The sequence below is a fragment of the Astyanax mexicanus genome, chromosome 8 (genome assembly GCF_023375975.1).
Source record: "Astyanax mexicanus isolate ESR-SI-001 chromosome 8, AstMex3_surface, whole genome shotgun sequence".
Classification (NCBI taxonomy): domain Eukaryota; kingdom Metazoa; phylum Chordata; class Actinopteri; order Characiformes; family Acestrorhamphidae; genus Astyanax; species Astyanax mexicanus.
Genome location: NC_064415.1, coordinates 31750244 through 31878010, shown reverse-complemented (window position 1 = coordinate 31878010; position 127767 = coordinate 31750244). Strand labels below are relative to the sequence as shown.

General features: G+C 36.1%; 10 protein-coding genes and 1 long non-coding RNA gene across 11 annotated transcripts; 5 read left to right on the top strand and 6 right to left on the bottom strand.

The window, feature by feature from the left end:
* Positions 1-1453: 1453 nt before the first annotated feature.
* Positions 1454-5627, top strand: LOC111196839 (uncharacterized). Its single transcript, XM_049482817.1, has 4 exons — positions 1454-1484; positions 2848-3093; positions 3190-3537; positions 5415-5627. The coding sequence occupies exons 1-4, from the start codon at positions 1454-1456 to the stop codon at positions 5579-5581; spliced, it is 792 nt and encodes a 263-aa protein (XP_049338774.1). The 3' UTR covers positions 5582-5627.
* An 8695-nt stretch (positions 5628-14322) lies between these two features.
* LOC103024083 (uncharacterized) lies at positions 14323-18331 on the top strand. Its single transcript, XM_022686230.2, has 6 exons — positions 14323-14404; positions 14500-14850; positions 14995-15336; positions 16466-16573; positions 16691-16722; positions 18040-18331. Exons 1-6 carry the CDS (start codon positions 14338-14340, stop codon positions 18163-18165), a joined length of 1026 nt encoding a protein of 341 aa, XP_022541951.2. The 5' UTR covers positions 14323-14337; the 3' UTR covers positions 18166-18331.
* A 3999-nt stretch (positions 18332-22330) lies between these two features.
* On the bottom strand, positions 22331-34636 carry LOC103023763 (uncharacterized). The gene is made up of 5 exons (XM_022686226.2): positions 34609-34636; positions 30436-30783; positions 29998-30348; positions 22887-22915; positions 22331-22462 (listed from the first exon to the last, which is right to left on the bottom strand). The coding sequence occupies exons 1-5, from the start codon at positions 34634-34636 to the stop codon at positions 22331-22333; spliced, it is 888 nt and encodes a 295-aa protein (XP_022541947.2).
* A 1484-nt stretch (positions 34637-36120) lies between these two features.
* On the bottom strand, positions 36121-45155 carry LOC107196810 (uncharacterized). Its single transcript, XM_049482816.1, has 5 exons — positions 45143-45155; positions 38815-39162; positions 38363-38713; positions 37969-38003; positions 36121-36150 (listed from the first exon to the last, which is right to left on the bottom strand). The coding sequence occupies exons 1-5, from the start codon at positions 45153-45155 to the stop codon at positions 36121-36123; spliced, it is 777 nt and encodes a 258-aa protein (XP_049338773.1).
* Positions 45156-45356: 201 nt separating this feature from the next.
* LOC103022511 (immunoglobulin kappa light chain-like) lies at positions 45357-50957 on the top strand. Its single transcript, XM_007237457.3, has 4 exons — positions 45357-45525; positions 45620-45970; positions 46664-47026; positions 50220-50957. The coding sequence occupies exons 1-4, from the start codon at positions 45477-45479 to the stop codon at positions 50420-50422; spliced, it is 966 nt and encodes a 321-aa protein (XP_007237519.3). The 5' UTR covers positions 45357-45476; the 3' UTR covers positions 50423-50957.
* Positions 50958-51012: 55 nt separating this feature from the next.
* On the bottom strand, positions 51013-57425 carry nitr8 (novel immune-type receptor 8). Its single transcript, XM_007237456.4, has 6 exons — positions 57341-57425; positions 56843-57193; positions 53414-53770; positions 52572-52694; positions 52447-52481; positions 51013-51374 (listed from the first exon to the last, which is right to left on the bottom strand). Exons 1-6 carry the CDS (start codon positions 57381-57383, stop codon positions 51240-51242), a joined length of 1044 nt encoding a protein of 347 aa, XP_007237518.3. The 5' UTR covers positions 57384-57425; the 3' UTR covers positions 51013-51239.
* A 797-nt stretch (positions 57426-58222) lies between these two features.
* On the top strand, positions 58223-61608 carry LOC125803990 (uncharacterized). Its single transcript, XR_007440472.1, has 5 exons — positions 58223-58291; positions 59531-59583; positions 59917-60061; positions 60283-60375; positions 60978-61608. It is a non-coding gene; the product is annotated as an uncharacterized LOC125803990 (long non-coding RNA).
* An 8117-nt stretch (positions 61609-69725) lies between these two features.
* LOC103023434 (uncharacterized) lies at positions 69726-77101 on the bottom strand. The gene is made up of 6 exons (XM_049482815.1): positions 77038-77101; positions 76431-76781; positions 73145-73495; positions 71108-71215; positions 70016-70071; positions 69726-69925 (listed from the first exon to the last, which is right to left on the bottom strand). Exons 1-6 carry the CDS (start codon positions 77099-77101, stop codon positions 69800-69802), a joined length of 1056 nt encoding a protein of 351 aa, XP_049338772.1. The 3' UTR covers positions 69726-69799.
* A 22910-nt stretch (positions 77102-100011) lies between these two features.
* LOC103021674 (polymeric immunoglobulin receptor-like) lies at positions 100012-105082 on the bottom strand. The gene is made up of 6 exons (XM_022686232.2): positions 105043-105082; positions 104589-104936; positions 103142-103492; positions 102920-103042; positions 100911-100945; positions 100012-100320 (listed from the first exon to the last, which is right to left on the bottom strand). The coding sequence occupies exons 1-6, from the start codon at positions 105080-105082 to the stop codon at positions 100174-100176; spliced, it is 1044 nt and encodes a 347-aa protein (XP_022541953.2). The 3' UTR covers positions 100012-100173.
* Positions 105083-112895: 7813 nt separating this feature from the next.
* Positions 112896-117083, bottom strand: LOC103023118 (uncharacterized). The gene is made up of 6 exons (XM_049482944.1): positions 116396-117083; positions 115916-116260; positions 115045-115386; positions 114702-114833; positions 114289-114341; positions 112896-113166 (listed from the first exon to the last, which is right to left on the bottom strand). Exons 1-6 carry the CDS (start codon positions 116472-116474, stop codon positions 113020-113022), a joined length of 1098 nt encoding a protein of 365 aa, XP_049338901.1. The 5' UTR covers positions 116475-117083; the 3' UTR covers positions 112896-113019.
* A 2217-nt stretch (positions 117084-119300) lies between these two features.
* Positions 119301-125387, top strand: znf16l (zinc finger protein 16 like). The gene is made up of 3 exons (XM_007237458.4): positions 119301-120146; positions 122425-122622; positions 124443-125387. The coding sequence occupies exons 1-3, from the start codon at positions 119420-119422 to the stop codon at positions 125153-125155; spliced, it is 1638 nt and encodes a 545-aa protein (XP_007237520.3). The 5' UTR covers positions 119301-119419; the 3' UTR covers positions 125156-125387.
* The last annotated feature ends 2380 nt before the right edge of the window (positions 125388-127767 follow it).

Sequence of the window (127767 nt, the reverse complement as noted above, 5' to 3'; positions counted from 1 at the left end):
GACTTATAGTAAAATTAAATATAAAAAACTGCACAAAATAAATACGTTTTATTTATAATACATTAGTCTACCTTATAATATGTACATATGTCTCTTTTTTCCTAGTATAAAAGACAAATATAAAATCAGATGAGCATTCATTTTTTTAATATATATATATATATATTTTTTACAACCTGTCCGCAACCCGTCCAGAACGTGTCCACGACCCACTCCCTCAAACAAGCTTGCAATCTGTCCTGTGTGTGAATTTTTATATTAAAAAACCCCTAAAAAGTTTATGAAATGCAGAAAAAAAAATTACTTTAATGTATTATAATCTGAGCTCAAAATCTACTTAATTTTTCTAAAATAAGAACTGGGGATGATATATGCTAGCTAACCTAGATAACATTAACTATCTAGTCCATAGACTGTATATAGCTGGACAGAGCATCGTCTCTCAAAAGTGAAGCCACCACAGGTCGGGCGCCCCCTGCTGTTCGGCTGCAGAAAGCCGTGTAACTCCACTCATCCCCATAGGTTTCAATGGCAAAACAGACAACTTTCAATCACTTTTTTTTCTAATATACTGTAATTCTACCTCCATTACTTAAGTGTAACAGCTAGTGTAACCTCTGCTTATATTGTCAAATTTTTATATCCCCACAGAATTCGGTTTTTAAAACGTTATTCAGCTCTATTCAAAAAAGGTGTGGTTATTGTAAAAGAGCTGGTTATGGGCGGGACCAATAACAGACCGTCAGCTCCGCTCCGCCCCGCTCTGCAGTCTGTGACCGCGAGGCAGCCCTCAGGGGCGGGGTTATTTAAATGAGTAGGTTGCTATCCACAGTCTTTCTCCCTCCTCTGGTCTCTACTGCGCAGAATCAGGTGGCAGGATCTGCAAAATGGCGGAAGATTTTGGCTTCATTTTCATTGAATGTATGGGAACGGAGACACAGCGTCCATCTTTTTTTTACAGTCTCTGATCTAGTCTAAAGAGTATTTTTAGCAGGCTAAATAGCTAAATGCTATCATGGAGACTCTGTGTGTGAATAAAACCTGGGGATGATATAAACTAGCTAACCTAGATAACACTAACAATCTAGTCTGAAGAGTCATTTTGTAGCAGGCTAAATGCTAGCATGGAGACTCTGTGTGCGGATAAGAACTGGGGTTGATATAAGCTAGCTAACCTAGCTAACACTAACTGTTAAGTCTGAAGAGTCATTATTAGCAAGCTAAAAAAGCTAAATGCTAGCATGGAGACTCTGTATGTAAATAAGAGAGGATGATATAAGCTAGCTAACCTAGATAGCAATAAATATCTAGTCTGAAGAGTCATTTTTCAGCAGGCTAAAAGCTAGCATCGAGACTCTGTGTGAATAAGACCTAGGGATGATATAAGCTAGCTAACCTAGCTAACACTAACTGTCTAGTCTGAAGAGTCATTTTTAGCAGGCTAAATGCTAGCATGGAGACTCTGTGTGCGGATAAGAACTGGGGTTGATATAAGCTAGCTAACCTAGCTAACACTAACTCTTAAGTCTGAAGAGTCATTATTAGCAAGCTAAAAAAAAAGCTAAATGCTAGCATGGAAACTCTGTATGTAAATAACAGAGGATGATATAAGCTAGCTAATCTAGATAACACTAAATATCTAGTCTGAAGAGTATTTTTTAGCATGCTAAATAGCTAAATGCTAGCATTGAGACTCTGTATGTAAATAACAGAGGATTGTATAAGCTAGCTAACCTAGATAACACTAAATATCTAGTCTGAAGAGTCATTTTTCAGCAGGCTAAAAGCTAGCATCAAGACTCTGTGTGAATAAGACCTAGGGATGATATCAGCTAGCTAACCTCGCTAACACTAACTATCTCATGTGAAGAGTTATTTTTTAAAAGGCTAAATAGCTGAATGCTAGCTTGGAGTCTCAGTGTGTGGATAATAACATAATATGTGTTAATAAATGATAAACTGAGTGTAATTAAACTGAAAATTGTATAACCAGGCATTTGTTTTTAGTTAATGACTACTACTGCTGTTAATGTCACTGCTGTATATATTGTTTTTATTTACTAATTAAAATGTTAAACAGCATCAGATATTATTTTTTTAATTGCAGTTTGTCAGTTTGAAGTCATTTGTTTTGGCCAAACCCAGTAATAGTAAGTTAAATGCAAGTCCTATATTTACACCAGGGGTCTGTGTGGTTAAGACCCGTTTCAGCTTCCTGTTGTGCCGTTTTGAGAGCCAATCAGCTGTCAGCACAGAATTATAAATTTGTGCTTGCAAAATCTTCACATACAAAGTAGGGCATGTTACATCAAGCCACATCTAGGAAGACTCCTGGAAGCTTTTTTTCTTTCAGAAAATGTAAGTTCAATGAATTAATTCATATATATATATATATATATATATATATATATATATATATATATATATATATATATATATATATTATGACATAATTGACTGACATTATTTTTTCTTTTTTTCAGAATATACTGAATTTTACTTGAAGTCTTTGGCAATGATTCAATTCTATGTCATTGTTTTGGTCTTATCAGCATTAGGTAATGTTTATATGTATTTTTTAAATTAAATAATATTAGTATTTTTTTTTTACATTTTAACAAAAAGTCCTTACTAATAATAAGTTACTTTTCCTTTTCTGTATTGATGTATGTACTTACATTTTGTATTTAAAAAAATATATATTTATAAAACAATAACATTACAATTTTGTGTTTCCAGGAGGAACATCCAAGACTGGAATTGCCTGCCGAGGTGGATTTAAATTTATTCAGAATGGTAGAAATGTCAGTCTGAATTGTTTGTTTTTATACTCTGAGTCACCAGTAGTTTCATGGTTTAAACAGACTCCAGGAACGAAGCCTGTTCTCATCACTTCGTGTTTTAGATTTAGTTCTGATTCACAATTTCACAACAATTTTAATGAGAGCGGACGCTTTAGTGCATTCAAAGGAAAGGGCACTTTTACTCTGAACATCTCAAATGTAGAAGCATCTGATTCAGCTACGTACTTCTGTGCAGCTGCATATTATACAGATATTGAGTTATCAGACTGCACACTTTTAGTCCTCAAAGGTAGGTACTTATTACACTAATTAATACCTAACTCTTTTTTTTACACCTCAGATCTGTCTCCTATCATCTAATCTTCATCTTTATTCATTTCTCTAGATCCACCTTCAAGTCTCTACACTGTTCTCCAGCCTCCTGTATCAAATCCTGTTAAACTGGGAGGAGATACAACTCTGCAGTGTTCAATACTCACAGATAACTCTGCAGGAGATCACAGTGTGTACTGGTTCAGACACGGATCAGGAGAATCTGATCCAGGAATCATCTTCACTCATGGAAACAGGAGTGATCAGTGTAAGAAAAGCTCTGAGACTGTTTCTCCTACACAGAGCTGTATCTACAAACTCCCCAAGAACAACCTCAGCCTCTCTGATGCTGGAACTTACTACTGTGCTGTAGCTGCATGTGGAGAGATCTTCTTCGGGAACGGAACTGAAGTAAACTTTGGTAGGTAATATTTTGAAATTTTGAAATAAATAAGTAAATAAATAAATGTATATTCGTACATCTTACTGCAAGTTATGGTAAGGTAATACATGTTTTTTGGTTGTTATATTAGTATTTTGTCATAAAATAAATTTGTGATAAACTGCATAATTTTAATTTTATCACTGTTGGTTTATGGTCACAGATAAAAATAAAATGCTATAACAACCTGCAGACTTTCATTTATCAATAATTATAAGACAATGGGTTTGGTCTATAAACATTTTAAAACAGTTTTAAACATTTAATAATAAATATAACAAATAAACAAAATGGGTAAGATAATATTAAGCAAAAAAAAAAATCTGTCAAAAATTCTTAATGATCAATTAAGTGTATGATCAATTAAAAACATAATAATATATATATATATATATATATATATAAAAATGTAATAGCAACGCATACACTTTCTTTTATAAATAATCATCAGACATTACATCTGGACCATAAACATTTACAAAATACATTTAAAAATAAAAATAATAAATATGTATACTTAATAACGTAACATAGTTGTCACATGCCAAACATTAAAACAAAACTTTCAGTCAATCACCAATCATTACGTAATAACAATAATAAAAGTATAACTACTGGTGATGTATTGTGTAATTATTAATTACTCAAGTGCATCTTGATGTGAGTTTTAATTTTACTTTACTTTCTCCTGTCTTGTACATGTCTAAAATGCTCAATGTAATTATACTAAAATGATTTTTTTTAACAAGATGTTAGATGTTTTCAGAATGTAATTTAAAGTGTGTATTTACTTCATTATTACATTAATAAAGTGCCTTGCTTTGCTGTGTGTGCATAGGAACAATTTCCAAATGTGTTTTTTACCTTAAAAAGTGGTTGGTCTCTTCAACCTAAAATAATGGCTTAATTTGGAAACAAACAGCTGAGCTTTTTTTAACTCAAATAAATGCTTTGAATCAAACAGATTTTTTTTGACAAAGATTCAATTTTCTTTCATTGTTTTGGGCTTAAGAGAATTAGGAAATATTTTGGTTTAAGATTGTTTTTTATATTAATTACATTTCTTACCTTTTAAATATATATTTAACAAAAACACTTTCTTTCAATGGTTCCTTCAACACATTGTTCAACAAACAACAGTCAGTCTTATAAACTAATTAAGCCCAGTTCAACTGCTTGTTTCCACACAATTTAGGGTACTTTAAATAATTTAATTTAGGTTAATTAAATAATAAATACTGAAAAAAAATTACGTAATTTAGGTTACTTTAAATTGACCAGTTAAACCACTTTTTACAGTGGCGTGTACTGTACATTGTCACTTAAACAAAATTCCAACTTTAAAACATGTTAAAAATAAGATTTATTTCATAATATAACAATATTGTAAAACTCTCTTTCCTAAGTATAGTGAAATAATAGTTATAAAAAAAAAGCAATACATAAAGTTTAATTACATTCACTTTTTCAGGGTAATTACAATATTCTATTTTAGCATTACAGTAATTATTCACATAAAAACATAGAAATAAATACAAAAAATAAAAATAAATAAAATACATCTAACAAAAGTTACAATATATGTATATTTAGTAAGGTTTGATTATTTACTAAAGTGTATAACATACATTTATAGAGTGATTCTACAGTGATTACATGCCCAGCGGTCAGGTCATTGTAAAATATATTGTTAATGTGTAATTACATGTATTAGACAAAAAATTATATATGATAAACAATAAATTAGAAAATGTAGAATGTAAATAGTTCATATTTGCATTTTCTGCATCATGTTAGTCTGCATCATGAGATTTAGATCAAATATTAAATATCTTCTCTTTTGTTTTCTTTAACAGAGAATCCATTTTTGGTCCCAGTTGTTATATTTTTAGCAACATCAAACATCATATTTATGGTTGTGGTTTTATTTATGTGCCGAAAATTACACAACAGTCATCAGAAAGGTATGTTCATCACATTAATATTTTACTACAACACATTTTACTTGCATTTGAATGACTGACTTCTTATTTGTTGAAGATGCTGCTGAAGGTCAAACACTGCAAGAAAACCAGGTAATTATTTCACATCTGTTTTTTTAACTTTTGTATTTTTTTTTTTTCAATCAAAAATACTTAAACTTGGTTTTGCTTATTTTAACCATAATATGTAACAGTATATAAGCTTTGGGAAATGTATGTATTGCCAGACTCATGTTTATGCTGTTTGCAGGTTTAGGTAAAATATTGGTAGCACATTACAATCAGGGTACATTAATTAACAATACTTATGACGGAATGTCTGAACTAATTAATAATTGACTCAAACATTATTGATCCACACAAATTTGTGGTTATTATTTGCAAAATTCTTAAGACTAAAATGTGGTAATATCTTATAATGACTTAATGTTGATTAATAATCACTTCATTATTTAATTATTAAAGATTGTTTAAATAATTTAATAATTAACATCAGAGATTTAATTTACATTATGCCTCTGCAGAAACTATAATTTCTGCTAATATTTACTCAAAACTCAGGTATAGTTTTAAATGAATGAATCAAATAAATAATAACCATAAGTTCCAAAAATATGTGCAATATATTAAGTAACAGTATGTATGACAGAATGTCTGAACTAACTCTTAATTGACTCTAATTATAAACATTATATTGAGGATAAAGTTAATACTTAATAACTTTAATAATATTGATTAATAATAACTTAATTATTTAATATTTAAGATTATTTGCTATTTGTTAACATTACTGTAAAGTTTAAAAAAAAATAGTTTGGAGAATCATTAAAAATACTTGCAAAAAAATATTTAACCGTCATTCAAACTTACAGTATCAGTCAAAAGTTTGGACATCTTTGATTCAGTGTTTTTTTCCTTATTTAAAAATGTTCCACATTGAAGATAAAAACTCATTTAAATACTACTGTTTGAATAATTTTCTAATCCACATTATGGTCAGAACTACTCAACTAAGTAATAAAAAAAATATTTTAAGAAATGAAGGTCAGTCACAAAGACCATCAAGTACATTATGATGAAACTGGCCCTCATCAGGACCACCCCAGGAAAAGAAGAACCAGAGTTACCACTGTTGCACAGGATAAGTTCATCACAGTTACCAGCCTCAGAAACCACAAGTTAACAACACCACAAATACGATCCACCCAAATGCTGCTTTACAGAGTATTTTGGTTTGTTTAACACTTTTAAGTTATTTCATGATTCCTTATGTGTTCTCTCAGAGTCTTATTCATTTACAATGAAAAAAATATATAAAACATTAAATGTCAATTAACTGTTGACTGATACTGTATATCATGTGTTCTGAAATATGTTTTTGTTTGGTTTGTTTACCATTTTAACATGTTTACCGTTGTGTTTGTTACGATTTGACATCGCCAGACTGAGGAAACTGGAGATCTGAGCTACACAACTCTCAGCTTTACTCAAACATCCTCTTCAAGAAGAAGCAGAACAAAGAACAGCAGTGATCAGCCTGTGTACTCACAAGTGAAGATCCGTCAATAAGATAAAAAAAATTGTGTTTAAAAAATAAAAATCTTGAAAACTGCTGTAATGGTATTTTCTATGTGAACAGCATTCATTGTAGAAATATTAATGTATGGGTTTATAATTATCATATTGTCCCTGCTGTTCTGTGTTTGTTAGTGTCTGTCTGATAATAAAATCTTTTTTTTTAAGTTTCATATTGTTAATATATTTTCAGTGTGTTGTACATTTGTTTTATTTGCATGTTTTGCATTTTTGTTGTTCTGAATCAACATACATACAATGATTTACTACCTTTGCTACAGTGGAATCAGCTTAAAGCTAATATTTTAGGGGATAACGTGGGCTTAGATTAATAGTAACAAATGTGTTTCCTCTCAATCACGGACATAATTTTTCAAAAGTCAGTTTTGTTCATTTGCAGCTTTTACTATTTAAAAACAATGTTACGCTATATTAAATAGAGATGGGTAAAGCACTAAGACCAAGTGGAAAACGCTCCCTTAAGACTGCCCACAAGCTCAATGTTTGGCTATGTTGTATTTTGCTAAGGTATGATTGGCTTTTACAATCCTGGACTGCACACTAGTGTTTAGCTAGTTGGCTAGGAGTCTGTGTTCGTCTGCCACTGTAAGTTGTTAACAGAGGTGGAAAGTAACAAATTACATTTACGCACGCTACTGTAATTGAGTAGATTTTATTAGTAATTTGTAATTTTTAAAGTAATTTTTTGTAATTTTACTTTTACTCAAGTTCATTTTGACACAAGTAATTAACTTTGCTACTTTGGAAAACTCCCTGTTACTGAGTAACAAATGGAATGTTGAGGGTAAAAAAATAATTGTTTTTGAAAAAAAGAAAATGGAGTTTTGTTCTCCATGGCAGCGCAGCTGAACATTTCCATGCAGTGTTTATTACGGTTAGTGCTAGAGACGCTGTGAGAATCAGCTGAATCAGCGGCTCGGGGGGCCGGTGTTCTGTTGAGTTATGCTGCATATCGATATGTGCTTCTTTACGGCACTGCGCCGACCAACATTTTTTTTGTATGTTTTCATTTTTTTATGATAATTCCTTAAGTTTTTATTGGAAACATTAAACAATCTGCTTGGATGTAAAGAAAAAAACAAGCAAATAACAGTTAATGCATAGCAATGGTAAGTTAAATAATAATGAATTGTAAAACTATAACAATACGGTTTATAGTCACCTATATGACCATAACCTTTTAACTTTTTAACAGTAAAGAAAAAATTGATCATATAAACATATGCCACTTGTTCTTGAAAATGTTTTATGGGGTGGTTTGAAAAAATACTGCCTGAAAGGTCCAAATTATTATTTGAAATAATAATTCATTAAAAATATGAAATTTATGATTTGTACCGTTTTTAACACCAAATAAATAAAAGTAACTATGTGACTTTTACTCAAAGTACAGTTTAAATTACTTTTTTACTTTTACTCGAATAGATTTTTAGATGGGTACTTTAACTTTTGTTTGAGTAGAATTTTAGCAAAGTAAAGGTACTTTTACTTAATAAAAAATTTTCAGTACTTTTTCCACCTCTGGCTGTTAACATGTTGGGCGTTTATTCTGCTTGGGTCCCATCATCTAGTGTATTTGGTAATTCGGTGCAGCGAGGTTGACAGATATCAATAAAAAAGTGGGCAAATAAGTTCATTTCCATGTATTCCAGTCTGTGATAATCCATCCATTCATATACCTCTGATTTTAACTATACGCAAAATAATTTAGAATTTCAGCTAATATGTACTCAAAAATGAGGTCGAATTTTATATAAATTAAGCCTCTCGTTTGTTTTCACTGACCCTAATTTTTGCCTGTCTTCTGATATTGCCTTGCTGTATATGACCTATGGACTGTATTTTGTTTTTGGTATGTTTAACCCTTATTGCTGCTGTTTACCGGTATTGACCTTGCTTTGTCTGAACACCCCTTTGTCTTATACTTTATTTGATAAAGTATTCTTTGATTTGCATCTGCACATATCTAAGACCTGCCCAATTATGACACATTCATTTCAAATGTATGTATTAAATTTTGCGAATTTTATGCCACATGCTTTACAAACAGTCACACCACAAAGGAACGGTCACGTTAAAAGTAACTATAGAAAATTAAAAGAACTGAGTGAAATAAAAGAGTTTGAGTTACATCAAAACGTTTAATTTTGCATATTTATGATGTATTTATGACATCACATTCCTCAGTTCAGTACTGTTACACTGCAGTTGTCAGTGCTATTGGTTATCAGTGATATTTGTATGTTATTTATGGTATGTTCTTTTATGTGACTTGCATATACTAGCAATGATGTGTGACTCAATGTGACCCAAATACCAATATGTGTTATTATTTTATTTAATAACTAATAATTATATTATAATAATTTCTTTAATATTATTAAGATATTAAAGAAACATGCATTTAGAAACATGTACAAGTTTAAGCACCACTATATTTTGACAGCAGCTATTATGTTCATCTCTGAATGATCGATTATGTCTATGCTGTAGCGTCTGATCCTGCCTACTATCCAATTTGAGGTATGGAAAATGCATCTGAGGTTCAGCTATGGTTAGCTAACCTTAGATAGCTAGTTTATCACAACCATTAGTAAGAATGGAAAAATTAAAAGTAATTAATTATTTGAATGCACACATTCATACTCACCAAGTGGTCCACATGCAGCTGGGCAATGAAGAAAGCGAGACATTTGAGTTAGGTAAAGTGTTCCAGACTAGTGCTGATTTTGCATACTGTGACAGTGCTCTTGGGAATTGGGGCATGGCCACTGTGACCCGGTAGTCCAGAAGCACAGAGAGACACAGACACAGGGAGTGAAAAAATAACACCCTCTGCCAACACCCAAAACAACTTACATAAATATTGCGATGGCTAATTGGGGCACTAGTTGCAAGTTTTGCCTCAGCCTTCCTTTCACCACCAGCATCTATCTCCCAGTGAAGGCTAAGAGAGGGTTTTTATGTCAGTCCCAGTTGGCTGTTAATCAGTCCAATGAGGGCCAGCTGGCACTGACTGGGGGTCCTCATGCAAAGATTCTGATTAGTTGACATACAGTTATCTTGGAATATTAGGAATATTACTTACTTAATTATAGAGAAATGTAAGTATGTTGAAGATACTGTTATCAATACTGTATGTAAAGTACCAGTCAAACCTTTGGAGACACCTTTTAATTCATTGTTTTTTTTATTTTCTGGACTGTCAATGAATACTTATGACATCAAAACAATTAATGGACACATATGTAATTACTTAGTAAACAAGTAATTACTTGTTTGGCCTCCACAATCCCCGACCTGAACACAAATGAGATGGGTGATTTTAGGTGATTTGGTATGAGCAGCTTCCAACTATTATTCATCACCTCCAGAAACTCCTTTAAGAGCTGAGAAAACTATTCCAGGTGACTCCACCTCACGAATCACTGAGATTAAAATACCAAGAGGGTGCAGCTCTTTCTTCAAAGCTAAATGTGCTACTTAGAAAAATCTAAAGTATAAAACTTGTTTAACACTTATTTGTTTAAAAATAATGAGAAGATGTCTGCCCAAACCTTTGACTGGTACACTATGCTAAGCTAAGATGTTTTCTTATTAAATTGTCATATGTGATACTTTACTGTTTACTAATCTTGAAAATAGGTCAAACTAGGCTGGATGCAGAAAGTTTTGCAAGGATGTAATCTTGCTGTTAAAAAATGTATGTTGCATAAAGTTACATAATTCTATAAATTAAAACCTCTGAAGTTATATAACGTTGAAAAAAATAAATAAATAAATAAATAAATTTGTAATATATATAATATGCTTACTTTTAAAAATTCCACATAAAACAATCCACAGGAGTGGAGATATGTATGGATTAGAACTTTAGAAACACTGAATCATCCAATGGATTGTATTAGTGTTACAACCCCTAGTAGTATTTTACATTTGTGTGTATGCATGGGCTGTTTGTGTGTTTTAGTTTTTTAGGTGCAGGACCTTGATTGGCCACCAGGGGCCTCAACGACCCTAAGCAACGTTGAGGCTCCTTCCCTTTTCTGACCTGGAAGAACATCCTGCTCAGATCAACCCCTCACCTCCATTTTGTTTTTTGTTTGTGCCTTTTTAACTTTTTGTTAGGGTTCTTATATTTCTTTGGGTAAAGAAGTGGATGTGTGCCATTTTGTTTGATTATCTTTTATCCTGTTTTGGTGTAATTCGTTTTCTTTATTTTTAGGTTAAGTTAGTTGTCTTTGTTTGTTAGTTGGTTTTGTTTATTATTTTGGCTCATGCTCACTCCTGAAACCATATTTCCTTTTTTTTGTCAATAAAAAAATAAGTCTGATGTTTTGGTGTCCGGTGTTTAGAGATGGCACAGTCAAGCATAGTTTAGTTCAGCACCTTTTTCAAAAATATGAGCAGAATTGTAAGGGTTAAAGCAACATTATGTAATAATTGTACCTTAAATACAACACGTACCTAATGACAGAATGCATTAAATCAAATTACTACTGCTGTCTGTAAATAAAAACCATAAACTGTATATAAATATGGATAGGACATCCTTATTCACTCTCATTACAGCATTTTGAAGCCAAAATATGGCCGAAATGAAAGCTTTCCTCTTGCGTGCACTTGCGCAGTAGAGGCAAATTGGAGCCAGAACTGTCGAGGCAGAGGTGGGAGACGGGGCTGTGATTGTCGTGAAATATTTTAATACTTGCCCTCGATTATTTTTTGTGTTTCACTGTCATTTTTACCAAACAAGTTACTTAACTTAGCTTACCTGAGGTAACTAACCTAGTTAACTAGTTAGCTAGCATTAAGAACCTAACATTAGGTTAAAACCTAACCTAGATCCTAAAATTAGAACAAAGAACAAAGTATGAATACTAATGAATTGATGGAGGGAAATTATCCACTTTCCGAAAAAAACTGCAGAGAACATTTCCCTAAGGTTCTGTTACAACAGTTAATTGCTCCCTGACTGAGCCACATGTCAAGGCGACATGTCAATCAACTTGCCCTCAGCTGTCAATCACCACATCGCCACACCCCTTTAAATATCACAGAATAACTCCTATAAAACACATTAACTGTTAACACAGGAAGTGGGGTTGCAGAATGTACAGAATGTACCAAACTTCCAAAAATCCTGGATGTGTAATTTTAGATTAAAGATTCCGCCATCTCTTATTCAGTTGAATTGAAATAGACGGGGTTAAAAGTTGACTGGTGCCAGCCACCAGAGGGAGTAAGAGACATAGTGGCTTCACTTTTTAACCTGTTGTTCTGTCCATACTTATAACGCTGGAAAGAATTATCTGCCCTGTCCCCTCCTTCCCAATGCAAAGTTTACGTGGGTTGCCAGATTGAGGACACTTATCCTACACAAATGAGTGATTTTAGCTGACTCAACCCTAATGCTAAAAAAAAATGGGAGGAGAAGCTTCAGAGGGGCACTGGGTGATGTATGGGTTTAGGGGCAGGGCAGAAGGGAGAGCTGATTGGGCTGAGCAGTGTGCCTTTGATTGTGGTGAGACCCAGATGGATGGCCGTCACCAGTGAGGAGGTATTATTGATTAACTGATTTGCATATTGTAAGTGACTGCATACCAAAGTAGGACTGGTATGTTTCACAACTGTACAGGAACACATTTCAGCTATTAATGTAAAAATATGGTTATGGGTTTAGTTCCTCTTTAAGTTTGTTGATCAGGTTATGTAAACGTTTGCAATATTTGTATTGTTTGCATGTTAAAAAATGGTTACTTCCAAGAAAACAAATGCATATGTTGTATAATAATTTAGGATATTGGGATTATGATTTACTCATATACTGCCTACATTAATGTAATAATATATGCAAATGCTTAATTCTTAAAACAAATCTGTGTTTTATTTTGTTAATTTTTTTTTTTATTACAATTTATGTCATAACATCAAATATGTTTTGAAATTAAACTGGTTCATATTAGCTGCAGGACTGCTGACCACAGCTCTTTGAGGTTTACATTCTTGCCCAGTGTGTCGATACTGTGAACTTTACACCACGCCTCGAGAGATTCACCACAGCTCTGAAGTAGAGCTGCGTCATGTTGTGGTGCTTTTTCTCAGCAGGGTCAAGTTAAGTCAGATTTATTTTCTTAGGGAAGAATATAATGTTATTTGTAATAAAGTTTTGTACTACAGCAACAAATTATATCATATTTTCAGTTTGAAAGAAATGATTACGGAGGCTGGTAATGAAAAAAAAAAATCATGAGCCTGTCCAGGAGATGGGCGGGGGTGGAGGTGCTATGTATGTGATTATATAAACAGCTGTATATATACAGTGGTATGAAAAAAGTTTTGGCACATTTTATTTTATAAATTGGTTGTTTGGATCAGCAGTTTCATTAAAATAATAATAAAATAATAAGTAATATTTGAGAAGTGAAATTAAGTATATAGGATTTACAGAAAGTGTGCAATAATTCTTTGCTGTAATAAAAAAAATACTTACTCTGAAAATGCCTTGTTTTTTGCAAGAAAATCAATTAATACATTTATATATATACATTTTTTTTTTACTAACAGCAATGTTTTTTTAATAAGCTTTTCTTTTATAGTGGATTCAATTTCTCCAAGAAGGTCTGCTGCATCATGGCTGCATAAGCCTATTCCAGTGCTGCCATCATGTGCACACAATGAGTGTATAGTAGTACTGTAAAAAAAAAAAAACCTTCAGGTAAAATATCTAAAAATTCTACCTTATCTTAATACTGTGAATTTCTTACATTGCTATGTTAGTCTGTATATCTAAGATATGAATTAAGTTGATTTCATATAGTGTATATATATAATTCATATGAGCAAACCATGTTTGTAACCTAGTTACGGTGAACAGCAAATGATCTTTTAGATTTGTGCCTGTTGACGTGGATGTAGGTGGATCAAATTTGCATCTTCTTGTTATTGGACCAATTGGCTGTCAGCACAGAATGAGAAAGCTGCACTTGCAGAACTCTTGAGGCAGAGCAATGCATGGATTCTCACTTGGTATAAGAAGTTTGAATGTGTCTGATGTCCTTCAGAAACTGTAAGTAAGCTTGATTTCACTTACATACTGTGGTATTGAATTCATTTATTAAAACACACTGGCTTTATAGTGTTTTATTGTATATGTTATATAAATTTTGTTTTAACTTTTTGTCTCTGTAGGTGACACATTATGTTTTGCAATAAGGGATTTGCAATGATTCAACTATATGTGGCTGCCTTACTTCCTATAATATTAGGTACTGTTTAATTTACCAAAAATATATTAATAATATTTTGGCTAAACATACTATTCCTATTTACTTAATAAATGTTTAAACGGTTGTTTTTTTAGGGGTCACATCAAACGAGGACATTGTCTTTCTGGAAAGAATCAAATTCAGTCATGTTGGAGAAAATATTAGTCTAACGTGCAATTTTACATCCCTTGATGCAACAGCTACTGCATGGTTCAAACAGATTCCGGGAGAAAAACCTCTTCGTATCGTTTCTGCCTTTCGTGCTGCATCAGTTGAATTTGATAACGGTTTTGATAAGAGAGGTCGCTTTATTGCTTTAAGAGAAGCAAACAAATTTACTCTGAATATTACAAATGCAGAAACTTCTGATTCTGCTATTTATTACTGTTCAGTTGCAGCTTATGCCAGCATTGGATTGGGAGCCTGCACAGTTTTAGTCCTTGAAGGTACTGTATGTTCTAGAATGTTCTAGAGGCTTTTTGTTTGTTTTTTAATACAAAAAAATGAATACTGCACTTAATAATACACTTAAACTTAAATAAAACACAACATATTGCTTTCATATTTTGTATATACACCTTTTGTTGCAGATCACCCTGGTGTTTTCCAGCCTCCCGTATCAAATCCTATTAAACTGGGAGGAAATACATCTCTAGAGTGCTCAATACTCACAAACAGATGTTCCGAAGATCACAGTGTGTACTGGTTCAGACACGGATCAGGAGAATCTGATCCAGGAATCATCTTCACTCATGGAAACAGGAGTGATCAGTGTAAGAAAAGCTCTGAGACTGTTTCTCCTACACAGAGCTGTATCTACAAACTCCCCAAGAACAACCTCAGCCTCTCTGATGCTGGAACTTACTACTGTGCTGTAGCTGCATGTGGAGAGATACTGTACGGGAATGGAACAAAACTGGACTTTACTGGAGGTAAGATCAGATATTTTAATATTGAAGTCATTGGAGGGCATGAAATATTCTCACACATGTTTATGAATGTTTATAAAAGTAGTATCTTGTAGAGGAAAATGGACATGAATGAAATGTATGTACTCACAGTAAGCCGTATGATGATTACATGTGGTTTAGTGTGGTGTCATACAGCATCCTGTGGTGAATTTTGAGAATGTAGAGTTACAGATGTACTGTAACAAAGTAGCTCTTGGCTTCAGAGCACATTGATTTGCAGCACAACTGATACAAGAATACACATTTTATAATGTAATATATACATATATATACAATACTGTGCATAAACCATTTATCCCAGCAATGAGTGTTACTGCCTGAAACACATCATTATTATTTGAACATATGTAACTTACTTGTAATAAGCATAAATACAGTACAAAGTAAGAAGAATTTCTAATATTTTTTTTTTTAATATTTAACAAACCAGGTGTTGATATGATGATAAATTTAATTATTGCTAGACTCAATACTAGGATAGCTTTTGAGATGCTTGGAGATGAATAGAGTGATTTAAAATAATTACTTCTGTATTTATTCTAATATACATGATTTACTGAACAAACTTGATACTGCCCAGATAAGGAGATTTTAAAAATTGTTCCAAATTTTCACAGATTCACAGACGTAAAACACATATATATGTATATATGTATATTTATATACTATGATAAGAGGAATTTCGTTTTCAACACTTAATAATAATGTCACAATGAAACCAGGATACTGAAAAATATAGTTGTATCAAATTCATTGTTTTAAAAAATATTAGCAAAAAAAAGTTTGGGTAATACTTTTATTACCTTAAACCTTTTAGCATCTTTAGAGAATACCCACATATGATTTTCTTTTTATTAACAAACAAACCTATTTACATTTAATTTAATTTATTTATTATAGAAATTCATTACATTTATTTCATTTTGTTAAAAACAAAAGTCATTTTTTATCACATGGCCATAGTTAGCCCTTTTTAGAGGGCCAAAATGAGTCCCAACACCCCTAAAAGTGAAAGAAAAACGTCTTTTTTCAGAAGATTCTTTACGATAAGTAAAGAAATATATCTGCTTTGTTTTTATCTTTATTATAGAGAACTGCGTTTTGGACCCGAAGACCATTATTTTAGCAGCATCAAATATCATATCCTTGGTGGTGATTTTATTTATGTGCAGAAGACGATGCGAAAATCGTCACAAAGGTAAACTGTACTGATGTTATTTGTTGTCTAATTCATATTTATGCTGTAGCTACATTTTTGTAATTTGTTGAAGTGTTATATTTGCTATGCTTACATAATACTTTTTGTTTGCTGAAGATGCTGAAGGCCACACAGTATATACAAACCAGGTAATTACATATGATTTAAATACATTTTTATTTGGAATTTTAAATTCGATTTTGTAACTGTCAATAAATGCTAGAAAATTATACAGTGGTATGAAAATGTTTGGGCACCCCGGAAACTTTTTCTGTTTTTTCTTTATAAATCATTGGTTGTTCATATCAGCATTTTTAGTTAAATATATCATATAGCAGACGAACACAGTGATAAATGAAGTTTATAGGATTCACAGAAAGTGTGCAATAATTCAAAATTAGGCAGGTGCATAAATTTGGGCCCCCGCAAAAAAATTACATCTATATTTATTAGATACTCCTTTTGCAGAATTAACAGTTTCTAAACGCTTCCTATAGCTTCCAATAAAAGTTTCAATAAGATTTAGGTCTGGGGACTGAGATGATAATTCCAGAACGTTGTTTCTCTACATGCAGTGGCGCAAAAAGGGGGTATGCAGCGTATGCGATGCCGGAAAATTATTTCTAGTCTGCACTTTCTGTAAGAGTTGTTTGTTCATGTATGATAATACACAGGAGCGTCCCCTGACCTGGGCTTCCAAATAAATTTCCAGTAGCCCCGAATCGTTTCGCTCAGCTCAGCTGTATTATTAGTGGGGATAATAATCTCCATTTGCCTTTCAGGAGAAACGTCCAATTAGCTTGCTGGTTTTGCAGAGCACAGTGGGCTAGTAAGGAAGCCCCCGCCCTAGCCCCCACCACCGCCTAGCTGGGGAGGATTTTTGAGGGTTTTAGAGTTCTTGCGGGTTTCAGCGCTGATGTTAAAACATATCTGGATATACAGCGATTTGTCTAAAAGAAAGGTAACTAAACTAACCATGTAAACTGTGATGAGATGTTTCTGATAGCTGGTTAAAAAGATTCGTCTCCTAATCAAAACACACAGATCAAGGTTTAAGAAAATAAAACTATATATGTTTAACTTGCCCTGATGTACCTGATCAGCTAATAACTATTTCATTATTAAATTGTTTTTATTTATTTAGGATTGCAGGATTACTGTAATTAATTAAAATTTATTTAGCTAACCAGTTAGCTAGAAGCTAGATGTTGTGGATAGCCAGAATGTATTACTATACTTAGTATAAATGAGTTTCTTAACCCTGGTCTCTGCCATAAAATTGTATGTTTTCATACATATATATTTTTATATTATACATTTAACCGAAATTTCTGATCCGAACAACCAATGATTTATTAAGGAAAATCATGAAAATTAGGAGAGGTGCCCAAACTTTTTCATACCACTGTATGTAAACTTACCATTTGTTGTAGTTTATATTTATGTTTGGTTTTGGCATCTTTTAGGCTGAAAACACTGATGACGTGAACTACGCAGCTCTCAGCATCGCTCAACCCTCCTTCTCAACAAGAAGCAGAGTAAAGAACAGCAGTGATCAGCCTGTGTACTCAAAGGTCTTTTACCACCAGTAGAAGAAGAAAGTTTTGTCACTTTTTTCATGAAACCTACTATGTAAGCAGTAATAATTATAGTTTTTTTTATGCATAATTACTGTATAATTACTGTCAAAAGTGTCTCTGTCAGTTTTTACTCACAGAAATGTTTTTGGAAATATGGGCAGAGTAACATAAAAATAAAATGCTGGTTTCACATGAATTTTTTACATCTAAACATTAATGTATAGTTTTAATAAATAAATAAATGCTTTTTTTGTTCTTCTTATTTTCTGTTGTACAAAATCAAATTTATTTCCAATCAAACTTCCGCACACAAGGAATGATCTGGCATAGCCACGCCCATAACTTCATTGGCCACTTATACTATTAACATTAAAAGTACCTTTCAGGGCAGTGGTTATGAATGTATGGGCCTTAAGTTTCTATATATTTTTTTATCTTTATTTTTCTTTTCTTTTTTTAATGTACGGAGCCCCTGAAGGGGTGGTGAACACCAGATAATAAGGGGTGAGCACAGCATACTAAGTATGTAGGCTGCTTTTGCAAAGATCTAGCTAGCTAATATAAAGCTAGATAAGTTAGCTTGGCCTTAAAGGCTTGCATTGCTCTGTTAGCTGGCTATTGTTATGTCTGGGCTTAACATGTAGCTACCTAGCTAAAACCTTCAGCACTAAAATAAAGTAGTTATTATTAGCTAACCTAGCTAACATTAGATAAAACATTCCCCACTGAAATAAAGTAATTATTGTTAGTTAACCTAGCTAACATTAGCCAAAACATTCCCCACTGAAATAAAGTAGTTAACATTAGCTAACCTAGCTAACGTTATGTAAAACATTCCCCACTGAAATAAAGTAATTATTGTTAGTTAACCTAGCTAACGTTAGCCAAAACATTCCCCACTGAAATAAAGTAGTTAACATTAGCTAACCTAGCTAACTTTAGCTAAAACATTCCCCACTAAAATAAAGTAATTAACATTAGCTAACTTAGCTAACATTATCTAAAACATTCCCCACTGTAATAAAGTAGTTAACGTTAGCTAACCTAGCTAACATTAGCTAAAACATCCCCACTGTAATAAAGTAGTTAACGTTAGCTAACCTAGCTAACATTAGCTAAAACATTCCCCACTGAAATAAAGTAGTTAACATTAGCTAACCTAGCTAACTTTAGCTAAAACATTCCCCACTAAAATAAAGTAATTAACATTAGCTAACTTAGCTAACATTATCTAAAACATTCCCCACTGTAATAAAGTAGTTAACGTTAGCTAACCTAGCTAACATTAGCTAAAACATCCCCACTGTAATAAAGTAGTTAACGTTAGCTAACCTAGCTAACATTAGCTAAAACATTCCCCACTGTAATAAAGTAGTTAACGTTAGCTAACCTAGCTAACATTAGCTAAAACATCCCCACTGTAATAAAGTAGTTAACATTAGCCAACCTAGCTAACATTAGTTAAAACATCCCCACTGAAATAAAGTAGTTAATATTAGCCAACCTAGCTAACATTAGCTAAAACATCCCCACTGTAATAAAGTAGTTAACGTTAGCTAACCTAGCTAACGTTAGCTAAATTATTCCCCACTGAAATAAAGTAGTTAATATTAGCCAACCTAGCTAACATTAGTTAAATCGTTCCACACTAAAATAAAGTGATTAATATTAGGTAAACTAGCTAACTAGTTAGCTAACAACTTTGCTTTACTGTGGAATATCTGTCAGTTTAAACTACAACTTGCAAGCTACCATTATCTGGTTACCAAAACTTAGTATGACCACCACTTAATATCAAGTGAAATTGCTTAACATTATGCAAGTATCTTTATGATGCAATAAAGAGATAAAGTTGTTATAGCCTTGGGGAGGATATTTTGAAGCATTTGTACAAACATGTAACGTTACTATGGCCATTTTAAAACATACTGCACTTTTTGGCCCTCAAAAATTTCCAAACAAATAACCTAAATTTTTTAAAATGCATTTATTTGTACATCATATTGATATGAGTCCAGACTACACAGAAATCATGTATACAGTTAAATATCTTTAGATTTTTCAATTACATGCATTTGACAGGGTGGAGAAATGAAAATTGGCATTTAATGAAATTGTAGTTGATCTGTTCTGCTGTTCGTGTTCTATCTTCTATAGTTCTATGGTTATCCATAAACGTAGCTAATTTTGAACACAATATGAAAAATCTTGGGTGAAATTAATATTATTAATCGCTGATCATGCAGCAAGTGTCTTTAGTGTCTTCCCTTAAAAATAAAACAGTATAAATGTTACTGTTAAAGGTTATAGGTTAAGGTATATTTTTTAAAGGACTGGTTATCCCAAAAAGATGGACAAGGATTTGTTGAACATAATTAAATAACTTTAGCCTATATTTTAATAAAAAATAGCTAAATGAGTAATAGAAAACAGTTAAGAATTTTAAAAATATATATTTTGTAAAAAAAAACAACAACATTGTAAACAGCCAGAATCGTCTAATCATTAAAGAAAACTGTATAAAATGTAATGTGTTCATTCGTAAATAAAAAATAATAATAATAATAAACATGCAAAAAGGCACATTATATTGATATTGAAGTTACTGCTTGTCTAACTTCATTCAGACACAGAAAAAGCATTTTCTTTTTGTTGTACTAAATGTGGTCAAGACGTATCTTAGATCACCTTCTTATGTGGTGTGAGTGAGCTGATGGTAATCTGATCATAAAGCAGCCTGGGTGTGTTTATACTCTTCTATTCATCTCAGTGCATGATCTAATCACCCAAAATGCATGAAAATCCACAGTAAGAAACATCCAAAACATGCATTAGTATTGTACAGAGATCAGCCACGATCCTTTATTTATTTAACTTCATGTCAAAAAATTTGCTAAGCATATCATATAAGAGATATCTATTTACACAGTAAAGTAGACAAAATAAAATAAAATAAGTACAAAATCAGGAAAAATCAAAACTTGAGTTTATAAAAGATTAAAGCATACAGAGTAAAAACAGGACCCTTAATATCTATAAAAAAGCCTAATACTCTACCAAACCTACCTCATCAGACAAACAGCATTTACTCTTCAACAAACACACTGCTCTTAACACAAAGGACTAACTTACCCTGGACTCCAAATCTGTTCAGATTGACTTGGATGGCATTTAGTTTTAAGAGTGGATATTGAAAGAGTATAAAATTGAGGTTTGTATGTAAGTTTCTGCTCAGAATGTATTTTCTGCTTTTGTTTCTGACATTAAATGAAATGTAATAAAAAATAACCCAGACCCATTTCTAAATAGTGATACCAATTTGAAAATTGAATCAGATAAATCCAGTGAGCAGCCCATTCTTGTTTCTTATTGTGGCACATGACAGTGAATATACTATTTCAGGGTTAAAATCCTGATGTAACACAACAGCAGGTTCATAACTTGTATTTTATCATTTTATTTTATTATTTTAAACCATGACAGAAATAGTTATATAGAACAATATATAACACAAAATAATTATATAGAAAGATTCACAAAAAAAGAGTGTTTACATGGTTGGAACCGACCTGTTGAAACAAATAATACAATAAGTTTTATCTCACAAATTTGCTCTTAGAATGTTTAGTAAACATCAAAATGCATAGGTTGCAGTAAAGGACAGAGTGCTTTAAAGAACTTTACACAGCTATCCTTTTTTGTCCCCAATTTTTAAGGCAATTTGTCCCATCCATTTAGCTGCTAGTCAACTGTATATCCCCCATCACAAGTGATGCCTCAACACAGGAGGGTGGGGAGAAAATGCCATCTACCCACTCAGAGAGAGCAAGGCCAATCAGGCCAATGGCAAGCTGCAGCACCAGGATTTGAAACAGCGGTCTTCCGATCATAGTGGCAGCACTTAACCTGTTGGACCTTTCAGCACCCCATTTTACTAAGCTTTTAAAATGTCTTAAATGGTTCTTGCACCATACTGCAGATTATGTGATTTATATTAAACCAGTAATATTATATGCTTTGGAATCTAAAATTATTATTGTGTTGTAATTTGTTTGATACAGATCATATAAAAAGTATTTTTGTTTTTGCAGAATACATACAAAGCAATGTACAGTACAATATATATATATATAGGATTAAATGTAAATGCAGAAAAAGCGTTTATATTTTTAAGCTTTCATTTTTGCTCCTGTATTTTCACTTCTGCGTACAAACTCTTGTCTTGGTCCATCTTTCCAGTTCTTCTAGAGGACGAGTTTCTGGGTGTGAAACTTATTGATGCGTATTTCATGGTGTCTCTGTCTTCAGCCTAAAATAGCAGGTTGATAAACCGAAACAGAAGGTGATTCAGCACATTTTAAAAATGGATGGGAAAAAATGCTTTTACTTTTTACATTTTCACCTATACTTTAAAATTATTTCCAAATTTACAGTCTGGCATGTTTCTTATAAGCAATCTGAATCAGACATTAATCACACAAGTCTTAGTTAGTTTACTACTAAATCAGTAATGTTTTATCTAAATGTAATAGATTGGAGCAATACCATAAAAAGTAATTCCAATTCCTTTAGTTTTTTGCTTTTTTTGCTGTGTTACTCTACATTGGAAATGTAGTATTATCAAAATTATATTTTTACAAAATTGCAAAATTGTAAATAAATAAACAAACAAATAAAACATGGTTAAAAAAAAGATCCACAGCTGTACATTTACACCGACTTACTGCTTTTACCTCATTCAGCTGAGTGGCATCAATGTCACCTTTAAAAAAAAAAGAAAAAATAAGTACTTGTGTCACTGGTGCCCAAACACAAAACAGATAAGAGCGGATACCAAACACACAATTTATCAAATCGGGCATTGAACTTATAAGAATAGTCAGGATCAGTAACCAAAGGGCAAAATAAACAAACAACACACCAGAGTGAGCAGACAAGGAGGTCATACACAGGAAATCCAATAAACAAGCAAAAGGGCAAGACAAAATAGTAGTCAAAGTACAAAACAGGTCAGCAAAGAGAAGGCTATAAAAAAAGTAGAAAAAGTAGAAAAATGATACCCCAGAAATTGTTTTAAAATAGACTTTTATTTTGACGGCGTGTTTCGCAAGTGAGTTTTGGACCTTTTTTTTGGACTGGACATTTTTTTTGGAGCTGGTAACCCTGAGTAAAGCTGCTGACTGCAGGACATTACTGAACAGGCATATGAACTCAAGCCTAAACATAGTGAAAGACCACATAACAACCAGAGCCAGTTTCTAACAACAAACAGTTGTCCCTTCAGAAGCTTAAACTAGCCCAAAATATATGAATGTCACACTTTTGAAGTAAATTGCAAAACACCTGCGTGTACGACTTAGTATTTTGTTTATAAGGGATTTATCATCACTATTGCTATTTGCCTTTAACTCATTAGTTCATTTTATTGTAACATTAGTGTATTATTAGTTCTTTTCCTAGGAAGATTTTAGTCTGGACTTCTACAAGTTTGCCTGCCATTTTCATGTAACATTCAAGGCAACACCCACATTTTTAAATTTTTAATTATTTTTATTTTTTTTGCAGCTGCAGTCATTTCTAAAATTAGTACAAAAAAACGCACCCGCCAACTTAGAATTTTCACCCGCGACTGGATTTTCAAACAAGCCCAATTTGGCGGGAAAACTACGAACTTGTGGTGGCTTCACTTTTGAGAGACGATGCTCTGTCCAGCTATACACAGTCTATGGTCGGGACTTTCTTGCAGCTTCACACGAAGTCAGTGATGAGAGCAATACATCACAACAATGACAATATACTGCAGTAAAAATGACTTTTGGATAATATATTGTTATGTTAACAGACTAGGAGGGTTTGGGTTATCAAACGTTTGCCAAAAATCTTTATGAAACAAATAAAGTAAATAAAATAACATTCTTTTTCATAGAAGGACTCCATCGTAAGAAGTGCTCTCAGTAGTGCACTGTGTTCCATCATTTCAGTTCAGAATTATGCCACCAAAGAAAAAAAAAAAAAAAACACATAACACAACGCTACTGAGTTTTGTTTTTTTTTAAGAGTGGAGCAATAATAATAATATTTACCAAACCTGTTTATTGTTTTAAATATTAGGCGATAAAAATATATATATATTTATATATATATATATATATATATATATATATATATATATATATATATATCAGACAGTGCACACATATATATAATAAACAGAAGTACAGAAAAATATATATATATTTTTGTGATTAACTGTAATTCCACAAATGTTGTTCTAAGTCATTAAGTCAAGGGTGGGCTTTGATTCATATTAGCAAATGTGCCCCATGTCAAATCCACTCCTACTGTCACGCCTGGCCCTGTTTCCTGTCTGTCCTCGTGCCTGTGTTGTCCCACGTGACCCGTGCCCCTGTGTTCTGCCTGTGATTTTCCATTACCTCATGTCTCATTTGTAGCTCCACCCCTTCCCCAGGTGTTTCCACTCCCAGTGTGTTTCCTGTTATGTTTAAAAGACTTCCTCTGTTACTTGTCCTCGGTCGGTCTTTGCACTGTCCCCCGTTGTCTGTCTCTCTGCGTTTCTCTGTCTCTCTCTGTGTTTCATAGCCTTAGCCCGAGTCCCTTGTTCTTTGTTTATCTTCTTGTGTAATTCTTGTTTTGTTCAGTTCTGTTTTGTTTGTCTAGCTTTAGTTATTAGTTTACTTCTGTGTTCCCTAGTCACCTAGTGTTTAGTCTTTTAGTAGTTTATTCCCTTGCCCTGTTTTAGTTTATCCTGCCTAGTTTTATAGTCTCCCCGTTTGTTTATCTTTAGTATCTCTTGTTTGTTTGTTAGTTTTAGCTCGCCTCTGTTTCTTGTTTTTCTTTGTTTCTTGTTTACTTGTTTATTTGTTTATTTATCATTAGTCTCTCTCTCTTGTTTATTCCTAGTTTATTTTCCAGCGTTTGTTTAGTTATATGTTCTCTAGCCTCCCTCGTTTGTTTAGTTATTTTGTTGTTACGTGTTTACTTGTCTCTTTGTTTAATAAATTCTCACCCTACCTGTGTTTACATCCGCCTCCTCGTCTCTCTGCCTGGGTTTAATCCTGACAAAAAGACCGACCGCAATGGATGTAGCAGACTGGCACGCTGCAAGGAAGGCGGACCTGGAGTTTCTCCGTCTCCTGGCCGAGCAAATCCGGGGAGATGACCCGCTCCCAGCGCCTTTCCGCGGGTTGGAGCCCGTCAGCCCAGCTTCAGCGGTGCCCACCGAGACTCATAAGAAAAAAAAGTCTCGGAGGAAACAGGCCCGAAAAGCCCGCAAGGCGCGGGAGGACTCCCTCCGGAGCGGGGAAAATTTTGGGGGGGCGCTGGGGGTGTGTGCTGTCAGCCTCGGTCCTCGCCCCGAGGAGGAAGGGGGTGACTCGGATGCAGGCTGTGAGGAGTCCTTTCTCTGGGACTACTCCGATCTCCTCACACCTGCGTCCAGCGAGGAGGAAGAGGACTATCCTCCAGCACCAGCCCTCCTGCCGCTACTTCCTTCCACGGTGGCAGTGGAACCGCGCTTCGAGACCCCCTGCGCGGCGAGCCAGCCGCGGTCAATGACTTTCCCCGCGCTCCTCACGCCGGACTCTGCACGAAAGAGTAGGAATCCAGTCCGGGTTTTTACTTCACCCGCAGCTTCGGGCTCCAGTGCTGCAGCGGATCTCTTCATGCCACGCCCCGTGAAGCACGCGTCTGAGGCGCTGCACCCCATGATACGAGCGGCGGCCGCGCCGCTCTCCGAGATTTCAGCGGCGGCCGCGCCGCTCTTCGAGACTTTAGCGGCGGCCACGCCGCTCTCCGAGATTTCAGCGGCGGCCGCGCCGCTCTTCGAGACTTTAGCGGCGGCCACGCCGCTCTCCCAGACTGCAGCGGCGGCAGCGCCGCCCTCCGAGATTTCAGCGGCGGCCGCGCCGCTCTCCGAGATTTCAGCGGCGGCTGCGCCGCTCTTCGAGACTTTAGCGGCGGCCACGCCGCTCTCCGAGATTTCAGCGGCGGCCGCGCCGCTCTTCGAGACTTTAGCGGCGGCCGCGCCGCTCTCCGGGACTTCAGCGGCGGCCGCGCCGCTCTCCGAGATTTCAGCGGCGGCCGCGCCGCGCTCACAGACTGCAGCGGCGGCGGCGCCGCTCTCCGAGATTTCTGCGGCGGCCACGCCGCTCTCTCAAGCACCAGCAGTCCCAGCTGCTCCAACTCAAGCACCAGCAGTCCCAGCTGCTCCAACTCAAGCACCAGCAGTCCCAGCTGCTCCAACTCAAGCACCAGCAGTCCCAGCTGCTCCAGCTCCGGCACCAGCAGTCCCAGCTGCTCCAGCTCAGGCACCAGCAGTCCCAGCTGCTCCAGCTCCGGCCCCAGCAGTCCCAGCTGCTCCAGCTCCGGCCCCAGCAGTCCCAGCTGCTCCAGCTCCGGCCCCAGCAGTCCCAGCTGCTCCAGCTCCGGCACCAGCAGTCCCAGCTGCTCCAGCTCCGGCACCAGCAATCCCAGCTGCTCCAGCTCCGGCACCAGCAGCTCCCAGAACTATGTTTGGGCCCAGGCCCCGTATTTCCAGGCCTGCTCCTAGGCCTCCTGACTTTGCCCCCAGTTATGTGCCCAGGCTATCCCCACAGACTTTTGCCGGTCCTGGGCACCCACCTGTGTTTTTGGTTCCCCTGTCTCTCCCTGTCCTGGTCCCTGTATCTGTGTTCGTGCCTGTTCCTGTCCCCTGTGGTTTTACTGTTCCTGTCCCAGTCACCGTGTTTGTGTCCGTCCCCGTCAATGTTCTCGTCCCTGTTCCCATGTCCGGTCCCGTCCAGTCTCAGTCACCTGTCCAGTTCCCCGTCCAGTCTCAGTCACCTGTCCAGTTCCCCGTCCAGTCTCAGTCACCTGTCCAGTTCCCCGTCCAGTCTCAGTCACCTGTCCAGTTCCCCGTCCAGTCTCAGTCTCCTGTCCGGTTCCCCGTCCAGTCTCAGTCACCTGTCCAGTTCCCCGTCCAGTCTCAGTCACCTGTCCAGTTCCCCGTCCAGTCTCAGTCACCTGTCCAGTTCCCTGTCCAGTCTCCCGTTTGGTCTCCTGTTTTCCCCGGCCTCTCCCTGCCGCCAGCCCCCGGGGTTTGTTTTTACGCGCCTCGGGCGCTGCGCGTTTAGGGGGAGGTTTCTGTCACGCCTGGCCCTGTTTCCTGTCTGTCCTCGTGCCTGTGTTGTCCCACGTGACCCGTGCCCCTGTGTTCTGCCTGTGATTTTCCATTACCTCATGTCTCATTTGTAGCTCCACCCCTTCCCCAGGTGTTTCCACTCCCAGTGTGTTTCCTGTTATGTTTAAAAGACTTCCTCTGTTACTTGTCCTCTGTCGGTCTTTGCACTGTCCCCCGTTGTCTGTCTCTCTGCGTTTCTCTGTCTCTCTCTGTGTTTCATAGCCTTAGCCCGAGTCCCTTGTTCTTTGTTTATCTTCTTGTGTAATTCTTGTTTTGTTCAGTTGTGTTTTGTTTGTCTAGCTTTAGTTATTAGTTTACTTCTGTGTTCCCTAGTCACCTAGTGTTTAGTCTTTTAGTAGTTTATTCCCTAAATTTATACAGCTCTGCCTTGTTTAGTTTTGTATTTATTCAGTTCCTCGTTTGCTTTTGTCAGCCTCCCTATTTGTTTGTAGTTTATATTTATCTTCCTGTTTATTCTGTTATTTTCTAGTTCCCTGTGTTTTCCCTAGTTTATTCCCTTGCCCTGTTTTAGTTTATCCTGCCTAGTTTTATAGTCTCCCCGTTTGTTTATCTTTAGTATCTCTTGTTTGTTTGTTAGTTTTAGCTCGCCTCTGTTTCTTGTTTTTCTTTGTTTCTTGTTTACTTGTTTATTTGTTTATTTATCATTAGTCTCTCTCTCTTGTTTATTCCTAGTTTATTTTCCAGCGTTTGTTTAGTTTTATGTTCTCTAGCCTCCCTCGTTTGTTTAGTTATTTTGTTGTTACGTGTTTACTTGTCTCTTTGTTTAATAAATTCTCACCCTACCTGTGTTTACATCCGCCTCCTCGTCTCTCTGCCTGGGTCAACCCTGACACCTACACTTTTGGTGGTTGGAACTAACAAAAAAAATAAGCATTGCTAAATAGCTACGGGAATAGATTCAATACCAGGCCATGAGGGAATAAAAGCAGTAGTTATTTATAAAGGGGAAAACACATGAACTAATCAGAAGGTCGCCGAGGCGTCATGTATTCAGGATTATCAGGGAGGTTAAATGCCGGAGCATCCTGGGAAATGTGGTCTTTTGTGTGAGCACTAGAGTCCGTGGCAGGCAGACAGACAGTGACAGGACTGACAACATGTTGTGACTTCAGCAAACAAGCATGTCAGACAACAGTGTCTTGCTGTTCTGTTTGTTAGAAGGAAAAATATTAGTTAAAAACTTACGTTTTTGTTGACTCCTGCATAACAGTCCTCCCATGATTATGATCACAAACACACAAATTACATTTGAAGATGTCAAAGCAAGAACAGCTGGACTCCAAAATGTACAGCAGTCTGTTAAAAAAAAAAACCATAAGAAAGAATAGCCTTGATTAAAGTTAAAACTTGATTAAAGAAGTTAATCATTATTTATATGCTTCAAAAAAAAAAGTGGGACCAAAACAGAAATGGGGTGATGCCACTCATGTCACCATCTTGCAAGTATATGAGTTTTCGGTAGATTTAGTTAATGGATATACAGTATTTGTAGTTGCTATATAACTTTGAGTGTATGCTTTTTCCTGTGTACCTTTGTACATGAACTTAAATGTACTTTGATCATTCTCAAAATCTAACCTAAAATCTAACATTTTCCAGTTTTCCAAACAAATAAACAAGTTTTTTTATTCATTTTTTTTCACTTTATCTATTTCTAATTTTTATAAGAGATCAGACTATGCACATTTCTTGCTTAATTTCTTTAAGGATGATTTATTTGGTAAAATTGCCATTTAACAAAACTGTGAATAAAAACCAGGGTTATTCCACCAAATATTGATTTCTGAACTCTTAAAACTTTATGAATATGAACTTATTTTCTTTGCATTATTTGAGCTCTGAAAGCTCTGAATCTTTTTTGTTATTGCAGCCATTTTTCATTTTCTGCAAATAAATGCGCTAAATGACAATATTTGTAATTGGAATTTGGGAGAAATGTTGTCTTTAGTTTATAGAATAAAACAACAATGTTCATTTTACTAAAACATAAACCTATAAATAGCAAAATCAGAAAAACTGATTCAGAAACTGAAGTGGTATCTGAAGTGTATTTAAGTATATTTTTAAAAATATACTTAATATGGGAGTAAAATTAAAATATGTACTAAAGTACATACTACATGTACTATTTTAAACTTAAGCAAACTTTAAATATTATTTTTAATACACTTTTGCATATTGATGCACATATTGTATATACCTTAATGACACTGGAACAATAAAATACACTAAAAAGCACTTTAGTAGCTTTAAGCATTATTAAATGTCACTAAATATATTTTGTATGAACACGTCATATAATTTAAAGCACATTGCTTAAAAATACCTTTTATGGAAATACAGATAAAGTATATTTAATGTGCATTTTCATAAAGTGTATTAAACTGAAAATATACTTTTAGTATTCTTTACCTAATTTAAACATACTTTCAATTCTCTTAAATATACTTTCTTTTAACAAGGGTCAGATTAAATGATGTTTGATTTTGACCCACCTGTACAGTACCGTTTCTTTCCTCACACAGTGTACAATAGAAAAAAGAAGCATTGTAATAAACTAAATATATGTGTTTTTACATGTTTATAAAAAAAACCTGTAAACATTACTTTACTGAACTCGCTTCTCTGTAAAATGCTTTTTGTACCTTCTGGATGCAGTTTAGTTCCATTTCCAAACAGTATCTCTCCACATGCAGCTACAGCACAGTAGTAAGTTCCAGCATCAGAGAGGCTGAGGTTGTTCTTGGGGAGTTTGTAGATACAGCTCTGTGTAGGAGAAACAGTCTCAGAGCTTTTCTTACACTGATCACTCCTGTTTCCATGAGTGAAGATGATTCCTGGATCAGATTCTCCTGATCTGTGTCTGAACCAGTACACACTATGATCTTCTGAACAGTCCTGGGTTTTGACTGTACACTGCAGTGTTGCAGAATCTCCTGGATGTTCTGGATTCATCACAGGCTGCTGGAGAACTTTGTGCTTTGTCAGTGATGCACCTCAAGAAAGAAAATATAGCATGTCTGTATCTACAATATTAAAATTTCTTAATATTGAAATAAAAAGGTTTGGAATATTTGTCATACCTTTAACAAGAAGATAGGTGCCATTTCCAAAGCTGATCTCATATATAAATAAGGAGGCACAGTAATATGTTGCGGAGTCTGATGGTTCTATATTGGAGATGCTCAAATTAAAATGCTCAGCTGCTATCAGCATTTTAAAGCGACCATCCTTATCAAAGTCATTATAAAATGCTGCGGGTTGACGCTGGTATGATGTAGCAATTAGCAGAGGTTTCTCTCCAAGCTTTTGTTTCATCCATGCGATGGTGCTTCTACTCGCTTTTGAAGTGAAACAAGACAGATTAACACTGCCTCCAACTTCAGAGATCTTCAAATGATCCTGCTGATTTATATCAGTATAAGCAGCACCTAAAAAAAACAATTACTTTATATAGTTCTATAATGATTTGTTTGCATAAATTAGGTTTTTACTTCTATTATTTTAAGAAATTACACAGTAAATTGGCCAGTGCTGAATTGGTATTAAATTTCAACAACTCATTTAACCAGTAATGTCAGTAATGCGATACTTAGTAACATGTTACGAGTAATTTAATGTGTAATCAAATACTATTTCCAGCCCAGTAATCAGATTAAAGTTACTTAAAGATTAAAGTCACTGTGCTTTTTTTTTTGTAATTTTCCGTATTCATTTCATTGTAGCATCCGGCTGGACCTGTTGAAAGGGTGGAGCAGCACGTTAAATTCTCTTTCTCGCACGTTTTTGTTGTTTTAGCATGACCACCTTTTTTATTTCCAAGTCATGACCAAGCAGGCTACAATAAATGCCCATTACTTCCCTTTAACCCCTTAACAGGCCAATATTTTTGTTCATTTTCTGTCTGATATTACTCCCCTAAATATTGAGGATTCATTTTCAAGCATAACATAAAAATGTTTCATATTTGATAAAGAATGTTACTTAAAACATAAATAATTGTAATTGTAATAGAAAGTATGGAAAAATAGTCAAGTAAATCTGCAACTGTCAAAATATATTGAATAAAATCATAAAATTATCTCTTTTCTGAACTTCATTTTGAAATCAACACAAATCCTGAATACAAAACAAGCAGTTCATAACCTCCAAACGTTTAGTTTTGTTATGTTTGTCTAGTTTTTACGTCTATTTTTAACCCTTGGGTGGTGTTATATTTTTGTTACTCGTTTACTTTGTTACTTGTATTTAATTCAGCAAAATTAAGCAATTTTACATTAAAATGCTTTACACATGCTTGCTTCACCTAAATAGCAAGCAATATAAACAGCTTACATGGTTAATATTTGCCCTTTACCTTTCTTATGTTACATTTCTTTCAAAAAGTGCTACTCTTTTTGTATTAGTTTTTTAATAAAATGTAAAAGAAAATGAATTAAACTTAAGATATGAGTAGAAAATTTGTTTAGTTTCAAATTTACAAATGAAGCAATGTTTATTAGCCCTTGGCCAAACATACTGTATGTAATATAAATGTGTGTGGGGGGAGGGGGGTGTACAGTGTGTGTTTATCGAAAATGTGTTTTGATATATGTTTTTCACAAAAAATGAGCCAATGCCAATGAGTTTGAGTTAGAAAAAATATTTTTTTAGTATTGTTTGATGAAAAATGAAAACGGGTCCCACAGACCCGAACACCACACAAGGGTTAAACCAGCAGAATTTGGGTTGATTCCTGTTACTGATCTGGAATTATTAAGTGAAGTAGAGGGTAAAAAAGCAGCTTCTCCAAGTGTTAGGATATTTTAAAGTCCTCAAATTTTCAGAATGTATGTAAGTTATTTAACTGCAGAGAAAAGGGTTTTTGTATCACCTACACCACCATCACCTATACCTGTAGCATATACAGTATATGGGTCAGGGCAAGTTAATAGGTTAACCCAGTTTCTGCTCATCTTTCCACTGGAAAAGAACCGAAGTTTGTTCTCGTTCTGACTCGCAGAGCTACGGTGGAAACTAGCTCCCTTGAGCATCATGACCACAGTCAAGAGGCAGTAATCAGGATAAAGAAACACAGTCGTCGCTTTATTGCTGGAACGTATAATGGTTGCTGTTGGCCGCAATCATGCCAAAATAACAATAGGCAAGTGAGCTTTCAAGCTAACAGGCTAAAAACTAGCAATTGGGCTCTGTCCTCCTCACACACACACAGATAGATGTTCTCTATAGCTGAAAATAAAAGCACTATTTTGAGTTTGTATGAGCTAAAGATATCAAGGTTGGTTGTTCAGTCTGTGCTGGAGACAAAGCGCTACACTTCACTGTAAACCTGTAAGTTGTTTGAACTCAAATGATTTAAGTCTGTTTTACATAAAATTGGATATTTCTAAACAATACTCAACTATTTTAAGTTAGTTGAACTGATTTGTGGGCACATATAAACATTTAAACTGAGATCTTAGTTTATTCTGTTGCCATTAAAAGCTTCTTTTCCATTGGCTTCTGTTACAATCTGTTTGCATATACTGGGTGTGTCTAACAGTTTCTGACTGACACTCACCATCAGTGTGTAGTGATTCCCCCTGGGCTACCTTAGAAATAAATTAACTTCCTGTTTAGTTGTAATATTATTGATGTTTTAAATTATGCTAACACAAGTTTTTATTGCCCATTACTTATTTTTTTTTTTAAGACAACCAGTTTCCTCAAATTATTTAGGCAAATGTAACTTCAAAAATTGAGCAAACCGGCTGCTTTTTTAAAAGTTGAGTAAACTCACCTTATCTGGTCTTATAGCATAACAAAAATTTAAAATGTTAAATCATCTTCCACTTTAGTTGTAATAACTTGATGTTCTAAGCTATGTTAACTTGAGTTTTCATTACCCATTACTTAACTTTTTTTAAGGCAACCGGTTTCCTCAATTTTTTAAAGTAAATTCAACTTATCCGGGTTTACAGTGTAACAGAACAAGTCCCCAAAAAGTGAAGCTTTCAGTAAAGTGAAGTTTTGATAAAACTATTTTTGTCGTAGCAGCAGGGGCGTATTAATTATACTAATAAAGTAACTAATAAAAAAAATAAATTGAAAGTAACTTAGTTACTTTTAAAATCAAGTAATCCATAAAGTAGCAATAGGTGATCTGTAATCAGATTACGTTTTTAAGTAACTATGCCATCACTAGATTTAACACTGGCAATTTATTGAGTTTTCAAATTAGAAGAACTAGAAAACAATCACCTTGCATCAGTGATAAACAAAAAGTATACTTAAATTATGATTAAAAAAAAGGTTTGTACTTAAATCAAATTATTTTGAAACAACTAATTTGCACTTTTACTACTCTAATTGCTACATGTTTGTAATTAAAATTATATACATTTGCACTAAAAATGTATACTGAGTATACTAGTCATAATATTATTTTCACCATTTAATACAATTTAAGTATATTTGTGTAAGCTGTCCAACTGATCATCAAAAACATATTAAAGTTATTAAAGTAAGTGATTAAAGTACAGATCATAGATTTAACATCACTATCATTTGGAAGAATGAATATAAACTGGTAAAAACAAAAGCAAGATAGCTCATTGCAAGCATTAGCTGTTATTTTTTCCTACACTAAACTAACTAAAGTTAACTTTTAAAATATAATTTTAAAACGTAAAAGGTTTATTAGCACAGTTTTAATTTGTATGAGCAACACAAAATTAATGCTTTGCTATCAAATTTTACTTAAGTACAGTTTAATTGCAGAAATATGCAATAAATAATATAAAAGTACATTTTATATAGTTTATATAGTAAAAGTATAGTTTTATCATAAAAAACGGAGGTTTGTAAAATAATACTAAGTATATATTTTTATTAAGTACATCACCAGAACAAAATTAACACAAGAAAATAAAATATACTTTTTCAATGCATACTAAAATATAGATTAAGTAGATAAAACATTTAGAGAAAAGTATTTAAAAGGTAGTTTAAATACACTATTATTATATTATTATTATATTTAAATATACAATTTTTTCACAAGTGTACATTTTGTCACTATTATTACAGTAAAAAAAGCATAAGCACATAATAAATAACTGTTATAAATGTATACTTACACACTCGGGGCAAGAGAATGGAAATGAAAATCAAAATATTTCTACTCATTTTTTTAAAGGCAAAAAAACCCAAATATGAACCATCAGATAGGTGTGATTTGAAACTCTTGATGCTGTATCTGTCTTAGGTTAACTGACTTTTCTCACACGGAGAGTTCTGGGACATGCTGCTGTCAGGTGGGTGGCTGACAGTGCATTAAAATAGGTCAGAACTGGTAAAGCAAGAGGGCATGTACAGCAGGGGGTGATATGCTAGTATGAGGTTAGAGAATATTGTTGCTGAAATAGATATTATCAGTTTGGTTTCTTTCAAACAAAAGTTAAAGATAGGGTCTCTATCTTGTGTGTGGTTTAAGTGGTTTACGTAAAAGAAATTTGACATCAATATTTACAGACATCCTTGGAATATAGACTTTTTTTTGTCTGAATGCAAAAAAAAAAAAACTTTCCATTTTTTCCCATATTGGAACATGATTTCTGGAACATGTAGACATTTTGGAATTAAGACGTTGTAATAAAATACCTGGGAATATGCGGCAATGCGATTACATGTTTTCAACTTTGACTGACAGGGTTTGCAGCAGGATGTGGAGGTGGACGCAAATGCGACAAACACTGATCTTTAAAATTATCAAATTTATATATATATATATGTTACATTGCATGCTTGTATAAAAATAAACTATTTTGTTAAAAAATGGGTATAATTTAATATAGGTTTTATTTATTAATGTGTTTTGTGCTTTAGCAGGTATCCCAAATGTAATTCAAATGTATTGTAAATTAGAAATTTCAGTTATGCTTTACAATGGGTCACAAATTACAGTAATTACTTTACACTGCATTATTAAACATTACTAAATAAATACTAATGAATTGAGACATTGGTTACAAATTCAGAATGATTAACAATGTCTTAAAGGAATAATCAATAATAAATGCGTGTGTGAAATGATTACAGGAGTCCAGTTTCCAAACACTTTATTGTCTGCCCCATCCGCTTGTCCTCAGACAAGAAGCTCATGCTGGTTGCCAGATCGACACACAGTGGCAAACGACAATAGGTCTTACACCGTAGCTGATCAATATATATACGGTGTAACACCTATATATATATGTATATATATGTGCTGAAGTCATAACTTGGTAGAATCCAGTAAACCAATAACTAAACAAGAACAAAACCAAAGACAGAGTCAACCATGAAATAGAGAGTCCTCCATGATATACAGTACCAGCAAATATAATCACAGGTCAATCCCAAAAAGTTTTAGAACAAAAGCATTATATGAAACTGACTCTCAGAGTTACCAGCCAACTTCAGTATCAATTTACATAGTAGAAAAAAAAACATTGAATGAAAAGGTGTGTCCAAACGTTTGGTTTATACTGTAAACAAGACAGATAAAAAGACCAAACAATATGCAATAACAGGGTTGGCAATACTTTGCAAATTTACACAGAGTTTACAGTATATACACTTGATAAACCATCAATTTTTATGTTAAGCAGAGAAGAATCTGTTTGATCAGGGGCATCATGAAAATCAATTAGCAAACATTACATTTACACTAAAGCAGAGAGAGTTCTTTAAGTTTCCATTAGTTCAGCTTTGCTGATGATATTTGGCCTGGGAGTACTCCTCAGTGTCTACAGGTTTCCATTGTCATCTAGCAAGTCCTTTGAAAAGAAAGAAAGAAAAAAAACAGCAGATGAATGAGCTTTGAGTGTGAACTAAAAAAAAGTAGGCCAAACTAAGACCGTTAACACAGTTCAAAATATACAGAAAAAAATAAACACGAGAAAAATAATGGCTGCAATACTATCTTTTTATTCAGAGCCTGCTTGATTGTCTGCATTGTTTTTTTTTTATAATTTAATTTCAAATCTTCCATTTTTCTGCCAATTTAGCCAGGCCAATTGTCCCACTGAGCAACTGCCCTTCAAGATTCCTGTGCACGTCCCTGTGGAACACTGATGTAGATGTGATTGTTTTTTAGGTGCTGCTTATACTGATATAAATCAGCAGGATCATCTGAAGATGATCAACATCACCCTAGGAGTCTATATACCCACCCAGAGAGAGCAAGGCCAACTGTGGCTCTCAGGGCTCTGGCAGCACTTTAGACTGCTTGGACCACTCTGCGCCCTAAAAATTACATTCATTTCTCTGTCTGAAAAAAAAAATTCTCAGTGTATTGCTGTTAATTACAGAGCCCATTAGGTGACTTCATTAAAATAAATGTGTGGACACAACTTATTAAAGCATTGGAATGAGATAATCAATTCATGAGAATAACTTATTAAGCTGTGAAATTGAGATAATTAAACTGTGGGAAAGACTTATATGGCCAGGACTTAATTATTTCAACTCATGCAATAACAGAGTTGGCAATACTTTGCAAATGTACATGGTATATATATATATAGACTGGAGAATCCATCACAGGTTAGTTTAATCAGTATTTAGGTGAAGCGGAGAAGAATCTACTTGATCATTGGGTTAATGGGAATTATAGTTTAAAATGACATATATGGCCAGGACTTTTTTGTTCCCACACCTTAAAACATTTTGTCTCATTCCTACACAAGTTGTGGCCATTGTTTATTATTTTTTACCATGATGAAACCTTAGGGGCTGTGCAGTTAATACATATAGAAATATAGAGAAAATATTAAATAAACATAGAAATAGGCCACCTTCTGATTGTTTCTGTTTTTTGCACTGCAGAACAACAAACAGGATGACTGCCAATAAAAAGAAGACGTTTGATAGAATCAGTACAAGCGGAATGCTACGGACAGTCTTTGGGGCACCATCACCTGTAAAAATATAAAATATCGTAAGCATACATAGCCATTTATTGTAAAAACCTAGTTAAGAAAACACCAGTTACATTTAGAACAATGCAGGGTTCACTGAATCTCCTTGACCAAATGCTGACAAGAAACAAAACTCATCATAAAACCCACTGATGCTGATGTTCATATTTGTTCGATTTACAAAATTAATAGGACCCATCACTATATTTGCATAGCTGTAAAAAAATAAGTGGTTTAAAAACACATAATAAATCTGAGGCAGACTATGGACCCTAAACCATGCACAAGGTGCGTTGCGATGCTTGCTGCTATCTTACACCCCATCAACTGTCTATTTTTACTCCTTGCCTCTTTGAGATTAGGATTATATCTACACTGATGGGTGTGGTGGTCTGAAAGTGAGGTGTGTTCAGGTAAAAATCAGGCATATTTCTATCTTAGCAGCGCCACTGACTGATTAAAACCCTGACAACAGTCAACAGTCAGCCTCCAAATCCTATCTTAGCCATGCAGAATTTGCCGCGTGCATTGCATGCACTCAGTGCGTGTACACCCCCACTACTTACACACACAAATAAACCAACTGCACTGCACAAAATCCAGCTTTACATCAACAATTAACAGGAAAAAGAATAAAATAATATTGCTGATACTTTAAATGAGCTGCTGGTGTACCTTCACAGCATTAATGTGCATCCCAGTGTCCTCTGCTGAGATGCGCAAGTGCGAGTTTCACACTGTTAAGATATCAACATGCTAAAGTCAAAATGCACCTGCATTTTAATGGGAATGGCAACTAACACACTGATTAATTTATTTCATGTTACGCCCAAAACACACCTATGAATAAATAAGAGAATTACTACATGCCGTTTTTGAGCTGCGCAAGGTGTATTTTTTGTGTCTTTAGGATGTCAAAAGCGCACCAACACACCCTAAAACACCAGGAGTATGATGCGTAATTTAGCACTATAGATTGCTAAAACAGGGCCCTACATGTAAAGGATCATTCTAAGCAAAAACAAATCTTATTAAGTTTTGCTTTAACATAGTAGCAAATATTTTTTACCTGTGAAATCCATTTTAGTTCCATTTCCAAACAGTATCTCTCCACATGCAGCTACAGCACAGTAGTAAGTTCCAGCATCAGAGAGGCTGAGGTTGTTCTTGGGGAGTTTGTAGATACAGCTCTGTGTAGGAGAAACAGTCTCAGAACTCCTCGTACACTGACTGCTGGAGTCTCCATGAGTGAAGATGATTCCTGGATCAGATTCTCCTGATCCGTGTCTGAACCAGTACACACTGTGATCTTCTGAACAGCTCTGAGTGTTGACTGTACACTGCAGTGTTGCAGAATCTCCTGGATGTTCTGGATTCATCACAGGCTGCTGGAGAACTTTGTGCTTTGTCTGTGATGCACCTCAAGAAAGAAAATATTGCATTCTCTATATTTTTCGTCTGTATCTACAATATTTACATTTCTCAATATTGAAAGAAAAAGGTTTGGAATATTTGTCATACCTTTAACAAGAAGATAGGTGCCATTTCCAAAGCTGATCTCATATATAAATACGGAGGCGCAGTAATATGTTGCGGAGTCTGATGGTTCTATATTGGAGATGCTCAAATTAAAATGCTCAGCTGCTATCAGTATTTCAAAGCGACCATCCTTATCAAAGTCATTATAAAATGCTGTGGGTTGATGCTGGTATGATGTAGCAATTAGCAGAGGTTTCTCTCCAAGCTTTTGTTTCATCCATGCGATGGTGCTTCTACTCGCTTTTGAAGTGACACAAGACAGATTAACACTGCCTCCAACTTCAGAGATCTTCAGATGATCCTGCTGATTTATATCAGTATAAGCAGCACCTAAAAAACAATCACATCTACATCAGTGTTCCACAGGGACGTGCACAGGAATCTTGAAGGGCAGTTGCTCATTTAACACAGCGCCTTTAAGTCAACAGTGTCTTAACTGTTAATAAGCTGGGGTTATAGCGACTCATTAGCCATTTACAAAGACTTTAAAAAAGACGTAACTTTAAGAACGAAAATTTACACCTGTTTCCCAAAATTCTTTTTAGTCTCCAAAGTTACAAACAAGTGGCTCCATCTCTGCAGCTCCAAAAGAAAGACACCACCAATTAAAAACTGGACCATAATTTTTTTTACATACAATTTACATATGTATCATATCCGATGTTTATTATAAAGACAAATGACAGATACAGATATATACAAGGTATTCTTGTTTTTTGCACCAGGAGTGGCATAAAATTATCCAAAAGCAGTGTGTAAGACTGGTGGAGGAGAACATGGCAAGATGTATGAAAACTGTGATTAAAAACCAGGGTTATTTCACCAAATATTGATTTCTGAACTCTTAAATCTTTATGAATATGAACTTGTTTTCTTTGCATTATTTTTGGTCAGAAAGTTCTGCATTTTTTTTTTTTTTTGTTATTTCAGCCATTTCTCATTTTCTGCAAATAAATGTTTTAAATGACAATATTTTTATTTGGAATTTGGGAGAAATGTTGTTTGTAGTTTATAGAATAAAACAACATGTTAATTTTACTCAATCATCAATGTTTGGACACTATCTTCATAATTTGGGCTCTGCATGCAAAATGATAAAATTCATTTGTCCAATTACTTTTGAGCCTCTGAAATGAGGAGGCTTTGTAGAACAATGGCTGGAATTCCGAAACACTTACACACATAGTATATTTTTGCTTAACTCCTTAAGTCAACCCTAAAAGTCTACACTTCAATTATATAATTTAAAATGTATAATAATCTGACGCTTCAATCAAGATAAATCACTATTTTAAGTGAATTAAATTATTTAATGCATTATTTAAGCCCATTATATAAACAATTTACAGACATGTTTTATATTCAATCGTTTTTTTTCTGTAAATTTTCCATAACATAAGAAACATAATAAATATATATTTTAAATATATATATATATTTTCGCAAGAATAAAATAAGTAATATCTTAAAGTACATGTTAATGCTCAAATGGCTAGCCATCTAAATGCCTCGAACTAATAGATTTTAATAATTGGTCATAATATAATATCTCTGCTATCCTGTTTGATTTAGTTAATCTTGATGTTGTTCATGTTTTATTTGGTTGATTTTTTTAATTCTATGACTATAATTACTAAAAAATAATGAAAAACTTACAAATTACTTATGCTCATAATTAAAAAAATGTGTTTAAATACAAGGTTACAAAGTACTTAGTCTTAAGAATGTTTTGAGAAACACACCCCCGATTATTTGGATCAGTTGTTTTGGGAGCTAGAAACCATGAAATAAAGTGCAGGACAGAATACTACCAGAATCAGGGTTAATAAATCTATATTATCTATATTATACAATATATTTTTTCTCCATTACTTAAGTTTAAACATACAGTAAGAATATATTGCTTATATTTACTTACATACATGAGAGATGACAAATAGAACCACCATATATCCACACATTTTCCGATGGTGAAGCTGAATAGAGTGACCTGTTTGGGAAAAAAACACTGTTACACTATAACAAATAAACAGGAAAATAATAAAGGCATATTTGTTCACCAGTAAAAATGAGTAGTGCACTACCTCTCTTGGGTACTTTAATTTAATATCATTATACTCACTCAACTGTGCAGTCCTTAGGAGTCTTAGGAGTCTACCTGGTCTTAGACAAGTTCAATATAATATCTTGAAACTAGCGTGCACACAAAGCCCTGAGCATTAGCTCTTTATATACATGTACCCAGGCAGGGAGATTTATACCCCCCCTTAACACTGTATTACGCAACTCTTGCTCAACCCAATATTCCCCTTTGCCTTTTTTTTATAAACTTCATTTAGAGAAAAATATTTTTACAATTACAGATTTCAAACAACAAACAATATTACATGCTAAAATTTAGAACAGTAACAGTTTTACATTTATAAATTCACAAAGTCCCGTCTTTTATTTTTTGTTGTTTCTTTTGGTCCACAATCCTTCTCCTCTTCAGTTCTCTTACAATATGACTAAAAACGGTAGTGCTTGGTACAAACATTTGATCAATTGTCATCTTTGTTCTCGTTTTCCATAACTGATTTTTGCAATGCATATAATTAAAACATATAAATATATTGTTCGTATTTTTGTATTGATGAATTGACTTGAATCATTAAGCTATTGTTTTAATTTTTATTTGTATATTACTATTTATATCTTGAATTTTTCCCAGGTTTCTTTTGACCTATAACATTTTAATAGAGAGTGTTCAAGGGTTTCATCTTGGTTACAGTGGTGCATTGGGCATTTAATTGTTTTGAAATAACAAGTCCATTTAACTACTGTTCTCACGGGTAATCTTATTACAGAAATTAGCCATGATATATCGCTAAAATTTCCAGATGAAATTTTACTATTTATATTATTACATGCTAATTTATTTAGCTCTAATTGTAAATCTTTGTATGAAACAATATTACCATATATATATATATATATATATATATATATATATATATATATATATATATATATATATATATCATTACGTATTGCTTCTTTTTTTATCATTAATCCAGTCTGTGTTAGTACGTATATATTTTGTTATGAATTCTGAGTACATAATTTTAAAATAGGGAAAATTTGACCTTTGTGGTTTTCCTATTTTCTCCCCTTTGCCACTAACACTTAGATCTACCCCTTAATTTTGTGCACTGATTTATGTGGTGATAAAGAGATGAAGTGGAGAGTGAAGTGTTAGGACTACATGGCTGACCTAGCCAAGATTTTTCAAAATGTAATGAGAAATTACTGTTACGATTGCTGCACATGCAGGACTGTTACAAATTATTACAGGCCGCGAGCAAAATATATGTTTTATATATATGTTCCCCTTATTCTGTTAATATAACTTATAGTGCATAGCCTTATTATTTTTAAAGAAAATATTATTTTAAAGATTTATTTCTAATTATATACATTTAGCTGCTAGTAAGCTGTATATCCCCATCACCAGGGATGCCACTAGTAGTAGGGTGAAGACTAGTATATACCTCCTCCGATACATGCGAAGTCAGCCACCGCCTCGTTTTAAACTGGCTCGCTACATTGCCTCGTTCTCAGTGAAAAAGTCAGGGGAAAGCGTAGCTGTTGTATCGGTTCTTGTATTGTTGTATCAGCTAACAGACGCCTTGTCCTGACCGACATCACCCTTTTGAATGATGAGAGGAAAGAGCACCATCTATCCACCCAGAGAGAGCAAGCCTTTCCTAATTGTGCTCTTTCAGAGCTCCAGCAGCTGATGGCAAGCTGCATGACCAGGATTCGAACCAGCGATCTCCTGATCATAGTAGCAGCACTTAACCTGCTGGACCACTTGGCGCCACCTATATCAGTTTGTTTTTAAAAAAATCAGGTTCTTGAAGATTGTCCCATTTTTATTATGAGGAAGATTATAATATTTTCCAATTTTAACTCAGCTTCAAGGGAAAGGGTGACACTAGAAAACAAGTTACAAGTGGTACAAATGAAAAAATGGGATTGGAACTAAGTGCTTCACACTAATAGGTTCTTAATGTGGGCTTCCCACTAAATACTCTACCATTGAAAAAATCAGAAACACCTATTTATCTTCTTATCTGGTAATCATGTTCACAGTGGGTGTGGAGTCCACACAGGGTCATTGTGCTCAAGGCAAGAATACTCATTGGACAGGATGCCCATCTGTTGAAAGGTAATACACACACACACACACACAGTTAAAATATCATTTTAAGCTTTTGAAATCACATTTGAGGCTTTTTTTAAACTTATCATAATTTCTTGTAATTATGCTGCTTTATTCATTTGTTTTATAAGCCTCTGCACTTCTGATTCTAGGTGGTTGTTACTTACACCCCCACACCTCCTTCAAATCTCAATGAGGTCAGGTTGTGGTCTATTTGAACCATCAAACTCTGCTATTTGTATACAGGTCAACCACCAGCTGGAACAATTAATGGCAGGTTTGCATGAGAGGTTTACTTTCAAAAATTCCAGTAAAATACTGTTGCTGCGGGCACAAAAAAGCACAAGCACACCTCAGGTGATTCTGTTTGTGGCGTGCTTGCAGAAATGGCTTCTTTCGCATTACTCTCCCATACAGCTTCTCCTTGTGCAAAGTGCGCTTTATTGTAGACCGATGAACAGTGACACCATCTGCAGCAAGATGATGCTGCAGCTCTTTGGAGGTGGTCTGTGGATTGTCCTTGACTGTTCTCACCATTCTTCTTCTCTGCCTTTCTGATATTTTTCTTGGCCTGCCACTTCTGGGCTTAACAAGAACTGTCCCTGTGGTCTTCCATTTCCTTACTATGTTCCTCACAGTGGAAACTGACAGGTTAAATCTCTGAGACGACTTTTTGTATCCTTCCCCTGAACAACTATGTTGAACAATCTTTGTTTTTAAATCATTTGAGAGTTGTTTTGATGAGCCCATGATGCCACTCTTCAGAGGAGATTCAAATAGGAGAACAACTTGCAATTGGCCACCTTAAATACCTTTTCTCGTGATTGGATACACCTGGCTTTGAAGTTCAAAGCTCAATGAGGTTACCAAACCAATTTTGTGCTTCAGTAAGTCAGTAAAAAGTAGTTAGGAGTATTCAAATCAATAAAATGATAAGGGTGCCCATACTTTTGCACCAGGTTTAATGCATATTGCACATTTTCTGATAGTACAATGAACCTCATTTCATTCCTGAAATATTACTGTCCATCAGTTATTAGATATATCAAACTGAAATGGCTGTTGCAAACACCCAAATATTTAGAACTAAAAATGATTAAGATTAATAGGGGTGCCCAAACTTTTTCATATGACTGTAATTGCACAGGTCAAATGTAGACAGCCTTATTTAGTATATATTGTACAGTCTCTAATTAGGTTTTTAAGCAGAAGCCTGAAAGAAGAAAATGTACTAATTTTCCAAACAGGAAATATATATAAAATTAACACTGATACATATAATGAATGCTGATAAATTTATAATAGAAGCTGAGGACCGTCCGCGGCCTGGGGAAAGCAGCTCGCTGGCCTGCTTGCCACCTTCGCCCCCCTGACACTAAGAAGCCACTCCGAGCCCGGTCGCGCCGCACCACCGCGTAGGAAATGCGCCCGCGCTGCAAATCATGTTTAACCAAATCATTTTTTGCATTTCTTTCAGTTATCCCGTAATTCATTTATTAAAATCTGCCCTTAAAACCATATTATTAAACATAATATAAGTTCTATCTTAAATTTCATTGTAATCAAATATGAGTGACATTTAGTACAAAATTGGCTTGTGCCATGATAAACATTTTATTCTCTCTAACTTATAGAGCATTATAGTGATTTTTAAACAGTAATTACAGCTCATATCAAGACGTTAAATGTGTATGTGCTTGGCTGTGTGCTGCTGTGAGTCTGATTGAAAGTGAAACTGAGATTGCGATTTCTTTGTGAAACGTTCAATAAAAAGCAACAGAAAAGAATCGCAACAGGCAGATCTTTGCACGCACGTTGCACGTCGCAACGTTAGGGAAACCAGCCCCAGGAGTGTCTGTGGTTTGTTTCTTTCTAAGGTGTGAAAAAAACAGCAGTATTGCGTATTGAATTCAAGTAAACAAGTTTTGGTTGGCACATTTAAGACATATTTTGTAGTATTCATTGTTTTGTATCATTTTTATTGATCTCATTTGGCAAGATAATTGACGTGAGTTTGATTTAAACGCTCTTAACCCTTCATTTGTTGTTGTTAGCATGTACAAACCTATTTCACACATTCGTGAACACATGGTCATAGCCCTGCACCTGTGATGTACATTGCGTACATGTGATACAGTTACTTGGAACTGAAGAAGGTCAAGTCATTACACACATCTGGCAAGACCAAACCACAGTCATCACACTTTCGCCAGATGAGAGAGGAACCCGTCCTCATTTTATATAAGTCAGAGATTCATATCTGCATGGTCAGCTGTTTCTGTTGGCCTCAAAGGTTTTGTAACTTGCAAAAAAATCATGTTTCGAACTTGTCGTACTTCCTCTAAACACTTCTTTTCAACCATTCGCGCGTTCCTTCTTGAAAGGCAGTCTTGTGCCTCTGAGAGTCTTCCAAACTATAAAGATACAAACAAAAACGAAGATGAAAACGCTGACCACTGGATTTATTTTCTTACTTTTATTTACAATTCGTAAGTTCTAACGTTTGAGTTCCATTCTTATTTAAAGCTAATACCAGATAAATTTGATGGTTTATCAGTTTTGTGTCTTTGTTTTTGTTCTCAGGTGTTGTCAGAACAGACGCAGAGCGAGATGGCACTCTGATGTTTGCTCAGGAAGGACAGAATGTGACAGTGACTTGTCATTACCACAGTGAAATGGCCATGCACTTCTCCTGGTACAAGCACAAACTCGGCCGGAAGCCTGAACTCGTCTCTACCATGTACAAATACGAAAGCAAACCCACGTTTTATTCTGAATTCAAGGATAAGTCTCGGTTTGCAATGGATAATGGGAAAGGTGTAACCCATCTGATGATCAAAGAGTTACAGCGCTCGGACTCGGCCACCTATTACTGTGGAAGTGCTCATTCCAACATCGTGGAGTTTGGGGAGGGAACGGAGCTGATAGTGAGAGGTGACCTACTAATATATTAATCAGATTATTCATATATTTTATTTATATTGTTTATAACTATTTCCTGCATTGTATTTTTTTTACGTTTTTAATTTTAAGTTCATATTTCATATTTTTTGTGGTTATAGTTTGGTTTTGAGAGGTTTGGGTTTGGATTAAGGTTAGAATAAAGACTGGGTCCAGAGTTTGGGGGTATTATTAGGGTCAGGATCAGGGATCAGGGCTAGGATTAGTTTTTGGGTTGAGTTTGAGGTTAAGATTAGATGTAGAGTAAGGGTTTTGTTTTGGGTTAGGCCAGTTGTTAGGATTAGATCCAGAGTTAATAATGTTTGGGTTGAGCTTAAGGCTAGGATTACGCCCATGGTTAGGGTTCAATTTTGGGTTTAGATTAAGAGTAGAATAAGTATAAGGTCCAGGGTTAATTTTATAGTTGACACAAGGTTAGTATAGGTCAGGGTTAGCCTTGAGATTATGGTCCAAGATTGGGGTTAGGGTGAAGAATAAGGTTTAGATTAAGGGTATATTTAGGGCCAGAGATTTGTTTTTTGGGTTTAAGTATGGGTTAGTATTTGTGTTAAAACTAAGGGAATAATTAGGTCCAGGGTTAGGGGAAGGTTCTGCATTTAGATACATTTTATCCTTTTATCTTTTTAAAAATCATCATTGCTTTATGTGACCACAATGTTCCCTCAGCTCCACAGATCCGTCGCTTCTCTGTTTTCCACCAGCCTACAGTATTACATCCAGTTCAGCCAGGAGATTCTGTGACTCTGGAGTGTACCATCTTCACTGAGCACTGTGGAGAAGATCACAGTGTGTACTGGTTCAGACATGCAGCCGGAGAATCTCGTCCAGGAATCATCTTCACTCATGGAGACTCCAGCAGTCAGTGTACGAGGAGTTCTGAGACTGTTTCTCCTACACAGAGCTGTATCTACAAACTCCCCAAGAACAACCTCAGCCTCTCTGATGCTGGAACTTACTACTGTGCTGTAGCTGCATGTGGAGAGATACTGTATGGGAACGGATCCAGACTGGATATTATGAACAATAGAGGTGAGGTCCATCATTTTAAATGTACAATTGCAAGAAAAAGTATCTGAATCCTTTGGGATTACTTGGATTTCTGCATAAATTGGTCATAAAATGTGTTCTGATCTTCATCTAAGTCACAACAATAGACAAACACAGTCTTCTTAAACAAATACCACACAAAAAATGTATATGTTTGCATGGTTTTATTGAACACAACATCTTAAAATTCAAAGGGGAAAGTATGTGAAACCCTAGGCTAACCCTACGGTCAAGAATTGTTGACTTGCATGAAGCTGGAAAGGGTTACAAAACTATCTCTAAATGCCTTGATGTTCATATGTCCTCGGTAATACAGACGGTCTACAAATGGAGAAAGTTCAGCACTGTTGCTACTCTCCTTAGGCGTGGGCATCCTGTAAAGAGCACAGCACAGAATGATCAATGAGGTGAGGAAGAATCCTAGAGTGTCAGCTTAAGACTTACAGAAATCTCTGGCACATGCTAACATTTTTGTTGACAAATCTACAATTAGGAAAACATTAAACAAGAATGGAGTTCGTAGGAGGACACCATGGAGGAAGCCACTGCTGGCTTAAAAAACATTGCTGCATGTTTGCAAAAGAGCACCTGGATGTTCCACAGCAAAACTGGCTAAATATACTGTGGACAGATGAAACCATTATTTAATTGTTTGGAAGGATAAAAGGCACAGCACACCATCATTAAAAACTCATCCTAACTGTGAAATATGGTGGAGGGTGCATCATGTTTTGGGGCTGCTTTGCTGCCTCAGGGCCTGTATGGAACGCCATCATCAATGGAAAGATGAATTCCCAAGTTTACCAAGACATTTTGCAGAATAACTTAAGACCATCTGTCCTCCAACTGAGGCTCAACAGAGGATGGATGATGCAACAGGACAACGACCCGAAACAGAGAAGTAAATCAACAAACGAATGGCTTCAACAGAAGAAAATACGCCTTCTGGAGTGGCCCAGAGTCCTGACCTCAATCTAATTGAGATGCTGTGGCATGACCTCAAGAGAGCGATTCACACCAGATATCCAAGAATATTGCTGAACTGAAACAGTTTTATGAAGAGGAATGATTCAAAATTCCTCCTGACCGTTCTGCAGGTCTGGGGTGGGTTTCCCGAAAACGATAAATCTTAGCGAATAACGAACGAACTAACGAATGACGTGTGTAAAGAACGAGCCAGTTCTGCGAGTGTTTCCCAAAGAGCTTCGCAACATGAAAATTAACGAACGAGGTTAAAGAACATCTTTGTTGACTCCTCCCCCGAAACAGCGCGCTCAATCGATCCACAAATATCGATTCAACACTGCAATATGCAGTATTTATTCACTATTACACCCTAAAAACGTAGAAATGTGTTGTAATTAACAACATTATACTCCTAAAGATACATATGACTAAATAAATACTCGAAAATCTAATCTATTTTAAAACATTAAACTTATTTTTTACATTTTTAAAACTATTATTAATTTTGTTAATATATATTATATTAATAGATATTATACTAATATTATTAACAGTAATATTGATAGTAATATTAATTTATTATTCTAATTTTTAATATTATAAAAATAATATAATAATACATATGTTCCTGTGTGTGTATATATATATATTACATTTTAAACCAACAGAAATATGTTTTGTACTTTATACTGTGAAGCTCCAGCTCAACCTAAATCACCATCTCAGTTGGGTTAATGTCAGGGGATTGTCAAAGCCATGCACCTTTTTGTCTACTAATTCCATTTGCGTCAATTAGTTTTCATGGTTTTAATATTAATCGACAATGTAAAAAAAAAAAAAAAACATGGAATGAGACGTGTCCAACTTTTGACTGATATTTGCGAGCTGACACACCCCAGAGTTTGCCCAGATGAACTTGGTGACTTTGCAGCTTTGCTTAGACCGTGAGCATCATCTGCAGGAATTGACTGATTGCATTTCTTGCAGCATTAATGTCAAGACTTCTATCATCGCTAATCTGGATTTAAATAATTTACTCGTGGGTTTGATTGCCCAGTTAGACTACAAGCCACAGTTGGCATTGTAATATAATATAATATAATATAATATAATATAATATAATATAACTTATTCACTCATGTACTCACTCGTCAACCGCTTTATCTGTTAAGGGGCGCGGGGGGGGGGGCGGGGTCGATGCTTGGTGGCTGGAGTCTATACCAGCTGGCATCGGGCTGAAGGCAGTATACCCCCTGGACAGGATGCCGATCCATCACAGGGCAGACAGACACAGACAGACACACAGACACATTCACTCACACCTAAGGGGCAATTTTTATCCGACATATAATTAGCCTGAACTAATTTCTTTGGACTGTGGGAGGAAACCGGAGCACCCGCAGACACGGGAAATAATATAATATAATATAATATAATATAATATAATATAATATAATATAATAATTATATAATATAATAATAATTATATAGTAATATAATTGATTATAATTAATAGTAATATAATATAATATAATAATATTAATAATTATATAGTAATATAATTGATTATAATTAATAGTAATGTAATATAATTGCTTCAAACACGGAAATTATCATTTTTCTTCCTCAAAATTGGCGGTCCCTGGTGTTTAAGGTGCTGAACTGCAAGTCGAGATCCCCTAAAGAAGCTCGTTAAAAATAACGACTGGGTGAGAGCACTCGTTAATCTGCGATCGAGTTTACGTAGTACTTTAGTTACGCACGGGTTTGGGAAACACTCTTTAATTAACGATCAATCTTAAGTACGAGTTAACGAAGTTCTTAGCGTTACGAAGCTTTCGGGAAACCCACCCCTGATCTGCAACTACAGGAAACGTTTGGTTGAGGTTTTTGCTGCCAAAGGAGGGTCAACCAGTTATTAAATGCAAAGGTTCACATACTTATTCCACCCTGAACTGTGAATGTTAACATGTTTTGTTCAATAAAACCATGCAAACATATAATTTTTGTGTGGTTTTAGTTCAAGCAGACTGTGTTTGTCTATTGTTGTGTCTTAGATGAAGATCAGAACACATTTAATAACCAATTTATGCAGAAATTCACATACTTTCAATATACATTTTCTTTCAATTGCATTTACAGTTGTTTGATTTGCACATGTTATAGACACTAATAAAGTAATACTCATTTTCCTGTCTTGTGCTTTCAGGTGGTGACTGCTCCGAGCACATGCACGTCTTGATCCTTCTTTCTATCGTGCGCAGTGCAGTTCTCTTGTGTGGTGCTGCTGTGATTATTATCTATTTTTGTACCAATCAAAGAGCTAGTATGATAAGATCATCTCCATCATTGCATTCTAGAAAATCTACAGAGAAAATTCCAAGTCATTCTGTAGAAAAGACTCATTTGTAAGTTTAGTTTGTTCAAGGTGTGGCTTATTTTTACTTTGTTTCTTGTGTTACTGTGTCTTACTGTTTCTGTTCTGGAGTGTAGCCAGTGTAAGTCTCAATAAAATCCAGGAAAACTGAAACATCTTATTTTTCTCTCATTTTATTCTCTAGCTTTATATTGAGAAACACTGAAGCGTATTTATCAAATTGATACAGTGGTATGAAAAAGTTTGATCACCCCAGATAATTTTTATGACTTTCCTTTATAAATCTTTGGTTGTTTGGATCAGCATTTTCAGGTTACCGGCTGATAATGGCACTCGTAGAACGCCTCTCAGCCAATCAAAATGCAGGGTCGGAACTAACTGTGCTATAATGATACTTCAGTTAGCACCACTAATATAAATATAATTGCATTTTACATTTCTTACATGATTTTTTTTTTCATTTAAATATCCACTATAAAAAAAATTGAGTCTTAAGAAGAACAAGTGCGAGTAATCGCAGTTAATTGGATTATTTTTTTTATCGATTTACACCACTTAAATAAGTAATAATGAATTTATTAAGAGTAAATCTTAAAATCTTTTATTCATACCCAGAGTTTTTTTTTTGTTAATACACTATTAATAATGGACCCACACATGCATAAAGACAACACGTACACTGAACTGTGAATTTATTTTTATTAATTTATAATTTTTCTTTACAGATTAAAAAACAGCAATGATCTTCATAAGTGTTAAAATACTGCAGTAATAAAAATGCACAGGATTTGCAGAGATTTGGGAGTTTTGATCAGCTAGAAGATGGAGGGGGTTCTATAAGCTGTGGAAGGCTCAGTATTGTTCATATTTGACCTGGGAGTAAACCTCAGTCTTCTGCAGTATCTGTTGTCTTCTAGTGCCTCTGGAGGACGGTGGTTTACTGGTGAAACTCAGGGCTGCGTAGTTCAAAGCTTCATCACATGCCGCCTACAGAAAAAGACCTTCTGAGTTTAATAGGTCAACTCAACTTAACTCAACTTTACTAAACCCAAGTTTGTTTTCAAAGGAATACAATAGGAGAAATATTTTATTGCTTAAAGAATCTGTACGGTTGGTTGTTTAAATAGCCAGGTTTGTGAAAGGGATGTGTAAAGAGTTTAATTTTCCACTTAAGTAAAAAAGTTAGTCCAGGACTAGGTGCATTCCCTGTCCAAGTCCAAGAGTTTAATACATAAATAAAAAATCTTTGTATATGTCATTAAAAAAAATGTTATTTAAAAAAATTATAATAATCTGTATCTGTAAAATCAATGAATTATCTTTTTTTGGTCAAAAGTGACCTGGGTGAGTTTTAATTTTCTATATCTTTGCAATAAATTCATTTAATAATTCAATATTTAATTTATCCCTCAATTAAATATTCTTTAATTAATTAGTTTTTTGATTACAGTACATCCTTATTTTATTTTTACTCTTCTTACTTTTTGAATAAAAACCTTTTTATCACTACCCCTCTGATGCTCAATTTGGGTCAAAAATGACCTGCATTCATTTTCTATGTATGGCTGAGGGTTTCTATGATAAATCTTAGCAATAAATCAATTACTTAATTAATAAAATTAATAAAATGATGATAAAAAAATATTTGTGCTAAAGAAACCCTCAGCAATACATAAATTAACATAAGAAATGAATGCAGGTCATTTTCTGTCCCATGTTGCGCATTAGAGGAGGTGTGCATATGCTGCACATCAAAAACTGTATTATCAGAAAAAGAGACACTATACATTTTTTAAAAAACACATATAACCTAATATTTAGGTCCAATTATATATGTTCAATTAGTCATAATAAATAATACAGGATTCCTACATTTATTTTACCAGTGTAATGGTGTTTTTCTTTAGCTTAACTTCATAAAATGAAAATATTTGAAAATTCTGTAAGAAAAGAAATAAAACTAACACTATTAAAGTTATTAAAGTTGCAGTTACATTGCATTTCATGCAATTACAATTAGCATGAAATGAAACATTTTTTGGCTGCAAAATCAACTTACCTGATTATCCGAAGCTGTATCACAATGTGAAGAACCTTAAAACAACAAGCATTAAAAACCATGAATTTCATAAAAACTAATAATAATAAGTCAAATAAAATGGCAACAATACTGTAAGATCTTACCAACTGAAAGTGTCTGTTTTTTACATCGAAAAACAATAATGATGATCATCACCAACACTGAAACTATGTTTGACGAGACGAGTATGAGGAAGGTTGGTCTGACACTCGCTGGAAGGTTAATATCTGTAAGGAAAATACAATCATTTACAGAACTATTATTGTTGTTAGTTTAATCATTACAATATGCAACAACCTACACTGTACAAAAAAAGTTTTTATTTTTTATATATATTTTTTTTACAGTGTAAGGTTATCTTAAACCAAAGCTTATATTTATAATTTAACCCTTTAAGACCTAAATTATCTCCAGCAATGGGAAAAAATGTAAGAATGCTGTTTTCTGTCTGTAATGGGCAGAAAAAAAGACTCTAATTGTAATTCTCTAATTCTAATACTATTATAAAATTTATAAAATATTTTATAGTCTTTTTATTTCCTTTGCATTGAAATCATGTGTGTAATACTTTATATTTCATACTAACCCTTATATTTCATAAACCATCCCTTAAAAGTAAAGAAAACCTGTCTCTAAACTACATTAATTAAATTACTAAAAAAATGCTATTACTTTCCCTCAGTGGCTCTAGTACTACTGTTTTTCCAGTGTTTTTCCAGTGCAGTGGGCGGGGCCAAGCTACTGTTTTATTGCTTTATAAACTTGTTCATTAGCTGGTTCACGGTCTGTTCGGATGAGGAAACAGCTCTCAAATAGTGTACAATAATGTACAATAAAACATTTAAAAATATAGAAAATACATGATGACCATTGTAATAGATACAGTGTCTGAAAGGGTTGTGATTTCTGATACAACTCGTTAAGAATAAAACATATGAAACATTACCTATTATATTTAATTTAGTTCCATTCCCGTACAGTATCTCTCCACATGCAGCTACAGCACAGTAGTAAGTTCCAGCATCAGAGAGGCTGAGGTTGTTCTTGGGGAGTTTGTAGATACAGCTCTGTGTAGGAGAAACAGTCTCAGAGCTTTTCTTACACTGATCACTCCTGTTTCCATGAGTGAAGATGATTCCTGGATCAGATTCTCCTGATGCATTTTTGTACCAGGAAACACTGTGATCTCCTGCACAATTTAGCTCTACAAACTCGACAGTGCAGTTTAGAGTTACGTTATCTCCAGGGAAGAGTAGATCTACGGCTGGATCTTGGTGGATTTGGTGATGGTTGAGCTGAAGTCCTTAAATATATAAACATGAAAAAACACTTTTTAAAAAACATTAATTAAAGCAATGATATGAAAAACTAAATACATTGGATAATAGCACTATATAATATCCCATTTATGGGTCAAAAAATTCAGCCCGACTCAGCCCAAGCCTGTGCATGTTCTGCCCAAGCTTGACCCAAGCTGACCCGCCCCATAAACTGCTATTATGAGCCAGAGCCCGATTTAAACCCAACGTGTTTTAATAAGTAGAGCGTTAAATCATTTTCGGGCTGTTTGAATGAGCAAAATCTGTTTAGAATAATGTTAATTAACATTGCAACACTGAAGAAGCATAGACCTATTATTTAAGAACAATGTTTATAAACCCTTTAACAGACCAGCATTTTCTCCATATTCTACATCATATTACATGTCTATATATTTCATATTTCTATTAAAGCATTATATACAAATGTTTAATTTTTTTATAAGAAATTATACTGAAAATCTGAATTGTAACTGTAATATAAAATATTTAACAATATTGAAGCGAATCCGCAACTGTCCAAATATAATTCATAAAAATCATAAAATTGGTGATTTCCTAAATTTTTAACATTTTAAATTTATATTTTATTGAAACAAACCTAACAGTTTTCCAATCCTTTCATTTGGCTAGTTTTTGTGTTTATTTTCAAACATTTTGAATTTTTTCCTCTAAAAACAGATCCTAAATTATTACGTGTATTAAGAGTAGAGAGTGACAAGTAAATAGCTTCTCCATTTTTAAACCCTTAGAGTTTTCAGAATTTAAATAGCTTATTTTACTGCAGATAAAAAAAGGGTTTTGTATTGCCTTCACCTGTAGCCCATATACAGATCAAGGCCTGTTAAGGGGTTAAGAACAGCTGCACACAGTGATGCAAGTCAAGTGCATAATGCGAATAAGTGGAGGAGCTTAAGTGTGCGCTCAGAGATGCACAATTATAACATTATAGCATCTAACTAGTGCAACTTTTTCATAAAACACAGTTTGATTTGTTACCTTGCGATATTGTGATTATTACACCTTAGCTATATATAAAATAAAAATAGCATTAAAAAATATTTGCCTACATCACAGATCATTTTCCTGAGCCCAACCCGACCCCGGGGATTTTTTTAATGGTAAATGTACTACTTTATTCAAGTCAAGTCAAGTCAATTTATTTATAAAGCACATTTAAAAGACAAAAAAAAGAGATAATTAGCAAACTGTTTGGTACCACTTTAAAATAAGATTAGTTATGAATGGTTTATAAATTAGATAAATAACAGTTATTAATTAGATTGCAAATACTTTTGCAAAAAAAAAACATTTATAAGCAGTTAATAAATATATAACAACACATAAATAGAAATGGGAACAGTATGCTCACAATTATTACTCATTTATACTCTTAAACCTCAGATCTTTCTAGATACTGATCTTACTTTGTGTTTTCCAACAATTAGAATTAAACCTGTCATATTAATATATGTATATGTTTAACTATCTACTCTAATTTAAATGACTAAGTTGAATTAAATGACTAAGAAAACAACGAATTCCTGTTGCTATTTCTATTGATGTAACTGCATATTAATTTTTTTGGGGCATTTACCACCTAATCAATAGTAACTAATAGTCTAATTTATAAACCATTTATAAACCCTTTAGTCTTTTTTTTTAAGTGGTAACAACTTTCTTACTTTCTCAGTCAAATACGCATAGGCAAAATCCATATTGTCCTGTTTAATAGGAAATGTCCATTTAAAATGCTGTGCAATGCAAGACTGGTCTTTCATTTCTATCTAAAAAAAACTGTCTGCTGGGTTTAATGTGATTCTGATCTCTTTTGTGACTGGTAACATTTGTGTGTATTTTATAAATAAAATTGAATAAATATAAGAAAATGTGAAAAAGTGCCTATGATATTTTCTGTGCTCATAGATGCTTTATGTTCATATTCTTTAAGATAATCTAAAGAATAAAGATTAATTTTACATTTCTTCTGGACACCCTGGCTCACCTCACTTCATCAACCCTTAAATCATCAAGCTTAATCATTAGGTTTCCAAACCAGCTGTCAGTATGATGATAACATTAAATACAACTTCACTTTCATTAGGAGAGCTTAGGAGAGGTTTTACTAAACACAGTAATGTAAAATTACTACATTTGTTATGGATTTTTTTTTTCGTATTTCTTTGCTGTCTAAAACACATTACTCCAAAACAGCAACTTTACAGGAGAGAGAAGAGACTTTCTAAACTTTTAATGGAAGTCAATGTAAAAATAGTTTATTTTAAATCATTTTTAAGTCTTTCTATAGGTTTGTTCATCAAGACATTTTGGCACAGTGTAAGGAACAGTTATGGAGATACTTATTTTGGTCCCACTTTAAAATAAGACTACCTTTATAAAGGGTTTATGAATGGTTTATAAAGTAGATTATTAGTGGTTATTAATTAAGCTGCAAATACTTTAAAACTCATTAATAAGCAGTTAATAAATAAATAACAACATGGATAGAAATGACAACAGTGAGTTAAAAAATGGCAAAGTACTGATTCCACACTCATTTCTACTGTCAAACCTCAGACTCTTTCTAGATACTGATCTTACTTTGTGTTTTCCATCAATCTGCATTAAACTTGTCATATTAATATATTTGTAAGTATGTTTAACTATTTACTATAAATTAAATGACTCGGTTGAGTTAAATGACTAAGCAAACAACGGATCACTATTGCCTTTTCAATTAATGCTTATCAATGGTTTCAAGGCATTTACAACCTAATCAACAATATTTAATAATCTAATTTATAAACCATTTATAAACACTTTATAATGGTAGTCTTACTTTAAAGTGGTACCCTTATTGTTTTCATTGGACAGCAACAATTTATTCTAATACTAGAATGCTTGAAAATTAAACAGAAAATTAGCTGTAATTTTCAGATGTACTTTTGCACAGTGCTGTATCTAAGCTTAAAAATCAAAGTACACAAATTCAAGCAGTTACTCTGAAACTCTACACTCAATGCTTCTACTATAATCTAAAATACAATGTTTCTTACCTTCAATGATCAAAAGCGTTCCCGATCCGAACCGTAACTCATTCAGGGCTATCACACCGCAGAAGTAAGTAGCTGCATCTTCGTTTCTTGTAGGTGAAATTGATAAGTGAAAAATGTCTTCGTCTGTTGTGACATTAAAGCGGCTATCTTTAAACCCGTCCAAATATGTGACTTGTTTCAGGCGGTTGTAGCATTTTGCCACAGGTTGAGGCATCCTGCCCAGCTCCTGCTTGTACCACAGCATGCTGTTGAAGTCTTTCTTGGGCAGGTAGCATTCTAATGTGACAGAATCTCCAAGCTGGACTCCTTGAAGAGCCTTTGGTTGGTTTATAAATGAAGCACTGACTCCACCTATGTGTAAAACAAATAGAAAACTTCTGAATGGACCAAAATCGAGATATATGAAATCCAAATAGATACTCTACTATAAAAAATAAAATAAATATAGCAAAATATAATAGCAATAAAAATAAAACCAATCAATTAAAATGTGCTTACCAATGAAACAGAAAATCACTGAAAATGGAAGTGAGAAGATCATGCTGCTGTGTGCTGAGGTGTTGTTTAATAGCTTGAAAAAGAAGTATGAAAAAGAGAATCATTGTTTCTCTCAGGAAACAACATGATGCTGAACGTGATTGGTGCAGAACCACATGCTACGGAACACATGATCTGATTGGCTGTGGGGAAAAAAAAACAAAGAGACCAAACACCTGAGGCTTTAAGAAGTTATTTTGAGAAGCTTGTAAGTTATCTTGTAAAGTTTCCAACCTGGTGGTCAAGTTAAACACATGCAACAAAGCATGACTTTCTCTGGTGATGAAGATTAAATGATATTTCTGTGAAATAGTACCGTTCTTTGCTTGATTTAAACATGAACAGAATGAATGGCTCACCATATTGCATTACATGCTCTACATGCTTACATTTTTGACAATGTATGCTACAATACATGTGTCCTTCCAAAATTTTGGGTATACTGTAAAAAAAAATAACCTAATAATAATATGTTGGATTTACTGTACTCTATGCTTTACACTCACTTTTTAAAGTAGATTCAACATGGATGATTTGAAAGTAATTTAAACCTAACAACATTTGGAACCCTATCTTAAACCTTTTGCAGGGCACATTGCGATGCTCATTACTACAAGCATGTCATTTGTTTAAAGTGTTTTTTTTTATTTTTACTTAATAAAAAAATATGATTTCTCATTTAAACGTATTTTGTTCAGTTTGACCAAAAGCAAAAACAACTACCAAGAAAAAAACTTAACAGAAATAATTTTGCTTAAATCATTTTTTTTTTACTTTAAGTCAGATAGTTTAATGTCACGTGACCTTGTGACGTCACGACAAGTACCTTCTCCTTGAGTTTTTCTGTCAACCATTTTACTTCGCGCCGACTGCTAAGTTCATCTGACCCACAGGACAACTGGTTTAATTAAGGTAGGAATTCTAAAGTCTCTTTTAAGGAGAATAATTGTTTAGGAGTGTGTAGGAAGGTAGAAAATGTCAGGATTGACCGCTAATTGTTACTTTTCAGCCTATTTTATGTGTTTTGCTTGTGAGTTTGCTAGCCAGCTTTAACTAGCTAGGTAACATTAGCTTAGTTAGCTAATGCTGGATAAACGTGTTTTTAAGCTAAATACCTAACTATTTAGTGTTAATTAAGTATATAATGCTGGATAAATGTGGTGTTTAGCTTCACATCTAGATATTTAGTGTTAATTAAGTATATAACACTGAATAAGCGTGTTTTAGCTTAACCTAGATATTTTGTGTTAATTAAGTAACGTTATATAACGCTGGATTAATGTGTTATTTTAGCTTAAAACCTAGATATTTTGTGTTAGTTAAGTATATAACGCTGGATAAATGTGTTATTTTAGCTTAAAACCTAGATATTTAGTCTTAATTAAGTATATAACGCTGGATAAATGTGTTATTTTAGCTTAAAACCTAGATATTTAGTGTTAATTAAGTATATAACGCTGGATTAATGTGTTATTTTAGCTTAAAACCTAGATATTTAGTCTTAATTAAGCAACGTTATATAACGCTGGATTAATGTGTTATTTTAGCTTAAAACCTAGATATTTTGTGTTAGTTAAGTATATAACGCTGGATAAATGTGTTATTTTAGCTTAAAACCTAGATATTTAGTCTTAATTAAGTATATAACGCTGGATAAATGTGTTATTTTAGCTTAAAACCTAGATATTTAGTGTTAATTAAGTATATAACGCTGGATTAATGTGTTATTTTAGCTTAAAACCTAGATATTTAGTCTTAATTAAGCAACGTTATATAACGCTGGATTAATGTTTTATTTTAGCTTAAAATCTAGATATTTAGTGTTAGTCAAGTATATAACACTGGATAAATGTGTTATTTTAGCTTAAAACCTAGATATTTAGTGTTAATTAAGTATATAACGCTGGATTAATGTTTTATTTTAGCTTAAAACCTAGATATTTAATGTTAATTAAGTATATAACGCTGGATAAATGTGTTCTTTTAGCTTAATACCTAACTATTTAGCGTTAATTAAGTTTATAAAGCTGGATAAACATGTTTAAGCTTAATACCTAACTAACTAGTGTTAATTTGCTATATAATGCTGGATAAATGTGTTTGTTTAACAGTCATTTACTGTGTTAAATCTCTCTTTTTATCTTTGTACAGGTTTGATCTTGAGCTCTTTTGCTGAAAATTTACATCCATCTCTTCTAAATTTGGTGAGTCTCAAAATAAACAAATGAAAATTGCATGTATGGTTAAATAGTGATCAACCAAAAATATAGCAGCAGAATAGGTATGAACTTATCGCTGATATTTACTATGTATACATTGCTTAGATATTCACTGGTTCTTTTTGCATCTAAATTCTTTACTAATACCTTTATTAAGCAGTGGCAATAGGCCAGTTGTAACCTGTAGAGAAAATTCTCATGTTGAACAGAACACGTTGAAAGATATTAAGCGAGACCAAATTAAAATGCATGTCAGATCTGTCAAACTGATTTCATACCGCAGTGTGTAATTACATTTGCATGTGTTTATTTTTAAAGATCAATCATGAATTCCTGAGAATTACAACTGTTCCACTTCAACCACAGTTCCTGGCTTGGACAAGCACCACAGCAAGCTGATTGAGCTATTCAGAAAGAAGGGAGGAGAGAGAAGACACACAACGTCCTGAAAGTTCTGGATCAGGTTGGTACTTTTTCGGTACATATGAGTGCTTGTTTTACATCTAGTGCTGGGCAAGGTGACCCCAAATTCTGGTCACAGTTAATTTAGCAAAGGATGAGGATTAACAGAATAAAAAATGTTAATTGTGATAGTTCTGAATGTTGTGATGTTAGATCACACTTTGGAAGAGATGCTACATTATTTTGAGTTATTTTGCATTGTATGTTTGGGTTTTTATCTAGAGCCTCGAGGTGAGTCTGAAAAGAGAATGTCTGCTAAAGTGCCTCATCGATTACCTGGGGGAAGACGTGGACAGTCTTATCAAGGAATACTTGGTAAGTAGTTATGCATGTAAACATGTTAAGCTTTATGTAAGATAAAACAATGAATATTTTAATTTGACTGTTTACATAAATTACCTCAGGTCCAAAAAATTAAACCTTTCCTACATTCCTGTTACATTTCATGTGATTAGCATTCACTGTACCCTGGTCATTATTTACCAGGATAGTTTATTATGTGTAATACAACTAAGATATCTGTGCTGGTGTTTGTTTAAAGTTTGTATATAGACTGACATGCAAAATTCATAGGATAGCATTATGTAATTTCTTCATGTAGTCTTAGAGATTGGCTTGGAACATTGGCCAGTGTGGTTAAGTCAACGCAGTTGTTTATCAAATATTGTCTATTTTTACTTATAATGAGATGAGTCCCATCATATCTTCTCAGACAAAGACCACTGCAGATGTACTTCATTACTTGTGCAACATTCTGGTCTAATCTTGATTTTTTTTATTTTAGAAACAAATAGTGTAACATGGGTCAGACAAAAGTGTAAAGGCTTAACTAGCTGTGCCTTCTCAGACTCTTGGCCTTGGTTGGCTAAAGCGTAATCGGACAGTCAATCAAAATATATTTATATTTTTTTTATCAGGTTTCTCAGAAGAAGGAAGCTGAGAAGGAGCTGAAGGAATCTACAGTAGCAGTGTTTGTCATCAGGGAGGATGAAGACCCTCTCCAATCGCCACATGAAATTGGGATTGTACTTGAAGGTGTGGATGTTCTTCATGAGTTGCCATCAGTAGCACATTCATTTACAATGCTGTTTGGCCTCATCACTGCTGTGAACTATCCTGTGAGTTATCCAAGTAAGCTGAAATACACCTTTTGTAAATATTCATGGACATGGAACCAAAGAAAATGACACACAAAGTGTGCAGTCTTAGTGTGCAGCTTTAAATATTCTCTCTCACTCTTTCGCTCTCTATGTTCAAAAGGTGTACAGTATTTTTGCACTTCTAAATGTTTGAATACTGAAGAAGAAATGTATAAACCATTTTTGTTAAACCACCTTGCTTCTACATTTTTTTAGGGAATCTATACAGTAAAAAGGCCATAATGCACTACCTTTTATGTGAATGTTTAACATAAATACAGCCATATTGGCCTTTTGTTAGAAAGGCAGTATATTTTTTGTTTTTGATTATTTTATTTGTTTTCAGGCTTACTGTAATGCTGGTGCATATTTTAAAAAGTCACTACAATAAACATGGTCTTTTACTATCTATTTCTGTCTGTTTGTTGTAACTACATCTTTGAAAGAAATGTCAATTTGGTAATGGAAGAAATTAAGTTGAAAAAAAGGAAAAACGTATGTGTTATTTTCTTTGTAAGTTTTATGCTTGTGACTAAAGAAAGAGTATTGATTAGGGTGTGATTAATATTTTTAATTTGTACTGAATCAGAAAATTAACTTGAAGTTAATAAAATTGACTGTAACAAAATTAGTATTTTTATTAGTTTAGTCTAAAGTAAAAAACATACTTGAATTTAATATTAAATATTAGTTTTCTCCAAAATAAAAAAATAAGTTGTAACAAAGTAAAATAGCAATATGTGGTCTTTGGAATAAAGGATCTTTTTAATTTGTTGGGAAGTAATTTTTCGCTTTGGATAAAGATATTTTTTTTATTGAATTTGAATTAAAATATGAAATTTCAACCAAATTATAAATATAATTTGAGAAAAATTAATACATTTAGCTGTAACAAATTAGAGTAATTTTTTTAAGTTGGTCCAAAGTATAATTTTTTTCAGTGTACCTTACACCCTGCGACCAGTCCATTCTCACTCCTTGTGTCTGCGTTGGACTCTAGATGATGGGAGTTGTGGTCTGGAATAAGGTGTGTCGAGTATTGGTGTACTGGTGTATTGCTATTTTGGCAATGGAAAACACTGTAGCACCACTGACTCAATACAACCTAGACAGATGTCAACAGTCAGTTTATTTCTTGCTCAGTAGACACACACATGCAAAAATAAACAATAAACAGAATACAGATGAAAATGATGACATTGCTGTTCCTGTAAAAGGACTACTCATGCACCTTCACAGCGTAAACGAGCAGGTCTGCGCCGTACAAATACCAATCCACCAAAGTCGGAGAGCACCTGGCTGTTAAAGGTAATTAAAGGCCCAAAACCCACCCATGTGTAATTAAGAAAACTAGTATATGCCTTTTCCTGTTGTTACGATAGCAAAGACACACTGAAATGCCCTAAATCAAGCTGCATGTTGCACGGTTGATAGCTCGCCTATGGATTGCAAAAAAGGGCCCAATATTCTCTTACTTGAGTTTAGAGATTGAAGAGATGAAATAGTATTAACCAATAAGTAATGAATAATGGGTAACCAAGAGTCCCAAAGAATACATGAAGTGACTCTTCCAAATCCATCCAAATACTGCTGCATTTCTCATCTGCATACAAAGGGTCCTTTTGTCTGGAAATGTTGATGATGTTCCAGCTGAGCTTTGGAATGCAGCTTACATATTTTCACTGCAAATCTGAATGGTGAAGTACTAGGACTGAAACTATAGTTATCATATAATACCATAGAAGTTCTTGGAATGTTTATAATTAACTACACAATAACCAAAGCTGTTATGACCTATAATAGTGAAACCATTAACTTTTATTTCAATGTATAAAACCTCTACACCAGAAAATGTGGAAAAAAATGATTTGAAGTGTTTTTAGGCTTACTTCCCAAATCCAAAAAGTGCTGTTGTAATGGATGCGGTATGTGGCTTAGCATTATCTTTCTAAAATATGCAAGACCTTCCTTGAAATAGACCCTGTATTCTTCACACTAAGAAAAATAAGTACAGATTTGTACTTAGAAGTGTATACAGCTTGTCGCTGGGGCTGTACCTTATATTGAGTTACAAAATGTACCTTTCAGTGAAAGTCCTTTTTTGTACCCATGTTTTTTTAGTGCCAGTAAAGATTATAAAGATTACAAACATTATTATCAACTGAATATGTGTCAAGAACTTGATGATCCAAAACTGTCTGGCTTTTAAATTAAAAATGTTGCATTAAAATATATATTGTTTATTGGTACAGTGATACAGAATACGGAATGTACCTTTTGGCTTGTTAAATGGTACAAATCTGTACTTTTTGCTGTTAGGAATGACTTTGTACCTTAGACGGAACACATTTGACCCTGTAAAGACCAATATTGTACCTTTGATGGTAGAATCATAAAGAGTGTACCTTTAAGTACAAAAAAGTACTCGTATCGTACCTCTGTTTTTTAGAGTGTTGTCTGGATGTAAGAAAATGTTCTTCTAAAACCTCTATTTGACCTCTGTTATATATTTCAGCATAGATCGAGCCTTTCCAGATGAGTAAGCTGCTCACACAATCACTTGCATTTACGCAAGAGATTTGAACTGTATGCTGATAACAAGATATATGGTCCCTTTCCTCTTTTATCCACACGATACAGGTTTTATGCTTGTTTGTTTTTTAAGTCAGATTTTTGATTAATCTGATCACAAAACACTTTTCCATTTTGCCTCAGTTCATTTTAAATAAGCTTTGGTCCAGAGAATACAGCAGTTTTTCTGCATAGTGTTGTAGGCTTCTTCTTTGCATGATACAACTTTAACTTTCATTTGAGCATTGCACTGCAAACGGTGTTTACACAATTATATCTGGAAGTTTTTTAAGCCAATACAATGATTTTTTAGCATAGAATCATACCTGTTTTTAAGTCTTCACAATTTTATCTCTGCTCATTTTTGCTTCTGAGGGACTCTGACTCTCTAAAATGTCCTTTTTATACCCTGTCATGTGAGTAAGTTGTAAATTGCTGCTTTAACTTTTACTTTTGAATAGAAAAAATACGTTTTTCACCCCAATGTTGCACTGTCCCTAATTCTTGAGACACGCTGATGCCATCAAATTCTAAGCAAGTTATGTTTTTTTTTCCGAAATGGTACAATGTCTCACTTTAAAAATCTGCTTTTTTTTGTTATGTTGTTTTAAATCTGTATTTGTAACATCTTACACAGGCTGGTGAGGAAAGCTGGTTCTGTGCTGGGATTAGAGCTGGAGTTCAGTTAACACCACTGGCAGAGAGGAGAGCCCTCAGCAAGCTGCTGAACATCATGGACAATGTTCACCACCCTCTGCACAGCACCATCACCAGGCAGAGGAGCTCATTCAGCTGCAGACTGCTGTCCCAGTCCTGCTCCACAGACAGACTGAGGAGGTCTTTTGTCCCTCAGGCCATAAGACTGTTCAACTCCTCTCAGCACAGCAAACTGAAGACTCTGTGACACTTTTTCAACCATGCAAACATATACATTTTTGTGTGGTATTAGTTTAAGCAGACTGTGTTTGTCTATTGTTGTGATTTAGATGAACATCAGAACACATTTAATGACCAATTTAGGCAGAAATCCGAGTAATCCCAAAGGGTTCAGATACGTTTTCTTGGAACTGTACATATACCTGCTACTGGATCTGGGGTGGGTTTCTCGAAAGCTTCGTAAGACTAAGAACTTTGTTAACTCGTACTTAAGATTGATCGTTAATTAAAGAGTGTTTCCCAAACCTTAGTGCGTAACTAAAGTACTACGGAAACTCGCTCGCCGATTAACGAGTAACCCGACCCAGTCATTAATCTTAAAGTATTACTTAAAGAGGATTTTGCATGCAGTTCACCACCTAAAACATTAACATTTATTTCTGTGGTTGAATCTATATTATATTATATTATATTATATTATATTATATTATATTATATTATAATGCCAACTTTGTCTGTAGCTTGTAGTCTAACTGGGCATATTTAAATCAAACCCACAAATTAATCATTAAATCCAGGTAGAGCATTCTGTAACCAGGCTGTTGCTGTGCATACACTCACCTATACACAGGCCGGGAATTACAGCACAACACAATACATTTCCATGCTATTGGGAAAATCCCTGGTACTGTAGGTCCGGTGCAGGGGACGCCTGCGGTGTCTTTAATCACACCTACATGTATTGTAAAGGGCATCGGTGAATGTGCAGGTAATATTTAATATTATTCCTTAATCAGGTGCTTCTAACCAACATTGTGGCCGTTCATCTGGGCAAACTCTGGGGTGTGTCAGCTCACAAATAGATAAGTACCAGTCAAAAGTTTTAAAAGTTTAAAAGTTTAATGTGCAATATTTTTCTATATTTTTTATGTAATTTATTTTCTACATTGTAGATTAATATTAAAAACATGAAAACTATTAATTGACGCATATGTAATTATCTAGTAAACAAAAAGATTCATGGCCTTCACAATCCCCTGACCTAAACCCAACTGAGATGATGATTTAGGATGAGGTGGAGCTTCACAGCTAAGAACAGCAACTATTGTTCAGCACCTCCAGGAACTCCTTCAAGACGCTGAGAAAACTATTCCAGGTGACTCTACCTCATGAAGATACTGAGATTAAAATACCAAGAGTGTGCAGATCTGTCCTCAAAGATAAATGTATAAAGTATAAAACATATTCTAGTTTATAAAATCTTGTGTTCCTGTAAATAATTTATATATATATATATATATATATATATATATATATATATATATATATATATATATACATTCTACATAATATATATATATATAAACAAAAATCTGTCTGTCTGTCTGTCTGTCTATCTGTCTGTCTATCTATCTATCTATCTATCTATCTATCTATCTATCTATCTATCTATCTATCTATCTATCTATCTATCTATCTATCTATCACAATCAGTAGCTAATAAAACACCTGATATCAGGGTAAAGTACTAAATTTTTGTTCATTTTCTGCCTGATATTACACGCCTAAATCTTGAGGATTTCTATTCAAGCATTACATAAAAAGCTTTCATGTTTGATAAGGAACATTACTGAAAATCATAACTGTATTTTTAATAGGAATTATTTTAAAAATTAAGTAAATCTGCAACGTTAAAATATAATGAATAAAATCATAAAATTGTCACTTTCCTAAACTTCATTTTTAAATGAATGTTTTCCTGAATACAAACATTTTATGTCCTCCAAACCTTTAGTTTCATAACAGTTGTCTAGTTTTAACTTCTATTTTTAAACCTGCAGAATTTGTGTTGATTCCTGTTACTGATCTGGAATTATTAAGTGGAGTAGAGAGGGAACAGGCAGCTTTTCTGAGTGTCCAGTAGGAGATTTCAAAGCCAGAGGCGTAGCGCAAAATTCTGGGGCCCCACCGCAAGGAGACAATGAGGAGGCCCGTGCGTGAGCTAAAAATCTCTCTTGGCATGCTACGTAACGGAAGATAGCACTTTTTGTCAGTAATCTGCAGCGATCTGTATTCAAGCCTACTAACAGATACAATGCAATAAAACGCTCTTACCTTTAACAATGCCCAAAACGTCCTCTCCTCCTGACATTTTTCTGTGCAAATTCCTTTACGATTTCTGTCAGATCCATCCGACGAGCGCGCTGGCTTTCGATGCTAAGCATAGCAAGTCCGGAAAGTCTGTCCTGAGACATTGTGCTTCTCAGATAGTTTTTGATCATTTTTAGTTTTGAAAAGGACCTTTCTGCACTAGCCACAGTGACGGGGATAGTTAAAAACAGCTTAAGAGCAGTAGCCACGTCTGTCACACTAGACAGAATTGAAGAATGCCTCAGGAGCAAAAGCTCGAAAAGACCTTTAACTGTACTTACAGTTTTTATCTCTGACCCGAGAGCATTTCGAAACGAAAGTAACTGTGATGAGAATTCAGATGAAAGATCCTCATTGTAAATAGCAGCTAATGTCTGTGCAGATTCATTTAGCGCTTCATCGCTGGCACGTAAGAGTTCCGTTGGACACAGAAACTGAAATTTCCTTGTGACTGAATCCATGCCATGAAATCGCGTTCTGACCTGGGAAACAACTGTGTCAATGCACATATAGAACACGTTTACTTTGAAAATCTCCTCTGGATTTGTTAGGCGCTGATCCTCAGTAAGTTCATCAAAATGTCTTTTTATCCGGCGTGTGCGTTTGTGCCTGAAGTTACACCGAATGCCCCACGAAGATGCAAGTCCTTGCGCCGTACATTTGAGATTGTCAAACTGGTCCCGAAGCTGTGCTAATGTACATGTTGCATTCCCCAGTAAACTTGCTGCTTGAAGGAGATCCACATCTTTCTCCTGCAATACCTGTGACACTATATTGATGGTCTCCAAAATTTTTTCCTGGATCACAGTCATCATTACAAACTCAAACGCTTCCATTGCTTTCAGGAGTCCCATGGCTTCTGTACGTTCGTCTGATTTTTTGGACCGCAGAGTGATTTTGGTCAGTGCTTGTAAAATATCAGCATAGCGAAATCTAAGTGCGTAAAGCGCATCTCGCCTGGACGCCCACCGTGTTGGGCAAAGCCGTTTAAGTGTTGGCTTAGATTTAAGGTGGTTCTCCAGAAGCTCCCACCGTTTAATACTTTGGCTAAAGAAAACATAAAGCCTTTGCAAAATGTCGTAATACTCTTTAATTTCTGTAATGTGCTGACAAGCATCATTTAGCACTAAATTTAAATTATGTGCTGCACAATGTACGTATACAGCATTGGGCTCTTTGTCAAGAATTCGCTTTTGCACACCAGAATAAATGCCACTCATTGTGCTAGCTCCGTCGTATCCCTGTCCTCTACACTTGTGAAGCGGTAGTCCCTTGCTCTGAATAAGTTCAGTGATTTTTGTTTCCAGTCCCTGTGCAGTTTGGTCTGAAATGTTTTGAAAGCCTAAAAAGCTCTCGTTAATATCAACAGCAATTGCGTTGTCAGCTTCGTCCTTTCGAACAGTCACATACCTAAATACCTGACTGAGCTGATCCACCTTACTTAAATCCTGAGTAGTGTCCATAATTACAGAGTAAAACTCTGCTTCTTTTATTTCAGACACTATCTCATCGTGTACTCTTTGTGACAACAGCGCAATCAATTCATTCTGAATCGAAGGGCTCAGATAATTTACGTTGCTCTTTTTATCAAGGAGCTCTCGTAAAACAGGATCGTACCTTGCCAACAGGTCAATTACTGAAAGGAAGTTTCCGCTGTTTAGTTCACCTACTTTTTCACGGTGCCCCCTGAAAGCTAGGTTGCATGAAGCCAAAGTCAATGTCACGTCTGTGATTCTCATAAGCACGTCTGTCCAAAATCTCACCTGACTTTTGTACTCAGAGTCCAGTTGTGCATCCACAGTGAGGTCGTTCTTCCACGTATCAAATACTACACATGCTGCTAAATGTGCACGAGATGATTCGTGTTTTTTTATTTTAGCAGAAAGCCCTTGCCAATCATTAATTCCCACTGTCCAGGAGGGATGATGGGATAAGCACATCCTATCCGAAAAAAGCCAGCACGGCTCACAATAAACACGGTCCATCTTTGGCGAGTAACACAGCCATTTTCGAGGGATTTTGCAACCCATTTTAGACGTTTTGCAGTAAAAATGACTTGAAAAGCATCTTCCATTTTTGTCTCTGGGAAAAGGCCCTTTGGGTTTACACGAACCTTGAGAAATGATGGTCCTTTTCGTATTGGAATCAGTAATGTCAACCGGAAAGTTGGCTCTGTCGGTTGGATATTCCTGGTTTTTCTCAATTTCACTATTAGCTTCATGATCAGGGCTAGAGGTAGCCGGAAAGTCACCGTCGGCAGGATTGGGTTGCACGGGCGAGGTGCTAATGCTAGCTGCTGCAGACGCTGCCTCGTGTGTCTCTGTGCTAACAGTGTCAGCTTCTGCACCCTCAGCCTCATTGCTAACACTCACACCTTGTATGTTGATAAAAGACGAAATTTTTGGCAGCTTGGCATTAAATTCTTCTTTTCTATGTTGACTCTGTCTTTTCTGAGCACCACTTTTGTATTTTCTTTTGCTCATCTTTAATGTCTTTACTCACTCCAACACGATTAGCGTTTTAGCGTCCTCACATCACCCAGGAGGATGACTGTAAACAACAAATGCTTATTAAGGCGGGGCCCACCTGTGCTCGGGGCCCCCCCGCAGTGCGTGCCCTGCGTGCCCCTCCCCTACGCCAGTGTTCAAAGCGCTCAATTTTTTAGAATGTGAATAACCTATTTTACTGCAGAGAAAAAGGGTTTTGTATGACCTACACCTGTAGCAAGTATACGGGTTATTATCTACTGTAAAACTTCTGCCTTACTAGTCACTTCTGATACCCTGATATTAACTTAACTTGATAACTTGACCCAACCTGTCATAACCCGAAAACACAAAAAACGTTAAACAAAAGATACACATTACAGACAAGAAAGAAAGAAAAAAATGTTTATTTTATTTTTATGTCAAAAATATATTCAGGCAGGTTTTTGTAATGAGTTTTATTTGTTTTTCATGGTAAACATTGGTAGGAAATATCATTTACAGTATGGAAGGTCTTCACTTGTAGCTTTGACGTGCCACTCCAGAGTACACAGTCTCCTCATGGTTTCTCCCTCTCTTCATCTTCGTGGTTTTGGTGTTGAATTTCAAGGCAGCGTAGTTCATCTCATTACTTACACTGTACTGTAAAATATAAACAGTATTAAAAATCTGAAATCTGATCACACTCATACAAAATTCATACTTATGTGATGCAGTATTTTAGTGTCAAACCTGTACTGTTGAAACAGCATCATCAGAGGTTGTGACGGACTGTTGTGATGTACTCTCTGTTGTTAAAAAGGACAATAATAAACTATGTAAACTATCGACAGCACTTATGACACTTATGACTTAATAACTTTATTAAATGGTAAATTTACACTAATTAAGACATTATTCGTGTATTAATAAATTATAACAGTTTTTGTATTATATGTTGTAATTAACAGGTTTCATACATTTTTTAACCAGTAAATTTAATTTTTTTCATTACTTTTACATGCATTCAAAGCTAATTTTCATGACCATACGATTTGAAAATATCAGTGCAGACATAGACAATAAAACACAAAATCAACTGAAATTATAATCAAAATCGATTAAAGTAGGTCTAAAATGAATCTGACACACAATTTTTTATAATAAAGATCCTGAGAGCTCCATTGTGTAGGCTTAAATTACTGAATTAACTCTGAGCTGACGTATTTGTTAGCTCAAAATAGATTTTCTCCATCGACAAAAAGGAAACACAAAGATTTGTAGTACAAATTTCCATTACTTTTCCAAAACATTCTGGATATTTTTAACTTTTAAAAACTTATCCAGGCCTGGAAATTGCTATTTTCAAATTCTGTGACTTTTCCAGGCTTTTCATGACTGTACGAACCCTAATTAATAATGAAAATAAAAATTTGTTTATTATTTTGTAATGATTAACCAATGGAAGAAATTATTCAGTCATATTTTTACCAAAGGTCAAATCTTGATTTGCTGTTTTGTTAAATGCATTTGTTGTTTGTTTCTGTTCATTATCTCTGAAATGTAAAAACAACAGGCGTGTGCATGCAGTGTGGTTTACTGTTCATTTTGTTTGTTGTTTTTGTGTCCCTTTTTAAAATGTCAAATGGCCTTTTAAATGTTTAAAATGTGTAGTAAAATATGTGCATCTCAGAAGTAAGACTTGACTACTGATTACATTGTAAAAAATCGAACAGTTAAATGTTGATTTTTTAAGTACTTTTGAATTTTGTATGCTCCTTAAATATTTTACTGGCTTTCTATTGTTTGTTGTACAAAAAAATATATATATATGTAAGCACTGACCATTTTGCCTGCATATTGAACACAAAAGAATATTGATGGTGATGCTTATAAACAGCAGCACTGCCAGACAAATCATCACAATGTATGTGCTCCCTCCTCCAGGTTCATCTAAAAATCAAAAAGAATCAAAACATAATTTTATTTATTGTTTAACTTTCATTTCATTTTAAAAAGACATCTCAGAAAAAAAAATGTCACACAAGCTTAAACTAATCATCATAATTTTAAGTTTAAATGCAATTTAAATACTTGAAAATGTAAGGTAAAGAAACTGAGCTGGGTTTCCAAAAGGTTCTTAGCACTGAATACTCTTTCGCTCCTAAAGCTAAAATGCTTTTGGGAAACTGGGGCCTGATTGTTGCTTGGATATTAGATGTACTGCATGAGTTTGCTTTATTGGGAAGTTCATGAACCGTATCAGCTGCTTTTCCTTACATTTTTAATCGATTTTACGCAAATGTTTAAACAGTTTACTTGTTTTCAATTGTAGCCGTGGGAATTGTCAGTATACAATTGAGAGTGAGAATTTCCGCTGACGTAATAATTGAAAATGTTGCGAAAGTATATTAATAATGCCTAAAAGTTCTTCAGCTTTTGTAAAGTAGGTTTGGGATGCTGACAAAGAGAATTCTTTTTAAGCAACTGCATTTCAGGTTTTACTAAGAGTAAAACCTGAAATATCCAAGAAAAGCAACCCAGTCTCATTTCCCAATGTGTACGAATACGTGCACGGCCGAGAGAGAGAAAGAGAGAGAGAGAGAGAGAGAGAGAGAGAGCGAGAGAGAGAGCCTGTAACATATCAAGAGAGAGATGAATTAAACAGTGATTAAACACTTTCAACTTATGCAGGTGTTGCTGTGATGCATTAGTTTTCACGGTCCGGTAAACATTTTTATTGTAATTAAATACAAAGAGCAAGATATTATTTGTCTGTTTTAATAAGCACAAATTTAAATTACCTAATACAAATAGGAGTGAATAATAATAATAATAATAATAATAATAATAATAATAATAATATATTTATTTTTATATTATTTACTCATTCTTATATTTAAAATACCTAACACAGATAAGAGCAAATAAATAATGCATATATATTAAATATAACATACAATAAATATATCACTATACAATATATATTATTATTATTATTATTATTATTATTATTATTATTATTATTATTATTATTATATAAACCGACAAATAATATCTTGCTTTTTGTATTTAATTACAATAAAAATGTTTACCGGACCGTGAAAACAAATGCATCACAGAGCTGTTCTAGGGTGCCTCTCTTCTAGGGCCCTACATCTGTTACATCCTTGCTTTATGACACATCCGGAAACAGAAACATAGCATGATTTTTACTCCACCAGGTGAGTGAGCCTGAGTGGACACCGGAATAAGTTGAAACTGTTTAATCACTGTTTAATTCATCTCTCTCTCGCTATGTTACAGGCTCTCTCTCTCTCTCTCTCTCTCTCTCTTTACATATACTTAATAGCAGCGTAGCATGTGTACGCAGCACTATGCGTGTACGCATGCCGGTGTTTAGTTTTGCGTACCATTTCTCAAAAAAGAAATTCTCAAACATCAAGAAACTCAAGCTCAGTTTTTGGAGATGTCATGAAAGCCAACAATTCAGAGCAAAAGTAAGACATTAGAAAGGTAAGAAATTGGACATCTAAAGATCACTATGTGGAGTGGAGAATGTGATCCGGCCTCGATCCAACCCAACTTTCAAACGTCCTCCTCAGGTTTGAGCTAACGTGCTGTTCAGGTGCAGTTTAATCTGATTAATTACCCAGATAATTATCACAAATATGAACAAATGCAGTATCTGCTGCTGCTCCATTTTGAGCTGTTTTCATGTGTGTGAAACACACTACTATTATTCCTTTTAAAATAATTACTTTTATTGCAATGATTCTGCTCCACTTCGATTTGTACCACTTCTGTTGAACCACTAATTTATTTTTGCTACCAAGCAATAACAGCTTTTTTGAAAACGCTGAATGAGCTTTAAATTCTTACCTTTAACATTGAGTTTAGTTCCATTCCCATACAGTATCTCTCCACATGCAGCTACAGCACAGTAGTAAGTTCCAGCATCAGAGAGGCTGAGGTTGTTCTTGGGGAGTTTGTAGATACAGCTCTGTGTAGGAGAAACAGTCTCAGAGCTTTTCTTACACTGATCACTCCTGTTTCCATGAGTGAAGATGATTCCTGGATCAGATTCTCCTGATCCGTGTCTGAACCAGTACACACTGTGATCTCCTGCGCATATATTAGTGATCACTGAGCACTGTAGAGTCACTGAGTCTTTGGGGTAAAGAAGGTGTGGTACAGGGAGCTGCTGAACAGTGTACTTGTTGGAATGGTGCCCTATAGAAACATCAGATAATTCATGAACTATTTATTTTATATTGGTTGACATGCTTGCATAAAACTTGAAAGATAAATGTGGATAAAAGTATAAAAGCATTTTATTTTTTAGCGTTAATATAGTCATCAAAATTAAATTTCCAAAGTAAAAAAAATAATAAGAAGAAAGAAAACACTTATTATTTAAATACAATTTTAATATGATATTTAACTGGTGCATGTTATGTCAATACACACACACATATATATATATATATATTAGTCGACTACGACTATATGTATATACATGTTACAAGAACTGGAATAAGTTATTCATAAATATTGAAGTATTGCTCTGTTAAGGCGTTATTCAATGCTTATGAATGGGTTTTGGCACCCTTATGAAGGTACCCTTCAAAGGATACCACTGTATTCATAACACATACACAAAGATGGAATAATGTATTTCTAAAGCAGTAGTTACATATTTATAAATAGCTTATGCCAGTAATAATGCATTGAGAATGAGAGTTTTTGAATGTATTGTTAATTAAACACCATACACACATTTTCCCCTCATGTAAACCACATATATGACATAAGTAATTTTTATGAATGTTTTATTCATAATACCTGCACTGAACAGAATGAATTCAACAGATACACATTAGTTATGTTTTTTTTGCCATGTGTCATAGTGTATTTTTTTGTTTTAAACTATATATATTATTTTGTATTTCAAATTCAATAGTCATGCATATTATAAAAGTTATATCAATACAATCTCATTTATGTCCTAAAGTGTCTTATCTTGACTACTTTTGACTACTACATGAGCAAAAATATTAAAGTACTGCTCTGTAAATACATCATTCAATGTTTATGAATGCGTTATGGCATCCTTATAAAGGTATCCTTTGTTTGAACGCTAATTACATAGAGGATGCATAACACATACACAAAACGATTGAATAATGTATTCATAAAGCAGTAGTTGCATATTTATAAATAGCTTATGCCAGTAATTACATCATTTATAATAGTTATATATATATATATATATATATATATATATATATATATATATATATATATATATATATATATATATATATATATATATATAATCAATTTTAGTTAAATATTTGTAAATACATTTATACACAAATGTCCCCTTTTTTTAACCACATCTATGACATATTGATCACATTAATCAATTTCAATAAAGTTTTTTTATGAAGCTTTATGAAGGAACTTAAAGCCCTTATATTAAAACTATTATATGAAACTGATATACTTCAATTATAATTCTGTAATGAAGCTAATTTCGATAGAATGTGTCATTTATAAGACAGACACCTATTTATATACAATATAAAACATTTTCTTAATGATTTTTTAATGTTTTTTAATGATTAGTAACTAAGTACACATACTTTATCTTACTCAAAATATAAATTTACTGGAGTAAATAAGACACATTTACTTCACACAGTTATCTGAACTTTCTACTCTTTTTTTTCTACTTTTTAAAAATATCCTCGTTACTCCTATTTCATTTCTGCTTGATTTTTAATTCTGACCTCGCATTGTTTAAAAACAAACAAAAAAAAAACTCTATCCATATAAATCTCTCCACACAGATTGGGGAGAGTGAAGTTTATCAAGCCTAGTGCATCCCACAACTTTCCACATTAACATTTTATTATAAGATTGTACTCACTATGGCTTTTAGAAAAAAAGTGTTTTTTTTTTTTTTGGAGGGGTTGGGGTTGGTGAGTGTTGTGCACTATAGGCTCCTGTGGTGCGGACTAAGGACTTTTGTATTTAAGGAAACCCCCCCCCCCCCCCCCTTTATTACATTTGTTTTACTTTTATACTTTAAGCCGTTTTAAAAGCAGTACTTTTACACTTTTACTTGGGTAAAAAGCTTGAGTTGATACTTCAACTTCTACAGAAGTATTTTAAACCCTAATATCTATACTTCTACTTGACTTGTTTCACATTATTTTAAAATTTCCATTCATAAAACATTTACTGAGTAGAGTGAATATAATCTATAGAAATGACATGTATTAGGAATGCTCTTCTATACCTTATATATTTTTTTTCAGTTTAAATTTAAATACTTATGCATGCTATATTAGTAAAATCTCATGTCCTAAAATGTCTTGTGTCTTGTTGCGAGCACTGCATTAGCTATTCACAAATACATCATAAATCCTTTATCCTATTGATTTAGTTTTACACAGGCATAAACCTAAATGCACCAAAATGTGCACCAATAAACCACGCGAGCATGTTGTCTCCTCTGATTGGTTAAAGCTGTCTGGTGCAGGAGCAGGAAAGTAAATATTGCAAGAAGATTCTGTGTTCCAGCACGTGTCCACAGAACACTGAAAATGTGCTGCTGCGCTTTTAAACACAGTGCTTTTAAATCACAATGGAATGAGCAGCGCAGATTTATTAAATGGAGTTGAAAGGCTGTGAGCAGTAAATGCTGCACATACTGCGCATGTAAACACCTTGGAGCAACAGAGACCGCGTTTGTTCATGGCAGTATTTTATCTGGCTAATATATCAGAGTAAACTGCGCCTAAGCAGCAGTTTATCTCAATTAAAAAGAAGTATATTTAATAGCTGTGTCGGATTAAGACAGTGAGGGAAAGACAGCACGGAAGTTGGGGTCAAGTTTGGTGAAAAGATAAATAAATAAAAAATAATATCGCGCTACTGATTCCAAATTAATTGTATATGTTAAAGCTTTAACAATGACAGCCCTAGAATAAATGTATGTTTTCTTTTGTGTTTGTGTATATGTTAAGTCTTGTTGCGAGCACTGCATTAGCTATTCACAAATACATTATAAATCCTTTATGTACGTACCCTTCAAATGAAGTGTTACCACACTATGGACTGACTGTAATGTAAATTAAAGAAATAATACCCTGCTTACCTTTTAACAATAAAACTGTGCCAGCGCCGAAGCTGACAACGTTGGAGAAAGCCACAGCGCAGTAGTACACAGCTGAATCCGATTGTTGAATGCTGGTGATGGAAAGGTTGGAGCTCCCATCAGCTCTTAATAAATCAAAGCGTTTTGGCATATCGAAGTCGTTATAGAATTTAAAGGGTTGAGTTCTGTAATATGAAGAGGCGAGTAGTACAGGCTTCTGTCCAGTCAGCTGTTTGTACCACAACACATTATTTATTTGTTCTTTGGGATGAAAGCAAGGTAAAATCACATCATCTCCTTCTTCAGCAGAAACCACAGGATCCAGCTGCAAGATTTCAGCTTGAAGATTTCCTGCTAAACCAAATCATCACAGTCAGAGCAGGAGAAATGTATCCATACATCAAATATCTAGAGAGGAAAGCTTAGAAAAAAAAGAAATAGAAAAAAGAAATTGAAGCTTTGACCTTACACATGACAGAGATGAGCAAGGGTATGAGATAAAGCCTGATGGAGGTCTTACTACAGACTCTTCGCTGTAGCTGCATCAGTGTGTTGTTAAGCATGCTGTTTGCTGGTCTCACCTCTGCAACAGTATTGTCAGGCAAACCTAACACAGGTCTTTTATACTCCTGTGAGCTGCCTGGGCGTTCACAATCACTGCCTCTTTCCATTCCATTTATATAGACTCACTATTTATGTAATAAAACTGGGGGCTTAAATATACTAACTTTATTATTTGTAATCAATCTGTAATAATAAATACATAATAAATCAGTAGTTACACTGTTATTATACAGATTGTTAACATGTAACTACACAGTTATTACATACACTTATTATAAGGTGGGCCAGTTTTTATTTTTTATTTACTTATTTTGCAACAAAATTAACTCATATGATAACATTGGCCATAAATAAATCTGTAATAACCTGCTTAGAGGCTACATATAAAAAAAAAACATTAGTTAACTGTGGTTCATTTATACAAAAAAACAATTAATAAACAAAACTTTAATTAAAGGACACTGCCTTTGTCAAATAAATGATTTTTTTTTTTTTTAATTTTTGAAATCACTATTTACGTAATAAAACCAAGCACTTAAGCATATTAATTAAGCAACAAACAGAAGCAAACTAATGCTTCAGTCAATCTTTAAAATAAGTGCATAAAATAACTGTGTAGTTACACATTAACAATCATGTCATAACAGTATAACTACAGGTAAGGTACACACTGATATAGATTTATTACAGTTCAGGTCATAGTACAAGTTAAGTAATTGCACAAATCAATCAATGTTAATGTCAATTTTGACTTTTACATGGTAAACCGTGTATGTGTGTGTAATAATTAGTGTATAAATTAGTCAATTGATAAATAAAGTAATACGAATAATCACAACAATATGTTGTGATTAACTGTGATTAATCACACTTGATCTTCTTAATACGGAAGTTTTTTATAGTGGATGTTTAAATGTTAATAAAAAACAAATGTAGGAAATGTAAAATGCAATTATATTTATATTAGTGGTGTCAATCAAAATACTAGTACATACTTTTTATGTTTGAGGGGAGATAAAGCCAACATGGGGCACTGGAATAAAGAATGCATGACAAATTGGATAAAGGATTTTTTTTTTTTTACTTTATTGTAAACATCTCAGCCTGGTTGTAGGAATTTCTGAATTAGAACTTAATTTGATGAGTATAAAAGGCCATAAATTAGCCTGAGTCAGTTGATACATTTGTTTACTTTGAACATTTTTTCGCTCTGTTTGATTTGGTTTCACACAGGCACAAACCTAAGCGCACCAAAATGCTCACCAATAAACCACTTGAGCACATTGTCTCCTCTGATAAAAGTTGTACTGATATTGTACTGATATTGTACAGATTGTTAACATGTAACTACACAGTTATTACAGAGACTATTGATTTATTTTGCTGCAAAATTGATTGGCATGATGACATTGGGCATAAATAAGTTTTATTAAGTTATTTCCTGCTCAGATGCTACATATAAAAGTAGTAAAGTCTGTTAGTTAACTGTGGTTCATTTATACAAAAAAAGGAAAACTATACTTAAATAAATAACTTAATAAATTTTTTTTTAAACTACTCTCCTAGACAACAAAATAACACACTTCAAAATTCTATACATTCTTGCATATGATTGAGTGTGTGATCTGATTAAACACTGGGTCTTGCCACAAGAGAGCATAAAACTGCTTCCCCCAACTGCTCTAAAAAAAAAAAAAGCATCTCAGAGGTTTAATTATGGTAGTGTACCTCTTGGTGAGAGATCACTGACTGCTACACATTTTTCTATAAAACTGACTCCATCATCTAGGTGTCATGGTAACAGATTTTTTCTAGACCAGCCCACTACAATCACACTACAATTTTCACTACTATTTGACCCCCATCAGTCTCCTTATATGCATGTTTAGTTACATGCAAGTAACACAATTTAATTGTCTGAATATGTCACATTTTCTTGTTTTCTATATCTTCTTTTAGTATTTTATTTTCATTGTACGCCATTTCAGCTCAGCCTTTGTGCCTTTTGGATGTTTTCGCTTTTTTGCACTCATTACTCATTACTGTGTTTTTTAAGCATTGGGGGAGGCGGCATATATGTGATTGACTAATGACCAAGCACTTTTGGGCTCTATAAACTAATACACAACTCAACAATAGTATACTTAAATCATGTCCTTTTTTTTGCCTTTCTAGTGACCCACACACAGACTGGACCACAGGGAATTGTCTTGGTCCTCCCTATGGTCAGTCCATACCTGCTGGTTTCCAGATTTATTGGCAATCAAGTATTCACGGGACCAGCTTCAACTGAAAGGAGGCCCTTTGAGACGTTTTGGGCTGCTTCTAGCCTGGATACAGGATGAGACATTATTGCAGGATCTACAGACGCAGCTGCAATAATATATTTCAGGTTTACAGGCTATAGGCAGCACAACAGGAAACTAGAACCTCCTTTTAATTGTACAGTTTTACACATTAAGCTTCCATCCTTTTGCTTTACATTGCTTTTAATTTTAATTCCCCAAAATTTGGTGCTTTTAACAATAGCAATAGCCATACTACATAATACATGCAATACATACAACATAAGTTTTTCAGTAAAATAGCTGTAATATGCTGGAAAATTCTAGTTTAAAATCTAGGCCAGGTTCACACAGGGTGCTGAGTTGGCAAATGCTTTGAACCAGCCACAATTGGCACAAGACAGTACCACCTACTTGCATGAAGAAATATACAGTGGTGTGAAAAAGTGCTTGTCCCCTTCATGATTTCTTATGTTTTTGCATGTTTGTCACTCTTACATGTTTCATATAACCAAACAAATATAAATATCTTTTAAAGACAACACAATTAAACACTAAATGCAATTATGAAATGAAGGGTTTTTTTATTAAGGGAAAAAAATCCAAACCCTTTTTTGCTGCCAAGACTTGGTGTGATAAATGGAGATTCTCCAGCCAGCTTATCGTGACTTCAAGCTGAAACAAACTTGAATACTGCAGCAGGACAATGACCCAAAAAATGGAAGATTGGATTTTTTTCTCCCTTAATAATAAATCCCCATCAGACGGCCTGTGAAAGGCTCCTTGCGATCTTACATTCCGCCAACAGTCTATTTTCACATTTTACGCACAAGTCGTTAAAATAGCGTTGGAGTTTAGGGGTATATTAAGGCTGATGGGCGTGGTGGTCTGGAAGTGACGTGTGTTTAGCTAAATTTCTGGCGTTTCTATCTTGGAGGCAGGAAACACAGGTGTACTATCCACTAAAATGAACCCAGACAACAGTCAACAGTCAGCCGTGCAACCATGACTGGATCACCATGCGCACCCCATGCAAAAGACCACATGCCATCACTTCTTTACCACAGCAAAAAACACTCACCCAGAGCCTTCAGCAATCAACAATAAAAAAAATATACCTAAAAATCTGCACAGTAACTATAAGTTATTATTAAGATGACATATTTATATATATATATATATATATATATATATATATATATATATATATATATATATATATATATATATATATATATATATATATATATATTTAGTACACAGAATTAATAATTGCAGCTTAATATAGTAGATGTAGACATTCTGCTGTTTGAGAATTTGACAGATGCTCATTCTCACTCACTCACTCTCTCAAATCCTATTTTGGAAATAAAAAATAAAACGAGAAAAGCACTTTAACTAAACATAAACATTTGAGTATAAGTACACGCCTTTTGCGTGTACCTAGAGACAGTAGACACAGGACACGCCCCTAAATCAATATCCACACAGCACAACTAACCAGTGCACTATAGATCGCTATAATAGAGCCCAATCCAGAAGGGATCAGTTTCTCAGGGGGTCCTGGGGTAATTGTCTCTTTTTTTTAGGGGGACCTCTGTGATTTTATTCCTGTCTGGAACGACCATGTATGTGTTTTTCTCAGACGTCTTTGGATAAAATTACATGCTGAATTTCCTACTGTTTTTCACTGAACTCCGTGAACATCCAGTAATTTTATTCCTGTCTGGATCCACATCTATGAGTTTCATCACCTCACATTTAATAAAACAGCTATTTTGTCCACTGCCATGCACCATAATTATGTTCTAGGTACACATTTCCATAGAGATCCATGTAAACACAACAGCGAATGGTAATGGAGGAGCTACTGAACTTGATGTCATGTGACTGAGAAAACAAAAAAAACTCACTGGTCCTCCTGTTTTTTTCATTTGCAGTCTGGATGCAAAAGTTTTATCACTGACTAGAAGTGTGAAATATATTTTACAGATGTCCCCCTGAGAAACATTTAGAGGTGACAAACATTCAAAAATGATGAAATTATGAAGGGTGCAAACACTTTTTCACACCACTGTACATCTCATTTCCGTTATATCTGCATTTCCACATTTTATTTAGTAAACAAATGCATGAAGGTTTTGGGTACATAATGAAAACGTGTTAATGATTAATAAATACAATGATATATTTATTCACAATCAGTAAAGCATGCTGTTTTAATAGGATGCTTTCTTTCAAACTTTGGACCCCAACATATACATTATCACAGGCCTTGTGCTGTCTTGCTGCTAAAGCTGGCAGTCTAAAGATGTGTTTTTGCCCAAAAGGAAATTAGTACACAACTGTGGTATTGAGTAAAACTAAATTACGATGTTTCAGAACAAACAAAAGTAATATATAGTTTAATGGCATATTTGAAAGGCAAAGTTTGTATCTAATCTATGTATCAGTCGGATTTCATTCAGACAATGACCATGAATTTTTATTTAGAGTGTTTGTGGTGGAGTGTTTTTACGTAATATATCAGTTTAACCCCTCTCCATGGTGCTGAATGGTAAATCTACCACTGTAGAAACATACATATATATCAGTGGCTCATACATAAAATTGCCGTGCTTAATGTTGCACCGTTCTTAAAGTTCTTCACTATGGGGAAATGCACCCCAGATCATTTATTTTTATAGAGTTAGCAGTTTCATTCGGAGAAAAGGTAGATATAGCTTATGAAAGGAAGTTGATATGTATGCAGATTAAGTGGCTGAGTTGAGAGAGTGTAGGCGGCAGGAATATGTTAGATCAGTGGAGATTAGAGGGGTTAGGGGTTTTGTAGCTAAGTCGGTCACGTCTTTGTTGGTTGACTTTGGGTTCCATTGTTGTGCGCTAAAGGTAACCATGAAAGAGCCATCAGACGGAGCTGAACATCCAGTATGAGGAGTCTAGTATGTTGGTACACACTGTAAGCCTGGATAAGCTGAATTTAACTAGTAATGTTTACTGAAAACATGAGTTTAAAACTAGATATTATGCATAAATGGATGTTTTGTGCTATAGCACTTGCTTTGCACAATACTTCTACATTGGACTTAGGTTCAAAGAAAATATATAAAAGAGTTAAAGATAAAGAGTTAGCAGTATAGCATACAGCCAACACAGAGTTAACAGTTCAAAGAAATGATGCTTGCTCATACAGCCTACAACATAGGGTCCAGAGAGTTAATCATGATAAATGATCTACAAGTTTACCTAAGCTTGGGGAGGAATCACTACACACTGATGGTAAGTGTCAGAAACTGGGGGACACATCCAGTATGCAAATAGACTGTGTCAAAAACTAATAGAAAAGAAGCTGCCAATGGCAACAGACTAAACTCAGTTATTATACGTTAAAGTTTAGTCAGGGTGACTTTATATGTGGCTACAAATTATCAAATAACTCAAAGTAGTTGAGTAATATTGTGGAATATTAAATGTTACATTAAATAGGCTTAATTTATGTTCAAACAAATCGTGTTACTGAGTTTGTGAGTAAAATCTTGTGAAATCCCTTGAAGTGTGATTGGTGGGAGATGCCAGACTGATAAATGGTGGTACCTACCTGATGACCCCTATTGCCTTATAAAATCTTTATGAAGTGTTTTAAAGCCACATTATTTCTTATAAAAACGCATTTATGTTTATCCTTAACATTAAATATCTGTTTTTGTTACTGATTCAAAAATCAATCTGGGTTGAAGTTCTGGATAATATAAATAATCCTCATAATTTCCCTATTAATATAACCCATATGGCCAGCAGGTGTGTGTGTACAGTAATTCTATATGTAATGCATATGGTCAACTTTAACATTGCTTGAAAACTATTAAATATTTAAACAAATTGTCCAGATTATTTATAATTTACACTGTAAAAAGTGTAGCCCTGCTCAAATTAAAAAAATTGATGTCCATTTGTTGCATCTAAACTATTTGACTTCACTCAATCTAAATAAAGTCAATTGTTACAACCTGATTATTTTATTTTGACATAAACCATATTACTTTACTCGACCCAATATTAATTATTCACCTTGATCCAAGTTAAATTCTTTACATTTCAGTTTCGGAACCAAACTAATACATTTAAATTGAACCGAACTTAAAAAAAAAATCATGGCAGCATATTCAGAAGTTCCAGAAGTTACTGTGGCATGGAAGAGGACGGATTACCAGCGAGATTCGTTTCAGTGCTCTCTTGCTCTTTTTATTTTTGCTCTGAGGAGGACACTAAGAGCTGGATTTACATGGGATTCCACTTGTTACACCTTAGCCCATGTCTGTGTTATGTTTCTCCCTCATTTGTTCCCTAGTGCTCCTGCCCCTCTGTTTTCCTGTCATGTGTTCACAGCCACGTGTTTCTGTTATGTATGTCACGTCTTAGCCCTGCCCTAACCATCAGTGTTCTCACCTGTGTCTTATCTGTAGCCCTGCCCCCTCATCAGCCCTGCCCAGGTGTTCCTCCTGTATTTAAGCCCCTCTGTTTGTACATGCTGTGTCGAGTCTTTTGTATTTCCTAGCCTGTATATCTGACCTTGTTTCCTGTTTGTAGTGTTTAGCCTTCGTAGCCTAGCCTTGTATCTTAGTGTTTGTATCCCTTAATCTTAGCCTTTGTTTATGTATTCCGTTTTCGTTTCTGTGTTTGTTTTGTTTATTTAATAAATAGTTATCTTTGCACTTACGTCCTCCTCCTCCTTCACACCCCTCCGTCTCCCGTAACATAAGACTCGACCGAACTATGGACGTAGCAAAGTGGAATGCCACGAGGAAGGCGGACCTGGCGTATCTCCGGTTCCTCGCGGAGCTAATTCGGGGGGATGAACCGCTCCCGGCGCCTCTCCGTGGGGTGGAGAGTGTCGGCCCAGCTCCAGCTAAGCTAACTAGCATGTTAGCTCCACCGCACTCTCCAGCCCGGCCGACTTCCAGCACTCCAGCTCGGCCGGCTTCCAGCTCTCCAGCGCGGCCGACTTCCAGCTCTCCAGCGCGGCCGACTTTCAGCACTCCAGCTCGGCCGGCGTCCAGCTCTCCAGCTCGGCCGACTTCCAGCACTCCAGCGCGGCCGACTTCCAGCACTCAAGCCCGGCCGCCTTCCAGCTCTCAAGCCCGGCCGACTCCCAGCTCTCAAGCTCGGCCGGATCCCAGCTGTACAGCCCGGCTGGATTCCGGGTTTTCGACTCCTGCTCCGGAAGCAAGCTCCGGTCCGGTGTTTTCAGCCACGCCCACTGCTGAGTCTGCGGTTCCAGTCCGGATCCTGGCGGCAGCCGCACTCTCGGCTCCCGCTGAAGCGGCTTCTTCGCCAGCAGGACCCACCGCCTCTGTTTCAGCGCTGCTCGCGGCTCCGGCCGCCTCTGGATCAGCGCTGCTCGCGGCTCCGGCCGTCTCTGACTTTGTACCCGCGGTGCCTGCCGCGCTCACGCCAGCAGGACCCACCGCCTCTGTTTCAGCGCTGCTCGCGGCTCCGGCCGCCTCTGGATCAGCGCTGCTCGCGGCTCCGGCCGCCTCTGACCCAGTTCCCGCGGCCCCGGCCGCCTCTGACCCAGTTCCCGCGGCCCCGGCCGCCTTTGACCCAGTTCCCGCGGCCCCGGCCGCCTCTGACTCTGTGCCCGCTGTTACCCCAGTTCATGTGCATGGGGGTCCAGCCTCTGCTCCTGTGCCTACTCCCAGGTCACGAGCTCCTAGACCCGCCGCGCCTGCTCAAGCTGCACCCGCCGCGCCTGCTCAAGCTGCACCCGCCGCGCCTGCTCAAGCTGCACCCGCCGCGCCTGCTCAAGCTGCACCCGCCGCGCCTGCTCAAGCTGCACCCGCCGCGCCTGCTCAAGCTGCACCCGCCGCGCCTGCTCAAGCTGCACCCGCCGCGCCTGCTCAAGCTGCACCCGCCGCGCCTGCTCAAGCTGCACCCGCCGCGCCTGCTCAAGCTGCACCCGCCGCGCCTGCTCAAGCAGCTCCCGCTGCTCCAGCCTCAGCTCCAGCACCAGCAGCTCCCGCTGCTCCAGCCTCAGCTCCAGCACCAGCAGCTCCCGCTGCTCCAGCCTCAGCTCCAGCACCAGCAGCTCCCGCTGCTCCAGCCTCAGCTCCAGCACCAGCAGCTCCCGCTGCTACAGCCTCAGCTCCAGCACCAGCAGCTCCCGCTGCTACAGCCTCAGCTCCAGCACCAGCAGCTCCCGCTGCTACAGCCTCAGCTCCAGCACCAGCAGCTCCCGCTGCTACAGCCTCAGCTCCAGCACCAGCAGCTCCCGCTGCTACAGCCTCAGCTCCAGCACCAGCAGCTCCCGCTGCTACAGCCTCAGCTCCAGCACCAGCACCTGCTGCTACAGCTCCAGCTCCAGCACCTGCTGCCACAGCTCCAGCTCCAGCACCTGCTGCCACAGCTCCAGCACCAGCAGCTCCCGCTGCTACAGCCTCAGCTCCAGCACCAGCAGCTCCCGCTGCTACAGCCTCAGCTCCAGCACCAGCAGCTCCCGCTGCTACAGCCTCAGCACCAGCAGCTCCCGCTGCTACAGCCTCAGCTCCTGTGTCTGCAGTGCCTGCCGCTCATGTGGTACCCACTGTGGTGACCCTGTGCCCGCGGCTCCGGCCGCCTCTGACCCTGTGCCCGCGGCTCCGGCCGCCTCTGACCCTGTGCCCGCGGCTCCGGCCGCCTCTGACCCTGTGCCCGCGGCTCCGGCCGCCTCTGACCCTGTGCCCGCGGCTCCGGCCGCCTCTGACCCTGTGCCCGCGGCTCCGGCCGCCTCTGACCCTGTGCCCACTCCCAGAACTTTGTATGCCCCCAGGCCTATCCCCAGGCCTGCTCCCAGGTCACGGGCTTCTAGGCCCGCCCCAAGGCCCCCGGACCTCTGCCCAAGAACTGTGCCCAGGCTGGCCCCTCTAACTACCCCACAGACTTTAGCCAGTCCTGGGCATCCCCAAGTTGTGTTTGTGCCCATGTCTCTCCCTGTCCTGGTCCCCGTGTCTGTGTTTGTTCCCGTTCCTGTCCCCGGTGGTTTTCCTGTTCCCGTCCCTGTCACTGTGTTTGTGTCCGTCCCTGTCCATGTATTTGTTCCAGTTCCCCTGTCCAGTTTTGTCCAGCCCCCTGTCCAGTCTCAGCCCCGTGTCCAGCCCCCTGTCCAGTCTCAGCCCCGTGTCCAGCCCCCTGTCCAGTCTCAGCCCCGTGTCCAGCCTCCTGTCCAGTCTCAGCCCCGTGTCCAGCCTCCTGTCCAGTCTCAGCCCCGTGTCCAGCCTCCTGTCCAGCCCTGTGTCCTGTCCCCTGTCCAGTCCCAGTCTCCGTTCCCTGTCCAGTCTCCGTCTCCTGTTCGGTTCCCTGTCCAGTCCTCTGTCCAGTCTCCGTTCGTGTCCCCTGTCCAGTCCCTGTTCCCTCTCTCTCGGCGCCTCTGGAAGTGGCGCCGTTGAGGGGGGGTTATGTTACACCTTAGCCCATGTCTGTGTTATGTTTCTCCCTCATTTGTTCCCTAGTGCTCCTGCCCCTCTGTTTTCCTGTCATGTGTTCACAGCCACGTGTTTCTGTTATGTATGTCACGTCTTAGCCCTGCCCTAACCATCAGTGTTCTCACCTGTGTCTTATCTGTAGCCCTGCCCCCTCATCAGCCCTGCCCAGGTGTTCCTCCTGTATTTAAGCCCCTCTGTTTGTACATGCTGTGTCGAGTCTTTTGTATTTCCTAGCCTGTATATCTGACCTTGTTTCCTGTTTGTAGTGTTTAGCCTTCGTAGCCTAGCCTTGTATCTTAGTGTTTGTATCCCTTAATCTTAGCCTTTGTTTATGTATTCCGTTTTCGTTTCTGTGTTTGTTTTGTTTATTTAATAAATAGTTATCTTTGCACTTACGTCCTCCTCCTCCTTCACACCCCTCCGTCTCCCGTAACACCACTATTGAAAGTAAAACTAACTACAGCTCCAACGCAGCTAACCCCACTCCCACACACAGAAAACACACAAAGGGTGAGGCACAAAACAACCACATAACTGATAACTACATGAATAATACTAGAACAGTGATAATAAAACATGACATGAAACTCTGGGATAAACAGTAACATAAACACGCAGAAAAACACCCACTTCCCCCAACAGGGTGAGCTCATATAATTCCTTCCGCCCCCCCTCCAGTCCCGATGCCACAATACCATAAGCATCTCGCGAGCGCGTTCAGGCACTTTCTCCCTCTCTCATTCTCTCTCTCACGAGCGCGTTCAGGCACTTTCTCCCTCTCTCATTCTCTCTCTCGCGAGCGCGTTCAGGCACTTTCTCCCTCTCTCCCTCAGTGCTCTGAAGCACTTCTCTACAACTTCTCCCGTGCTCCACAGTGCGCATGCGCAATTCATGTTTGATTCAAATTAAAAATATTACATCCTTATCTCTTTTCTTCGAGTATGATTTCAGTGGAACCAAAACATTTGGTTTATTTCCTTCAGAATTGTAATTAATTTAGTCTAAATCAAAATTGACACATCAAAATTCAAAAAGGTTGAGTTTCACAATAAAGTCAATAATTGTACTATGTGTTCAATCATATTTATTAGCTTGAATGAACAGCTCCATGCTTCACTTTTTACAGTGTATGTGTGAGTTTTTTGTGACACCACATTCCAGGTAAGGTTGCTAAAATACAGACTAATGTCAATCTCTTTTAATTTATATGGCCAAATATAGCTGCAATCAGTATGGCAAGTGCTGCAGTGAGACGAGAAGGAGACACAATAGCGAGTTATATGAATTAATAAACAAAAAAGTAAATAAATCAGGACTACAGCAACAAGGAAACGTGGAGTACACTTTAGACTGAAAAAATAAAGAAAAATACAACCTTACTGACGTAAAACACACACAAGAACCATCAAGGGAACACAGAAAGAAATCGACTATATGTATACGGAAGAAGACAGGAAACAAGGAACACCTGGGGACAGGTAACGAGGGGGCAGAGCTACAAAAGAGCACAGATGAAAACAATAAGGCGGAGACATGGTAGGAAGGCGGAGACACGGGGAGCACATGGGGAAGGACAGATAGGGGAGACACAGAACAGGATACAGTATTTTACAATTTTTGACAAACCAACAACTTACTGTTCAATTCTGTTCAATATTTTGATAATATAATGTGGAAACTGTTTATGTAGAAAGATCTACCAGCAAGTTTAGTTTCAGCTTGCAATTTAGTAGAAATATCAGTTGTTTCTAACAGTGATAACTGCAGTTCACTGCTGTAAATTGCAGCTCAGAACCAGCTTTAGCAGGTAGCTGGTTTCAGATGGTCTAAGCTGGTCTATTTCATGGTCAGTGTGTGAAAAGATGGTCATTCTCTGTGCTAGTAAGCTATGTGGTGAACCTCTTGACCAGCAAAGTGTGTGTTACATTAGATTACATTGGTTAGATCGTTGATGGTCATGCTTGATGCTGTTCAACCATCGTGGTCAGATTGGTTGACCAGCTTGGTTTGCTGGTCACTTGGCCAGCCAGCATGGTCAAGCTTGGTCATACTTTACTTTGCCGACTGTTGCTCTGAATGTCCTGTGTGTGTGATTGCAGAGAGCTCAGGTAGAGTGGCAGCAGGGCATGGTGCTTCCTTCCAATGAGCTAGAACAGCAGGTTATAATGTTATGTAATGTTCTGCATCTAATAAGAGTGTGTTGTAGTTGGTTATATTCACTGTTTGCTTGTTTGTTAAGTGCAATAGGTCTGTGATGAGCTTAATAAAGAGCTTTCTTTAAAGAACCATGCTGCTTTATGTGGATCTTTCGTCTCTTACACCACAATATCTTTTAACCAGCATGTTCAGGTTTTATCTTTCTTGCAGAGCACCTAAAGAATCAAACATACTCTGATCAGAATCTAAACTGGTCAATCATCTTAACAAGCTTAACCAGATTGAGGGGGCCATGATGTTTTGTTTAGCAGGTTTAAGGTAGGAGAGACTTCGCTAAAATATTAATAATAATATCATCTGTTAGTTCTTTCTTCTATACAAAAGGACTCACTCGTTAATTTCTCCAGTTTCTCAGAAATTATGGGTATAGTAAGGAATTTCTCATTCCACGGCTGCAGCCTTGGCTTTGAGAAAATAATTAATTTAGGTGTTGGAGGACATTTCATCACAAAGCTTTTTCACAATGTTCTTAAACATGTCAAGCAATCATAAAGTGATCATAACCCTTTTTTAGCAATCTATAGAGCACCAGTCAATTGCAGATCACACAGGCATAAAACTCCTAAAAGGCATGAACTAATTATTTTAATTCATTATGGATGTGTTTTGGGTATAATATGAAAAAAATCAATTAGTGTGTCACTTCCCATTCCCCTTAAGAGCCAGGTGCGCATTCATATTTTAACAGTGCGGTGCTTTTGTGCTTCTCAGCAGAGGATACTGACCTGCGTGTTCCTAATGGAAAGGTATGCCAACAGCTCATTTACACCAGGGGTGTCCAAACTACGGCCCGCGGGCTATTTGCGGCCCGTTTCCTTTTTTGGAGCGGCCCGCGATGTATTTTAGTATTTTAGAATGGCCCGCTGTTAAGCAGGTTTTTATTATGTGAGATTTAAAGTTTGAACGCTGGGTCTCAGAAACGGGCCAAAGAGTCTAAAAGCGGAGAGAGTGCGCTTTTTTAGCACAGAAAAACAGACCAAAGAGTCTAAAAGTTGCCGTAATTAAGGAGTTTAATATTAAGAGACATCATGAAATTAAACATCAATTTGAAAAATCTTAGTTTACACAACACTGTAAAAGATAAAGATAGTAAGTCAAGTAAAATGGTGTGTAAATTAAAGTAATTAGGAAAATGTATTATTTAAAGTGGTATATTTCATTATTTGTTTTATTATAGAGTTTGTGGCCCGTGACTTCAAATATATTTCTCCTTCTGGCCCCCAACAAAAAAAGTTTGGACACCCCTGATTTACACAAACAAGAATGTTATTTTATTCTTTATTCTGTTTATTGTTGAGGTACAAGTCAAGTTTTTGCTCTGCAGGACTATAAGGCCCTTTATCTCCATTTTGCTTGTTTAATTTTGTGCTTTTTTATATTTATTTTTTATATTATAAATATATTATATTATCTTATAAGTGACAAAAATGTGATCACAAGAAAAATGGAATGACTATTTCATGTTAAATGTCAAAAATAAGTGGGACTAGAACATCTCATATTGAACAGGTGGTGTAAATCAATAAAAAAATTGTATTAATCATAACTAATCATGATTAATCACACTTTCTCTTCTCGTTAAAACTAAAAGCTTTAAAAATAAGCATTTTAACGTAAATAATTGGCTAAAGAACTATTGAATTAATCACAACATTAGAGAGAGCATACATTTAAGCATAAATAAATAGAAATTTGGTGTTTTAGGTGAAATTCTCTCATACTGGCCACTGGATACTCAACATGGCACTTCATAGCAAGACAATTCTCTGAGAATGTGAGAAACAGAATACTGTTCTGTACATACACTTACCTATAGGTTTAAGTCTCTAACTTATTCTTGCCTTTTTCTAAACAGAAATCACAACTTGCACAGCACAGGATCTGCCATGTTTTTTACATCCAGTTTGTGAGAAGCTCATACCTGCTCCTGCCGTGTAAATTGTGCTGTTGGCGTGTCTAGTTGTACAGATGCAAGGAGCAATCAGAGAATTTCTAAAAAGAGAAAAATACTTACTTCAGAATCTGTTCTGAGTTTCTCCGGCCACCAGAGGTCGCTGAGTCTAAAATGAATTTGTTTATGTGGCTCAACCTTTAGATCAGGGGTGTCCAAACTTTTTTTGTTGGGGGCCAGAAGGAGAAATATATTATAAAAGTCATGGGCCACAGACTCTGTAATAAAACAAAAAATGAAATATACCACTTTAAATAATACTTTTTTTCCTGATTACTTTCATTTACACATCATTTTACTTGACTAACTGTCTTTATCTTTGACAGTGTTGTGTAAACTAAGATTTTTCAAATAGATGTTTCATTTCATGATGTCTCTTTGGCCCGTTTTTCTGCTCTACAACTGCGCACTCTCTCCGCTTTTAGACTCTTTGGCCTGTTTTTCTCCGCTGCAACTGTGCAATTTCTCCGCTTTTAGACTCTTTGGCCTGCTTTTCTGCGCTACAACTGCGCACTTTCTCCGCTTTTAGACTCTTTGGCCCGTTTTTCTGCTCTACAACTGCGCACTCTCTCCGCTTTTAGACTCTTTGGCCCGTTTTTCTGCTCTACAACTGCGCACTCTCTCCGCTTTTAGACTCTTTGGCCTGTTTTTCTGCTCTATAACTGCGCGCCCTCTCCAATTTTAGACTCTTTGGCCTGTTTTTCTGCGCTAGAAATGCGCACTCTCTCCGCTTTTAGACTCTTTGGCCGTTTCTGACACCTAGCGTTCAAACTTTGAATCTCACATTATAAAAACCTGCTTAACAGCGGGCCAACTTTCATTCTATTTCTAAAATACCTCGCGAGCCGCACCAAAAAAAGAAACGGGCCATAGTTTGGACACCCCTGCTTTAGATAAATGCACTGCAGGTCAGGTAAATGAACTGAGCCCTCATAATACCAAAGAAACACCGACAGTCATTTAGCTCCATTTACCTCCATTCACTGAGGACTTGGGGGCTCCCTCTAGGGGTTTGTAGTCACAGGGAAATAGGAAGTAACTTGTCCTCAGTTCCACTAAAACTGGTGCAAATATGGGCTTGACCACTGAAAAGACCACTGAAAAGTTCTTATCAATTTTTTGTTGGCCTCCAGTGTTAAATCCGTTAATAACCTACAGTGGTGTGAAAAAGTATTTGCCCCTCCATGCCCCTCCATTCTTATCATCAACGAAATTTAAATATTAGTGTTTTTCGCCTTGGCACTTTACCATGTAGGCCGTGTTGACCAGTTTCCTTCTTATGGTGGAGTTATGAGCGCTGACCTTAACTGAAACCTGCAGCTCTTTGGATGTTTTTGTGGGGTCTTTTTTTGTGACCTTTTGGATGAGTCGTCGCTGCGCTCTCGGGGTAATTTTGATTGGCCAGCCACTCCTAGGAAGGTTCACCACTGTTCCACGTTTTCGCCATTGGTGGATAATGCCTCTCACTATGGTTCACTGGAGTCCCAAAACTTAGAAACTAGAAATGGCTTTATAATCTTTTCCAGATTGATAGATCTCAATTACTTTGAGGTCCTATTTAAGTGATTTGTTGACTGAGAACAAGTGTGTCAGTAATCAGGCCTGTGTGTGGCTACAGAAATTTAACTCAGGTGTGAAAAAACACAGTTAAGTTATGTATGTTTGTGTTAATTAGTGTTGCCTTTGATTAATATTTAAATTTGTTTGTGTCAGGGGAGTGCAGGCAGGAAGACGTGGAGGTGGATGCATACGCAGGTAAAGGAATATATTTAATAAATAAATAACAAATAAACAAAGAAACAAGGAACAAGTAAACACGTAACAAAGAAATAAACCAAAACAAAGAGGGGATAACGATAACATAAAACAGGGAGGCTAAACAAAATACTAACAAACAAGGAACTAAAACAAGACTGGATAAACTAAACTGGGCAAGGGAGTAAACAAGGAAAATAAACAAGGAACTAGAAGCAAAATGAGATAAACACTGAACTAGGAAACGGGCAAACGAGACAAAACCACATAAGTAGGTGCAAAGACCGACGAACACAGACTGGAACACTAGGGCTATATAACACACACGGGAAGTAGAAACACCTGGGGCAAGGCTAGGGGGCAGAGCTACAAATTGACACAGGTGGAAAACTACTGAGATAGAACACAGGGGCACAGGTCACGTGGGACACACACAGGCAAGAGTACAGACAGGGAACAGGGCCAGGACGTGACAGTTTGGCAAATACATACACACATATATTTTATTTGATTAAACCTAAACTAAAATTATTTGACTAAAACTAAACTAAAACTAGTCTAAAGCTAATAATAATTAAATGATGAATGTGTGACTAAAACAGAGTACAAATTTTAGTTAAAACACTAAGACTAAGACTAAAACTATATCAAAATTACCTGTCAAAATTAACACTGTGGGCCTCATCCTATTCAGAACACCTTACTCGCTCATGGTTCAGCTCCATCTACAGTAGGCCTCTTTGTGCAGTGTGTAGCCCAGATGGGGCCAGTGTTTAACCATTTCTGCTCCCGTAACTGACCCTAAAGGGGAGCCCACATGGACCTCATGGACAAAATGTACTGGTCTCAGTTGGGCTACTCATACAGGCCTCACATGGGCATGTTATCTAGGCAGCTTGGCTTGGTTGTGATGACTGCAGACTTAATTTGCACACTATAAAAGGTCATTATTTGTTTAAAACATATAAACATATAAAAAAGAGGTGGAGCAGTCTTCAAAGGCTCTCCACAGGAATCGGTTACCATATTTAGCCTGAGCTGAAGCATGGCTTAAGAGTGGCTGAATTCTTGTAAATGGTCACGTAACCAGCACAGGGGAAAATAAGAAGCGGGTCAGCTTGCCACGCTGAGAAACATCCTGTGATGGAAACCACATGCGGTGAAAGAGGTGTGAAGGTCTGCTTGCTCTTGCATGCAGAGATCAGAGATCAGTGAGAGAGGCTGATGCAGGGGTGCACAGCGCCGTACCCACAACAAAACAGTAGCTTTGCACTTTGAGTGAGTGGACTGTGGTGTCAAACAAACAGGAAACTGAGACAAAGCACAACCATAAAAATAGATTCTGCCATGAATCTTTATGCAGGCTGCTTTAATATGTTTAATTTAATAAAAAACTGTTTTGAGACGATTCTGCAGTTTAAAATGCACATCATGAATCGATTTAATCAAATTTAAGACATTTTTTTAGGAAGATATTGGTGAATGAGCCTGTTGTCTCTTTCTTTGTATTATTTTTATTATTATTATTAGTTCAGATTTGATCTAATGACCTGTTTTCAGTTCGTGTTCTGCTGCAAGGTGAAGGATAGTATCTCTATTAGTATCTCTATGGCTCTATTGTTAATCAAACATGTATTTTTAAACCCTTTGTGCATTCACTTCAATTGCAATGTGGTTTAATTTAAAGCTCAGTACACCAGTTTTTTTTTTTTCTAAGCTGGTATTACATTTGATCCATAGATTAGTCAGTTAAGCTTTCCCAGTGACTTTTATAATTTATTAAAGGGCAGTTATTTTAAGATCTAATCACATATAATAGACAAGGCCTGGTGTCTCATTTTGAGTAATCATAATAATCCTTTATGTATTTGTGGTAAAAGAAAGAAAACCGAAAACAAACGTTGGGTCCATCATATAGAAAGGTTGGTGTAGAATGACTCATTTTTGTGCTTGGGGCTTTTCAGGTTAAGGGGGAAACACAGTTTAATGAGTTTGGCTGCATCAAATCAGATAACAGATTAAATCTACAGGCAACCCAGTCAGTGCGTCTTTGCTGTCGTAACGACGGGAAAAGTATGCAGCGTCCCGCTCAAAATATGCAGAAAACTTGGATGAACTAATTCTTCTTAATTAATCATGGGTGTGTTTGGGGCGTAACATAAATAATCCAACTAGCGTGTCACTTGAAATTAACTTTAATATTCAGGCGTGCTCTGACCTTGGCAGATTGCTATTTTAGGGGTGCAGCTATGTGGACGTGTCCAATGCTTCTCAGCAGAGGAATCTAGCCTGCTCTTTCATGCTTGTTCCTTCTGTTTATTCTTAACGTAAAAGTTTGCATAGGTGACAACAGGCAAGCTCTATGGGTTTCTGCATTGCTGCATGTCCATGTGTGCACGCCTGTGTTCACAATTTACTACCAAAATAGCAATGAACATCTGACTGTTGATTGTTATCTGTCTAGGTTAATTTTAGTCAGTGGCGCACCTGTGTTTTCCATTGCCAAGAAAGCGATACTCCAGAAATGTACCCGAACACAGCTCATTCATTTTGAGACCACCACACTTATTTCTGTAGATATTCACAAACACTGTTGCTATTTAAATAATGCAGGCAGTGTGCATGAAAATAGACTGGTGGGCGGGTGTAAGATAGCAAGGATCATCGTAATGTCTCTTTTGCAGGGTGGAGGACCGATCAAAACACATGCATGGGGGTAAATTCCATTTTATTGGTAGCACTTTACAATGAGAGTACAATAATTTAACATTAGAAAAAAATAAAAAAGTTATTCATTAGCAGTAGCTTACACATTATTCATCATAACTTTTTTAAACTAATGTTTTAGTTTATTATTATCATTTTTTAAGCATTTAAATTCAGTACTGTTTATTACGAAACAACTACTGTCAATAAATAATTAGTTGAGACATCACTTAACCATGTAACAATATTTATTACTTTTGTATGCACTGTTATTTGTGATCCTTATTATAAAGTGTTACCAAGCAAATATTTTGAGACAAAACTGCCACAGTTATATATAGTTGTGCAGACAGAGGTGCGAACAAAAGGGAGGGAGGGAGAGAGAGAGAGAGAGAGAGAGAGAGAGAGAGAGAGAGAGAGAGAGAGAGGTGTCTGTGCTGTAGTAGGTGGGGTCTGAAGTTCACGTGTAAGCACATTTGAGTGGCGTTCTATTCTGCCTGTAAGAAAAAACAACGAAAACCATGAGGATTAATAACATTTTTTACCAAAAAAATATATTGAGACACAAGTGCCCCATTTATTTATAGTTCAGAAGTTCAGAAACAAATGATCTAAACATAAAAAGAAGCAGACAAGAGAGAGAGAGAGAGAGAGATACAGAGACTAAAAGAGAGAGAGTGTCTGTATTGTAGTAGGTGGGGCCTGAAGTTCACATGTAAGCACATTTGAGTGACATTTTATTCTGCCTGTAAAAAAACAACGAAAACCATGAGGATTAATAACATTTTTTACCAAAAAAAAAAATACTGAGACACAAGTTCAGAAACAAATGATCTAAACATAAAAAGAAGCAGACAAGAGAGAGAGAGAGAGAGAGAGAGAGAGAGAGAGATACAGAGACTAAGAGAGGGAGAGAAAGAGAGAGAGAGAGATACAGAGAGAGAGACACAGAGATTAAGAGAGAGAGAGAGTCTGTATTGGAGTAGGTGGAGCCTGAAGTTCACATGTAAGCACATTTGAATGACATTTTATTCTGTCCGTAAAAAACTAAGAAAACCATAAGTAGTAATAACAAACACATGCAGTGTGAATATATAACTAAGTATATATTTATAAATGATACATTTTAATGTCAGATATATCAAATGTCAGATATATATTGTATATTGTTGAGTGTGTTTGGTTTGTATGAAGTATTATGATTTTATTGTAGAGCTCAATGAGGAAGGGTTTTATTTTATTTTTTTTACAAAACGTATCTAATATATTAGCCATGTGGCTCCATAAGCTGGTCAGCTCAGCTTTGAATTGCATTCACTTTAATGTAGCTGGTTAAATAATCCGATATACTGAGCAGGGCCTGCTGACCTCTTCTATTCTAAGAAATCCTGTTCTCATTTTTAAGCGACATTGTGCCCTCTGCTGCCCAGATGTGGGAAAAGAAAACAACTTGAGCTGAAGAGCAAATGTTTCATATTAAAAAGGCACTAAACCCTAAACCATATTTTTCATTAACATCTGAAATGTGTTCCTCTAAAGTAATGAAACATACCAGTCCTGTTAAATGTTTTATAAACATTTCCTAACATTTAAAAAACACTTTTACTGTGGTAATTTCTGCCAGGTTCAACTGAGCTATAGGCGACAGTATGCAAATCAGTCAATCAATAATACCAACCCCATGTGACATCCAACCATCTGCGTCTCACCGGTTTAGAAATCACACTGCTCAGCCTAATCAACTCTACCTTCTTCCCCACGTCTAAACCCATACATCACCAAGTGCCCCTCCCAAACTAATACTCACATTTTTTTTTTGCATTTTTTAAAATTTGAGCTGAGGGTGGAGTCAAAATCCCCCAATATCAGGGGGATGTTTACCCTTTGAGCAGTAGCTGTATTACTAATTAACCTTAATAACTGCTCCAATTTTAATGCACACTTGGTCTAAAATAATATTGACAGATATCTTTGCAGAACATTATACCACAGTTAGTTCTGACCCTGTGATGCGATTGGCTAAGAGGCATTGTATGAGTGACATTATCAGCTGGTAATGCACTATAACCGAAGCTCTCCATGTATTACTCTGCCACATACAGGTAACCTAGCAACGATGCAGCGCTTACAAACCAAATACAAACCAAATGCGATATCATTATACAATACTGGGGGCGGTGGATCCCAGAGGCCCAGTGAAGAAATGCCATGTCAAGTCAAGAGGCTTTTATTGTCATTACATCTGAGTACAGGTACACAGTGTAATGAAATTACGTTCCTCCGGAACCATGGTGCAACATAGAACAACAAGCAATAGACAACATAAAGTGCAGGAGTCTCCAATAGGCGGCGCGGTTCCAAAAATAAATAAGCCCAGTGATTCAAAAATATGCATTATTACACACATTATCAGCCACAAATATCAGATTAAGAGTTGTTTTTATTCAAATAAAAGCTTAAGTGTATATATTTTACAGTTAATATAGGGTATTTTAAGCTGAATGTAAGGTGGCCTCTTGTAATTCCGCAGGTCTTGCCGCTGGGGGCGCTGAAGTAAACAAAACTTTAATTCTTTAAAAACACATTTTTTTCAGTCAAACAAGCACTGGACTTTAATCTACACAGATTTCTCTCCTAAAAACGTTTATTTGGGTGAGTAAAGATTTCCAAAATTGTGATTGAAATGGACGATAATGCAGAGCTTACAGCGCAGCTACAAGCAGAGCAGTAATGGAACTATTTTAACTCGTGGAGTGTTTATGACCAAACAAATCATATTTCCTCATCCTGTTTAACTCAGAATCTTTTAATAAACATCAATAATAGAACTGTGGTATAATCACAATAATACACTTGAGGTTTGTGCTATAACAAGTCATATTGGCACTGCTGTGCTGATCTTCTTGCTGATATTACATGTTATAGCACTCCCTCTCATGTATTATTGCTTAACTATGAAGCCTGTTTGTAGGACTCCCCCTATCCCTGTCAGCCACGGCCTCTTCTGTAACTGAAGCATTTCTAGGCACTAAATGCTACCAGATCCCCAGCTCTGATACAGCAGCTAACAATCAACAATCAACAGTGATGAGGGGAGAGCTGATAATGTACCATCTTTTTAGCAATATAAGGTGCTCTTAAAATCCTTTACTATTCCTGAAAAATCATCAGTGCGCCTTATAATCTAGTGTGCCTTATGTATGACTTATGTGTTTAACCAGTCAGGTTGTAAGGACCAGTAAAGCCACTCTGCTGTGTGTTAGCATTAGCTGCTAACCACGCTAAGCGCTAGCACTTTCACTGTTCAGAGGTAAGTATTATCGGCCTGTAGCCTGCTGCTAACCCCGGCTAGCACTACTGAAACAGCATTAGCATCAGCTGCTTACTGTACTAAGTGCTAGCTCATTTTCCATTCAGAGGTGAGTGTTATTGGCTTGTAGTCTGCGTGTTTACCGTGTTACAACAAGCTATGTGGAACAAACTGCTAGCTGATAACACCCTGGCTTACTTAAACCTAAGCTCACTGTAAATAAATGAAAGCACTTTGCTAATCCAAATAAACAGTCTGTGTAGATTAACATCCAGCGCTCGTTTGACTTTAAAAATATATATATATATATATTTTTTTAGAATTACAGTTTTGTTTACTGTGTTAACTTAGATTAGCTTTACAGGTCTCACTAGCGGAATGAAAATAGACCAGAAAATAGATGTTTATTGATAGTGCGCATTATAATCTGGTGCGCCTTATAGTGCGAAAAAGACGGCATAAAGTATTGGAGACCCAAACATGAGTAAAAGTACCAAAGTATCAAAAAGTGACTTGAGTAGACCAGAAGTAGAACTGTAGAAAAGTTGAAGTTTTCTTAATTTTTTTGTATTTAAGTATTGCAAGTAGTTTACCTGGATTTGTAAATCATTATTAATGTTTAACTTTTGAATTATGCTCTTAATCATTATCTTAAATATATTCTCCCATTTTGTGATTGGTCCATTCTAGCTGGCTAAACCCTGACATTAGCCTTTAATCAGCCTGATGTTAAACATAGAACCTCAGAATTATTTGTCTTCCCATTTTTTCTGTCAAGTTTAGAAAAGTTATTATTATTATTTTTTTCATACACCATGCGCTTTCCCAGTTGTTTGTCCATGACCTTCCATGTGTGTTGACCTCCACCTGCCTTGACCATTAACTGTCTGCATGTGTCCTGCACTCCGCATCTCATTATTATTCCACATTATTACACATAATCATACAGTTTCTTATTGGATGTCATGGTTGGGGGTCACTGTTTCTTAAATCTGTCACAGTATCTTAGATCTGACTTTGTATAACGTATGAAGAAATCTGATAGGCCCATGTAAAACCAAGTCCCACCCTTTCCCTCTAGTACATTCGGACATGCTAAAACCAGTTGCAGAGTGTAAGTAAGTTGTGTATGTATGGAGCATGTATCAAAAGGGCAAATTTGAGAAAATAAATCTTTTAAATTATTTTTTTAATTTATTCAAATGCATGTCCAGATTTAGAAGTACAGTAAGTAAAGTCAAAGACAAAACAGAATAAAAATTCTAACATTTGAAACATAAAACAAATGTTAACTTTAACATACTATTTCTTTAACGATCAAGAAGCTCACAATTAAATACATGTAGCTGTTTTAAAACAAATTTTTATTTACAATTTTTTTTTTTTGCAGTAGTAGATACCTTTATCTTTTATAGAAAGCAGGAAAAGGGATTATTTACAGAAATCCACAATTTTAAGAGTATAGATTCTGCTTTAGAGAGAAGTTTCACTCTTTTATTTAGTCTTTTGGGTTGGAAGAGACTTCAGAGTACACAGATTTATCTTCACATGCAGTTCTTCTTGCTTTTCTTGATGCAGAATGGTTTGGGGTGAAATTCATGGCAGCATAATTCAGATCTTCCGAGTACACCACAGAACTGAGAGTCTAGAATTGGAAAATAAACAAAATTAATAACCTTATTGCTAACGCTAATATCTGTATTGTTTATTCATTCATCTTTTCTCTTTCTTGCTGTGTAAACGCAGGTGGCTAGTCTCATTTTGTATAAAAATAATGATCCTTCATGCATTTGTGGTAAAATAAAGAAAATAGAAAGCAAATGTTGGGTCTATCATAGGTTTGGCTGGTTATGCTCAATTATTCTGTTTAGTTTTAATGTAAAGTTTGCATCTATTGCTCTATAGGTTTGTGCACTGCATCAAAAGGGCAAATATGAGAAAATAAATCTTGTAAAAAAAAAAAAAAAAAAAAAATATATATATATATATATATATATATATATATATATATATATATATATATATATATATATATATATATATAATATATATATTTTTTTTTCATTTATACAAATGCATGTGCATGTTTAGAGGTTCATGGTCATGTTTGACCTGCTATTTAAGGGGTTATAATTAGTAGCATTAGTACACATTGTAAATTATATTTTAAATAAATGTTTAAATTCCACTAGTATTGGAGAAATGCAAATATCAAATGCAAATATGAATATTTACCTGTTGATGCTGGTCGGTCAAGTTATTGGTAGAACCTTAAAGAAAACAAAAGTTCAGTTTGTGCTTGCATACATTAACACATTGTGGCTGTCATGCAAATATGTACTAAACCATTAGTGGAAGTAAATGTAAAATATTTAATTCCAAATAAATTCTGTGCATTTCTATTGGTCCATTCATCATTATATCCCGACACAGAATAAAAAAACAATTATCAGGGTTTTGTATGGCAGCAAAGATATTTGTCTCATGCCACTTATTTTTAATGGTGAGCACATGAACACATGTGGCATATGGGCAACATCCTGCAACCACTAATGACGGACTAAAGGATGACCAACCCAAACTGTGCACCAACAGATGAGCTTCAGTCTCAGACTTTCCATCTACAAGGTGGAGTAGCTCTGGAATGAGTAGGTATGGTATAGGTAGGTATGAGTGTCTAATAGGTGACCCACCATCCAAACAATAGCTGTTTTGTGGTGGTCTCTCCTGTGGGGTCCTAACCATTAAGGAACCGAGTGAAATGAGGATAATAAAGTATGCAAAGAAACAGATACAGGACTATAGTCTACAATTATACAACTACATTGACATCGAAAGCGAATGTAGAAAGGAGGTGGTCATAATGTTATGCTTGATTAGAGTATTTGACCATCAGCATGGTTGTTAATTAACAGAATTTTCATTTAGGACAATCAAAGCTGGATCTCATCCACAATCTCATTTTGCAATCTTTTTGAACTAGAGTATATTGAACAGTGTTAAATATATATATATAAAAAAATAATAATATCAGTGAAAAGTTACTTTATTTCAGTAATTCATTTTAAAATGTGAAACTCATATATTATATAGATGTATTACACACAGTTTGAGCTATTTCAAGTGTTTATGTATTTAATTGTTGATAATTATGTCCTACAGCCAATAAAAGTCATAAAAATCAGTGTCTCAGAAAATTACAATATTATATAAGGTACAATCGGTTTTTGACAGTGTGGGCAGTGTGCCAAGTCCTGCTGGACAATGAAATCTGCAACTCCATAAAAGTTGTCAGCAAAGTGAAGCATTAAGTGCTGTAAGATTTTGTGGGAAAACAAAACTGCACTGACTTTGGACTTGATATAACAGTGGATCAAAACCAGCAGATGACATGTCTCTCCAAACCATCACTGATTGTGGAAACTTCACTCCAGACCTCAAGCAGTTTGGACTGTGTGTCTCTCCACTCTTCCTCCAGACTCTGCTCCCTTGATTTACAAATGAAATGTAAAATTTACTGATGATCAGTGATGGTTTGGAGAGACATGTCATCTGCTGGTGTTGATCCACTGTGTTATTTCAAGTCAGCGAAGCTTCTACCAAGAGATTTTACAGCACATTATGCTACCCTCTGCTGACAACGGATTTCATTTTTCAGCAGGACTTGGCACACTGCCCACACTGCCAAAAGTTCTAATTGGTCTTATATAATATTGTAATTTTCTGAAACACTGATTTTGGGGGTTTTATTGGCTGTAAGCCATAATCATCAACAATGAAAGAAATACATGCTTAATATAGATTACTCTGTATGTGTAATACATCTATATACTATTTTTTCTTTATATGCACCTCAAAATAGATTCAGATTTAAAGGAGTTCTAGAGGTGCTGAGCTCTTTTCTGCTGCTCTTCTTTCACTCTGCTCTGATCAAACTCGTCCTAAACCACCTGTGTTGTTTTTTAATGTCAGGTATTATTATCAGGTGAAGGTTAAACACGTTTTTTTTTTTTTTAATCTAATATCTAATAGCATATGTGTTCATAGTCACATTTTAAGTATTTAGTATTAATCTACAATGTAGTGAATAATAAAAATAAAGAACAAATATTAATACTGAAAAATAGTACTGTAAATTTCCACTTTCCTGTAAACTTTTAAATATAATGTAAAAATAAAAACTGATTTGATTTACAGTAAATTGGCTGGATTAAAGTTTTGTAAATTGTAATAAGGGATCCTACCTTTTCTCCTTTTTCTTCTGTTGTTCCACAGATCAAATACCAGAGCAATGATTACAGTAACAGTAAGGGCGTTTGTAAAAGCAAAGGCAAAAACTATACGATCCCAAACATCACTTTCAGTATCTAGGACAGATCAGACACAGTAATTATCACATTGGTTGCACTAGTTTTGTAGTGTTGCTACAATTAACACGGTAGTTAATGATGTAATACAGTATTTACCCATTAACTTCAATGCAGTTCCGTTCCCAAACAGTATCTCTCCACATGCAGCTACAGCACAGTAGTAAGTTCCAGCATCAGAGAGGCTGAGGTTGTTCTTGGGGAGTTTGTAGATACAGCTCTGTGTAGGAGAAACAGTCTCAGAACTCCTCGTACACTGACTGCTGGAGTCTCCATGAGTGAAGATGATTCCTGGATGAGATTCTCCTGCTGCATGTCTGAACCAGTACACACTGTGATCTTCTGAACAGGTCTTGGTAAAGACTGTACACTCCAGACTGATGGAATGTCCTGCATGAACCAACTCCAACACCGGCTGCTGTACAAAATTTCTTGTTTTTGTTACAATCCCTTGGAGAAACAGCATATAGATAATTATTAGGATTTGATTAAATATCCAGAGAAGTCAAAATAGAACAGAAACTGTGCTCATTTGAATGTCTGGGTACAAGTGATTTTTGTTTGTTGCAAAAACGAACAAAAACGAGATATTGAGACAAAGTGTTTAATTAATTTTCCCCCCTTTTCTGCCTTTTTTTACATTAAACAGCCTAAATGAACTAAACTACAATTTAAAAGTTTGTCTCAATCCCATTATATACCTTTTTCTTAAACCAACAAAGCACAATGCATTTACCTCAGCAGTGCTATGCTAATCATAAATTTACGTTAGCAGTAGCAATCCAACCACATATCTCAGTAATGCTACTCAAGTCACACGTGAGTGATACAGTATTTAGATAGAAAAATAATTAATTGTCATTTAGGGCATTTATTTGCAGAAAATGAAAAATGGCTGAAATAACAAAAAAAGAAGGTTTAAGAGTTCTGAAATCAATATTTGGTGGAATAACCCTGTTTTATAATCACAGTTTTCATGTATCTTGGCATGTTCTCCTCCACCAGTCTTACACACTGCTTTTGAATAACTTTATGCCACCAGTAAATGAAAAAAGGTTAAGCAGTTCAGCTTGGTTTGATGACTTGTGATCATCCATCTTCCTCTTGATTATATTCCAGAGGTTTTCAATTTCATAAAATCAATTAAACTTTTAAGTGGTCTCTTATTTTTTCCAGCGCTGTATATTTATTATTTTTGAAATGCAACTTAATTAGTTAATGATTTTAGTAAAATTACACATTTTGCTAAATAATACTTGAGCATAGAAACAAAGTAATGTGTTTTCCAGCTGTGAAAACATTCTATTGTTGCTGTCCAAGGAAAAGTATGTATCACAAAAATACTACATTTACAGTAAAATGAAACAACTATCTATGAAAATCAATGTAAAGCAATTTTACTACAAGTCATTGAAATAAACTGTCACTCAGTGTGAGGGACAATTGTTGTTTTTAAATGATGTATTGCATATACATGTTTTTCCTTGGAAAATTAGTGACGATATGCTTTAACTCACATGATAACAAAATAACAGTGAATTTTTACCTGCTGGCATCAGAAATGTCCAGGAAACAAACTGCAGTTCGTTTAAGAAGACTATTCCACAGTAGTAAGCACCAGTGTCCTCCTGACCTACAGCAGCAATATTTAGATGAAATGATCCTTTCTCTGGATATACGTTAAATCTGCCATTTTGAAACTCATCCTCAAATTTGGTTTCACGCACGTAATTGTAGACCATTGCCAATGGCCTGGGATTCTGGCCAACGCTCTGCTTATACCACACCATAGTGGTGATCCTTTTCTGTGGCAGATGGCACTGAATTGTTACACTATCTCCAAGATTTACAACTTGAATAGGAGCTGGTTTAGCATCTTTAAGTTGAACCACACCTACAGCAAACACAAAAGAAGAAGAAAACACATAGAAATATAGATGAGTACAGATAATGACAAACTTATTTGTGAAGAATAAACCAAAAAAATAGCTGTTACTCACCAGTTCTGAGGACAAAAATGATCATCCAGTGTGTAATCATCTCTGCAGATGCTGAACCCTGTGAGGATGCTCTTGAACAGACTCTTTCTTAGCGATCAGAAGATGTCAGGCAATGTGAAACTGCTTCTGATTGGCTTCTGAGGGTCAAACAGATGGCAGCTATAGTTCACTTGCTCAGTTAATCAAAAATGATGTAAAAAAAAAAAAAGTTTAGGTCAGAAAAAAATAGTGCCAAAGACAAATCAACTGAAGGAGAAAAGGATGAGTTCAGCTATAGTAAAATAGAATCAACAAGCTTTGTGCTGTTTTTTTTTTTGCTCTATGACTGACAAAAGCCAATCAAATGTAACCACACAAACCTTTGTGTTCATGTAACTCAATGCATTTGAGTGGTTCAGACGTACATTGGCATTGTGATTCACCACTGCAGAGACCAAAGCATGAATTTTTGAGTTAAGTTCTATAGGACACTGTTTTACAATAATTAACCAAAAGCTTATAAAAAAAACAGAACCAAAAGCTTATGAAAACAGAAAAAAAAATTAAATCCCTAATACTGTAGTGTAAAAATGTTATTTGCCCCTTACAGATTTCTTTCTTTTTTTTTCTTTTTTTTAAACTTAGATTTTTTTTTAAATCAACAAACCTTATTATCAGGTAAATATAAACCAAGTAAATATATATTTTTAAAAAATGTCATTGATGATTTCATTGTTTAAGAGAAAACCTTAATCACACTTTTTGGAAAGCTGAGTTTAATTGTACTATCCACAACCAGGCCAGATTACTGCCAGACCTGTAGAATTAAGAAATCACTTAAATAGAACTTTTCTGACAAGATAAAGCAGGATAAAAAGCAACAAAAAGGTCTTAAACAGCAACAACATCATTGACATCTGTCCATCATTTCTAAAGCTTCAGGACTCCAGCAGACCAGAGTGAGAGCTATTATTCACAAATGGAGAAAACTTAAAACACTGGTGAACCTTCCCAGAAGTGGGTGGCTGACAAAAATTACTCCAAAAGAGCAAGGACAGCTCATCCAGGAGGTCAAATTGCTGTAACAGATGTAAACTGGAATTCGCTGTTTACCAGACAATTCTAAAGGAGAATATATGGCCATCTGTGTGTGACCTCAAGCTCAGGCGTACTTGGGTTCTGCAGCAGGACAATGATCCAAAGCACACACACAAGTTCACCTCCAAATTACTTGAAATAAAAAAACTAAACAAAGGTTTTGGATTGGCCTAGTGAAAGTCTGATTGTGAAAGATGATGTGGAATGATCTTAAACAGGACGTTTATGCTCCAAAACCCTCCAATGTGGCTGAATTAAAATGATTCTGTAAAGAAGAGTAAAACAAAATTCCTCCACAGAGGTGTGAAAGACTCGTTGCCAGTTATTGGTAAAGCTTGATTGCAGTTGTTACCGCCAAGCATGACACAGCCAAGGTATTAGGTTTATGGGGCAAATACTTTTTCACACAGCGCTGGATTGGTTTGCATATTTACGCAGGTTATCTTTGTCTGTTTTTAAAGTTTGTTTGATAATCTGAAAAATATTAGAATGACAAAAAATGCAAAAAAAAAAAATCTTACCACTGTATTAGCAGGACAATTATTTCACTTGTCGGTAATATTTACATAAGAATGGTCTTTCTTCCACATTGTTTTTTTTGTGTGTACAACTAATAATATGCCAGTGCTGTAAGGCTTTTAGATTTTCTTTATGGTAACTGTGAGCCCAGACTATTGAGAGACTTATATGTGGGAAAAAGTAATTTAATGGGTATGGTGTCAAAAGTAGCACTGAGATCTAATAGTATGGAGCATAGTAGTGCTGCCTCTTTCAAGTTCTCTATTTACATCGCAGGTCCTCTGGCCGAGACTCTTATCCACACTCCACCCCAAACTCAGTAGAGTGAATAATGCTCTGCCAGCCAAACTGCAGCAACAAAAACCCTAACACATATAAGCACATGAGCAACCACCGAGTATGCCAAAACTAAAACATAGAATAGTGATAAACCTTCCCAGGACTGACAGACATAAAAAAGAAAGAGACTGAGCAAAAATGTTATCCATGGGATAGTTCCAAAAAAAAACATCTTCTGACCAAACAGAACAGAAGCAAATCAAACGTAACCACACAAAACCTTGTGTTGGTGATTGGAAATGTAGCCATTAATTTTGCTACTTTTTCCCCCATTGAATAAATGGTTAAATAGCCTTAATATATTTTTGCCATGCTTTTCAAAGAAAATGCAAGTACAAAATAAAAATGTAAGAATATTTATTTTATTATCCTAGTATACAAACCAAAAACACAATACATTTACCTTAGCAGTGCTACTCTAATCATACATTTCTCTCAGCAGTGCTACTCAAGTCACACAGAAAAATGTAGTTTCTTCTTTGGTAGGCAAATGCTAAACAAATGTTTTCTTAGCTAGTCTTAGCAGATTTATCGTAAATTTTAGGTACATACCTAAAACAAAGCACAAAAAGGTGCTCTTTGACATTAAAATTACACTTCTTTGCTATGTGCCATTGGTGGCTTGTGAGTTTGGCAATCTGCAGACTCTTATCCACCCTCCACCCCAAACTTAGTAGGGTGAATAACGCGAATAACACATATGGACACATGGGTGACTGCCGAGTTGGACTCACAAATGGAATAAATACGAACCAGTGGTTAACCTTCCCAGGAGAAGAAAGAGAATTAACAAAAATGGTATGCATGGGAGTGTTTTTTTTAAAGAATTATTTCTAATCTCCTTACATTTTTTTCTCCTTAATTTAGCTCAGCTGATTGTCTTACCCATTCAGATGTTAGTCAGCTGTATATTTTCATTAATATTATCATTAATAATCACCACAACACAAGGTGGGAGAGGACTAGCATATTATCCTCTGACACATGTGAAGTCAGCCACCGCCTTTTTTTAAATGCTGCCTTTTTTCGGTGGAAAGCGCAGCGACTTGGTTCTGATACATCAGTTCACAGCTGCCTTGTGCTGATCGACATCACCCTTTGGAGTGAAAAGGGGAAAGAGTGGCATCTACCCACCCAGGAGAGAAAAAGACCAATTGTGCCCTTTTGGGGGTCCAGCAGCTGATGGCAAGCTGCATGACTGGGATTGAAGCGATCTCCTAATCAAAGTGGCAGCACTCAGCCAACCAAGTTATTAGTGCATGTAGGTTTGGATATCTTTTTTCCTATTAGATTGTCATTTTAAAGCAAATCAAGCAAAACAAAATGACAATCTCCAGTCCATCAGTTTCTTTAACGGTGAGGACGCCACAGGACCACCACAGAGCATGTATTTTTTATCGTGGTGGGTTAATTTCAGAACTGCAGTGACTCTGACATGCTGATGGTGTGTTACTGTGTGTTGTGCTGTAGTTAGTAGATCAGACACAGCAGTGCTTGCAGTTCTCATTTTACACTGGTGTGTCAGTACAGAGCCGAATTATTTGTGCCTGTGTTTTTTGTTTTGCATTAACTCCTAGGTACTGGACATACAGAACAGATTTTCTTGTAAATTGTTACATATACTAAAAAAAGGTAAATACTTAACACTCATATGCATGTTTTTTAACAGTTACAAGCACTGTCTATTTTTTTAAATAATTTTATTTCTAATTTTGATCGCACTTTCTTCCAGTTTACGTGGCCAAATAACCAATCCACTCACTAGGACTCCCCCTATCACTAGTAATGCCCTAACACGAGAAGGGTGAAGACTAGCACATGCTTCCTCCGATACATGTGAAGTCAGCCACCGCCTCTTTTTGAGCTGCTGCTGATGCAGCATTGCCGAGTAGTCATCACGCTCTGAGGAAAGTGCAGCAACCCGGTTCGGATACATCAGCTCACAGATGCCTTATGCTGCGGAACCATAAACCACTTCAGACATTGTTAAGTGTTTTGGTGGAATTTTAAAAGGTGTCAAAAGTATTCACATTCATTACTCAGGTAGAAGTGTAGATACTAGTGTTTAAAAATACAAAAATACTTCTGTAGAAGTTGAAGGCCCTATTTTAGCGATCTATAGCTTATCTGTCAGGTGTGCATTGTGCAGATTTAGGGTCATTGTATCTTTGTTATCGCAGGAATGCAAGAAATACACCTTGCATGGCTTGAAAACGTGCAAAAGGCATGTCATAATTCCCTAATTAATCATGGGTGTGTTTTGGGCATAGCATGAAATTAACCAATCAGTGTGCCAGTTGTCATTCTCCTTAAGATCCAGGTGAGCTCTGACTTTGGCGCATTGATATCTTAACAGCACATCGCTTTTGCATGACTTAGCAGAGGATACTGGCCTGTGCATTCGCGCTATGAAAATACATTTATTTGTTTAGCTGGATTAGGGTGTCCATGTGTGTGTGTGTAAGGAGGGGGGATGTACACGTGGAACGTGCACGGCACTCCTTTGTGACTAATATAGGATTGGGTGGCTGACTGTTAACTGTTGTCGGGGTTTTAATCAGTCAGTGGCGCACCACCAAGATAGAAACTTGCCAGAAATGTACCTGAACACTCCTCACTTTTACACCACCACACCCATCGGTAAAAGTACAAAAAGTACTGGTTTCAAAACTACTTAATGTATAAAAGTAAAAGTAATGTAAGGGGGAAAGAGCAATTGAGCACAAAAGCTTAGGCCACATTACAGAAGCATAATTGTTTTAACTCTTGCTTTTTTTCTTGGTGAGGACATTAAAGGGAGAACTTGTGAGATCAGACCAACATACTGACAGAGAAAATGTGTTAAGCACACTCAGCCCAGCTTCCCACAGCCTGTTTGTTTTCACACACAGCATTCACCACAGGGTGTGTATAGAGTTCACCTCAGTCTAAGCCCAAACACCTTCTATCTGTTCTTCTGTTCTTTTCATTTTGTTTGCTTTCCAAATGTTATTATTTTACAATCTATGCAAAATAAAAGCACTTTTAAACTCAAACGTGTGTATCAAATAAAAGTCAGACTATATAATCACACATACATTTGTTTGTATAATGTATGTTGTACATCCAGTGTAATTGGGACTTGTGGTGTGTGGATTACCCAAAATCAATGAAATGGAAAATGAGCCCAAAGTAAGAAGCACTGCTTTATTAAATTGTAATTAACGTACATTCAGTGTTGTGCTTTACTCTCTAAGATCATAGACATTAACAATAACAGCATCACTGTGTGAAAAAAAGAAATAAAAAAAGAGCGTGCAACAAACAAAGAGAGAGATCGAGAGAATGATAGAACAACTCTGTGAAAGCGTACCATGACCACAGACCCATCACCCTCAGTGCGAATGGTTGAAACAGATAGTGTGCAGCTAACCACAGCCCGTCTCCGAGCTCTTTGCTAGCGTAAAGCGTGGGTGGCTGGCTGTTTGTGGTTATAAGGGCCGAGGTTTGAAGAAGGGAAAATCACCTCTGTATAAATAGCTTTGTTTTTTTCCATAAATAAAACCTCTCTCTCTATGTGTGATTCTATAAAGCCTTGACCACACTTTCTCACGTCAGACTAACAGACAAGACAAAAAAAAAAGGAAACAAAAACATATATGTCAAATTTTAAATCTCATTAATTGATTTTTTTCCAATATGAAATAAAAGGAATCATTTTCATGGTGTTTCTAATGTTATTTAGTTTTCCCGCCCAGCACCAGACGTCATACGCATGTTGTGTTTTCGGGCTAAATGTGGTCAGCCCAAAAATAGTCGTTGAAACTTGGGCTGGTTCAAATTTAGGCCAGGGTGGATGTCTTTTTCTGATTACATTTAGCCTTAAAATAAAGATATTTAAAAAGGACTGTCTACTTAATCTTGCATTTTTATTCTAACCAGATCTCAAGTCCAAAAATGAAATGACTCATAGGTAAAAAACCCTTAGTCATTCATCAACATGGGGAATATCATAGACTACACAAGCTAAATGAGACAAAAGGTTGTAGACCACAAATGCATTGGTGTTACAAACAGGGGGAACAAAGGCAATCCTAGCTTTACAGGGCCTTATATATAGATATTGACACAACTGTAATTAATTTAGTACTCACAGAAACAATGTATAGCATAATAGTATAGCTATTCCTCATTCCCTAAATCTAAATAATGATTTTTTTTTTCATTCACCGTCTTACCTGCTATTATAAAACAGTCATAACACTGTTCTGGGGGCACAAGTGGCCCAAACCTAAAAGTATTTACCTCATTAAAATGACAATAACCACTAGCTATATTACCATAGTTTAATGCAATGTTTTAATGTTTTATGGCCCTTGCCTTCATAACAAGCATACAAAAATCACTAGTAGTACTTTTTGGTGTATACCTAGCTAGCTAGCTAGCTCAGTTTCCTGTTGCACCTTAAATGGCGCAACTGACAGCAGAGGCTGCATCATTAAAGGTGGAATGGAAAAATAAAATAAAAGCTATTGAGAGCTTATTTCAGCTCCCTGTAACAGGGTAATTAAGCGTTTCACAATAATAGTATGTATTGGTGCAATACCTGCACCCTTTTTGAAAGTAGAAATATTTAGTGCTCCAATGCTATCACACCAGCCCGGCATGGTTGCCTACTACAAGTTCTTAAAGGGTTCTCACAGTTCATAGGGGATGATTTCACTCCCTTTAGAAAAATAAAGGGAAGAGGTACAAATTAGAAATGGCATCGGATGCACTGTGATGCACCTCCTTGGATCCGAATATAAGTGATTTTTTCCACCTCCACACACAAGACAATGCATGAAAATTCACAAGGGGCCTTTAAAAGTGAGGAGAAATGGGTTTTCTAGTACAAAATATACCCATAAATGTATGTTTTGGCTTAAAATACTGACATTCTGTAGAAATATGGTGGTGTATTTGTGGTGTAATTGTTACAACCACTTGAATTGCACAAATCCTCTCAATCGTGTTACTATACTTATAAAAAAATAAATTTGTACTGGCCACAGAATCCGCTGTGGTCATCACAATGGTCCATTGCGACATTACATCCCACTGGAAACGTGGTAGATATACAGATTAGAGTCCAAAACTAAGTGAATTTTGAAGGATCTAGAAATATTTTTGATGCATGGAGAAATCTTGCCAAATAATGGTCACATTTTAAATCAATCTGATTAATAACAGCAGTAACAGAGATCTTTCTTCACAGTGGCCCATGAAAAAAATGCCCTCATGAGCTGTTTTACTCTGTACTCTGCTGCTCTCTACTGCTGATGAACTGAATTACCTTTATTATGCAGAATCAGCCCCAAGAATGTTCCCTGTTCTTTATTTTAGAACAAAGACCTCATCTTCTGTTGATCAAGGACACAATTCAATACAAAGTAGAAAGAATTGTGTTGAACAAACAGAAAACAGTACAGAACTGAGAAACCCAGCCACTCTATCTGGAGTGTAAGTGATGATGGAAGGAGTTGGAGTTTCAATACAGAATAGATAGCAGAATCAATTTAGGAACCAGAAAATGTCCTCTATTGCTTAAAATAGTTTGTTAAATCAATGCAGTTACATTAATCAGAGTATCTATTTAATAAAGTCTGTTTAAATGTTTTTGCAATTTGACAAACAACTAGTTTTATTTCTATATTCAAAAATAAAGTATAACTTCAAGAATGAAGTTCTACCACTGATCTATGAAAATTAATCAACTTTTTGGGTGTGTATTTTACTATGCATCTCCACTGTTAAATTATATTATATTATATTATAATAAATTCTATTAGAATATTTATCGTTTCTTTATTTGTGTATTTTGTTCTTTCAATGCCAAAAGGCAAAAAAAAAAAAATATTAATATATTAATATTTTAATGAAAGGTTTTAAAGCTCTCTGTCAAATGACAATTTTAATACCAAATATAAAATATCATATATAACACATCCAAAGATGCAATAAACAACAAAACAATAACATATGCAAAAATACACTGTTTCTTCACATAAAAGGCAATTAGGGTCAGTTAGGGTTTTGGTATCTAACCGAAGAATAAACAACTACAGACGTCTCCTCATGTTTCCTCTGTTTTTTGCCTTTAGCTTCTTTCTTCTTCACAAAATTCAGGGATGCGTATTGTGGTGTGTATGCGCCCTCTTCGCGATCCCCCTAAATATAACATAATTATGAGAGTCAGTCAAAATCAGTGGATTTAATAGATTTTACACTGTTTTTTTTTTGCTATAGACAATATGTGAGAAATTGATGAACACTTTACACAGTAAGTTGGGAAAACAATAGACAAAAGCCCTATCCAGACGGGATTAGTTTCTCAGGGTGACATCTGTGAAAAATATTTCACACTTTATTTTAGTGATAAAACTTTTATATCTGGACTGCAATTGAAAAAACAGGAGGACCAGTCATTTTTTGGCTTTCTCGGTCACATGACATCAGCATCTCCTGTATTTCGCTGTTGTGTTTACGTGGATCTTCGTGGAAACACATGCCCAAAGTGTAATTATGGTGTGTAGCAGTGAACAAATAGCTATTTTATTAAACGCGAGGAGACGAAACCAGACGAAACCAGACTAAAATTGCCAGAGGACCACAGAGTTAAGCGAAAAACACTAGATAATTAAGCCTGTAATTTTCTCAGAGGACGTCTGAGAAAACACGTACATGTTCGTTCCGGATGGGAATAAAATCACGGAGGACCCCCCATAAAAGAAACAATTACCCCAGTAACTAATCCCGTCTGAATAGGGCTGAAGAGAAGGGCAAGCATATTTATCATTTGTGTTGGAAACAAATGAAATTTAACCTATTCAAGCCATGAACACAAACACAGTAGTGAGCATGCACACGGGTCTGTAATATGGGATATTGATGACAGGGTTGTGGGTTCAATACCCACTCCAGTAGATTTCAAGCTCATCACTTTAACCCAGGGATGTCCAATCTTATCTGAAAAATGTCAATGTGTCAGTAGCTTAAATATTGACCAACTGATTAAAAACCTGAAGCCCCACCAACCCTTTGTAGATAAGATTGGACATCCGTGCCTTAAGCAATGGGCCATGACTACTAGTCCATTACAGAAAACACAAAAAAATTATAATAAAAAATAAGACTGTTTTGCTGTGTAATACAGATACATTTAAATAAAAATAAATGTAAAATGTTCAGTAATTCTGAGGAACAGACAGAAGGGTGAATCAAGAGTAAGCACATTGCACAAACATGCATTACATATTACATTTTATATGACATGACATTAAAGTCACATACCTGTACATCATCCTGTGAAACTGAGGGCTTATTATCTGGCTGAGATGATAATTCTAGAAAAGAAAAATGTGGTTAAAAAAATGTGGTTGAACTGGTAATTAATATCGAATACATACTTAATAGTAAACCTAACAATATTAAATAATAATAATAATAATAATAATAATAATAATAATAATAATAATACCCAATTATACCTAGCACATATCAACACATCAGAAAATGAATTTAATTTTTATTCTTATTAAGTTATTTTAGGGCCTTAATGAATAAAAGTCGAAATAAAGATATATATATTGTTTGTATGTAAAAAATAAAATGTTTATGTCTACATTTAAATGACAAAAGAAAGAACAACTGATTTTTTTATTTATCTATTATTAATTAAGTAACAGTTATTTTAAAAAAGTTACCTCTGCAGTTTTGGCAACATATATTTTTCCGCTTGTTAACAGGAATGACAAGAAGTACCACAGATAAAATGATGAAGAACGCTAGTGTTGCTACAAGTGAGTAGATAAGTAGCTCATTCTCTTTATGATGCTCTATAAGAACAGAATACGAGAAAGAGGTTTGGACATTCATTAGATTGTCTAGGGCAGATATGTATTAGGATCACAACTAGTCAATACAATTTAAAAAAATAGTCCAACAATTTAAGAATTTACGTATTTCTAATATTTTTAGTATTTCTAGTGTTTAAAATTTTTTAAATGTACTTTCTAAGTGGTTCAAAAAAAAAAAGCCAAGCAATACCTTTCACTTTTAGATCTGTTCCGTCCCCAAACAATATCTCTCCACATGTAGCTACAGCACAGTAGTAAGTTCCAGCATCAGAGAGGCTGAGGTTGTTCTTGGGGAGTTTGTAGATACAGCTCTGTGTAGGAGAAACAGTCTCAGAGCTTTTCTTACACTGATCACTCCTGTTTCCATGAGTGTAGATGATTCCTGGATCAGATCCGTGTCTGAACCAGTACACAGTGTGATTTCCATTAGATACATTGGCATGGACTGCGCACTGAAAATCTACACTCTCTCCTTGATGAACGTGTGCGCTTATGGGTTTTTGGAGAATGGCATGGTTGCTGGTTTGAGCACCTTTGAAAAAAAAGTGATGCAAAAATGTAAGAAATGAATTTAAGCATGCTGAAAGTTTAGTTTTTTTTAGTATTTTTTTAAAAAGTCAATTTTTCAATGGAAGTTCATGTAATACAATGAAATACCAAGTAAATCTGGGAGATTTTAATTGGTCAATAGCTCAAGATATTTTGTCAAACATAAAGATATAGGAGAGATACACCGTTATATTGCATGATATCATACATTGTGTAGACTTTTTTTTAACATATGCTTAGATTTCACAGCTATAATAATGTTTACGTGCAAAAAGTTACATTTTAAGACAGATTTATTGTTTGGAAAAAAATATATACACTGATGTCAACATTGATGTCAAGTTCAAAACTTGACTGCCATATCAGTACTGACTGAGAGGAATTTGCTACAGTGAAACTCAAACACTTCACAATCACACACATCCGCAAAGAGTACAGATATGCAGTTATGATAATAAAAATGAGTTTAGCATTCTAATAGACCAGGGCTACATACTGTTAAGGGTACATACCTGATACAATCAGCAGACTTCCTTCTGCAAAGTGCATAATGCCAGCAGTGTAATGTGTACAATAGTACACAGCAGTGTCTGATGGCACAATATTAGAGATGCCAAGTCTGAACATATTAGATGTTCTTGACACATTGTATCGTAGATTGTTTTTAAATTCTTCTCCGAAATCCAAAAAATCAAATTTACTGGCGGTGACCATATTTATAGGTTTCATCCCAATGGGCTGTTTGTACCAATAGAGCAGAGATGCTTTCCCTGTGAAAGAACACTGAAGTGTAACAGAAGTTCCAACCTCAGAAGAGATGATTTGGTGCAAACTCCGAATTTCTGCTTCCTTTGTTACTGAAAAATGAAATAATAAAACACTACAAGTGAGTGTCAAACATGGTAACATTATGGTAAATTTAGGATGTTTTCTTATTTTAATTGTTGGAAAATTGCAAAAAAAAAAAAATTAATAATAAAATTTACACTTACAGATAAAGAATCCACACAAGACAATCAGGGAGATGTGCAGCCACATCGTGATGTTAGTCCTTCTGTGCCTTGAGCTCATCTGTTGACTGTTGAAAGTTCTCAACAGAAGCAAAGAGGGTCCATCCCCCTCCAGCAAAAAGCATCACCATGGTTGGGTATAGTAGCATTTAACATTTTCTATATAAGGAATGGCTTGACATAATTGGCTCTAAGAACAGAATGTGTTAAATATTCACCGTAACTGCGGTTGTTGGTGCAGTCAGTCAGATGTCCTGGGTGATGCAACTGTTTAAATGTTTGCCCTGTTAAGCAAATCTCCCATCTATTCGGCTATAGTAAATCCAAGATGGTCACCAGTCTAGTCCTTTGTTTTTGTGCCTGCATTCAGCAAAATAGCTGAATTATTTAAAATCTCAGACAAAACTAAGGCTTATCTTAGGTCCTGGGTGGGGTGACTGTTTAAGCATTTGCCCTGTCATCAGATGCCTATTATTTAGAGGTTATTCAACTTCCAAATTTAAAGTTATGTTGATGAATTAAATTATACCTTAAAATTTGGATCTGGAGTTGCTCATTCAAACCAACCGAAACCATATTTTATTTGTTAAAATTCTATAAATGAAGGACTAATTTAATTTAATAACTGAAGAAAATGCTGAAGAATGTACAAAAGAAGCACATTACAATTTGTTTTGAGCAAGATAATTAGGTCTATAAAGTTCACTTTAGTTCCGTAAGCAAAGAAATAACAAGTAAAAAGTAATTTGAACATCAACAAAAAATCACACCTCCTTGTTGTTTTAAAACTAAAAAGAGAAAAGTCAGAATTTAGTAGGGTTAAATCCAAATGAACACTTTTGGCCACGAATAAACAAAATATTTGGGCAAAGGCTGAAAACTAAATGCCTATTTTAACAGGGTTTGATTAATTTTGCCACTGTTTTCACTATTGCATGAATTAAATAGGATAAGTGTATTTTTGTCATGCTTTTTAAAGAAAACGTAATTACAAAATTACAGTATTGTAGGGTACGCTACTATACCCTGAACATTTTAACCCATTCTCTATCCCATCTGATTAAAAATACTTTTAGGCCTAATAATTTCAGTTGCCAAATATTTGGTGCATTCCTTCAATTAACTCTCAATCTGCTACAGCAGTAGTAACTTCATATGCTTTTGTTAAAGGCGTATTTGAGTTTTTGCTCAAAAAACTTCCAAAGATTGTAGAGCTGTCGAATGTTGGTGTTCTTTACATCTCTATCAAGCACATCTTTATCGTCAATCTCCACAGGGTTGAGGATTACTCACTGATGCTCACTGGTACTCTTAAATTAAGTTGAGAAGTTTACCGTCCTTCTGTGTTCGACATCATTTCATAGAGACGGCGATTTTGTTTCACCAATAATATCCAATATTATATTAGTACATTCCCCTCTGGTGGCACTGTATCTGTGATCGCATTCCATACATTTTGTTTCATTACACTTGTCATTGCACTTCCCTGACCTGAGGGGCTAAATGTGCCCATTACAGTCAGATGATTCATAAACGTACCTTCCAGTAGGACATTTGTCTCAGTTAGAAAGAAATTAGTTCCCTTTGGCTTAGTTTGTGTTGTGTTGTGCAATATGTTCTATTTATGAATGACTCTGACACAACTGCATTCAGGTGTGTAATTATGTGGAACTCATTATCACTCTTTGAATATTTAAATATATAAGAAGGTCTCATTCTTTTGCAATTACAGTCATTGTGTGCTGTCTCAAATGACAAAAGAAAATAAATAAACTCAACAAATCTCAACAAATGTTTTTTATCTACTGGAAGATTTCGCATATGATTTGGCAGGGAACATAATACATTTCATAAAAATGTATACATATACAAAGCATCACCATATTCTCTTTTTAGGCCCTCTGCAGTTTTATATAAGTTGAGCTTATCAAGCATTGTTAATTATAAATTTCAACACTTTCAACTTTTTTAATGCTTTTTTTTTTTTTTTAAAAAACCTTCTTTCAGCCACAATAATCATCCCAAAAGAGCCCAAAGGTGATGTGTATGTCACAGACCATTTTTAACTTTTTTGGCTGTGTAAAGTTCCTTACAACACTTCATCTATCATTTTAACTTATTATTCAGTATTAATAAGGTCTATATGCTGAACATCCTGAGAGCATCACAGGCAGGTTTTATGTTCCATATAGGTAGTTCTGTTTTGATTTCCAGACTGAAATGTTTAAAGTATGTATTACAAAAATGTTGCATCATGTTTGTTACAACAGGGTTTTAACCTTAAAATACACTGCCTGGCCAAAAAAGGTTGCCACCTGGATTTAACTTGTGCTGAAAGAATGAGGTTATCTGACTACCTGAATATGCTGAATATAGACCAGGTTATTCCGTCAATGGATTTTTTTTTTTCCCTGATGGCACGGGCATATTCCAAGATGACAATGCCAGGATTCATCTTGCTGGAATTGTGAAAGAGTGCAGGGTTCAGGGAGCATGAGATCATAATTTTCCCACATGGATTGTTCACCACAGAGTCCAGACCTTAACCACATTGAGAATCTTTGGGAAAAATTAAAAATTAATTTGCATTGAAATAAATATTGTGACATTGCAGAAGGTTATCCAAACAATGCTACAGGGAATGCATGCCACAATGAAAGCTAAAGACTTTTTTTTTGGCCAGGCAGTTTATTTACAAGTTTGTGCCTGTAAAATATAAAATATAAATAAGCTTCATTTTTTAATCAATATGAAGTAATATTCAAAAAAGTCTGAGCTCTTATTGGTTAATATATTGAAAACAGGTTTCTGGGTGTCAGGAATAATATTATCACATTTGTTTTGTTTTGTTTTGTCACATACACAGGGGGCGCCATTTTTGTACCTCCACTTCCTGTGAGGACGGAAGTTGTGGCTGAACTCTACGGTGCTTGTGCACCTAACGGCGTCTGTTGGCGAGAAGCATCCACAACAGAGCGAAATCCGCCCGAAACCGAGAGTTTAAACATGAGCCGTAAACGGAACCACGGCTACATCGAGGCGGGCCAGTCCTCCGAGTGTCCGCCGGCGCTGCTGGACGGGGGCGGGGGCGGGAGCGGCGGCTCGGCGGCGGCGGGTCGCTGTGAGGAGGAGCTGTGTGAGCTGGAGTCCGATGAGGAGCTGCTGTGCTCGGTGGGAGAGATCAGCGAGCACCTGGGCAGGAACATCACCGTGGTGCTGGAGGCGGCGCTGTCCGAGATCCGTAAGATCGTCAGCGTGAGGATCCGGGTCCTGAAGATGGAGCTGCGGGAGAAGAGCGACGAGATCGAGCTGCTGAAGGCGAGGCTGGAGTGTGTGGAGAGGGACAGCCGGGAGGCGGGCATGGACCCCGCCGCCGCTTACCCCCGGAGAGCCGAGCTGCTGGGGCAGAAATACGGCTCAGATCAGAAGAAGCTGAAGGCTGGAGCTCCTGTGGTGAAGAAGGAGAACATCAACGCCATCTGTGACTATCTGATGAAGGACAAGAACTCCAGAGGCAGCGGAGCCGAGGGGGAGGGGGAGCAGCTCGGCCCGGGGGCAGGAGACCCCGAGAGGAGCCTGTGGACTGACAGCGGGATGAGCCACGGAGGCCCCGGGGAGCCCGGCAGCGACCCCGGGGCAGAGGACATCTTCAGCATGCTGCCCTCGGGCAGTAAACGCCTGTACGACTATGAGTGGATGGCAGGAGTGGAGCTCAACTCAACTGACTTCAAAGGTAAAAAGGCTTTTGTAGAGGTGGGTAGAGAAAGTAGGTTTAACGGGCTGGGGGTCTTCTGGTGAAAATGAAAAAAGCACAGCATGGCTTGGTCAAGCTGGTTAAATTTTTTGACCAGTATAGAGGGTGTTCATTTGTTTGGGTTTGATGGGTTAGCTGGTCCACAAGCAGCTATATCAACCTGACCAATCTAGACAACTAGTTTGACTAAGATTGTAATAGTTGACCAGCATGACTGGCAAAATTAAGCTGTTTTATTAGTTGAATACTCAACTATTATATCTGCCGTGCTGTCACTTTAAATTAAAGGAAGCAGCTGAATATGAGATGCTAAAAAAAACAAAGCATGGCCTGGTCAATCTGGTTAAGTTCTTTGACCTGCTTAGATTTTGACTAGTATAGGATGATCTTTTGTTTTGATTTGATGGTTTAGTTATGGTCTACAAGCAGCTGTATATACCTGATCAGGCTAGACAACCAGTATGACTAAGCTCGACTGTGCTGGTTGACCAGCATGACCATCAAGACCAAGCTGGTTAACCAGCATGACCATCAAGACCAAGCTGTTAACCAGCATGACCATCAAGACCAAGCTGTTACCAGCATGACTATCAAGACCAAGCTGTTAACCAGCATGAACATCAAGACCAAGCTGTTACCAGCATGACTATCAAGACCAAGCTGGTTAACCAGCATGACCATCAAGACCAAGCTGTTAACCAGCATGACCATCAAGACCAAGCTGTTAACCAGCATGACTATCAAGACCAAGCTGTTAACCAGCATGACTATCAAGACCAAGCTGTTAACCAGCATGACTATCAAGACCAAGCTGTTAACCAGCATGACTATCAAGACCAAGCTGGTTAACCAGCATGACCATCAAGACCAAGCTGTTAACCAGCATGACCATCAAGACCAAGCTGTTAACCAGCATGACTATCAAGACCAAGCTGGTTAACCAGCATGACCATCAAGACCAAGCTGTTAACCAGCATGACCATCAAGACCAAGCTGTTAACCAGCATGACCATCAAGACCAAGCTGTTAACCAGCATGACCATCAAGACCAAGCTGTTAACCAGCATGACTATCAAGACCAAGCTGTTAACCAGCATGACCATCAAGACCAAGCTGTTAACCAGCATGACCATCAATACCAAGCTGTTAACCAGCATGACCATCAATACCAAGCTGTTAACCAGCATGACTATCAAGACCAAGCTGTTAACCAGCATGAACATCAATACCAAGCTGTTAACCAGCATGAACATCAATACCAAGCTGTTAACCAGCATGACTATCAATACCAAGCTGTTAACCAACATGACTATCAAGACCAAGCTGTTTTTTTATAAGTCAAATAGTCAATGACATGTCATCTCTTTAAAATAAGAGAAACAATTCATATTGAACATGAGATTCTGAAAAAAAAAAAACAGCATGGCTTGGTCAAGATTGTTAATTTGCAGACCTGCTTAGTGTGTTCTTTTGTTTGGATTTGATGGTTAAGCTGTTCTTCAAGCAGCTGTATAAACCTGATTGGGCTAGACAACCAGTGTGACCAAGCTTGATTGTGCTGGTTCACCAGCATGACCATCAAAACCAAGCTGGTTAACCAGCTTGACCACTGAACATAAGATTTAAATGACCTTTCAGTTCTCGGAACATGTATGAATGTGGAAAATACTTATATTTAGTGAGTAATTATTTAATTTGTTGTGTAAGGGCTCTTGCAGAGACAGAGTTGAGTGTAAACTGTGTGAGTAAGCCTATCACCCCTCTGCCATTGTGTATATGTAGTGCAGTGCTGTTACACATGAAAGTGTAGGGCCAACTTGGCCAAAACTATTTGCTATGTTTCACTGACTAAGTAAACAGCCAGTGCACTTGATTATGATGTTTAGAATGGTAAATAAAGTCGTCAGGTATGTTTCTACACAAGACTTTATGTCATCCCTCCGGAAAGCAAACAATGTCAACACAAATGATCCATGTACAATATTTACTTGGAATTAAATCACACACAGATGATAATTGTGTTGCAGAAGTGATCTTACCATATAAACAGTTCTTTATTGTATCTGACATTGTATCAGAATATCTTGATCTAGTTAAACAGTAGAAATTATGCTCTTTTATGCTCATTATATGTTCTGAAAAGCATATTCAAACATATTCTGGTGTATCTTGTCATAACCATTAGGAAATCTTCACTCAGCGTGTTTCAAAACTGTAATGTGTAATGACTCACTTGCTGTGTTGTTTTTTTCCCCAGGTGAGTCAGAGACAAAATGTGAGAATATCTCTTCAGGAAGAGAGGCTGAGGAAGAGGAAAGAGGATCAGAAGAAGGGAGAGGAGAGTTGGGGCTGGTCTCTGACGCACCCTCTGCTTCATTTCCTCTGGACAGTCATGCTTCCTCAGGGGAGGAAAGGAGCAGCCCTGTGGGGGACAGTATGGACAGATTAGACCCAGGTAAGTGCTGTACAGATTGCTATCTCTGAAATTTTCAAGCATGAAGTCAGTTAGGTACTAAATGTTTTATGAAGGACAGTCTCATATTTCTAAACAAAAAAAAAATCATGCAGTTATTTGTCATGGATTACTGTCATTTTGCTCTAAGACTTCCCCAATCTCTGATTGGACCAACACTCTATTGTTTCCAGCACAATCAAAACCAAACGAAATATGCTGATGCAATCATGTCATAGAAAGCCAAATCACAGCATGTTTACAACACTATATGATTGTTGCTTTCTGTTAACTATGCATGAGAAATAACTGTCACAAAAAGTGACAGTTTAGAATGTGCTCCATTATGCACACATCAAGTGATTTCAATGTAGTGCTTTAAAGTAAGAGCTGAATGTCCAGGGAGGTCAGTCAGACTTTAGAGATTGAGCACACTTTTAAATAGACATTTAAAAATAGTTGGTGACCAAACAAAATTGATCAGTCCAAAATGACATTTAAATAAACTATTTAACAAAAAGAAAGTGGTTTTAGTTCATTGTTAACCCCTTTAACAGGCAGATATTGCAGATTTCTATTCAGTCATTACATAAAAAGTTTTAATTTTTATAATAAACATTTACTGAAAATACTAATTGTAAATTGTAATAGAACATATGTATATTTTGAATTAAGTAAATCTTCAACTGTTAAAATGAATAAAAATTCATGTAAATTAATAAAAATCATTAAATTGGTGTTTTCCTAAACTTTTATTTTAAAGTCAGAATTTTCCTGAATACAAATCAAACATTTTATGTCCTCCAAACCTTTTGTTTTGTTACGGTTGTCTAGTTTTTATGTCTCTTTTTAAACATGCAGAATTTTGGTTGATTCCTGTTACTAATGTGAAATTATTAAAAAACCCTTTACAGATTCTTTACGGATAGTTTTTGTAGTAACTCATAACATGATCAGGATTGTATCATCAGATATTAAGGAAACATGATAAGTTAAAGCACCGACGGTATGAGTATGTCAGCCAATATTTTCTGATTTTATATGCGTGGCACATCAATGAAATCTGTGAGGTTTGAGGCTCCAAACATATGTCTACCACCATTTCCATATTTCCATTTCCACACCCTGGGTTGCCAGTTATAGAACATAACGGAACACAAACAGTGAGCTTTTGAAATGGGCAAGTTGGCAATTTTTTTTCCTGCTGAACAAGTAATCACTGAGCTTCAGTAAGGTTCGCTAACTATAGCTGGGCAATTTACCACCATCACTAGTGTAATAGAGATGGGCATTTTGGACATTGCAAACCTATATATTCCCTGATCAGCTACAGACCACCTTGTGGCAGGTGTCACTGTGACTCAATCTAGCAACCTGAATGAGCTTTGTGTCTGGGAAGGAGCAAGTGGGGCAGAAGCCATTTGTAGCCATTTGACAAGCTCACTCGCATTCATTACTGATTGTTCCATTAAATGGAGAGTGGAGAATAGAGAGTGGACAGGTAGTTTCTTCAAGTGTCCAGTAGGAGTCTCTAAAGCCCTCAAAGTTTTCAGAATGTTAATGTAAAAACTTCATTAAAAACTTCAGTAAAAACATTTTCACTTGCAGCCTTTTTTTTTTACATAGCACAGCCTGTTAAGGGGTTAATTTTAAAAAGCTGGGGTTTTGCTTATAGAATCACAGAAAGGAGACTTTGTTCAGATCAAAAAACTAAAATAGGACACCCCTATTTGTTTTACCTTAATTCCTTTTTCTTGTACCATTTTGTCTCAAGCCTCTGCTTTTTTGCTTCTCAATGTTTTCTTTCTTATTTTTTTCCTCAGGCCAACACTTCTCCTCTCACACCTTCATTTGCCCCTTCTGCGGAACCCTCTGCCCCGACTCCACATTCCTGGAGGAGCACATGAAGCTGATGCACCGAGACGAGAGCATCCAGGCCATGCAGTCCACCTCCTCCACATCCCGCGGGGAGGGTTCTGAAGGAGATGCAGGGCGGGCCGCGGGGGTCCCGGAGGCTGCGACTGCGGTTCGGCTGCCTCGGGAGAGGAAGGTGGAGGGGGGCTACGAGTGCGGCGACTGCGGCCGTCACTTCAACTACCTGGGAAACCTGCGGCAGCACCAGCGCATCCACACCGGCGAGAAGCCCTTCGTGTGCCCCGAATGTGGCGAGCGCTTCCGGCACGCCGCCCGCCTCAAGAGCCACCGACTGAGCCACAGCGGCAACCAGAGCCCCTTCCCCTGCCCGCAGTGTGGCAAAGGCTTCCCGGTGCTGTCCGGCCTCAAGCGGCACCAGCGTGTTCATACGGGAGAAAGCCCCTACGCCTGCCCCCAGTGCGGCCGCCGCTTCAAAGAGCTGGGCAACCTGTACACGCACATGCGCATTCACAGCGGAGCCACGCCCTACTCCTGTTACCAGTGCGGGCGAAGCTTCCGCCACTTAGGTACGTACAAAAGCCATCGCTGCACGCCAGCTACACAGCTGCCCAGCGGCCACGGACCGGCGTGGGCTCAGGAGGACAAGGTACAGACGGGGTAACAGAGCCATACTGACTTAAATATGACTTTAAATATGGTACTACAGGCGTTTGCTCCTTTCTACAGCTATTCAGTTTGAGGAATAGCAGGACTCTTGGGACGAGCGTGCTCTTGGACAGATGTGCACAGTTGTAGGACATTTTAAAAGGGAAGAACTATTTATGAGCTCCCATTTGTGGGAGGTTATTTCTGATATACTAGTACAGATCAAACTAAAGGGATATTGTTTTTTTTAGTTTCAATAAGCTGTTCCTATAATGTTCTTTTTATTTTGCCAACATTTCTGAAGAACTTAAGCAAGTAGCAGCTACTAAATTCTGTTCTCAAGCGTTCGGAATCTTCAATTAAGCTAAATCAAGCCTAAACAGCAATCCACCATGACATAAACCACTGCCAGGCCAAGTGAATATCTTTGATTGTTTTTACAGTATGTGTCTACTAGCACTTAAGCCTCAAAGCATCCTATTCTTTTCAATGGAGAGAGACGCCACATGCCGCAGTGCATGCTGGGTTGTATTGCGCAGCGTTGAGTGCAGCCCCGCGCTTCGGCGAAAAAGTTCAGCAGAGCTCAACTTTATTCAAATTAATCCGGCCACCTTACTGCATCCAGCCAATCATGGAAGAGCAGGCTGTGACTTCACAAACATAGGAACCTCACACACGTACACTTACACACAGAACAGCGCCTTTCAACCACAGAAGAGAAGCAAAATATGGATTTATAAAACTATAGATCACAGTGAAAAATGAAAAATCTAAAACTTATGATTGCTTATGATTACTTCTGTTGCAAATATCAATTCAAAAACGTCACAGACACGCCCATGCATGGCGAGCCAAGATATACAACACATTGGAATGTGCGTTGGAGAAAAGTGCTGGTGGACACGTACCTTTAGGCAGCAAGTAACCAATCAATTTTTGAAGTTGAATATATTTCAGAACATCAGGCAGGTCTAAGTGGGAGGGTAATGGAAGGTATAATGGATGGTACATACAAAAGATTTAAGGGATCAGCTACTATCATTGTAGTGTTAGTGTTACTACAGGATACCTTCAGAGGTTTTGTGCTGGCACAGTTGAGACTGTTCTACACAGTTCTGGGCAGGTCATTTTAATGTTCTGGCTGATCAGTGTATAATGCAAGTGATGCGAACCCTAGCAGATACTGGCAACAGCACTATAGCTTGGACTAGGCCTGTTATAATGAGATATTTTTGTGGACGATATATCGTCCCAGAAATGATTGCGATAAACAGTATTATAATGTCATTTAAACACAATTGAAATGCCACTGACTTAATGTAATATTATAGCATAGCATAAAGTCATGTCCCTTTATTGTATAAACGCCGATAATGTAATTATTGTGGCAGGCCTAGCTTAAACAAAATTATTAGTGTTAAAAGTGTTACAGAGCTTTGCTGACAGTTTAGCAGCTCACTATTGGCTTCTACTGTTTGTCCTGTATTCTGTAATTCAGTCAGTCAGTGGCCCTTAATCAACAAAGCTGCAGAGAGTAAAGCGTAAGGTAAAAAAAAGGTGTCTTTTTTCCATTTACAATCAAATTCACTAGTTCATCAGTGAGTGCACATGAGCTGAAATCACTCTTTTTATGTTTAAATAATCAAACTGATCAATATTCGCAATAATATGAAAAAACGATTCTGTACAGACAATGACTGTCCATGTACTACAGTGAGGGTACTTACTTACAAACACTGTTAAAAATACTGTTAAGATCATATAATACTGCAATAATGTAATTCACACATCCAGTTTTATTGCACTCTTTATTTGCACACCATTTTTATTTGACTATTTTATTATTTTGAATTACTAACAACAAATTGTCTAGTATTAAATCAACACTTATGGTTGCTAAATTAACCTTTTCAGACCTGAATTATGTTCCAGTGAAAAATATAAAATATAAGCCATTTTTTGTCTGCAATGCACACAAAAGTAAACTTCCAATAGTCTAAAGAGAAATCTGTATAAAAAATTGAATCCAATTAACTAAAACATTTAATTGGTTAACTGTCCTTTGCATTGGATACCTGTGTTTTTTTATTTTTATTTTAGAGTTGATATTGACCTTTTTACTTCACAAATCATCTATAAACAGTAATATTAACGTGATAAAAGTGTCATAAATTTCATTAAACTTTGTAAAAAAAAAAATTAGCTTTTACTTTGCCTCTTTGGCTCTAGTGCTGTCATGCCCAAATGTCTGAGTTGCTGTTTTTTTCTGATGCAGTGGGTGGTGCTAAGCTACTGTAATTTTTTTATTGACTGGTAAATGTTCTGTTCTGATGGATAAAAGGCTTTAATTAGCGTTATGTGCAACAGAACATAAAAATAGAAAGTGCATGCTTTCCGTTGTAATGGACGCAGGGTCTGAAAGGGTTAAGGCTGTGAGTATTAAAAATCAGCACATACATTTTTAATGCAACATGTGTGGGTTAGGGGTGTAACAAAGCACTGTCGCACGATGCATCACAATAAAAAAAAAAAGTGACTTGTGGCAACGTATACTATTCCATGTTCTGTTTATGCACAGGTTTTGGCTCTCCAGGCTTTGACTCTCGTGGGTTCAGAGAGATGATCCTT

Coding starts and splice junctions, on each gene's coding strand:
- LOC111196839 (XM_049482817.1), top strand. CDS start 1,454: ATGGAGACTCTGTGTGCGGATAAGAACTGGG. Junction 3,094..3,189: donor CACACTTTTAGTCCTCAAAG/GTAGGTACTTAT, acceptor TCATTTCTCTAG/ATCCACCTTCAAGTCTCTAC. Junction 3,538..5,414: donor CGGAACTGAAGTAAACTTTG/GTAGGTAATATT, acceptor TTTCTTTAACAG/AGAATCCATTTTTGGTCCCA.
- LOC103023434 (XM_049482815.1), bottom strand. CDS start 77,101: ATGGAAAGAGGCAGTGATTGTGAACGCCCAGGCAGCTCACAGGAGTAT. Junction 76,782..77,037: donor GTATAAAAGACCTGTGTTAG/GTTTGCCTGACA, acceptor TTGGTTTAGCAG/GAAATCTTCAAGCTGAAATC. Junction 69,926..70,015: donor ATGCTGTTTCAACAGTACAG/GTTTGACACTAA, acceptor TATATTTTACAG/TACAGTGTAAGTAATGAGAT.
- LOC103023763 (XM_022686226.2), bottom strand. CDS start 34,636: ATGTCCCAGAACTCTCCGTGTGAGAAAA. Junction 30,784..34,608: donor GAACTCTCCGTGTGAGAAAA/GTCAGTTAACCT, acceptor TGTTTTTTTTAG/GTGCTGCTTATACTGATATA. Junction 22,463..22,886: donor ATGCCACTCAGCTGAATGAG/GTAAAAGCAGTA, acceptor CTGCTATTTTAG/GCTGAAGACAGAGACACCAT.
- LOC103024083 (XM_022686230.2), top strand. CDS start 14,338: ATGTTTTGCAATAAGGGATTTGCAATGATTCAACTATATGTGGCTGCC. Junction 14,405..14,499: donor CTTACTTCCTATAATATTAG/GTACTGTTTAAT, acceptor TTGTTTTTTTAG/GGGTCACATCAAACGAGGAC. Junction 16,723..18,039: donor ACACAGTATATACAAACCAG/GTAATTACATAT, acceptor GGCATCTTTTAG/GCTGAAAACACTGATGACGT.
- LOC103021674 (XM_022686232.2), bottom strand. CDS start 105,082: ATGATTACACACTGGATGATCATTTTTGTCCTCAGAACTG. Junction 104,937..105,042: donor CATTTTTGTCCTCAGAACTG/GTGAGTAACAGC, acceptor TGTTTGCTGTAG/GTGTGGTTCAACTTAAAGAT. Junction 100,321..100,910: donor TGACCGACCAGCATCAACAG/GTAAATATTCAT, acceptor TTCCAATTCTAG/ACTCTCAGTTCTGTGGTGTA.
- LOC103022511 (XM_007237457.3), top strand. CDS start 45,477: ATGAAAACGCTGACCACTGGATTTATTTTCTTACTTTTATTTACAATT. Junction 45,526..45,619: donor CTTACTTTTATTTACAATTC/GTAAGTTCTAAC, acceptor TTTTGTTCTCAG/GTGTTGTCAGAACAGACGCA. Junction 47,027..50,219: donor GGATATTATGAACAATAGAG/GTGAGGTCCATC, acceptor TTGTGCTTTCAG/GTGGTGACTGCTCCGAGCAC.
- znf16l (XM_007237458.4), top strand. CDS start 119,420: ATGAGCCGTAAACGGAACCACGGCTACATCGAGGCGGGCCAGTCCTCC. Junction 120,147..122,424: donor CAACTCAACTGACTTCAAAG/GTAAAAAGGCTT, acceptor TTTTTTCCCCAG/GTGAGTCAGAGACAAAATGT. Junction 122,623..124,442: donor TATGGACAGATTAGACCCAG/GTAAGTGCTGTA, acceptor TTTTTTCCTCAG/GCCAACACTTCTCCTCTCAC.
- LOC107196810 (XM_049482816.1), bottom strand. Junction 38,714..38,814: donor CACCTATCTTCTTGTTAAAG/GTATGACAAATA, acceptor TTCTTTCTTGAG/GTGCATCACAGACAAAGCAC. Junction 36,151..37,968: donor TGCACATTAATGCTGTGAAG/GTACACCAGCAG, acceptor TTCTTTTCAAAG/GACTTGCTAGATGACAATGG.
- nitr8 (XM_007237456.4), bottom strand. CDS start 57,383: ATGATCTTCTCACTTCCATTTTCAGTGATTTTCTGTTTCATTG. Junction 52,695..53,413: donor AACTAAATTAAATATAATAG/GTAATGTTTCAT, acceptor TTTTCCTTACAG/ATATTAACCTTCCAGCGAGT. Junction 52,482..52,571: donor AAAACAGACACTTTCAGTTG/GTAAGATCTTAC, acceptor TGTTGTTTTAAG/GTTCTTCACATTGTGATACA.
- LOC103023118 (XM_049482944.1), bottom strand. CDS start 116,474: ATGAGCTCAAGGCACAGAAGGACTAACATCACGATGTGGCTGCACATC. Junction 115,387..115,915: donor AAGTCTGCTGATTGTATCAG/GTATGTACCCTT, acceptor TTTTTTTCAAAG/GTGCTCAAACCAGCAACCAT. Junction 113,167..114,288: donor TTTCACAGGATGATGTACAG/GTATGTGACTTT, acceptor TGTTATATTTAG/GGGGATCGCGAAGAGGGCGC.